We start from the raw sequence: 113,035 nt of genomic DNA, 5'->3' as shown, positions 1-113,035 counted from the left end.
CTCTCTCCTCTCTCCATCCAGCAGCATCCTTTGGTTCTCTCCTCCTCCCCACTGTGGACAACAATGACCAGCCCAGTATCAGGTGAGATGACTCACTCCACACCACGTAGTTCAAATGGTGTGTTGAGTGCAGGATAGGGCGGCGTGTTAGCCCCATTAGTCCGTTACTGAGGTGTGGGTGCAGCCAGAGTCTCCTAGGTTACTGATTGTGAAAAGCTGTTTGTATTTAGCTGGGTTGAGATTTGTCTGAAGTGCTTCTTCTTTTGCATACCAGTCAAAGTATGAGGACCGGAGATGAGAGCCGGTTAAACATTGATTTCCTTCACAACAGGTAACGAGGATTTTAAGGCTAGAATAAAAACACAAATATAGCAATCAGGAAGAGCAAAGCAGGTTCAATCAAATCAAATGTGGCTTTAACATAGTAAGCATACACAACTGAAATGAGTGCAGGTGTGGCCTGGTAGCTGGAAGCTAAGCCCCCCCTCCCACAAGACCATATAGGCAGGAGGGGTTTCAACACTGATCGTTCCAGTAGAGCGGAACCACAGCTGACTGACCAACACACAACAAAGCACACACTGATACACACTGAGGCTGGCCATACACCAAGCATTTACAGTACCTGGTGACTGTACACTCCAAGTAAGAGACAACCAAATTAAATGGGAAAATGATTATTGTATTATTTCAAATTGGATGTGCGGCTCTGTTTTGTACAGTACTCCAATCAAAGTATACTTATAACCAGGGTAATACAAGACACGTATTGCTTAGTGTCCGTTAGTCATGTGTTGATCTCGGCACTCAAATGTATTTAGTTATTCAGTTTGGTCTACTGTAATATTGTACTGTGATACCTTAGAGCAAGGAGACTGAACATGACTCATTTGATTATTACCATACCATCACTAACTCGCGGAATACAAGTCAGCCATTAAAGGATTCAGTGCTCAATGCTCCCTCAATGTCCTCACCCCTCTCACAGTATCACGTTTGTCTCTCTGGTTCGTATAGAGCTAGGCCTGAGCAGGAACCAAACATCTAACCAATTGTTATACCTATCATTTTATCACTACATTATTGTTGTTTTGCAACTGTTGTAATAATTGTATAGTAGACCATTACCATGTCATGGCAAAAGTGTCATACACCTTTTTCACATTCAAAACACTGACCAAAACTCACCTTTTCAGACTGGCTTTAATGTGTGATTATGGTTGTGTACTCGTTCTAAATGTGTTTTTTATTGCTCAATTTTCATTTGACTTGTTATCGTATTCTTACTTCTGTAAAGCATCTTTGATCCCCTGATAAATTGCTTGATAAATGAAATGTATAATTATTATTACAGAGATGGTACTGGATCATCCAATAATACAGATTTGACAGCATTCATGTTGCACTCAGTGACAGATATAGTTGTGCAAAGACAGCCGAAAAACAGCTTGAGGAAGAGGTTCAAAACCTGCACAGCCAGTCACTTTAAATGCATTTAAAGGTTACTATGTCAATTTTGTTAGATTATCTTTGGAACCTTTAGAAAAACCATTAGCCGCGATGTAAACCAGCATTAACCCCACACATACCTGTGCATATAGTATACAGTGTGTTGGTGTGTAATGAAGACTGCTCGTATATCACTGGTCATATAAATCCTTCACTGTTACCTCCTCTGCTCGCACATCTTCTTTGGATTGGCCCGTAGAGTCACCACTGAGAGGCTTTATCTCTGACTACAGTTGGATTTAATGGAGCATATGGGCAATAACTGTAAATGGCTGGTATAAAATAATATGAAATAGAACATATACACAGACTTAGTTTGATGATGTGTTGGTTGGATAACTGTATCCAAGGAACAGAATGTACTTAAGAACAACGTGTCAGAAAACAATTGAATGCAGTCACTTTACAGGCCTCAATACAGGTTGATCTTTTGTCTTGTATTATACACTGTTTAGAAACATCCGATCTAAGTTTTTAATACATTACATAATTACACCGTAGTTGTGTTTATGTTATGACAATACACCTTTGAATCTTGAATCTAACCTTATCTTTATCCTAATGTTGGAATTACCCCCAGACTCAGTGCAATAGCCCTGGAAACATGTAGTTGGGACGTTTTTAGGACTAATGCGTCCATCCTAAATAATAATGAACCTCGGGGTGAACACATACATCTGGTTCTTCATGTAATGTCAGTAAAACATGGAACAGAAAGTAAACTTCACAGCATCACATCATGATTACCTCTTTAGGGATACTCCACATACAGTCTGTTGTACAGTAAACTATCTAAACGGTTCCAACCAAACAGTCTTCCTTCTGAACAGCAGAGGGCGCATTTTACCATCAAATGTGATGCAAATCAGCTTAAGGCCTGGATCAATGTTCATATGCATACAGTATGCAGTGTGGAAAGAAGTACTCCAATCCATTACTTAAGTAAAAGTAGAAATACTATGGTCTTCTTAAATTAATAAAAGTAAAAGTCTTGATTTACAAATGTTACTTCAGTAAAAGTACAAAAATAATTAGCATCAAAATTAATGTACAAAGAAAAAAAGTACTCATTTTTGCATAATGGCCCATTTTAAATGACTAAAAAGCACATACATATTATCATCTAAATATTCTTCAATTATCAAAACCAAGAGTACTCGTTAAGCAGAATGGATCTTTTCAGAGTATTTTATTATTATGATTATTATAGGATCCTGCTTTATGCATGTATGTAACAGCATTTTAGTATTGTAGTTTTCTCGATGTTGACCAAATGTATATTTGCCTCTGAAATTCGGTGGAGTCGAAGTATAAAGTAGTATAAATAGAAATACTTATTTAAAGTACAAATAGGTAAGAAAAAAGTACAATACTTGAGTAGTTGTACTTAGTTACTTTCCACCCCTGTGTTTATGTATATGGGTGCACACTCAGTTGTTTTACTGTAGTGCATTTTATGGCAATGTAAATGAGGTGGGCAAAAGGACAGAGACCTCAGATATACAGTTCAACAGCACCGTAAAACTATTCTACAGTTCAGTTACACGCCTCTTAGTTTAATCGATAACTGAACATTATAACCTTTATCTGCTAAAGTGATGACTGTAATGTCTAACTGCCTCCACTTGACCTTCAACTTAACATGTTATGACCACACACACACACACACACACACACACACACACACACACACACACACACACACACACACACACACACACACACACACACACACACACACACACACACACACACACACACACACACACACACACACACACACACACACACACACACACACACACACACACACACACACACACACACAGCTTTGTTTTGCAGCCATGGTGCAGAGAGGAGAAATCACTTCCTGGTTCATCTGAGGACGAGCATCCCAACACAACAATTTATATCTTACATTTTATTATGAAGTGTTTTCATTTATAACGTTTTGCAAGCTTAGTGGACTGTTGGAGATGAATGTTCAGACTGGAGCCACTAACCACCAGGAGACAGGAGTTTAAACGTCTTTGTTTTATTTATCAGGGTATTCAGTTGGTGGGATGGTAGCTGTTGCCAATGGTTCTAGTAGAAAAGGTGAAACAAACTGATTACAGCATTTGCACATTAAAATAATACTTATATTACTTGCACATTAAAGTTAACAAATATGTCTGCCGTAATTATATCAAATTGGAACTAAATGATATTCATTACTACATTGAACAACACATGTGTTCAATACCATTGAGGTTACTCAAGTGCAAACATCAAAATGACAAAGAGGATTCTACTTACATTGGTAAATCAAAAGACACATGGCGAACAGCTACAACACACTCAATCCTGGTGTGGGTGTTTGAGGATAAAGGAGGAAGTCCTCATCCAGGCCTCTATTTATAGCCTGTGAGGAACTTCTACCTGCTTCCCTACACAGTTCCTCTTGTACACACATGCAATTTCTAACATGGACCGTACACACTACCTGTAAGAAAGTATAACAACATCATCCCATAAGAACAAAACATTTAAGGCCATAATCTGAGTTCAAATATGATACTCAAATAAAATAGAAGGTCTAACATTGCTAATAATAGAGATTATTTTTAACCATGTTATTACCTTCATGACTTGCCAATATACTGACACTTACTTACATATAATCAGTCAACCCAGTCGCACAGCATTTCGTGTTATAGTCACAACATGTAATCTATTGATTCGTGTTCACCAACACCATTTTCCCCTTTTTTTTCGTGTCACACAGAACGATTTTAAAAGCAATGTATTTCTATTGGTAGTATGTTTCGTGCCTGCAGCACGTCTTTTTGTCCGTTCGGGTCTTGGAAGACCGGAAGCTGTGTGGTTAATAAAAACATGTTCTTACTCAATATCAAGCCATGATTATTGATTTTATTTTAAATCGTATAATGTCAGACTTTTCTTGCCGTTAGTGAGGAAAATAAATGGGGCTCAGGATATTGAAATATGTATTTTAATCTAATTTATTATTTTTTCTAAATAACACACTGTTATTTACTCAACAATAACACAAAATTATGCTTGTTTTTATTTATTTGTTTAATTCTATAATATCGGGCTTTTTTGCCGTCCGTCAGGAACTGAATTTCAAAATAAAGTCACCGGAAACAGACGTAGGCGATACCATGGATGTATAATACGAACTGGATACAGCGTGGGAGGCGGGTCCTCGTTCATTCATTCCTATGAGAGTTGCTCATTGGTGCATGAAGACAAAATGGCCCAACTTTTGAGAGAGCGAAACGTCACGAAAGTATTCATATAATCCGTTCTTATTGTGCATCCATGGGTAAAGGTAAAACGCATGTACAGTAGTGCTGAACACGTCACATGAAGGTGCCGGGCGGCGCGGTCCCGTGGGTTAGATGCTCGTTCATAATGCAGAGGGAAATAACTCTCAGAATAACGTTATTAGCACATTTTACAACTTGAGGACCGAATGTTTTTAATAAGGGCTATACAAGTGTTCATACTGGGTGGTTGATTTAGTTTAAAAAAAATTATCCAACGATTTACAGACGTCTCTTTCCCAATGTTAGCGACTGATACGGAAGTGTAGTACCGCCGTTTGGCCACAATGAATATTTTCCTCAGAGTCCAGTGCACTTCCGGGGGGCTTGGGCGATTACACACAACTGATTAGCCAAGGTCCTCAGCTATGGTTGAAGCTCGGTGGTTGGAGGTTTTAGCCGCAATGCACGTTGGGATATGGTGTTAATGCGATATGAAATAACTATCAACAGAATTTCGTTGCCAGGCAACAGCAACAATATAATAACAATATTTGTATTGAAGTTTTCAAATATGGACGTTACATACAATAACAAAAATTACACATACATAAAATAAAATAACGAACATTACACATACATACATGGTCAGTCTAGGTGGCGGATACAGTATAAAATCAAATGAATAGGCATGTAAATAAACACAGGTCAGTATACAGATGATACTGGACAAAAGTCTGAAAGAATATGACGTGGGCGACTACACTTTAGAATTGTATTCCTGTTGCCCCTTTCCCCGCCCTGTCTTTGGTGTTATTAATCATTACAAACATTATTTTTCAGAAACTCCATAAAGCTCCCCAGATATTTTCGAAAGCTTTCCTTTAGTAATGTATGTTAGTTTTTCTAAAGCGACACATGCTGACAGATCCTTAATATCTTTATTCATACTAGGTTTGTTCACATTTTTCCATTCTATAGCTATTGCCCTCTTAGCTTGTAAAAGACACAAGTCTATAAGTGCACGCTCACTCTTTTTAAAAACAAAGTCTTTTGGATAAATACCCAGGATGCACAACTTTGGCTGACAAGGGATTTTCAGCTTTGTTATCTGGTTAATCGTGTTAAGAGCCTCCTTCCAAAAACTATTGACCACATTACATTCCCACAAACAGTGAAAGAGTGATCCTTTAGCATCGTTACATTTAAAGCAGGTGTCTGGGGTATGGGATTAAAGTGATGTAGTTTTGATGTCGTTATGTTCTTAAAATCCGATTGTATTGTATCAACTTAAGCTGTGTGTTGATTGTTTGTGTTTGAGCATTCAGGCACACTTCAGACCATTCTTTTTCAGAGATTTCCTCTTGTAAATCAAGCCTCCAGCTTTTAAGTTTATCTTCTGAAGATTCAGGTGACTTGTCTACAAAGATCTTATAGAGCAGCGATAGCTGGCCTCTACCAACCACGTGTCTAACTGTAATGTCTTCCAACATTGAGAGAGGTGGCTGAGTAAGTGAGCGGTTTTGAGATACAGAGATAAAATGTCTTATTTGTAAAAACTTAAAGTGCTTAGAAGGAATATCATACTTTTCTTGTATTTCAGTAAATGTCATTAATTTTCCATCATTGTACAAATCGGTAATCCTGCTTAATCCCTTGTTCGCCCAAGTCTTAAAACCAGCATCTTCTCTACCAGGTATAAATGGACTATTGCCCCATGTGGGGGTGAAACCTGACAGTGGGGGTGTCCCCTATATATCTTTGGACCTCATGCCAGATGTGTATGGTATTTCTTAGAAAGGTTTTTTTGTGTTTTTCCCTAGCTTCTTTGGCTCAGAAGAATAAAGATAGCTACTAAGCGCGATAAAACCCTTGAGCTGAGCATGCTTCAATCTTGACCCACGCTGGAGCTTCCTCTGGGGAGAAGTAGCACATGGCTGCTCTCAGTTATGCTGCCCAATAGTACCAGCGTAGGTTGGGCAGTTTTAGACCCCCTCTGTCATAAGGCAAGTAAAGTAGGGTAAAACAGAGCCTAGAGCGTCTATTATTCCAGATAAAGTTGGTAAATTTTTTCTTAAATTGGATTGATTGAAACAAATGGAGCAATTTGGGTAATGTATTCATTTTTAAGATGTTAACACGACCGATTAAGGAGATTGGCATTAAAGTCCATCTGTTAAGCGATTCTACCACAGAGTCTACAACAGGGTTATAGTTGGCTGGAACCAGATCATTCATTTCAGGTGTGATTTGTATTCCTAAATAGGTGAATCCTTCCCTATGAGCTGAAAAGGGAGTTTGTATTCTAGGTTGCTGCCTCTCTTGTTCATTTAGATAAAATATTGAGGATTTATGCATATTTATTTTGTAGCCTGAAAATTCCCCAAAGGTCGTAATTAGTTCTAACAGAGATGGTACAGTGATATTCGATGATCCAAGTCACCTTCTGAGATCCCAGATATAGATGGAGAGTCTCTAATAGCCATGGCAAATGGCTCCATTGCTAACACAAACAGCAATGGGGAGAGGGGGCAGCCCTGACGTGTAGATCTGTACAATGAGAAGGATGTAGAAGTAATATTATTTGTCACCACTTCAGCTGTTGGGTTCTTATATAACGTCCTGATCCATTTGAGAAAGCCTTCTCCTATTCCAAACCTCTCCAACACTTCAAACAAATACTTCCACTCAATTCGGTCGAAGGCCTTCTCTGCGTCTAAGGACAGCAGTGCCATGTTAGGTGACCCTCTTTTTTCATAAAGAATATTTAGTACCCTTCTAACATTATGAAAAGCTTGCCTTCCCTGAATAAAACCATTTTGATCATCTTTAATCATGGCAGGCAGTAGTTTGTTTAGGCGTCTCGACAACGTCTTGCATAACATGTTGCTATCTGTATTAAGCAGTGAGATTGGTCTATACGATGCACAGTCAGTGGGGTCCTTTCCTGGTTTTAGCATCAGAGTGATTAGTGCCCCTCTAAGAGATGGTGGTAGGTCCTCCTTTTCGTATGACTCCAACAGCATATCCAAAAGTGGTTATAGGAGCTTATCTTTAAATTGTTTATAGATTTCTATAGGAAGCCCATCTGGACTATAGCCGCCTTCCCCCCGTCATGCTGGTTATGGCTTCTGAAAGCTAGTCAGTTCCTATGATATGGTCTAGTTTTCCTTTTGAATCAGTTGGGGAAAACTAATGAACTTAGAAAATGTTCCTGTTGGCCTGAATCTTCATGTTCGGATGTATTAAGTTTTTCATAAAACATTTTAAAAGCACTATTTATTTCTGCAGGGTCATTTGTTAATTTACCATTTGTTTTAATGCTGTTGATAGCCCTTTCAGATTGCAATTTTTTAATACGCCAAGCCAATATTTTGCCCGCCTTTTCTCCCTGATCGTAGTAGCTTTGTTTTAATCTTAGTAAGCTAGCAGCTGTCTGGTTATTCGATAATTCACTATATTGAGTCCTTAGGACCAAAAGTTCTGCTAGTTCTGGGGAATCTTGGGTAACAATCCTATCCTCCAAATCTTTAATACAACCCTCCAGTGGATTTAATTTGGATTTAAAGGCTTTGTTCTGCGAGCTAGAATAGCTAATAATCATGCCCCTAATGTATGCCTTAAACCAGGGGTGCCCAACCTTTTTTTAACCGAGAGCTACTTTTAAAGTTGCTAGTCTGCCGAGATCTACCAGTCCAAATAGAGAGGCGTAGCCATTACTGACAGCCTACTACCAGGTAAATACACACTTCTACTTGTATAAAACTGACCTTTGTACGATGAATACTTCATAAAACACTGCAGATCCTTTATCTTACCTCTTTCTAATCTACACACATACAAGTATTGAACTGAAGTTACACAACAGTGTTGTTGATACAGAGTTGGAGTTTATCCACACGTCACTACAGTGGGTCATGTTTTCAAGAAGCATTGAACAGTGCTGCCACATATGACACAGGGAAAAAAGAAAATACTCTGAACCCTTTCTTTGCCATTATATAAAAATAGTGTTGCTACAAAAGTATAAATGAGGCTTACCAATAAGACAACTCAGATCTGAAGCTACACAGGAATCTGCTGCAACAGTGCAATACAAAAGACAATATTAATAGAATCAAACCCTTTTTTGTTGCATTTTAGTAGATTATAAAAATAAATGCCTTTAAAATAGGATGCAAGCAACACTAGTTTCTTAACCTGAATTGATAATAGACTATAATCAATTTAAGTTTGCATTCTTATACCATTTTGTACAATAATTATAATGAATAAGTTCAAACAAACTCAAACTTACAGCTGATTAATAACGGTATATAACTTGAGTTTTTATCATATCAAAAACCTGTTGAAATGCTTCTGTTATTTTTATTACGCATCGGCAGCCTCCAGGAATGCTTCTTTCACAACTTCGCCGTATTTGAAAGACTTCATGTGTTTCGCAAGAACGTGACTGACACGATAAGATGCTCTGGTAGCAGCCTTGCTCTTGTTGTTGGGCCTGGTGAAAATGGACTGCTGTGCATTTAGCTGTCCTTTCAGGCCCCTCCCCTTTTGGAGCGTAGGGAAGAATTAGGAGGGAATTCCGTCTCTTAGCGTTTGTGCACTGTTTTGAAATGCCGCTCCTAAATGACCCTTCTTCGATAAAGCCACGCTCGTATTGCAGATGAGACAGATGCACTATGAATTGGAATAGATACAAAAATAATCATCCTCCCACTCGGAGTGAAAATTATATATGTTTTGCTTCTGCCATAATTGCGGTCTTGTGTGTTTGCGGACTGTCACTCCTGTTGACACGGACAACGTTAGCGAACTAGTGCACTGCCCACTGCTCACCAGCCACGCCCCGACACATGGGGTCACGCCGGCCAATCACAAAGCTTTGATGCGTTCAAGTGCATTATTCTGGCACAGGAAGATTATGTTGCAGGACATTAATGATAAAACAGAATATTGTTGTTCTATTTTTAGACACATCTCGCGATCGACTGGGAATCTCCCCGCGATCGACCGGTCGATCGCGATCGACTGGTTGGGCACCCCTGCCTTAAACGCTTCCCAGCGTACAGTTGAGAGGTTTCGTTAGTATTCATGCTAAAATAGAGGTCAATATGTATTCCTAAATTCAACAAATGTTCTATCCTGTAGCCATCTGGATTGAAAACGCCACCTAGGTGGATTCATAACAAGATCAGAGTTATTAAACAATAATAAAATTGGTGAATGGTCAGAGAGGACCCTACTGTCACACCAACATTTTGTAATCCTTGACATAAGACCCATAGAAACCAGGAAATAGTCTATACGTGAGTGTGTTTGGTGAGCGGCGGAAAAACAAGAATATTCTCTGGAAGTTGGTTTAAATGACCTCCAAACAAATTAAAATCCTGGATCAGTTGTTTAAGGGTTTTCCTTGTTTGGGTGTGAGACAGGTCTGTCCCCCTTGATCCGTCTATACTGGGCTCTAGTGCACAATTGAAGTCTCCCCCTATGATATAATGGCCTGGGAGGGAGGATAAAGTTAGAACCATTTTTTTGAAGAATAAGGGAACATCCTCATTAGGGCCGTATATATTGACAACATTCAAGGTTTCTGTAAGAAGGGTACCGTGAATAATGGAATATCTGCCTCTTGGGTCAGAGATAGTCCTAATTATGTTAAAAGGAATGGATTTATGTATAAGAGTTAACACCCCTCTAGCATGGGAAGAATAGGAGGCTGCGATGACCTGACCATTCCATATTTTAATTATAGAAATGTTAACAAAGGGAATGAATAAAACTAAAAACTTCTATAAAATATTTTTTATATATATTTTAACTGGTCGATGTTTTCATTCACTAGGCAGCAAGTTTAAAGCTCTTAAAATAAAATGTATTCATAAGTAAACACCACGTTTAGCTGCCATTGTTAGGATCTAAAATGTGGATTATGAATTTGTTTTATATTACATTACATTACATTGCATTTAGCTGACGCTTTTATCCAAAGCGACTTACAATAAGTACATTCGACCAGGAAGACACAACCTTGAAGAAAACAGAATCATATAAGTACATCAGGTTTCATAGAGCCAAACATTTCAAGTGCTACTCAACTGGCTAGCCAGTCCTTTATTAGTATAAAAGTGCTTCGTTAATAGTTCTAACGCTCGAAGTGGAGTCGAAAGAGATGAGTTTTCAGTTTGCGCCGGAAGATGTGCAAGCTATCTGCCGTCCTGATGTCAATGGGGAGCTCATTCCACCATCTTGGAGCCAGGACAGCAAACCCACGTGTTTTCGCCGATGGGAACTTGGGTCCCCCTCGCAGCGAGGGCGCAACGAGTTGTTTGGCTGATGCAGAGTGTAGTGCACGTGCTGGGGTGTACGGTTTAACCATGTCCTGGATGTAGGAAGGGCCAGATCCATTCGCAGCATGGTAAGCAAGTACCAGTGTCTTGAAGTGGATTCTAGCAGTTACCGGAAGCCAGTGAAGGGAGCGGAGGAGCGGAGAGGTGTGGGAGAATTTAGGAAGGTTGAAGACCAGACGAGCCGCTGCATTCTGGATGAGCTGCAGAGGTCGGATGGCACATGCAGGTAGACCAGCCAGGAGGGAGTTGCAGTAGTCTAGGCGTGAGATGACGAGAGCCTGGACCAGAACCTGAGTCGCTTTCTGAGTCAGCTGGGGACGTATCTTCCTGATGTTGTAAAGCGTGTATCTGCAGCAACGGGTTGTAGCAGCGATGTTTGCAGTGAAGGACATGTTGTTATCTAGGGTCACACCCAGATTCCTTGCAGTCTGAGTCGGGGAAACAACTGAGGTGCCGATGTTGATTGTTAGGTCAAGAGTGGGACAATCTTTTCCCGGAAGGAAGAGCACCTCAGTCTTGTCGAGGTTGAGCTTGAGGTGGTGAGCAGACATCCACTGAGAGATGTCAGCTAGACAAGCAGAGATGCGTGCAAGGACCTGGGTCTCTGAGCGGGGAAAGGACAGAATTAATTGGGTGTCGTCAGCGTAGCAGTGGTAAGAAAAACCATGCGGGCTAATGACTGATCCGAGCGAGTTTGTGTACAGGGAGAAGAGGAGGGGACCAAGAACAGAGCCCTGAGGGACCCCCGTAGTTAATTGACAAGGGTCGGACTCAGACCCTCTCCAAGTCACCCTGTAGGTACGGTCTTTCAGGTATGAGGTGAGGAGGGAAAGTGCAGAGCCTGAAACTCCATGTTTTTGGAGAGTGCGAAGGAGGATCTGATGATTCACCGTGTCGAATGCAGCAGACAGGTCCAAAAGGATGATGACAGAGGAGAGGGATGCAGTTTTGGCAGTGTGCAGTTCCTCCGTGACAGCAATGAGAGCAGTTTCTGTGGAGTGACCTGCCTTGAAACCAGACTGGTGCGGATCCAGAAGGTTGTTCTGATTGAGATAACAGGAGAGTTGTTTAAAGACAGCGCGTTCCAGTGATTTAGACAGGAACGGGAGGAGAGAGACAGGCCTGTAGTTTATAACATCAGACGGGTTGAGAGTGGGTTTCTTTAGGAGAGGGTTTACTCTTGCCTCCTTGAGACTGTTTGGAAAGTGACCAGAAGTTAGAGAAGTGATGATGAAATGGGTGAGAAACGGTAGAATATCAGGAGCGATAGTCTGAAGGAGGTTTGAAGGGATAGGGTCCAGAGGACAGGTGGTAGGGCGGGCAGAGGTAATGAGGGTAAGAACCTCACTTGGAGAGAGAGGGGAAAAGGAGGTCAGTGTGTGGGTGAAAGGAGGGTCTGGTGACCCAGCGGTGAGTAAAGGTGAGTCAGAAAAAGAAGAGCGAATATCATCAACCTTTTTTTCAAAGTGGATAACAAAGTCGCTTGACAGAAGTGAGGAGGGGGGAGGAGCTTTTGGAGGGTCCAAGAGGGTGGAGAAGATGGAAAATAGTTTTTTAGGATTGGAATAGGAAGATTGGATCTTATATTGAAAGAAAGTGCTTTTTGCCTGAGAGATCGAAGCAGAGAAAGAGGAGAGGAGAGCTTGATAGGTTAGGAGGTCGTCACAGTGTTTGGATTTCCACCATTTCCGCTCTGCTGCCCTAAGGACGGTTCTATTAGCACGCAGTGCATCATTTAGCCAGGGAGCAGGAGGGGACTGACGAGCCTGCCGAGATGTGAGAGGACAGAGCGAGTCCAGAGTAGATGAGAGAGTAGAGAGGAGAGTTTCTGCAGCAGAGTTTGGAGGCAGGAGTTGGAATGAATCAGAGGAAGGGAGGGCTGAGAGCACCGACGAGGCAAAGGTAGAGGGGGAGAGGGAGCGAAGGTTACGGCGTACAAGTGTAGGATAGTTTGTTATGTTTGGAAAGGGATAGAGAGAATGAAATGAAGAAGTGATCGGATGTGTGGAGCGGGTTTACAGAGAGGTTAGAAGTAGCGCAGTTCCTTGAGAATATGAGATCAAGGACATTGCCAGCTTTATGAGTTGGTGGGGATGGAGACAGTGAGAAAGCAAAGGCGGTTAACAGAGATGTTAGTTCGTCTATCTTCCCCGTCTGGAGGGTGAAGTCTCCGAGAAGTACAGCGGGAGGACCAGTTTCAGGGATGAGTGAGAGGAGATTATCTAATTCCTCCAAGAAGTCCCCCAAGGCGCCTGGTGGACGGTAGAGAACAACAATGGTTAACTGTATAGGATGGGTTACTGTGACGGCATGGAACTCAAAGGTGGAAGGAGTGAAGTTAGGTAGCTTGAAGAGGGAAAAGCTCCATTTGGGAGAGAGCAGGAGACCAGTGCCACCTCCTCTGCCAGTGGGTCTGGGTGTATGGGAGAAGGAATATGCTGTGGAGAGAGCTGCTGGGTGGATGTGTTGGATGGAGTAATCCAGGTCTCAGTGAGAGCAAGGAAATCCAGAGACTGCAGGGAGGCGTAGCCAGAGATGAAGTCAGCCTTAGGAACAGCTGACTGGCAGTTCCACAGGCCACCTGAAACTAGATGTTGGATCTCAGTGGAGCACGTGGGATAGACGAGAGCAGGCCGGTTATATCGATTACGAGATACACGGGGCCAGTGATAATTGCGAGAAGACACATGAACAGGAATGGAGAAAATACAGATGATTATAGCATGAGGGGCTAAACAACAAAATAAAATGAAACAAAATAGAAAATAAAAACACCAGCGATACTTAGCTCAATCAAAGTAGGATTTGCCTCCTCTTTGCCTCCCTCGTGACTCCTGTGGGACTCCAATGTCTTTGTCAGTCTTCGGCTGTCTGACGCTGAAGCTGACGCTCCAGGAATATCTAATAAATTATATAAAATGTGAATTTGGGAGTGTAAAGGCACAACTTAGATTTAACCATTCAAGGACAGCACTTATTCTTAACAGTATCAATAACAGAAAACACACTTATTCAACAGCGTAATATAATATAATACATGTAAACAGATATACCAGTGTATAGCCTACATAAATATTATTACTGCTAAATACTGCAAAGACAAAACTTTACTTTGACAGTGTAGTAGATGTAGTCCTTTTACAGTAACAAGTAATATACTGTAGTGTAGGCCATTCTTTATGGTAATCTCACCAGGTGCTTTCACAGAACTGTTCAATCTCTGGACCTCTCCTGGATCTTTTTCAGGAACGTGTGTACATCCGTAGGAGAAGTGAAGAGGTGAGAGTTGCCATCGTGTGTCACTCGGAAAGAAGATGGATATTGATTTCCGTACCGCAGACCCATGTCTCTGCACCTCGTTTTAACTCCATCGTAGGCTCTACGCTTTTTATCCGTCTCCTTGGCGACGTTATTGGAAAAACATTATAGGCTACTGTATGATGTTTGTCAAAGTGGATGTTACCCTTTTCATATGCAGCCGACATCACTTTGGTTTTGTCCTTGTAGTTTAAGAACTTAATCAGAAGTGCTCGAGGCGGTGCGTTTGGCTTCGGTCTGCCAGATGGAACTCTGTTGTGCGCCCTTTCAATAGCGAGCGGTGCTGCAAACGATCCGGCACCCAGAATTTCAGGGATCCATTTTTCCAGAAAGGTGCATGCATCCTTCCCTTCAGCGTTTTCGGGCAAGCCTATCAGTCGCACATTAGATCTGCGGCTACGATTTTCCAGATCTTCCATTTTCGCCTCCAAACTTTCCACCTGTTGTCTCAGCTGTTTCGTTGTTTTATTCAGCGCTGAGGCATCGTCTTCCACCGCTCCAAGCCGCTCCTCAGCCTCCGTTAATCGGCCAGAGTATTGTTTTAGTTCGCCTTCGATAGATTGTATTGAGTGTATCCAGGGGCGTAGCTGGAAATTCTGGGCCCCATGAAAGAATCTATTTGTGGGCCCCCAATCCATGCGAGTGCGCGTTAGCGCGCACACTAAAAAAAATGTGGCCATTTATTTATTGCATTGCACTAGCTTTTTTGCTGTAGCGGCCGGGTTGCTGCCTTTCTCAGCAGAGTGCTAAAGCCCTGCCTGTTACACGCGCAAGTAATTCGAGGAGGCGCGAGTGACAAGTGTTGAGCTATTGGTGGGGACAATTCAGGATTCTTGGATACTGGTGGGGTCATGACCTTGCGTCCACCCCCTAAACGACACGATAAAACCCAACCTCGAAAACCCTGTTGAAGTTAATGAACTGTAATGGACTGCAAGAAATCAACATGCACTGACTATCGACTTTATCTTCTGTCTATTTAATTGAAAATTACACCCAATACAGGAATGAACAAACAAAAAATCTCAACATTCTTTGACTTATTAAATTAAGATTTGAACAACACAAGGACAAAAGTATAAATTAACTGAAGATTTGAACACAATTATAAAACAATAAACTCTCAGGACATGAACACACTTACAGCAAACAATGAAAAATGTAGTGCTAGAGGACTATGCATCAGATAGTAATTGTTCACAATGTGGGCTGTAGCCTGTCCGCTTACTATAGGGAAACATCCCACAATCCTGTCATAGACTGGATTTGTATCCCTAAATCCCGAACGCCAATCGCCGGACCTTCTTGGTGGCAAAATCTTTTACGAGCTCTTTGAAATCAAGTGACAGAGCCAGCTTGCTTTCAATCGATAACATTGCAAGGCTGTTCAACCTCTCTTGCGACATGGTAGATCTTAAATAGCTCTTGATAAGTTTCAACTTACTAAATGATCTTTCACCACCAGCTACGGTAACTGGGAGCGTCAAGAAAATTCTGAGGGCAATGCAAACGTCTCCAAAAATGCTCTGGAGTTCCATCTTGTATATTGCATTCAGTAGATCAAGAGAGCTACAATCAGGGGGGAAAATGGCAGAAAATATTTTATTGAGATGCCTTATCTCACTCTCAAACTGATCTGTGAGATCCTGTGAGTATTTCTCCCTCAGTGGCTGACACACAGAAGCCATGACACTGTCACTCAACTTCCCAATTTTAAGTATGGCAGCAAATTCTTCAACAATATTTGCTGTTGTTTGGAACCGAGTGTCCAAGTCACTTATGATCTGGTCCATGGCAGTGAAAAACACAGTGTTACGGAATATTGTTTCTGGCCTATCCTCCTGACCTGTTCCTTCAGCAGTTTCATCATGAAACCTCTTCTTCCTCCTCTCACGGCAAAGTTCTTTTTTTAAATGAGGTGGAACCTCCATTTCCCTAGCTACCATTAATGCTTCAGACAGAATAGCATCCCATCCATTTCTGAGAGTCTGCATCTCATCTCTTAGTGCAGCAACATTACCTGCCTCCACCTCTATTGAGATTTTCCCTGACTGGAGTATCACATTTCTGTCATCAATAGATTGCAATACTTTCACCCAAATGGTGAGAAGGACAATGGCATCAAATGACATGAGGTAGTTCCTCAGACCAACAGCTTCAGATCTGGCCTCACCGGTGAGACTGCATGAGCTCAGTATGGTAGCAAGGGCTTCAATGACACCAGGTAGGTGCTTTGCTACAGGTTTCACAGAATCAATTCTCGCACTCCAGCGAGTGTCAGATGTACAGAGCAACCTGTTTTCTTTTTGTATATAGACCAACGACATGGACTGGCACTTACAAATGTGTAGAGGCGGTTAATAACCAAAAAAGTTGGACACTTCAGGGCTCGATTCTGCAGCATGCACGCCTACCAGATTCAACGTGTGGGAGGCACAAGGTGAGAAAGTAGCAAGATTATTCTTTTTCAGTATTTGGGCTTGGACTCCCTTGATTTTCCCTGACATATTCGCCCCATTATCATACCCTTGCCCCCTGCAATCACTAATGTCTATCCCTAGATCCAGAAGCACACTCTCCATCATGCCTGCTATTTCACATCCTGTTTTTCCGTTGAAATCTTTGAATTCAATAAATCTTTCAGTGATCTCCCATTCGCCTGTGTCTTCATTATAATGTACATATCTTATGAGCACAACATTTTGCTCGGTGTGGGAAATGTCAGGCGTTGCATCACAAATGATTCCATAGTATATGGCATCCTCCCTTTCCGTCAGAATGGTTTTTAAAACCTTTCCCCCACACAATTCAATAAACTCGTTCTGGATGTCTGGGCTCAGATAATGAGTTAGCTGGCTTCCTTTTTTGGATGTCCTGATTTTGTCTAAGTGGTCTTTCAAGAGTGGATCATATCGTGACAAAAGTTCTAGCGTACCTACAAAATTTCCATTGTGGACATCGCCCAAAGCATGCGTTTTACCTCGGAAAGCTAAATTCCTCGTTGCCAAGTGCAGAGTGACATCAAGGAGTCTCTGCAAGATAGCTTTGTTTTTCTCAATTTCAGACTGTAGCTCTCTCTGCAACTGATGATCAACGCCACATGCAGTCATAACCGAACACTGTAGGTGTTTCCATCGCAAATAACAGTCCCTGTGATTCCTACTTGTTTCATGGCTTGGGAATTTATCATACATGCGACGCCACTCGACGTCACACATCTTGTATCCCTGGTCACTACTCAAAGCACTAAGAGAGGGTATTTTTTGCTCCTTGGAGAAAAGAACACATGGTATACAGAACAGTGCATTTGCACTTTCACTGTGAATCAACCAGTCCCTTTTCACTTTTCCCCTACCCTTATCTGCTTTGGTGTATTTCAAGTAATCTGGAAATCTCTTTCCCTTTGAATCATGTGGAAATTCTTGATCTGTTTCTCGCATTGCTAATTTATTTACAATAGTTGCCCTGTCCTTGTCACTCATCCTAGCTGGGAACAACCCTGGGTCAAGTGATAGCAGATCTTCTACCTCAGACACCACTACAGGTGGCTCAGTATCTGTGGTATCCTGTGTCGGAGCCTCACTTTGTCCCTGACATTGACTGTCCATAGCTGCTTCCTCCTCATCTGTGCTGCTTTCATGGTCCTCGACCTCTTCTTGTACTGGTACTTCTGCCTCTTCACCTCTGCTCTCCTCGTTGGCTGCCTTGCTCGAGGGCCCTGGCTCTAGAGTATCCATAGTGTACATAATTTATAAAATGCCCTATAATAGTAATAACACAGTACAGCTCGAGCTATCTCTTAATTGTTATAATAATAATAATAATAATCATTTGTATAGATATTTTCCAATTGCTCAAATCTAGCTATAGCTACTGTAACAACCTCAATTTAATGTGCCAGTGGTCAATGGTATTACAATTACTGGAAGAACTAGAGTAACTAAATGTGAATATTACCTAAAGTTGTATTCAATGCACGGTAAGCATATTTAAAATCTGTTTGTTAACCCCAAGCCCTGCTGCTTTACCTCCCTCTAATTCAACTGGGAGCTGGCCTGAGGGAAGGGGTACTGATCCTGAAGCCGCATCTGTGCATTAGAGCAGATGTGATTAGCATGTAACATTATACAGGTTAGGTTAGCTAGCCATAGCAAAAGGGCATAGCTGCTGGATACAAATTCACTGGGCTCATCTACACTCATCTAATTTTTGATAGCAACAGGTAGCTAACGTCAGCCACAAAATGTTGGCCAAGCTGTTATGGGCTTCAAAACAAGTTCTGTGAATAAATACCTTTCTTGTGTAAATACTTGGTGACTAGCTGTCGACCGCTTTTATTATTTTCCTCTTGCTGACGTTTTTTCTTTAGTTTCTGAGCTCCTGATTCATGAGCTGTAGAGGACATTTTCCTGTCAGTCTGTTCAAGCTGCTGGTGCGCTGCTGTGCCGCCTAGTTATAGTTGAAAGTGGGGGTGCAAGATTAGTAACTGGCAGGCAAGGGGTGGTTTGGAGTGGGTCAGGCACGACCACCTCCATGGCATAATTTAATGAACACCTGTACGTGCAATTTCCTGCAATATAGAGCACAGAACTGTCTCAAAATCCTATGGGATCCTAAAGGATTCCTATAGGGTTCCAAAAACGTATAGAGATTCCTATAGCATTTTTTGACTAGGGATGTTATCCTACACTTTAAGCTGTCTGATATCCCATTACCTGTAACTCTTGGGTCTCTTTCTCACTTCCTCTGCCTCCTCCCTGAGTCTGCACAGTCACCACATCATTCTACATTAAGGAGAGCAATACACTTATGAGTACACTGAACTGGTTTGAATACACAATCTTTATGCTACTCTGTAAAGAAAGGGAGAGAGGGGGGGATATATTATCCAAGTATTTGTGTCTTAATTTGTTATGTTATCCTACACTTTAAGCTGACTGATATTTCCATTACCTGTAACTCTTGTGTCTCTTTCTCTCCTTCTCTGCCTCCTCCCTGAGTCTGCACTGTCACCACCACATCATTCTACACAGGAGAGCAATAATACACGTATGAATACACTGAACTGGGTTGAATACATGATTTTTTCTTTTTTCTGCCATGTTCTACCTGGTTGGCTAGCTACACACACACACACACACACACACACACACACACACACAGTGTGCAGGTTAGTTACAGTAGGAGATGGGCTTCTATCATATTATCTTCTATCATTCTATAATTCATTCTTCTTTTATTTTCATTTCAGGTAGTTGTACCTTAAGAGAATTGAAGGCTGGCATCTGTAAATGCAGATAGATATAAGTACTTTATTCTTATTTTATTATCATTATCATTATTTTCTTTCCAATTAAATGGAATCAGAAAATAAGTGGTATATGATGGAAAATATGAAAGTCAATGCTTGAAGGAAAATGGACTTCGGAAATCAGTTTTTTATTTTTTATTTACTGTTCTGTAAAAGTCTTGTCGAATGTAATGTTTTATGTTTTGTGTGGACCCCATGAAGACTAGTTGTTGTCATGCAACAGCTAATGGGGATCCTAAGATCCGTTTGACACTGTTGACCACAGCATATTACTAGACCGACTGGAGAACTGGGTGGGACTTTCGGAAACAGTTCTGAATTGGTTTGAATCCTACTTAAAGGACAGAAACAACTTTGTTTCTATAGGTAAATACACATCTGAGTTGACAAATATGACATGTGGGGTTCCTCAAGGCTCCATCTTGGGGCCTCTTCTCTTTAACATCTACATGCTACCACTGGCTCAGATTATGAAGAACAACAAAATAAGTTACCATAGCTATGCAGATGACACACAAATTTACGTAACAATTTCACCAGGAGACTATGCTCCAATTCAAACACTGAGTAAGTGCATTGAACAAATCAATGACTGGATGTGTCAGAACTTTCTCCAATTAAACAAAGATAAAACTGAGGTAATGGTTTTTGGAGCCAAGGCAGAACGTATAAAAGTTAGCGCTGAGCTTCAGTGTGCAATGTTCAAAACAACAGATAAAGCCAGAAATCTAGGTGTAGTCATGGACTCTGACCTGAGTTTCAACAGTCACATTAAAACTGTTACTAAATCAGCCTACTATCACCTAAAGAATATATCTAGGATTAAAAGACTAATGTCACAGCAGGATTTGGAAAAACTTGTCCATGCTTTTATCTTCAGTAGACTCGACTACTGCAATGGTGTCTTCACAGGTCTCACTAAAAAATCTATTAGGAAGCTGCAGCTAATTCAGAACGCTGCTGCTCGAGTCCTCACTAACACTAAGAAAGTGGATCACATCACTCCAGTTCTGAAGTCTTTACACTGGCTTCCTGTGTGTCAAAGAATAGATTTCAAAATACTGCTGCTGGTTTATAAAGCACTGAATGGTTTAGGCCCAAAATACATTTCTGACCTCCTGCTAAATTATGAACCATCCAGATCTCTCAGGTCTTCAGGGACTGGTCAGCTTTCTGTCCCCAGAGTCAGAACTAAACATGGTAAAGCAGCGTTCAGTTATTATGCTCCAAATATCTGGAACAAACTCCCAGAAACCTGCAGGTCCGCTGCAACTCTTACTACTTTTAAATCCAGGCTGAAGACTTTTCTTTTTGTCGCTGCTTTTAATTGAACTATTCATATCTTAGACTGCACTGTAACTTTTATCCATGTACTTTTTCTTTTAATGTTTAATTGCACTGTAACTTTTATCCATGTATTTTTTCTTTTAATGTTTATTTTATTAGCTTTTCTTTTTAATGACTGATTTTAAATGCCATTTTCTTAATCTCTTTCATTTTTTGTAAAGCACTTTGAATTGCCTAGTGTTGAAAAGTGCTATATAAATAAACTTGCCTTGCCTTGCCTTGCCTAATAAACTCGAACTCTAATGGGCTTCGATCTACCAGGTAGCTAGCTAGTCAAACACACACACTGGTTGATGTTACTAGCTAGCTAGCAAACGTCAGCTAACCGCTAGCTAACATAAAGAGTGACCTGTAATTCAATGCAGCGAAAATGAAGAGAAGGTGATGATTATAAATGTGTTTTATTGTATTGAGTGGTAGAAGTAAAGACATGTCTAACATATTCTTTGTTTGAACAACTTACTGAAAAGGTCTGCCTCTGCCACCAATGACAGACTGGTCGCGGTGATTTACACTCAGCCTACCTGCATGGACTGCTGTGGGTGGGAGGCAGTTGATCAAACCATTGTGAGCGAAATGCGGGGGGGGGGGGGTCACAATCTTTGGAAACTTAAAAACCCGCTATTAAGTGTCTATAATCAGCACAAGTTCTTTCATTGCGTATTATTAATTACAGTGATATATTGGGGGGGACATATCATATTTTTCATATGATCAAAAAGTGGGGGTGCAAAAGCACACGTTTGCTCCCCCAAGGTCAATTGTGGGGATGCACCTGCTCTGCTTGCTCCATTGCTCAGGCGCCCATACCATGCAATTAATGAAGGGAGGGGTGCTCATTCTGTCAAACAGAGTAACAAGCACCTGTTTGTTTCTTTTGTGACGTTTTTTTTAATACAGGCAATTATACTTTTGAGTCATCTACATTAACTTACTTTAGGATAATAATAAAACCATATTAATAAAAAGATAATAATAGTGCTCTCTGGGCCCCCCCCCAGTGCTGGGCCCTTGGAATCATCCTAACCTCCCCCCCCCCCAGCTACGCCCCTGAGTGTATCACCGTATTACATTTTGATGCCAAATCTGCCTGCTCGGTAACCTGTTTGGGATTGTCTGCAGCTGTGTGTGATTATGTAAATGAGCTGTGTGGTTGCTCCAACATCATTGGCTGTCATCTCCTGGTCCACTTCCGAGGACACTGATTGGAGCACGCCGGGCCCGACGTCCTCCAATCCCTGCGCAAGCCCAGCGCACACCTGCTGGAGAGGACAACAAAGCTGGGGACAATCATCACTCTGGAGCAGAGGTGCCCAGTACGTCGACCGCGGGGGCAATGCTGGTAGATCGCGAGTCATTCATAAAAAAAAAAAATCCTGTTCCGTTAAAATAGACAAAACGGGTTTTGATCCCTCCTCCCTTGGCCTCCCTGCCACTTAATTCAGGAGTTTACTTGATTGACAGAAAAAGCGACCTATCGCTTTCCAGTCTGTTAACCCAGAATGCAAAGCGATACAAAATCAGTCAAGTGCCGGGAAAACTCAAATTAAGTTAAAGAGACAAACAACAAAATGAGTGCGGGACCGAGCAAGAAGCTAAAGACAAACCACTTCCACCCAGAATGGGAGGAAGAATATTTGTTTGTGATGTAACTTTCAAAGGTTATTTGCCTTATTTGTAAAGCAAGCGTCGCTCTGCCAAAGAAAGGTAACGTGGAGAGGCATTATCGGAGTGTTCACAAGGCATATGACAGCGACTTCCCTCCGAGTAGCGAGTTGAGAAAGAGAAAGGTCTGTATTATTGCTACACAAACATTATCTCGCAGTCTTAGTGTCGCCAACTCGTTTCTAATATGCAAAAAGACAAACAAATGTCGGTGTATTTTCGATCTTTCCAATCGAGACGAGATCTCTCTCCCCCGTCTGTGCGCGAGGGGGCCGGGCAGTTTACACACACGCGGCTGCTACATGCAGCAACACACGGAGGGGATGGCGGAGAGAAGCGCTCCAAGGTGTGGTTAAATGTTACCCGTCTTGAGGTGGACAATGCTCCTTGCCAAGAGAGTTCAGCATGTGAGGGCGGTAACACGAGCAATTTATCTAAACATTTAGCAAAAGTGCACCACATTCAGACGGAGGAATGTACCGGGTTCGACTGTCTTTCTAGTAGCTCTGCAGCCCCATCCACGAGTAACGTTTCCACGTCAGGTGTTATGTATGCTAGCAGCAACACACGGAGTTAACTCCATTATACAAACATGGGTTAATGATTAGAGGAAACTGAGTTACTCTTTATTTTGTTAAAGTTTCAGCTATTCTGTTTACAGTTCTGTCATCAGATTATTTAATACGATTTGTTAAAACATTGTTGTTTATTTTGATGTGAAATATTATTTATTTTATTTAAATAAAAAGCAATGTTAGTTTTGTTCACAATTTGTTAATTTAATAATATATGTATTTTTGAATCAAGTATTCATCTTTATTGTCTTCATTGTTAGTTTCCACATGCCTAAAACAACCTCAAGCTAAATCTAAAAGTTGATGGCTAAACAAGAGGGTTTGAGAAATTGTGCAAGGCATACAGTAATAGTCTGAATAGTCGATTAGTCGTTTCATTAATCGATAGATTAATCGATTATCAAATTAGTCGTTTGTTGCAGCCCTATTATCCATGTATAAATAAAACGTGTTATTGAGCAACCCTTGCAATTTGGGATTTTATTTTTGGTTAGACCTCGGTGAGCTGGTCATTTCAAAAGTAGCTCACCAGCCCAAAAAGTGTGGGCACCCCTGCTCTGGAGGCTCTGTTGAGTGAACAGATGCCTCTCGCTATTTGCTCTTCATTCTGGGGGTTAACTTTAGTGATGGCGAGATGAAGCCTTATGAAGCTTTGAAGCTTTCCAGCCAATTGGTTCGCAAAAGGGTTCATCTCATGAGGCTTCATCATGGGCTTCATTTGAACACAAACCCCCTGTTGGTCAAAGTGTGTAAAACAGGCAGATTGGACATCTCAACAGTGTGCTCTATCTCATACCGAGTTCCCAATGAGTAAAGCCTTAGAATAACTCTAAACAACGAACATAAAATCATATTTTCATGTTAACAATATTGTTTTTATTCCAGTTGAATGATTGTGATTGAAAAGCCTAAGGAGGCTGGTAAACATTGCAAAGAGGGATTTGTATTCCTTACTAATATTCATAAACGTAACCATGTTGTAGCCTGAGAAAGGCTAAACCATATCAAAGAATACATTTATTAACTACATTATCTCATTTAGCTGTAGCTTTTATAAACAACAAAAAATACGTATCGACGAGTCGTTGAACCAGCTGAGCCACAGCACACACGCTGAATCTCCCTGAAAACACTAACATATTTATTCCTGTATTTATTCATTCATGTTTTTTTTCCTACATTTATTTATGCTTGTATCTATTTATACTTATGACATGTTCCGACCTCTATATAGGTGAGGTTTTGAGCTCTTTTAATTCCATCGTGACACCGGGCCCAGGTACAGGAGGGGTAATATCGTTCTTATTATACATCCATGGGTATTATGAGCGTTATGGTTCAACGGTTCAACCGATCTGAATCGCTTCCTGAAGCAGTCACGTGGTATCGACAGGCAGCGAGGCTTCGTTTGTCATCGATGACGTCACTGGCCCAAAACGATACAAGCCTCGGTACATGCTTCACAAAAAGCTTCGGGGATTACTCGACACACGCTCCGAAGCCTCGGCGCAATACGTAACATCACTAGTTAACTTGTGTGGACCGTGTTATTGTGATTAGATGTGCTTAGTTTAGTGTGATTAGATGTGCTTAGTTTAGTTTGATTAGATGTGCTTAGATTAGTATTGTGTGACTGTTGTCCAAGCTGTGTTTCCTTACAGCCTTCCTTTAGTTGTACCACTTTTACAGTGAGGTTTTGTTTCCTTCTTTATTTTAGTGTGTGAGTATTTAGTTTCCCTGTATGCGTTTAGACTCACTTTTTAGAGTCCTCCCTTAGTTTGGTTTCCCCTTTAAAATTGCGCCCTCGCCTCTATTGTTTGTTATTTAGACCAGTGTTTGTGGCAATTTGTGTGTTTCAGGCTGCTGGCCCGCCATTTTGTTCACCGGTTGTGCAATAAAACAGCTTGTAACTTTTACCAATCCCATTCTGGTTGTGTTGATTCCCCTAGCGCAGAAGGGAACGTAATAGGCTACATATAATTAATAAATGGGTGAAAATGGCTTGTGCCCATAATGGGCAGCATTACTGTAATATATACCCACATGCCAGCTACTGTAAGGTCAGAAGAGCTTTATTTAACAGCTGGTCTTATGTCTGTGACCCCTCCTGTTGTTCATTGATGAGCCTGAAACATGCACTTGTCAAGGTTCGGAGGCACATTTTGCAAATATGGCAGTAGCCATCGATCATCTTAAGATAAGATATACTTTATTGATCCCACGTAATAGATAGCAGCATGTAAAACATGCAATGTATTGTTACTTTGTAATTCTACTCCACTACAATTCAGAGGTTAACCTGGTATTTTTACTCCACTACATTTATTTTTAGTTACTTTGCAGATTCTGATTAATGATGTGAAATATAAACAACCCTTAAATCAGACTTTAGTTACACCTGAGTAAAATTCAGGGAAGTGCCAACAATCAGGAGAGGTATTTGATAGTTGCTGCTTGAGAAGACTAAACATTTATCTGCAGATCTCTATAAAGTATATTCATTACTCGTTATTCTCTACTAATAGTTAATTAAAAACTGTATATTATGGCTATTTTGCACATCCCTTTCAAGATTTCAAGATTTTCTAAGGTTTATTGGGGGGCGTGGTTTGTAATTCACCCAGCCAATCAGAAATTGGAACATTTTTCTCCCCAGGAAAGTCCCTGTGCAGGGAGTAAAAAGGGGTGAAAAGGTTTGCAAAAAAAAGTTCTAGTTCCAGATCTTTTTGGTGTGAACGCAAAATCCCAGGAACTATTCCTGGGAAAATTACTCCTTTTACTACTTTTAGAAAGCAGGGACTTTACTGTGGAGAAAAAGGTTCCAATTTATGATTGGCGAATATACCCGAAATACGGCACTGTACCCAAGAAGTAAACAATGGAAAAAGAGAAATGTCCAACGAGGCGTTCTGGGGCAGCATAGACAGGTGTTTTCTGTGTTAGAGTTGTACTCGCTACAGGTGTACTTTGAGGGTTTGTGACTCTGCAGACTGTTTACTTGCATTGTTGTTGTGTTGTGTTGGTGCTGTATTGGTGCTGTGTTGTTGTTGTGTTGGTGCTGTGTTGTTGTTGTTGTGTTGGTGCTGTGTTGTTATGTTGGTGTTGTGTTGGTGCTGTATTGTTGTGTTGGTGCTGTGTTGTTGTTATGTTGGTGCTGTGTTGTTATTTTGGTGCTGCGTTGGTGCTGTGTTGTTGGTGCTGTGTTGGTGCTGTGTTGTTGTGTTGGTGCTGTGTCGGTGTGTTGTTGTTGTGTCGGTGCTGTGTTGTGTCGGTGTGTTGGTGTGTTGGTGGTGTGTTGGTGCTGTTGTGTTGGTGTGTTGGTGCTGTGTTGTTGTGTTGTTGTGTTGGTGCTGTGTTGTTGTGTCGGTGCTGTATGATACCTTTTACAGGCTTTCTTTATGGTTTGTAGCCAAGAGTAAACGGGGGGGGTATACTACGAAGCAGGATTTCGCTTAGCCGGCTAAATTCAGGGAAAACTCCGGCTTTCCGGTCCTACGAAGCTGGTTCTCTTTTTAGCGGGCTAGATCTCCATGGTAACTTATGCTTAGCGGCTAACCTGGGGGGGGTATACTACGAAGCAGGATTTTCGTTTAGCAAGATAACTTCTGGGATTTCCGGTACTACGAAGCTGGTTCACTTTTTAGCGGGCTAGATCTCCATGGTGACTTATCCTGGAACCTAGTCTGTGCTCCGAAGCCAGATAGGTTACAGCAGTGGTTCCCAAACGGTGTGCCGTGGGATTTTGTGACAACCATATGTTATTATTGCAATATTGTGAGGTATTTCTATATTACTTTGTAAGAGTAAACCCCAGCTCGGTTCAATAACCAGAACCCAGTGAACAGAGATAACAGGACTCATGTTTCCAGTTTACTTGCTGCAAGGAGAATCAGCGAGTGACAGGTCATGTCAACTCCAAAACCAACTCCCAGCTAGGAGAATCGGCGAGTGACATATGCCATGTCCACTCCTTAACCAACTCTCAGCCAGCCTTCTCCTTGGCACCCTCTTTTTATTTCAACAAACAGTTACAAATCATGCATGAGGAAGTGTATGTAACCAACGGCTTATTTGTCAATGGGAGTCTTGTGACTCGCAATCATGTGAGTGTGTGTGTGTGTGTGTGTGTGTGTATGGTCCACAGAAAAGAGGAACAGACTATTCTCTGTTCCTCTTTTCTGACTATGGTCTCTTTACAACATAAAATGACAACATATTATGAAAACACGTTTATCCTTCAATAAACTCTAACATTCCCTCCTGTTTTTCATAATTACTAGCTGGTTACAGTGTCTTTATTGTCATTAGCGTCAGACCCAGCAGGGTCACTACACACAACACCTTTCCCAACATAGTCTAGTTGTGATAGTGGTTCTGTTGTTTTCTTCACCGGGGTTGAGACCAGTATTTCCTAATGAAACACCGCCCTTTGTAGCCGGACTTCCACCACTTATCCGTCGTTAAGTTGGAGAGGTATTATCTTTTTGCAGTGGCTCTGATGTATCCACGTAGTTCTTTCGGCGATTTTTAGTGCAGTTGGTGTTGTCAGCAGTACCGTGTAGGGACCGTCCCACTGTGGACAGTGCCAATGCTTCCTCTTAATCACCTTCACGAGGACCTGGTCACCAGTCTGCACTCGAGTATCCTGTAAGGGAGTAGAAATGTCTGGCAGGTTATTTGTTCGAGCTATCTCATTACTTCTGAAGAGTCTGCTCATCCATTCAGCTAATGTAGTCTCTGCCTCAGCATCATCCTCCTCCCTCACCTCGTCTGTGATTGGTAATCTGAACTGCCTTCCTGTTATGATCTCAAAGGGAGACAACCCTTTTGCCGTGGGTGTGATTCTCATGCATGTTTCTACTTTCCTCTCTGTGGTCGCTCATTGCCTTGAGCATTGTCTGCAACATACTACACAGGCTCTACAAAAGTTTTTAGAAAATGTAATATAGTTGTATGTATGGAAGTGTTCATTTATTATTGTCACCATCCCCTCCTGTTGAGACATGGCACGGCCCATGACTCAAATGAGCTGCTGTTTAATAGAGACTAACAGGGAGTACTATCTTGTTGTTTATTCTGAATGTTCCCTCAGGGTCTGTGGTTGCACCATCTGTCAACCATGTCTTCTTTTCTCTGTCGGGTGCGCTGTTCTGCATATCCCTTAATTTCACAAGAGGTATCGGTTGTGAAACACTTTCCTCTCTGAGTGTATGCGTCTCCCTTCTCGGTTTAAATTGTGGCCTAAAAAGATCACTTCCTCTTTCACAAACTGAAGTTTCTGTCTTGAAACCTTGTTTCCTGTTTTGGCCAAATGTGTCAGTACTTGTAGTGTGACTTTTGTGCTTTCTTCCTGTGTGGGTGACGCAACAAGAATATCATCTACATATACCAAAATCTGCGATGTGTCAGGTATCTGTAATGTAGCCAAACAATTTGCTATTTCTTGTGAAAAGATTGCTGGGCTATCCACATACCCCTGAGGTAATCTGGTGTATGTGTACTTTGTTCCTTCATGTGTGAACCCGAACCATCCTTGTGAGTCTTTTTCTACAGGAATGGAGAAAAAGGCATTGCTCAAGTCTATCACTGAGAACCATGCCATATTTGGCTTAAGGCCGTTCATTAACGTGTGTGGACGTCCTCTTCTTCCTTTTCTACGTCTAGTCAGTTGTCATAACTATGTAGGTTATGTGAAGGGGGGGGGCCATGTCTTTCGTCTTTGTACTGTCCCTTTTGTCCCCCTTCTTTGTTCTGTGGTCTCTGTTCCTCACAGTCTCTCGCCATGTGCCCCTCCTTTCCGCACCTGTAGCAGAGGAATTTGCCTTCTGCGTTTCTGCCTCCTCCTCTGCCTCTGCCTGTTCCTCTATCATTCCCTCGTCCTCTGTTAAACCTGCCTCTCCCCTGTCCTGGTCCCACAAAGAAAATCTGATTTTCTTCCCCATCTTCTCCTATGAAGAAAGCTGATGCTGATGCTTTCTTATGTCTTTTTTCTTTGATCTGGGTTGCTGCATGTTCTGCATAATTTAGGCACTCTTGTAAGTCGCATGTCCTATGGTTAACATTATGCTTGCGGATAAAGTCAGCAATACCTGGGTGGAACCCATTCATCAGGCTTTGTTTCAGCTGCTGCACATATGGGGAGTCAACAGCATTGTTGGGTGGAATTCCGCTATGGATACGGAAACAATCTTCCATTCTGATTCTGAAATCTTGTACTGACTCTTTTTCTCCCTGTCTACACCCTGAGACTTTAGTAAAGTCTCGTCTCAGTGCAAAAACCCTCTCGATTGAAATATTTACGCGAGCGAGTGCATTTATGAGGTCCTGTTGACCTGGTTCCAGGGGGTTTCCATTGGGCGAGGACCCGGTGAAATCTCCCTTTACCCTGGCCCATTCGTGGCCAAAAATTGTCATAAGGGTTCTTAAAACTTCATGTCCATTTAAACCATATGACGCTATTAATGCAGTATGGTCAAGGACAAACTGCGCCGGGTCCTGTTTGTATGGAGTCAGTCCCTCACAAGCCTTTTTACACTCATCCATTGTCCATGGGCGGAACACTTTTAACATTCTTTCTAGGTCACCGTCAACTCCATAGTGCGGGTTGGCCACTTGTACTAATGGATAAGCGTCACCCTGATATGCTGTTCCATCGAAGGATTGTTCTGCTTCTCTTAATTCTTCAACAGGATATAACTTGGTTTCCCCCTTATTTTTTCTGGTGTGCAGTGGGCTGCATCTGCCATTTCTATGTCGATGCGTTTTTGTGTCTCTCTTTCCCTGTCTTTTCTCTCTTTCTCTTTCTTTCTTTTTATTCTTTGTTCCTGCGCTTTGTGTTCTTCCACTATCGCTCTCTCTTTCTCGCGGCGTACAGCGTCAACTGACCCTGAACGCCCTGTCTCCTCGTCTGCTTTCACTGAAACAGCCGCTGCTATCATACCTTCTTCTGCACCACCTGTCCTTTTATGGGCTTGTTCAGCCCATAAAGCTGCGACCCGCAGTTGAGCTTCTAACTTCTTTCTTTTCTTGCCTTGTGTTGTTCCAGCTGTTGCTGCTCTCAATTTGTCGCTTAATTCTCTTACTGCTGTTTTCTCCAACTTTCCTCGGAAGCCGTACAGTTTATACCATTTGCTACAATAACTGGTGCTGCCATGACTATATATTTCCATATATCTCATGTCCCCTGTAGCGGCAGGCTTACTCCCATTGGACCCCATGATTCTAGCTTGGTGTTCCTACTGGACAACGTGCCGGTCAGAACCTAATTCCTAATTCACCACTACGTGTACTTCAACAGACCACAGAGTTTTTGTTATCACCGTTAGGTTTCCACTCTGTGCGCTGATTCCACTTGGTGACACTTTTACACACTGCTTTCACTCAATCACTCATAAGTGTACCCAAAGGCACGTCGATCCTCCTCCTAGGCGGAGTAGCCTTTCTCTATCAACGTTTTATCAACCTCCTTAACGGCGGAGTAGCCTTTCTCTATCAACGTTTTATCAACCTCCTTAACGGCGGAGAAACCTTTCTCAATCAACGTTTTCTCAACCTCCTTAACGGCGGAGAAACCTTTCTCTCTATCAACGTTTTATCAACCTCCTTAACGGCGGAGAAACCTTTCTCTCTATCAACGTTTTATCAACCTCCTTAATGGCGGAGAAACCTTTCTCTATCAACGTTTTATCAACCTCCTTAACGGCGGAGAAACCTTTCTCTATCAACGTTTTATCAACCTCCTTAACGGCGGAGAAACCTTTCTCTATCAACGTTTTATCAACCTCCTTAACGGCGGAGAAACCTTTCTCAATCAACGTTTTATCAACCTCCTTAACGGCGGAGAAACCTTTCTCTATCAACGTTTTATCAACCTCCTTAACGGCGGAGAAACCTTTCTCAATCAACGTTTTATCAACCTCCTTAACGGCGGAGAAACCTTTCTCTCTATCAACGTTTTATCAACCTCCTTAACGGCGGAGAAACCTTTCTCATAAGTGTACCCAAAGACACGTCAATCCTCCTTAAATGGCGGAGAAGCCTTTCTCTACCTCCTTAAATGGTGGAGAAACCATGTATATCAACTTTTATCTTACCCGTTATCTGTGGTCACTGGTCCGGTTGGATTCCGTCAATCGTGCCGAGGATGAGGGAGGTTGGACATATAAGCACCGGCCCGGCCACGAATTCTGCGTCCCGGGTCTTTCTCGGGGTCAGCTGATGATCCCGGCTGTCGACAGACTTGCGGCGTGTCTTTTCCCTCCTCCTTCCCGTCACGATGTATTGGAATCCGGCTCGAAGGACCAATTAATGTGAGGTATTTCTGTATTACTTTGTAAGAGTAAACCCCAGCTCGGTTCAATAACCAGAACCCAGTGAACAGAGATAACAGGACTCATGTTTCCAGTTTACTTGCTGCAAGGAGAATCAGCGAGTGACAGGTCATGTCAACTCCAAAACCAACTCCCAGCTAGGAGAATCGGCGAGTGACATATGCCATGTCCACTCCTTAACCAACTCTCAGCCAGCCTTCTCCTTGGCACCTTCTTTTTATTTCAACAAACAGTTACAAATCATGCATGAGGAAGTGTATGTAACCAACGGCTTATTTGTCAATGGGAGTCTTGTGACTCGCAATCATGTGGGTGAGTGTGTGTGTGTGTGTGTGTGTGTATGGTCCACAGAAAAGAGGAACAGACTATTCTTTGTTCCTCTTTTCTGACTATGGTCTCTTTACAACATAAAATGACAACATATTATGAAAACACGTTTATCCTTCAATAAACTCTAACAAATATACAACTACACAAAAATAATTATTTTTTAATTTACTATGTCAGTACTTTGTAGGTTTATATGTAATCTGCGCGACTTGCGCGTCCACATCTCCACGTGCAGTGCTGCATAAACATGGCTGAGTCAGCGATAACTTTCGAGGGGTGGAGGTATGCCCATTATTTTTGAGTTCGTCCGAAGAATAGACAGGAATATGACGGTGAGGTGCAAACTGTGTCCAGGCCAGAAGCTGTTATCCACTGCTGGAAACACCACGTCAAACCTCAACAAACACCTGCAAAGAACACATGCTAAGGTGAAGCTACCGCACACACTATTTGTTGTTTGTTTATATCACGTAGTCTGTTCTTCGTCTCTGTCTTCCGGTTTTTGCCTATTTTTTAATGACAAATACACACTACCGCCGCCTGCTGGTAAGGAAAGTTATTGCCACTCACGCATGCGCAGTTCTTACGTGCTCGGCGAGTAAAGTAACAAGTTACTTTATGTAGATAGTAACGAAGTAGTGTAATATATTACTTTTTCTTTTTTTTAAGTAATATGTAATATATTGAAAATATTTAGTAACGACCCCATCTCTGGAGTTGGCGTTCTCTACTCTGATTTACATGAAGAACAACAGGAGGTCACGGCTCTCTGTTGAACAGGACTTGCGAGTGGCCCTCTCCTCAGTGCCACCCAGTGGCGGTTCTAGAACATTTTACATGGGGGGGCAAAGGGGGGGCAAGAGGTCATGCCAGGGTGGCATGGGAGGGCGGACAGTACGTGGTATTTTATACTGTATATAACCTATTTATTGTTAATTCATGCCCTAACACAAGTGTTCTTAATGCACAAGAGAAACAAGGTGTTCAGACAAACAACCGGGTGCCCTTTGAGTCCCCCAAGCTTACCTCAACCATTTTAAATGAAAGGAAACTACAAAATGTATTTTACAGCAATGAATTAATGGAACAGGTTTTTTTGCATTACAATGTAAAACTAAATATATATTTTGTTTTAAAAAAAATTGGTTTTCTTAGTATTAGACAGACATATTTGCATGTCCTCACTAAGCATTATTACATATTAATTTAATATCAAACCAATCAAAATGGCCAATTATCCCAAAATGTTGCTGCTAATATAATCATATGCTTGTCAACTTTAACTGATCAAAAATCAATTCTGAAAAAATACTTGAATTATCTATGAAATTGCAATATTGTCCCTCAGTTTGTTTCAACCCTGTCACGCCATACCATTTACCCTCCTATTAAAATAATGGATCAGTCCGTGATCTGCATTGAGGGAATTACATCACAAAAGTGTCAGTTTCTTCTCTTACCCATATTTCAGTTTTTGTATTTTCAGATTAAGATTGACAAACTCAACATTTCAACTTATAATTAAGTACACAAATGACATCACTGCCATCTCTTCAGAGAGCTGAAGGTGACCTGTGCAGCAACACATTTCAATCAATATTTGTCAATACTAAGAGCTGCTAGATTGAGCTGCTGTGATGGAATATGTAAGGAGAATAAGAACATACCATGTGTTCCAGCTGGAGTTTCATCTGCCTCCTGATCCCTGCCTCTGTCCCTCTTTCTGATACTTCATCTTTATTCCTCACATACATTTCTTCTTCTTCACTAATGTCTTCATCTCCTCCTCCTGCTCTGACCCTCCTGGTCTCTTCATCTCCTCCTCTTCCTCCTGCTCTGACCCTCCTGGTCTCTTCAGTGAACTCTCTTTTCCTTTTCCTCTTTCTGTTCGTCCTGATCACTTCTCATATGTATTTTTGTTGTTGTTGAATCACTCCTATACTCTGGCCTGCAAGAGTCTACTTGTGAAAAGCACTGGTACAAATGCTTGTATAACTGTATGCGATAGGGCCATGTAGCCTAGCTAATAAGTAGCATATCATATAACATCAGAAAGTATTGATCAAGCGCACACAGGCAGCTGTGTTTGGATCCAGTTTTTACAGTAAAGGATGTATCCTGGTTTCATTGATCTGGCCTCATGGCTGTGATGTGTAGTTTACGTGGATTTAATAGTAGGCTACCGCGTAGTTTAGCAAAGTGATCGATCTCCCAGCTAACGCTGTCTGCGTAGTATTTTGTAACGTAACGCCCCAAACAGCGCTTGTCTGTTAAACGCGATCGATTCAAATGGCAGCGTTTTATTAATATTTAGTTTCAAGCTCTCGTCCTTAGTAAAAACAAAACTAGTGGAAAGGGAAATGCTCCCAGGGGAAGCTGATCCATAGGTGCTGGGACAGCTCGCTCCCTCTCTGCAGCGGTGTGAGCCACGGTCTGTGTGAACGCCGCTCCGCAGTTTAATGCAGGGCCATAGCTGCGTTTTTAACGGGCCTAAAATTATATTTAAAATGATTCACTTTTAACTAATGTAATGCTTGTTTTGTTGCTTGAGAAGCTTGTGGAAATAGTGTAGGTTTGTTTTAGTACAGTTTTAGGGAAACAAAAGTTAGGGGGGCAGCTGGGGGGGCAAGGCTCTACAGTGGGGGGGGGGCAGCCCGCCCCCCCGTAGATCCGCCCCTGGTGCCACCGAGGATTAAAAAAATATGCGTGTCCCGACAGGCACATGTATCTCACTAATTTGTAAATCGGCAAAAATATTTACAATAGCACATGTTTCAATGCTGATTGCTGAAATGTTACATTTATAATGTGTAGTTCAGGACCATGGACAGTGCAGCTTCCTTGCATTGACAGTTCTCTGTGCTGAATTTCTGCTGAATTTCTGCTGAGTTTCCTTTGCCTCGTTTTTAATTGTGTGACCTGTCTGGTTTAAATGAGTGTGTTGCTGCTTTGATGAAGCCTAATTTGATAAAGTTTCAAATTTAATTTCTGAAATATTTCGTTAATAAATATTTCATGAGTAATATAGTTGTCTGTCACATTTTTGGGAACCACTGGGTTACAGGATAAGAGATCAACTCAGCGAAAGCACCACGCCTGCTGACCAATCAGAGCTCAGTGTGCGGAAGAAATACAGTTTAAACTGCGGTTGCAGGAAAGACAGCCGGCCAAATCACCGACTGTGTGAAAATGAATAGAATATCACCTCCCATCTTCAGAGCAATCTGACTATTATACTATTATGTTAAGAAAGCTTAATTAAATATCTGCCACAACATAATTAACCGGATCAAAGTAACATTACGTAGCCTACAGTCCGCGGCACTGTGAATGCAGACGTCGATGTGTCCCATTATCATTCATATCACATCATAATGTACCATATATCTCCTTATCTGAGTCAGCTGAGCCGTATCTGGCCGTGCAACACTCACAGTGTCACATACTGTATGCAGAAGTATTATTTTAAGCAACACATTAAGTTGACGAAACACTGGAGTCAAATGTAATTAAAGTCAGATCCACTCGTGTCTTGGACGGGGCAGTGATATCATAGACCTGTTAATGTACGCATTCAAACACAGCTGTATTCACCTTGCAGCCAGGTGCAGCTCTGTGGCTTTGATCCTGGATAAAGTGTTTAAGTCATGGATGTTTAAAGTTTAACTTCTTCATATGTCTAATATTATAGTTGACTTTTCATTCAGGAAGTGTGACGCTGCGCTGTCAGTGCGCTTCTCCATGTTTGTGATTGGTCGAATGCTCCAGATACCACCCCTTTTATGTGAACGCGCACCTAACTAGATAGGACACGGCTGGCTTGAGCGAACGAGTTGATAACCAGCGTTGTAGGACAGTTTAGCGAGAGCGGCTTTGTTTTGGATTAAGTCAACCGGATAACTCAAAACATATCCAGGATAGGTTGAACTAGATTCGTAGTATACCCCCCTGGTCGGGACCAGGGCCCTTTCTCATTTCTCTAATGGCGCATTTCCACTGCAACGGGTAGCCCCGTTTAAGCGTCCTTAACCGTCCTCAAGCGGCCAGGCCAGTATTTGGTGGCCTTTCCATATAGCCTAGTACCGGCTAGCGGGTACTTTTTCCGGCCCCATAAAATCGTGGTTCTATCAGACCAGGGCTGAACTAGTGACGTCAACACTCTCGACTGCTGATTCGTCAGAGAGAATCGTCACAAGATCGCGCGCGAGTTCATCCCTAGCGTCGCATATATATTTAGAAGCAAGCTTGCAGCATTTTTATAAACAGCATTTTGTAAACGGATGAGCTACAAAAATGGCTACGTCTAATAAGAAAAGCACACCGTGGTTGACCGAGGAGGTGACGACGTTCCTACATCTCATTGGGGATGATCAAATCCAGCGGGAGCTCGACGGAACAACTCGAAATGTGAACAAAAACAAAGCCGATCGCCCCGCCTACACTGCGTTGCTACCCCAGGTCCTAAACTGTAATGGAAATGCGCCACGGCCTCGGACGGCCAGCGAGGCAGCCCGAGGCCTGAGCGAGGACGCTTAGGGACGCTTAAACGGGGCTACCCCGTTGCAGTGGAAATGCGCCATAACTCCCCTCCTCGACTCCTATCCTCGAGACTTAGTCCCGCCCACAGGAGATGCGAACGGAAGAGTCGAGGAGGGGAAGCAGCAGGCGGTTAGAGAAATGAGAACTCCTCTCCTCTGAGCGGTCATTTTAAAGAGACGTCCATTAATGATGACAGGAGGCACAGCAACCCTCTGTCTGATGGACAGATGTGTTCATGATGACTTATATATTTACTTTGATTCATTCACAGTGCGGTATAATGAGACAATAACAGGCTACAGATGCGGACACACACACACACACACACACACACACATATATGTATATATTATATAAATATATACAATTTCAGAATCAAACAGAGCACTCTCATAATAACGTAACACTATCAGAGACTGGATATATCCCTCTCCCCTCTGGTCGCTAAAATGAGGAAAATAAATTGCGGGCCAAAAGTTTTATTTACAAGTATTAAAAGTAAGCAGAGGACACCAAACCAACTGAGACCTGTCTGTCCGCTGCATCTACGCACACACTGTACCACACACACCTACACCACACACACGCACATACAGCTCCTAAAACAGGCTACAGCCGTTGTGTATTTTATTGTGAAGCACTAAATGGTTTTAGAAAAAATTCGACTCTTTGTTTGTAGATATCTACTAGACTAAAGCAAATAAAGAGAGTAGGCCTGTTATACTGAGTGATATATATTATACACACTGCTCTGCTTTCTGCACGGACCTCACAGCTGTTCTCACTGTAAACATCGCGTCGCGATGAAAGGAGTTCAAAATAATATCCAGGGGATGCATGTAGAGCTGTCATTGGCTGAGATAAGTCCGGGTGCGTCACGATTCTTTGAAACATCTCTGTTGCCGGAAATGCATCCACGAAGGAGCCGTGGAGGACCCATCAGTGTATCCTCGGTTATAGCTCCTCCAGAGAGCCTCCTCGACGCTCGATCCTCGGTCCTCGAAGTGCATTTAGAGAAATGAGATGTCCTTCAACATGGCGCGCTGAAATTCATTTCCGGGTCACTACCGGAGGAGTCGAGGAGTCGAGGAGGGGGATTTGATGAAATGAGAAAGGGCCCAGTTTAGGTTGCAGGCTCAGAGCTCAACTCAGTGAAAGCACTGCCTGCTGACCAATCAGAGCTCAGTGTGCGGAGTTTAAAGCAATCAAGTCACAGGAGAAAGGAAATACAGAAAAGCTGCCGTTGCAGGAAAGACGGACGGCAAAAATCACCGACTGTGTGAACGTGAACATTAATAGAATATCACCTCCCATCTTCAGAGCAATCTGACTATTACATTTTACATTACATTACATTGCATTTAGCTGACGCTTTTATCCAAAGTGACTTATAAGTGCGTTCGACCAACAAAATACAAACTTGAAGAAAACAGAATCATATAAGTACATCAGGTTTCATAGAGCAAAAACATTTCAAGTGCTACTCAACTGGCTTTAGATAAGCCAGCCCTTTATTAGTATATAAGTGCTTTGTTAATAGTTATATCGCTCGAAGTGGAGTCGAAAGAGATGAGTTTTCAGTCTGCGCCGGAAGGTGTGTAAGCTTTCTGCTGTCCAATGGGGAGCTCATTCCACCATTTTGGAGCCAGGATAGCAAACCCACGTGTTTTTGCTGATGGGAACTTGGGTCCCCTTCGCAGCGAGGGTGCAGCGAGCCGTTTGGGTGATGCAGAACGGAGTGCACGTGCTGGGGTGTACGGTTTAATCATGTCCTGGATGTAGGAAGGGCCAGATCCATTCGCAGCATGGTACGCAAGTACCATTGTCTTGAAGTGGATTCTAGCAGTTACCGGAAGCCAGTGGAGGGAGCGGAGGAGCGGAGTGGTGTGGGAGAATTTAGGAAGGTTGAAGACCAGACGAGCCGCTGCATTCTGGATGAGCTGCAGAGGTCGGATGGCACATGCAGGTAGACCAGCCAGGAGGGAGTTGCAGTAGTCTAGGCGTGAGATGACGAGAGCCTGGACCAGAACCTGCGTCGCTTTTTGGATCAGCTGGGGACGTATCTTCCTGATGTTGTAAAGCGTGTATCTGCAGCAGCGGGTTGTAGCAGCGATGTTTGCAGTGAAGGACAGGTTGTTATATAGGGTCACACCCAGATTCCTTGCAGTCTGAGTCGGGGAAACAATAGAGGTACCGATGTTGATTGTTAGGTCAAGAGTGGGACAATCTTTTCCCGGAAGGAAAAGCAGTTCAGTCTTGTCAAGGTTGAGCTTGAGGTGATGAGCAGACATCCACTGAGAGATGTCAGCTAGATAAGCAGAGATGCGTGCGACGACCTGGGTCTCTGAGCGGGGAAAGGACAGAATCAATTGGGTGTCGTCAGCGTAGCAGTGGTATGAAAAACCATGCGGGCTAATGACAGATCCGAGCGAGTTTGTGTACAAGGAGAAGAGGAGGGGACCAAGAACAGAGCCCTGAGGGACCCCTGTAGTTAATTGACAAGGGTCGGACTCCGACCCTCTCCAAGTAACCCTGTAGGTGCGGTCTTTGAGGTATGAGGTGATGAGGGGAAAGTGCAGAGCCTGAAACTCCAAGTTCTTGGAGAGTGCGAAGGAGGATCTGATGATTCACCGTGTTGAATGCAGCAGACAGGTCCAACAGGATGATGACAGAGGAGAGGGAGGCTGCTTTAGCAGTGTGCAGTTCCTCAGTGACAGCAAGGAGGGCAGTTTCTGTGGAGTGACCTGCCTTGAAACCAGACTGGTGCGGATCCAGAAGGTTGTTCTGATGGAGATAACAGGAGAGTTGTTTAAAGACAGCGCGTTCAAATGTTTTAGACAGGAACGGGAGGAGAGAGACAGGCCTGTAGTTTATAACATCAGACGGGTTGAGAGTGGGTTTCTTTAGGAGAGGGTTTACTCTTGCCTCCTTGAGACTGTTTGGAAAGTGACCAGAAGTTAGAGAAGTGTTGATGAAATGGAAGAGAAACGGTAGAATATCAGGAGCGATAGTCTGAAGGAGGTTTGAAGGGATAGGGTCCAGAGGACAGGTGGTAGGGCGGGCAGAGGTAATGAGGGTAAGAACCTCACTTGGAGAGAGAGGGGAAAAGGAGGTCAGTGTGTGGGTGAAAGGAGGGTCTGGTGACCCAGTGGTGAGTAAAGGTGAGTCAGAAAAAGAATAGCGAATATCATCAACCTTTTTTTCAAAGTGGTTAACAACATTTAAATTTAAATGTGAAGGGATGTGTGTAATGTGGTGATTGACATTATTCACCCACGGATCTATGGGTTGGGGTATTGTTCCGCACAGACATTTTAGTTAACCGGACTTCCTGTTGATGTGAAATCCGAAAACATTTTTTTAAAATAATACTTTATTCCGAGTGTGCTTGCTTTTCTCTTTGGAGGTCATCACATAACGGCATTGTAATACACGGTTCGGCTGCATTAAATATTACATACAGTATCTGCCGTAGTTCGCTATTTATAGAGCTCTGGTCAGAAGACTTCTAGACAAACATGAACAACTGCCGCAGAAACTGAATATGTGACGTGGATCATTAATCGTGGATTATTAAATATAAAACACAGAATTTGTGTGATTATACTAAATGATTTACAAATAAACACCACTGCATATTTACAACTGTTACACATGCTGATGTAACGCAAATGTTTCCAACTTAGGATCAATAAAGTATATCTTATCTTAAGATGATCGATGGCTACTGCCATATTTGCCTCTGAACCTTGACAAGTGCATGTGGGGACACAGACATAAGACCAGCTGTTAAATAAAGCTCTTCTGACCTTAGCTGTCATGTGGGTATATATTAATGCTGGCCATTATGGGCACAAGCCATTTTCACCCATTTATTAATGATATGTTTTAAATTTGAGTGTTTCCTATCCCCTAAACCTCCAGGGATGTACACAGTGTAATACTGGCAACTTCTTATGATGGGAAATACGAAAACGTCTTTTAAAACTCTACAATTCCCAGCAGAGACGTGCCATAGAACATGTTGCGAAACACACAATACCCAGCATGTGTAGTTCTGGGGACGGGGTGGGGGAGGGGGGGACGCGGTGGACCCGTTCAAATCCAGTTTTGGACAGTCTGCCGTGGTTCCATCCCACTTCAAAGTGCTGTTCGACGATCGGCGTAACCCTCGGAGCACACTCAAACATCCAATCACAGAGCTTGAGGACTATCACGGGGTTTGTCAAGCGAAGCGGAGAGAATACTTACTTCCGGGTGTAAAATTCTCTAAAGCAACTACTATGAGCTGCTCCGACCCTCGGTCCTGACGGACTCCAACTTGTGTTTATTAATCAAACAAATAAATAAACACAAGGATAGTTATGTGTTGAATAAATAACAGTGTGTGGTTTAGAAAAGAATACAAAATTAGAAGGAAAAAACGATGAAACTCTCCACATAACTGACAGCAACAAAAGTCCTACATTATTCAATTAAAGTAAAGAAGTAAAAACAATAAGTGTGGCTTGATATTGAGTAAGAAAAAGGTTGATAAACGCTGTGAGAATGGATCTGCGGAGAGCATTTCGCCGCGATCCCAACTCGTCTATTACCAACGTTCAGGGAGCTCTATGCAAGTCAATGGGACGCCCTGCCCGTTGAAAACTAACTCTCAAGGGGTACCCTGTCCGTAATAGGGTGACGGTGACGGGCCCTGACCGTCCGTCAACATGTGACGGGTTGGGAGTGAGAACGTGTTGGTTCAATAAAGACGTGAAAGATTATAAATGTTTGTGTGTGATTAGCTCTGTGGGGGAAACTTCTGTGTAGCAATGCAGTGGGAGTCACCGACTCATGAAGGAGACACGGGAAGAGCAGGAGCTTTGATGTCAAACACTGATGGTTTATTTAGTAGGTTCGGCCGGAGGATTCACATCACAAGTCACAGCAGCCACGGTCTGACTGCACGGGAGAGTTGCCACGTCAATTCTGGAGCGCCTCTCTCTCGTTAGCCCATTTAACTGGTTTCACATGCCCCTTTCACACCAACGCGTTTTCAGCTCCGGCTCGGAGCTGGAGCCTGAAAAGTACCGTTTTTTCCTGTTCACACCGCAGAGGCGCCGCCTCTTAGCTCCGGAATCCGGTTCACTTCCAGCTCCAAAAAATTGTCAGTCTAGAGCAGGTCTAGAGGCAAGAGCTTCGGAGCTAAGAGGCGGCGTCGCTTACGTCTCTCTTACGTCGAGGCGGGGGCAGATTCGTCGTTGAAGTAGATGCTGAAGACCACAAAGAAGTCTTGCATTTTGCATGTGATGTTTGGAAAGTTCCAAGTAAAGTCGTCCCTTGTAAAGTCGTCCGATGCCTTCCATTTCGTTTCGTAAGAGGATAACCAAAGCGAACAGCGCTTCAATACAATCAGCCATTGTTGTTGTTGTCGATGTGAGGGATTTCAGCACGGTTTGGATTTTATGAAGCAGGCACGTAAACGGTGACGTCATGACGCAGCAGCGGCAGCTCTGGGCAGTGTGAACTGAGCGGGAGCAGAAGAGGGAAACCGGAGCTGAACCAGAAAAGCTCCCGCTCGGAGCTAGAAAGGGAAAAGCGCTGGTGTGAAAGCCGCAACAGAGAGTAATCAACATATTTGAGAAGATAGCCTAAAAAGTTGGGAACACTGAGTTACTTGCGTCTGACACTTATGGCCTCGAAGATTTCACACCTTGGAGTCCACAAACACAGAGAAGGAAGTGTCCCAGTGCACCCACAACAATAGAACATCTGTGACCTAGGGTTGCCCGGTCATAGAATGGGAACAATAACATTATGGCTGAAGCAGCCTATCTCCTTTTAAGGAGACGTCAGGGTTGGTCATGCACGTGATATCTAGGAGTCTAGGACAATTATTTCCCTAACAAGCTCAACATTATGTTTCTCTATACTTGTGACTTAGATGAGTATCAGATGACATTTAATGACCAATTTATGCATAAAACCAGGAAGTTCCAAAGGGTTCACATCATTTTTCTAACCAACAGTACACGGATAAGCTGTTAAAACAAGCGGTCAGCCTTACTATTCCCTAACGTGATTCATTGAGACTTCTAGGTGCATCTTGTTTCACACAAACTGTTCAAATGTGCAACAATTGCAACCACATTTAGATATCAGCTGCACAAATCAACTTTGGGTGAAAGGTGAACCTTTCTTCATTTTCCCCTACAGACAGTAGATCTACTGATTATTTGTGACATGCTGCTTCTCTCTGTTTAGCAGTGATGATGGCCTGGAGCATTAAAGCTCACCTATTATTCTATAGTTGGACAATGTATTATAGGCCCATATCTATACAAAACATGTCTCTGAAGTGTTTTGCCTCATACGTACCCCAGGAGTTAAATGTAAAGCCAGCCCACATTTTAGTAATGTCGTCATGACGCAGCAAATCTGGATCAGCTCGGTTGTTCCCCCGCTTTTAGAGATGTGGGAAAGGAGGAAAAGAGAGGGGGTTGTATTTTATGACACTTTGTGAGTCTCCTTACACACCGGGGACACATATTTATGTGTAAAAGACATCAAAAAGTGCATTGTGCATAATAGGTGACCTTTAATAAGTCTGCAGTCACCAATCAACAACTATGATATACATAAATACATCTTAACGTCTGCTTCTTGTTTTAACTGTCATTGTCCACAAAGCAGAGCCGTTCATCTAGATCAGGGGTGCCCAACCAGTCGATCGTGATCGACCGGTCGATCGCGGGGAGATTCCCAGTCGATCGCGAGATGTGTCTAAAAATAGAACAACAATATTCTGTTTTATCGTTAACGTCCTATAACATAATCTTCTTGTGCCAGAATAATGCATTTGAACGCATCAAAGCTTTGTGATTGGCCGGCGTGACCCCATGTGTCGGGGCGTGGCTGGTGGGCAGTGGGCAGTGCACTATTTCGCTGACGTTGTCCGTGTCAACAGGAGTGACAGTCCGCACACACACAAGACCCCAATTATGGCAGAAGCAAAAAAGCCCAAAATATATAATTTTCACTCCGAGTGGGAGGATGATTATTTTTGTATCTATTCCAATTCAAAGTCCATCTGTCTCATCTGCAATGTGAGTGTGGCTTTATCGAAGAAGGGTAATTTAGGAGCGGCATTTCAAAACAGTGCACAAACGCTACGAGACGGAATTCCCTCCTAATTCTGCCCTACGCTCCCAAAAGGGGAGGGGCCTGAAAGGACAGCTAAATGCACAGCAGTCCATTTTCACCAGGCCCAACAACAAGAGCAAGGCTGCTACCAGAGCATCTTATCGTGTCCGTCACGTTCTTGAGAAACACATGAAGTCTTTCAAAGACGGCGAAGTTGTGAAAGAAGCATTCCTGGAGGCTGCCGACGCGCTTTTTGGGGACAGTAAAAATAACAGAAGCATTTCAACAGGTTTTTGATATAATAAAAACTCAAGTTAGATACCGTTATTAATCAGCTGTAAGTTTTAGTTTGTTTGAACTTATTCATTATAATTATTGTACAAAATGGTATAAGAATTCAAACTTAAATTGATTATAATCTATTATCAATTCAGGTTAAGAAACTAGTGTTGCTTGCATCCTATTTTAAAGGCATTTATTTTTATATTCTACTAAAATACAACAAAAAAGGGTTTGATTCTATTAATTTTGTCTTTTGTATTGCACTTTGGCAGCAGATTCCTGTGTAGCTTCAGATCTAAGTTGTCTTATTAGTAAGCCTCATTTATACTTTTGTAGCAACACTATTTTTATATAATGGCAAAGAAAGGGTTCAGAGTATTTTCTTTTCTTCCTGTGTCATATGTGGCAGCACTGTTCAATGTTTCTTGAAAACATGACGTGTGAATATACTCCAACTCTGTATCAACAACACTGTTGTGTAACTTCAGTTAAATACTTGTATGTGTGTAGATTAGAAAGAGGTAAGATAAAGGATCTGCAGTATTTTATGGAGTATTAATCGTACAAAGGTCAGTTTTATACAAGTAGAAGTGTGTATTTACCTGGTAGTAGGCTGTCAGTAATGGCTACGCCTCTCTATTTGGACTGGTAGATCTCAGACTGGCAACTTTAAAAGTAGCTCTCGGTTCAAAAAAGGTTGGGCACCCCTGGTCTAGATCATAAAACAGCTGACCTTTTTTGAGATTCTACTACTGTTTAAGGATTCCTCTTTTTCACGCAGCTTTTCACACAGACAATATTGGATGTGTAAACAGTAAAATATTTACCTGATAATATCTGAACCGATGGAAGCTGCATGAGTTCCAGAGGTTTACTACAACAGAGTCCCTATTGTTCAGCCATGCAGCAGGAAGTAAAGCATGTTATCTGGAGGAGGAACTGTATGGAATTCTGACACGCAACACAGGATAGATTTGTAACATTTGCTTCCACAGTATGCATTAGTGCCTCTAACATATATGGGCCATTCTACCGAATTGGACCAAAGTCAGGTTGGAAATGTTTTGAAATTGTGTATGTTTTTTTCCCAAAACTTTGTCCATATATATTTTGTACCATATCTAAATTACACATATCTAGTAAAAGAACCGTACATTTTTATATCGTATTTTCAGACTGTATTGGAATGTTCTTCCTCTACCAAAAATGGTCACTACTGAAACATAGTACATACACTGTAGTAAAAAAGTATTATATTAACCTGTTCATTGTTTTACCTTCCCTTCTCTAAATAGTATTTTAACAAATATTTCTTGAGGGTTTTCTCAATTAAATCAATGCAATTTAATTTGTAATCAAATTTCAAAGTTCAATTTATACAATTCATAAAAATCATAATGCAAACCTTCTTTGTAAAATGCATAATACTGATCATATTGATTCCAGAGTTGATGATTGTTGAAATTGAACATACATTAAACCAATCAGTATCATATCATTTTAGTTGATAACTCAATATACTTAATTTTTTACAAAACATCCAGTGTTTCGGTAGTGACCACAGTATTTTGTTCTCAAGGTTGTATCATATTCCCTCAACCTTATTGCTTAATCTTAACTCATAACATGCCTTATGTTGAAGTGTGAATGTTTGAAGCTACTGACCCAGAATCAGCACTTAAGTAACAGCTGAAATAGAGGGGGATGAGGCTAGAATGGGTGATCTGTTTGGTATTTTGAGCAAAACACTTCATAGACATGTTTTTTATATATCTGAGACCTATAATATATGCCTAACAATAGTATAATAAGAGACCTTTAAAGTAACACACTGATTTTCAGACTTTAAAACACATTTATTTCAAAACTATGGGATTTACCTGCTTACCATTCCATTCTGTCACTACCGAAACGATCATGTCAATTACGAAACGTAGGTTTTCGGTAGTGACTGTTTCGGTAGTGACGATTCTAGCTAAAATTGAGCATAACTAAAGAATGCTAGCAAGTACATGGCTAGCATACACGTTTTTGAAGAGGTTTACACACATAACAACCTAATATTTTGCATAAAACCCCGAAAAAGTTTACTTAATTGAAGATAATATGTGTTCGGTAGTGACAATTCTTAAGGTTACATGCCGATTTTCAGATGTTGGAACAGATTTATATCAAAAGTATGGGATAGAGCTACTTGCCATTCAGCCATGAGGGACAGGGATGCAGTGTCACTGCCTAGTCAAAAATGCAGGGGTGTGGCTAAAAACCAGGCTCAGCCATTGGACTAAAACCCCTTGTGTTTCGGTAGTGATGTGAAAACTGGGGACATGATTTTTTTTAGTATAGTTTTTTTATTAAAAAATTAAACCCACAATAAATCTATATATTCCAACTTCTGTTTGAATGTAATCATAAAGATCTTCTAAATACACCATTGAACAAAATAAAATAAAATATTTTAAAGGTCCCATGTCATGGCCATTTCTACTGATCATAATTCCATTGTTGAGGTCTACTAAAATAAATTGATATTGTGCAATTTTTTTGGTGTGGTTTCTCATGCAGCATCTCTGTATAGTATGTGTATTCACTCTCTGTCCTAAACGGCTTGTTGGAGCTCCTGGAGCTTGTTTTGTTAAATAGTTGTTCTTGTTGTGGGACCGCACTTTGTACTAATTCGGTAGAATGCCCCATATACAGTCTACATACAATAACATCTATACCTTTGAGTTGAATGTAATGTTGTCCTCCACTAGCAAGTGCAACAAAGCAGAGAGTAAAGTGTAGATGGTGTCATGATGAGGTGTGTGTGGACGTACTGGAAACGCTGAGATGTTGACTTTAATTAAATGTATTATGTCAACACATTTCACAAAGCTTATGTAAACAGATACATCGATTACATCTGTTGCATGGATAAAAGAGGTGTAATTTATAATCAGGAGGGTTAATCATTTTGATAATAGATAGATACAGTAAGAGAAAGTAGAGAAACATTCAAGTGAAATCTATGCAAACTAGACCTGGGACTTGTCTTCTCCACATACACATGAGATTTAGGGTTTCCAGCAGCCTCCATCAGCACAGAGGTCAGTCACACTTAAAGGGTTCTGTTCTTTCAATTGTTTCATTTGAAGAGGAACCCTTTGTTGTTTGAGTACGAAACCTTTTCATTCACTTTGAATGAAAAAATCCCTCATGCCAAATATTATTATTTTGTATTAAAAAGACAAGCTAATATTTTCTCTCCCTTTTTGATGGAAATGCATGTTAATGAATGTGTGTGAGGTGTATATACGATGGGATGTTCCGTTATTCTGAAGAAAGCCAATTTAACATTTACTAAATGTGACTTTTTGTTAAATAAAGGCTAGTATCCTGACATCTGGAATACTACAGAAAAGAAATCAAGGTTACTGTTGACCGTCGGGGTTATAATGGTGTGATTTATTTCCATGTTATAATTTAAGGTGAAGAACTACTGCATCCAGCCACCAGGAGAGCAACCAGCAGACAGCACCATGTTGAACAGTTTAGAAAGAGCTCTTTGAAAAAAGGCAGCATTTCCTTTATGATGCAATCTTAGTCACAGGCATTTTTTTTTATTAAAATGTTTCAGTGTGTTTCTTACCTGTTGTCTAATTGGTTAGTTTAAACAGAGGATTCTGGTATTCCTGATGCCTGATTATATTGTCTAACTTTGTTTTTGAATCAACGTCTTTAAAACACTTTCCCCCAATGACCCGTACTTGTTTTGCCTATTGTTGTGGCTTCGGAGTTTTCCACTTGTCCCAGAACTGACAGAACTGGTCTGCTGTGTTTTAAACGGGGCACTTCGTTGGTGTGGGAGAATTTACTTTGTTTAATAGTCTCTGTCTTTTTTCTGCCCGTCTACCTTCCTCTCTCTGTCAGTGTGTCTATCTGACAAACTGTGCTATGTATACAGTGTACCTTCCTGGTGAAATACTTTGGGTTGTTATCTCTTTTACCAGACTGAATCTTGTTCTAAAGATTATGAACCTGTACTTGTTTGCTCAGCAGGAAGTAGTACACCTTGGGGTGTGCTTTATTTTTGTTTCTGAAACATGTTTCTTTAATGTGAACATCTGTTTCAGGTAGTATACATTGATCCAAAAAACACACCAACTACTGCTTATAATAGATATAAGAGAGACAAATAATAATCAGAAGTATCTGAAGTATAATTAAGATGTTTCAGAAATAACACTTTGGGGACTTCATCTGCACAATACCAGCAAAACTGATCAGATTTGTTTGTTTAATAATACTTGTATCCATGAGCTGTACCTAAAAAACTCAATCTCAAGTAACTACACTGAATTGAAGCAGAGGGAGACGGGTTAAATGCATCCCAATCATTGCATGGGCTACAGCAGATATGCCACGCCAAGGTCAGAGACAACCAGCACAGCCCTGACTGAGCCACACGTTCCGTTTCATTCAACAACATTTGAAAATAAAAAATACATTTTAGGGGCCATGAGTCTTATTCCTTTTGTTGGCATTGACAGAATGAAGTAAAAGAGTAAAAAGTCAATAGAATAGTATTGTGCATGGCATTCAGTCACAGCAGGCTTTTGCTTTGTAGAAAGAATAAAAAGTACTGTCATTGAAAAGTAAACATGTTTTTGCTTCACTGCACTTTGTACAGGGTGTACTGGGGGAGAGTGGGTAAGATGAGCCAGTGGGTAAGTTGACCCACCCCCTTTTCTAGGGAACTGTGCTCATTTGTTGTCATGTGACCATCAATTCAGGAAGCACCCATGATTTCTATTTAGCTGTGATGGAGAGAAGCACATGGTAAAGTGGTACATGTCAACTTTCAACATGTGACATGTAATTACTGTTATGTCAATGCAAATGTATCCAGCTCTGAACATATGTATCATACATGTTGGTTATTTAGCAAGGTGTAAAGCTATGTCAATCATTTAGCTTAAGATTAGCATGAATGACTAAGCTAGCCATGCACACCGTGGAGAGATCAGCCACCCCTCTGATATGTGAGAGAGCAGGAAGCAACACGCTCATGCATACACTTCTCTCACTTGTGTGATACTGGCAGACCTGGAGGTGAAGGATGGACCAAGTTGTTTGAGGTCATCCTGAAGGATCCCAGCAGCCCCGGGACCACAGCCTGTGGTAGAACTCAGAAGAGAGGAGGAAGGTGAGCAGATAGTCATCACAGCATCTGATTCATCGCCACTAAAGCTCACACACCTTCCTTCTTTCTTTCTCAGAGGATGTTCATCTGTACGCTGTTTTGTACTGATATACCTGAGAGGTAAGATGTGTTTTCTTTACACACATTTATGCTTTAAATTCACTATTTACACAATGATAGTGATATAAGAAATAGTAATGCTATGTAAACCTATTATATCACTTTCTGATGATTGTTCTATTTGCGTCTTTATTATGGCCTTCACATTCTTACTTGATCTTTAACTACTTCTGGAGAATATTTACTTTTGATAAAAATACGTATTAGACATTTTAGCTAAATAAATGAGTTAACAATATTTTGACCAGCTCTTCTCTTCTCTCATCTGGAACGGAGCAGTGAGATAAAGTGCTCGGATAGACTAGGTAGTCCCATAAATACTAACAGTAGTTAATAGTGTCCTCGGGACATGTCTCCGCCTCCTATCATTTGTGGAGAAAGTTCTGAAAAATAGCGTGCATAAAGAAATGTTATAAAAGAGCACACTTTGTGAAAAGATGTATTTACACAAGAGAACATGTACGAGCCGAGAACAGTTTGTGTGTTTACACTGGGTGAATTCAAAGTGGTGGAATTTGGACATGTGACACATTTATTCTAAGTAAACATTGAAAAGAAAATAGAATAGCACACATAGTTCCAGCTTTGCAGAAGAGGGGCACAGGCACTAGATTAAAGGATGAACCATCCAGAAAATGATGAACCATCCAGATCTCTCAGGTCTTCAGGGACTGGTCAGCTTTCTGTCCCCAGAGTCAGAACTAAACATGGTAAAGCAGCGTTCAGTTATTATGCTCCAAATATCTGGAACAAACTCCCAGAAACCTGCAGGTCCGCTGCAACTCTGACTACTTTTAAATCCAGGCTGAAGACTTTTCTTTTTGCCGCTGCTTTTAATTGAACTATTCATATCTTAGACTGCACTGTAACTTTTATCCATGTATTTTTTCTTTTAATGTTTATTTTATAGCTTTTCTTTTTAATGACTGATTTTAAATGCCGTTTTCTTAATGTCTTTCATTTTTATGTAAAGCACTTTGAATTGCCTTGTGTTGAAAAGTGCTATATAAATAAACTTGCCTTGCCGTGCCGTGCCGTGCCGTGCCGTGCCGTGCCGTGCCGTGCCGTGCCGTGCCGTCAAAAAGCTAAAAACACTTTTCCTTTAGCCAACTGATTCTAAAATGACCCACACATGTGCAAGCACTGATTATAAACTTGACCAAGTTCTTGAAAAAGTGTCTTCTTGTCCAATTAGTCATTCTGTCTCTGAGGACATGAGATCATGTTTGCAACATTGAAAAGTGAAGCCACTCTCCACTGTTGCTAAGATATAGTTGCATGCATTGGCTGTGCAATACACTAGTTGTTTTTGTCATCTGAAAATAGTTAACAGTAATATTACTGTCTGGCAGTGGCTCAATTAGAAGGGGCTTAGACTGGGAGTAGACCCAAATATGGAGTGTGGACTGCTACTTGGAGAGGTTCACCTCCTGGCCCTGCCGTGGTGCCCTTGAGCAAGGCCCCCACTCCCCATTGCTCCCCGGCAACGTACAATAGCTGCCAACGGTTAAATGCAGAAGTCCAAAGTGTGCTGTGTGTATGTGTGAACATTAAAGGTGGGGTAGGTACGTTTCAGAAACCGGCTCGAGTGCACTAACATTTGAAAGTACACAGCCGAAAAGAATCCGCCCCTTCCTTCAGACTTCCTTACAGAGCACCTCCTCCAACACACATGAACGCGCAATGCACACCCAATGACGGCACGCCCAATGAGGGCACAAGATACATTTGTGCGTGCACGAGATGGAAGGCTGACAGACAGGGAGGCAATCCAATCCGTTTAGCCGGCCGTACTTTTTACAGTATTACGGCTTCCACAGATGACATTTTGTTTTGGATTTATTGTCAAAGCACTTCAGATATTCATTGCTATCGGGATGTTAAGAGCATTCCATGGAATATAACAAAAAGTGTATCTCGAGCCGGTTTCTGAAACTTACCTACCCCACCTTTAAAGAGGGTTGCATCCTCCAATTCTTAAAGAAGTAACAGTATCCGTTCTGATTTGTTAACACATCATTTGAAATACATAGGCAGATCATTGACATGATATGGCAGGGCTGACAGTGGAGGGATCCACACAGAAGCAACTGAAGCGTTGACTTTAATTCAATGTATTATATCAACACATTTCACATAACTATTAGGTTAGTTGAATGCAACAATGTTGAGCTGAACCTAATTTAAACTGCTTTTTATTGCTTTTAACTAACCTATTACAGTAATGTGTCATCTGTTGACATTGTTGACAGATTGAAGTGGCCGTGACAGTCCTCACCTAACTCTATGAAATGTACCATTGCTAAATAAATGTGTAATTGGCTCCAGTTTGGTTTAATGCAAAGTAAGTATTTATCAGAAATGTCTCACCAGACATCCGAAACCAGACTTGATGCACGCTGAACTTATGACCTCTCGATTTTGAGAAAGCCTAAGTTTCCTTTCAAACGTTCAGAATGGGGGGGCTTTGTGCTTTTGACACCTTGACGGTTACAGTCGCGGCGGAGCCAGATGGCGAGAGAACGATGCACACAGGAAGAGAGTGAGCTGTGTACAGACATTATGATTTATGTTCTAACATCCGGGAGCATCACTTCTTAGTGATAGAAGTTGACAGTTTTAAAGTGTTTAATACTGAAAAGAAATCAAATAAAAAATAACGTTTCTTGTTTTCAATTGACTTAAAAGAAGTTTATTCTCACATGTGACGTTGTTTTAGCATACTGTTTTCACAGTTATTGTTGTATTCATGTTTTGTTCAAATTGATTATCATTCCTATAATCTTCATTTGTTTAATTTAGATTTTATATTTGTAATTGTTAATGAGTCAAAGCTGAAACTATGTAAACTCCCTCTTGCTCAAAGACAGAAAAGGGCAAACCACCTGAATAGAGGGAGGAGTGGGGAAGGTTATAAAAGATGTTGTGAAGAAAATAGGGGCCTTCTTCGGGTCCTTGGCTTTTTGCTTCTTCGGGCTTGTTTTAGACCTTTTGGGGGCCTTTTGCCTTTTTGGGTTTGACCTTATGCCTGACTTCAACTTTTGTATTTTCTTGTATATTTTTGGGATCTTTTAATCCTCTATTTTTGTGAAAACCAATAAACCGGTTTGTCCTTTGTACATCTCGACCCAATTCCTGGTCTCTCTGGTGGTCTCTGAAGGTCTCTGCTTGGTCGTAGAGTAAGGTAAGAACACCCTTCCTTGGAAAAGACTGACAGTAGTTCATCATTTGAATTTCCAATTGTATGGGAAGTAGAAACCATACTTAGGATAAGCTGTAGTTTCATATTGGTAACTGTGGCTGATTTGGTTTTGATTGATGCTGAAATATGATTTGTTCTTTGCTGGTATTATGATATCACACCTGTGATATCTGTGTGTTTGACTTTGGCTTATGCTCAGGTTTTAAATTATTAAAATTGGCATAATTCAATTTCAAAAAGGGGGTTAGGGATTGTGGGTCCTGAAACTGCCCTAAACCGGGTGGTCTCTGCACCGTTTTGATACTGCTGGAGTTCTACCAGCCCAGCTGTGAGTGGCCTCCCTAAACAGATTACAGGGTCTTGTAGAGTTTGGGGGGTTCGTTGTAGGTCGGAGGAATTAGGACAGCCATTTTCCGGTGCCGTATCGGCATCGGAGCTCCGTATCGGACACGATTTAGATATATGGTTATATCGAAGTTAGATATTTGTCAACATAATACACTTAATTAATGTCAACGTTTCCATTTTTTCAGTGAATAAAAAGGTAAATAAAAAAAGGTAGACAACAGACTGATATCCATTTTCTTATCTCAGTGTGAAGGAAAGCACCATTCCCAACATGCTAAAATACTGTACTGTGGTAGAAAACACAGTCTGAGGAAATGTTCGTGTTATTCAAATCATCTTAAACAGGTCCACACCCTGAGGAAGTTAAGGCATCTTCCATAGTTGAATGTATTGAGCCTGCAGTAGCCTTGTTGTGCAGCTGTGTAACCTTGGCACTGTGTGGCACAGACAACACATTCATTGTGAATCCCTGAGCTTCAGTACTGGAGCAGACAGGAGTCCTCCAGCTCACCCTCTCAAAGACTGCAGTCAGGAGCTGTCCAGTTTTCTTCAGGACCTGCATGCTCACAGGCTACACTTACCTTAACATTAAACATAACAACTTCATTTACACTAGCTTAAAATGTGTGAAATTATGAAATGAAAAACACAATCTACTGCGTGTTTGGTTTGTCCTTTCTGGGCCACTGTAGAAACCTGACATTGCAACATGGAAGTAAAGAGGAACCCCTCCCTTTGAATGTTTTCGGTGGGTCATTTGCACAAAAACACCATGATTCTTGGTGCAGCTGTGTAACCTTGACACTGTGTGCCGCAGACAACACATTTTCATCGTTAATCCCTTAACTTCATAACTTGACAAGACATGAGTCCTCCCAAAGACGTGTTAAGAAGTATCTCTTCTATAGAAGTCTCTCAACCCTGTAAGCCAGGTGTGAGCCTCACATCCTGCTGACGTTGTTTTAGCATACTGTTTTCACAGTTATTGTTGTATTCATGTTTTGTTCAAATTGATTATCATTCCTATAATCTTCATTTGTTTAATTTAGATTTTATATTTGTAATTGTTAATGAGTCAAAGCTGAAACTATGTAAACTCCCTCTTGCGGACTTTCATTGTTAATCCCTTAATTTCACAATTTTCAAGACATGAGTCCTCTCAAAGATGTGTTAAGAAATATCTCTTCTATAGAAGTCTCTCTTAATCTTGTAAGCCAGGTGTGAGCCTCACATCCTGCTGAGGCTTACTGTACATTAAGTACAATTCCAGACACTGTTGAGACCTTAAATGAGTGGCAGCCAAAGCAAGAGTTACCCTCATGATGTGTTTATGAAAAGCTCTTATCTGGCTCTAAAGGAACACGGTGTCCTCCATCCAGCTTTCAGATCTGCTGTCGCCTAGTCTGCTACTACAGTATCCCCTCAGAATCATTTTGTAATGTCAAAATTGGAATAAAAACTTGAAATCTGTCCTAGTATATTGGTCTACTTTGTAGTCAGAGCATGTCTTTACACTTGAGATAAGACATAATAACTTCATAAGTAACAAAGCATTGAGATCCTGTGTTTAGACAATGCATCAAAGACTCTTTAAAACATGTTCATCTACTGTGGTATCTGTGAAAGATGGATCATCTTGTTTCAAGAAATACTCACTTTATTTAACCCATTTTTATTGGAGAATCACAAACTAACATCAGAAAACAGAACACTTTGGAGCATTTGTGGCTTATTTTGTAACACATGTCCTGATTCTGGTAAAGTATAGTTCAGAATACATTTTCCCTGCTAATTACAATATCTAATTTATCTAAATATCCCATCTGACTTCAAGAAACCTTACCAAGCTAATTTGCCCTTCTATTGCCATATTTTCTTACTCATTGCAAGCAAAAAACACCTTGATTTTATTATACTTTGACTTGACTTTGGAGCAGCAATATAAAAGATGATCGGAACACCATTTCACCTGGCACTAGGAAGTGTGCATTGGGGTGGCAGCAGGGCCACAGGCATGCAACACTGAACAGATTGTGCACAACAAGTACACGCCTGTTTGTTTCTCTGTGATCTGAAGAGAATCAGTGATCAGCAGATCAGCGGATGGGCGTGGGGGAGGGACTGTGCTGAAACCTCTGTGGTTTTATTTCAAAACCGCTCAAGCTATTAAGAGGCTTTAGAAATGTGAACCGCTGCAGATGTATCACGGTTATTTTGGGTTACCCTGCAGTTAACGTCTTATTAGTTGTATCATTAAAGGAGATTCCGTTCATCTTGGGTCTATATTTAGTTGTTTTGGGGCTTTTTAAGAATCTCCAACACCAACTGTCATCAGCAGCTCTGTCTCCTCAGGGGACAGGCAGGGGACAGGCAGGGGACAGGCAGGAGACAGGCAGGGGACAGGCAGGGGACAGGCAGGGGACAGGGCAGGGGACAGGCAGGGGACAGGCAGGGGACAGGCAGGGGACAGGCAGGGGACAGGCAGGGGACAGGCAGGGGACAGGCAGAGGACAGGCAGGGGACAGGGCAGGGGACAGGCAGGGGACAGGCAGGGGACAGGCAGGGGACAGGCAGGGGACAGGCAGGGGACAGGCAGGGGAAGGCAGGGGACAGGCAGGGGACAGGCAGGGGACAGGCAGGGGACAGGCAGGGGACAGGGGGGCAGGGGACAGGCAGGGGACAGGCAGGGGACAGGCGGGGGACAGGCAGGGGACAGGCAGGGGACAGGCAGGGGACAGTCAGGGACAGGCAGAGGACAGGCAGGGGACAGGGCAGGGGACAGGCAGGGGACAGGCAGGGACAGGCCAGGGGACAGGCAGGGGACAGGCAGGGGACAGGGCAGGGGACAGGCAGGGGACAGGCAGAGGACAGGCAGGGGACAGGGCAGGGGACAGGCAGGGGGACAGGCAGGGGACAGGCAGGGGACAGGCAGGGGACAGGCAGGGGACAGGGCAGGGGACAGGCAGGGGACAGGCAGGGGACAGGCAGGGGACAGGGCAGGGGACAGGCAGGGGACAGGGCAGGGGACAGGCAGGGGACAGTCAGGGGACAGGGCAGGGGACAGGTCAGGGGACAGGTCAGGGGACAGGCAGGGGACAGTCAGGGACAGGCAGGGGACAGGTCAGGGGACGTTGTGCCTTTTAAGTTTTAAGTTTTAAGTTTCGTGTTCCTCAGAAGTCGCACCTCCTGTTTTACTAAGTCATTAAGTTTCATTTTGAATCATGTGCTTGTGACATTTTATCACTTTTTTCCAGGAAGTACAGGATGTGAGGGTTCACAGGAACACACAGCTTCAGGCTGAAGATGTGAGGGTTCACAGGAACACACGCTTCAGGCTGAAGATGTGAGGGTTCACAGGAACACACAGCTTCAGGCTGAAGATGTGAGGGTTCACAGGAACACACAGCTTCAGGCTGAAGATGTGAGGGTTCACAGGAACACACGCTTCAGGCTGAAGAGGTGAGGGTTCACAGGAACACACAGCTTCAGGCTGAAGATGTGAGGGTTCACAGGAACACACAGCTTCAGGCTGAAGATGTGAGCGTTCACAGGAACACACGCTTCAGGCTGAAGATGTGAGGGTTCACAGGAACACAAAGCTTCAGGCTGAAGATGTGAGGGTTCACAGGAACACACAGCTTCAGGCTGAAGATGTGAGGGTTCACAGGAACACACGCTTCAGGCTGAAGAGGTGAGGGTTCACAGGAACACACGCTTCAGGCTGAAGATGTGAGGGTTCACAGGAACACACAGCTTCAGGCTGAAGATGTGAGGGTTCACAGGAACACACGCTTCAGGCTGAAGATGTGAGGGTTCACAGGAACACACAGCTTCAGGCTGAAGATGTGAGGGTTCACAGGAACACACAGCTTCAGGCTGAAGATGTGAGGGTTCACAGGAACACACGCTTCAGGCTGAAGATGTGAGGGTTCACAGGAACACACAGCTTCAGGCTGAAGATGTGAGGGTTCACAGGAACACACAGCTTCAGGCTGAAGATGTGAGGGTTCACAGGAACACACAGCTTCAGGCTGAAGATGTGAGGGTTCACAGGAACACACAGCTTCAGGCTGAAGATGTGAGGGTTCACAGGAACACACAGCTTCAGGCTGAAGATGTGAGGGTTCACAGGAACACAGAGCTTCAGGCTGAAGATGTGAGGGTTCACAGGAACACACAGCTTCAGGCTGAAGCTGTGAGGGTTCACAGGAACACAGAGCTTCAGGCTGAAGATGTGAGGGTTCACAGGAACACACAGCTTCAGGCTGAAGATGTGAGGGTTCACAGGAACACACAGCTTCAGGCTGAAGATGTGAGGGTTCACAGGAACACCACAGCTTCAGGCTGAAGATGTGAGGGTTCACAGGAACACACAGCTTCAGGCTGAAGATGTGAGGGTTCACAGGAACACACAGCTTCAGGCTGAAAATGTGAGGGTTCACAGGAAACACACAGCTTCAGGCTGAAGATGTGAGGGTTCACAGGAACACACAGCTTCAGGCTGAAGATGTGAGGGTTCACAGGAACACACAGCTTCAGGCTGAAGATGCTTTCTGCACACTGGCAGTTTGGAAACTTTTTCAGTGTGTCAAAGTTCGCCTGTTTCCTGTTTTGTGTTCTCCAACCCAACAACGTTGTAGATCAGCATTAAATACTACTTATCTATCTCATTTTTGTTTAACCACACACATTTGGAAAGGCAGATACATGTTCTGATGTGTCAAAGGTACAGCTGGAATCAACTCTGAACCTGAGCCATAAAAAGCCTAGGTTTGGTGTATCTTGAAAATGTGTTTATGTCTCTAATTGTTCAAAACATTCAAAAACTGCTTCAGTAAAGCAGCTTAACTGAAAAAGATGTAAATGTATAATAGTGGCCTGATGTTTGTACGTTAAAGATCCGGGTCCCAAACAGCTGAGGCTATGGAGAAACGTAAAGCTCTGAACAACAGGTTAAAGTTGCTACGGCAACAACAGGAAACACAATGCACAGCATTAAATACACTTTGTCTGAACTACCACTGCTACAATGTTTACTATCTTTCTATAAAGGGACAGGTTGTAGGATTAAGCGGAACCCTAATGGTCTCCCCTCTCCCCCTCTCCCCCTCTCCCCCTCTCCCCCTCTCCCCCTCTCCCCCTCTCCCCCTCTCCCCCTCTCCCCCTCTCCCTAACCAGACTGCAGCAAAGAGTCACTGAGAGCAAAGGTTTGGTTTCTCTGTTCTGGGCTATTGTCAAAACGAGACAGTGCAGCATGGAAGTAAAGAGGAACCCCTTCATTTCAACAAAAACACAATGATTCATCATTTCACATGATTATACAAAGTTCCATGTAACACATGAAGTCCATTGCAGTAGATACATGCTGTATATGCTAATAGAAATGTGCTTGGATGCCAACTAACAACTCTTGGAGTTGAACATGCTGATGTGCATCATTCAACAGTTGGCATATCAGAATCAGGTGTGTTGCCAGGCCCGTTTACACAAACAAAGAATTTGCTTTGGAATCTGGTGGTGCTAACATAAACAATCTAAGCAAATACGGGGGGTTTTGTACCTTATTAGCAACCCAGTTATGTTATAATTATGCATAAGGATGTGCAGGCAGTGCAAATGCTAACATGCTAACATGCTAACATTAAAGTGTGACTGTCAGTCAGTGGGACTCGTCGTGGCATCATGGATGCCTGTGCCAATGTTAGGCCATCTACTTTCTTTCAATCCTGTTTTCCCTGTCAGAGAACATAGAGAATGTTAGGTGTTGTGTTTCCTGCTTTTTAATCCCTTTTCAAGGATCCTTCTTAGGACACTGCCACCAACACCATCACCTAATCATTTAACTGATATGGACCCAAGCCATGGAAGAACAAACCACTCTTTGTGTGTCTGAATGTTGTCCTGTGTGTGGTGAGTGTGATGTTAGCCTATTTGCCAGTGCCAAAGACACATTTCCATTTATGTAAATGTAATGAACAATAAAGTCATCTGAATCTGAATTTCAGAGCAACTAAGTACATTTACTCAAGTACTGTTTTTAAGTACAATTTTGAGTACTTGAGTATTTCCATTGTATGCTATACTCCACTAAAGTTCAGAGGTAAAATGTGTACTTGTACTCCACTACATGTATTTAATACCTTTAGTTACTTTACAAATGTGGATTAATGATGTGAAATATAATCAAGTGTTGAATCAGACTTTAGTTCCACCTGGAGTAAATCCACAAGCTACCCTGCAGTATACAAAGTCATTCAAACTAGCTGCACCTTCACCAGCTTTGAGAACACTTTCATGATCAATCATTATAAAACATATCATATATAGTATTCTGAAATGGACCAATCTGCATATATGTTTATGCTAATACTTTTCTACTTTTACTTGAGTAACATTTGCAATGCACGACTTTTACTTGTAGTATTGCTACCCTCTGGTACTTCTACTTGTACTTAAGTACAATATCTGAGTACTTCTCCCACTGTGTGATATCTTTTGAGAGTATGAGACCGATTATATAACAACGCCTATCCATTGAAAGCTCTAACTGTTTATCTGTGAGCTGTCCTGCTGATGGAATCCTTGAGTCCAAAGACAGAAACTGGTGTAGATAATGGTGTAAAACTAAGGTATGTCGTATGGAGATTATGAGAGATGGAGTTGGCAGCTAAGGATAGGCATGGTTGAGACACCATTAAAAAAGACCTAAACGGAAATGTCCAACAAATATGATTGAGTAGGGGAATTCAGGATGGTGTAAGAAATAATGGTGTCTTACGTAATGGAGAAAGTCAAGATCAAAAAGGAGAGCCTGAGACCCTCCTGGTGTCTGGTACCTGAGACCATCCCATACTCCACTAATTAGACTGTACTGTTACACACACACACACACACACACACACACACACACACACACACACACACACACACCACACACACACACACACACACACATACACATACACATACACACACACACACATAAGAAGGCGAAACAACTGATAGGAGATGTGTATAAGTCACTTCATGAACTGACTCATGTTTGCTGTACTTTGTTGAATCTTCAATAAACTATATTCTATTGGAAATCTTTTGACTGTTGATTTGTTTTAATGTAAATTATGTGTTAACTTGGTGTTGTGAAGATCTCGAAAACATCCGGCCCAACTTCTCTGCTTATTTAATCTTGGCAACAGTGCCAAAGACACATTTCCTGCAACACAGTATGCAGATTCACAAGCTGTTGTTCATATGAGGAAGAGGAGTGATGCGCGTGCACAGAGCGCATGCCTGTCATCTGAAGCTGTGACGCAAAGCATGGGAAACGAAAGTTAAGTCTGCAGACAGAACACCGTCACCGAGAGAGACAGAACCCGGTCACCGCGAGAGGAGCTGCGGGAGGTGAGTGCACGCGATATCTCAACATTTACTTATTCATATTTCAATGAAGCGTTGAGAGAAATGATTTGAGATAACATGGAAGATCCTGCGAATACACACTTATGAGGAGCTGCCTAATTACGCTCATTACTATTGTTGTTGTTGTTGTTGTTGTTGTTGTCGTTGTTGTTGTTGTCGTCGTCGTCACTGCGATTATCATTGTGATTATCCTATGTATTTATAGGAATAGTAGTGGTAGTAGTAGTAGTGGAAATCCCAGCAGTTGCAGACAGTAATAGGCTACTGTTGAAATAAACTCGTCAGACAGTAAAGGACACATTTTGTAGACATGTTATTTTGAATCAGTAATAACTGAATCGTCTTTAGGGGCATATTTAAAGGCATATTTACCGCTAGAAAACCTTCACCTCAAACCATTGTTTATTCTCTTGTCGCTGACATCATGCTGAGGGTGTGCTGCACCAGGAACATGCTCAGCTGCGCCCTCTGGTGGACTGACGCTGGAAGCTCCATGCAGAGGCACCTGCTGACATTTAGAGGCATAATACTGCTCATCAGACGAGGGAGTAACAGTAGAAGTACCCGGCCAGACCTTGTAATTCAGTCAAAGTAGAAGTACCAGAGTGTAGGAATACTCGGTTAGAATAAAAGTCCTGCATTCAAAATGTAACTCAAGTAAAAGTAGAACAATATCCGCATCAAATTATACTCAAAATTTCAAAAGTGAAAGTAGTCGTTGTGCAGATTGGTCCATTTCAGAATAATATCTATGATATGTTTTATAATGATTGATCATGAAAGTGTTCTCAAAGCTGGTGAAGGTGCAGCTAGTTTGAATGACTTTGTATACTGCAGGGTAGCTGGTGGATTTACTCCAGGTGGAACTAAAGTCTGATTCAACACTTGATTATATTTCACATCATTCATCCACATCTGTAAAGTAACTAAAGGGATTAAATACATGTAGTGGAGTACAAGTACAAGATTTACCTCTGAATCGTAGTCGGGTAGAAGTATGAAATTGCATTAAATGGAAATACTATATATTTGAGGTAAGGCCCTCAATTGTACTTGAGTAAATGTACTTAGTTACTTCCCACCTAGTCAAAGTAGCAATGCTAAAGTATAAAAATACTCTGTTACAAGTGAAAGTACTACATTTAAACAGTACTTAAGTAAAAGTACAAGATTGGTGCATTTATGTGTTTTTACTTCAGTAAAAGTGGGGTTTATTTGAATGACTCCATCTACAACTAGGTAGCTGGACGTTTCATAATATAGGATCATGTATTAGTTGATTTAAACCTACATCTGCAAAGCAACCAGGAAATAAATATGTAACTTAAATGCTCACAAAATATAGTGGAGTAAAAGTATAAAGTAGCATAAAATAAAAACAATAATTGAGTAAATGTACTTATTAACATTATACCACTGCTGCTAATAATATAGTGCTGTTAAATAGGATTAATAATACAAAATAATATGTGTTCCTAGAATAAAAAAATATATGATGTATTTACACTACTTTAAAGTGTTATGTGGATATGATTGAAATCAGTATATGTACAATTGTTTCTTTCTTTTCATTGCTGGTTCATTGTTCATCCTCTGTGGGTGACGATGGATTCCTGAATACTTGAAATGATCTTTTTATCGTTTTCGGTTGGAGCATGTTTATCATAAGTTTGTTGTTATTTTGCCGTGAGGTCTTTGACCAGGATGATAGAGTACCCCACAGGAAGGCTCTGCATTATAAGCTGCATTCTGACCTGTTGCCTATTGTTTTCCTCTACCTTGTCTGTATCATTTATCTGTTAAAAAACAATAAGCCTTCTATCTATTTTCCTCAATGGATAAAAACAAATATGTGTGACCCCATTTACACCTGGCTTTAAGATGTAACCTGTACAGATATCCTATCAGGAGGACAGCCATGCGGTCAGGTGTCAATTCAAGCAGAACTCTTTGGATCGGAGCAATGGGAAGGTCTGGCCCATATTGTAATCAGAATTCAGATCACATTGCAAATGCCAAGAAAAGTAAACTAAATTTGTTTTCGTTCATTGGTGTCTAGACTTTAAATGTGAAAGCCAGACTATGTAAATGATTCAACAGATAAACAAACTATAATATTTGCCGGAAATATATGTGACTAAATGGCTTTCTGAATTGAATTGAAGACATTGAGCGCTCTTCTCATCATGCTGTCTTCTCTTCTGTTTTTTCAGACATATTCAAGCTCAGCTCCACATTTCTTCACTTTGGCCTTCGGTTTGACATTTATGAAGTGAATCCTCCCTCATTCTCTCAGAGGCCCGTTAGTGACTTCAGGTCTATTGGTCTATTGTGACTGAATGCAACACAAATGGAAACATAGAAATTGCTTAAACTCTGGGCATATTTCTACAAAGTACAAGGTCATGACACATGTTGACTGCAGCTGGTGACTCAGCGTATCACCATGTCAGCCACCAACCTTGCTCCTCTTACAACAAAATATGACCTCAAACTTGTATGCACTAAATGCTCTGTCGAGGAGAAAGAAATTACCTACAGGTTCAAACCAGTTCAACACCAGTGTGCACGCAACCTCTTGCTCTGCAGAGCCAAATGTGGCAGCAAATGGAGGCCTGTGTCAAAGAGGCCCACGTTTCCCAATCCCGTTCGGTATGAGGTGTGTTACTTCTTTAAGGAGGGTCAAGGCTGCTCGTACCACAAGAATCGGTGCACCTTTGCCAGAAGTGATGAGGAAGCTGATGTTTGGACATTTGAGAAGTGTCACAGGATCAACCATGTGTCGCTCTGTAACCTTGTAGCTCAGTCTGAGGGAGGAGCGGATCCGCCTGATCACTCTGAGTCTCTGAGGGACCTGCCAGCTCTAGATCTGAAGGCTGTGTGTGATCTGTGTTCTGTCAAAGAGAACCAAATATCATACACAGTTCAGTCGGTGAGTCACAAGTGCAGTAGAAATCTTCTTTTAGCCAAAGACAAAGCCTGTGACCTCTGGAGGCCTGTCTCTGAGCGGCCTACAGGTGGTCGCAACGTCGTTTACCAAGTGTGTCAGTTCTTTGTGGAGGGCTCTGGGTGCACAAAGCACGGGCAGACGTGCACCTATGCCAGAAGCGATGAGGAGGCCACTCTGTGGAACTATGTGAAGGACAAACACATTGGTAGAGAGGAGTTCATCCGACTTGTAGTTGAGTCTGAACCGATTTCAATCACACCGGAGAGTACAGCTGAAAGCATTCTCCAGCAGTTTCCAGGTGAATTCATCGAGCTCTGCAAACGCTGCTTCAATGACAAGCCACAACAACTAACAACCAAGAGATGGAATCCCTCTTGCTCAGCAGATGCAGCGCACCCCTGGGACCCAGTCCTAGTTCATCACCTGTCAGAGAATAAGAGGAAGCACGTCTACAGCCAGGTGCGCCCTCTCCCCCAGAACTGTCACTTTGAGTTCTGCAGTCATGTGACGGAGGGGAAACCCTGCTGGCACCAGGCGGGCCGCTGCCAGGCTGCGCACAGCGAGGTGGAGATGGCCGTGTGGAGGGTAGAGCACGGCGGGGTCTCCGTGCGACCTTATGTCCTGCAGCTGAGCCGGCAGCAGCAGGCGGAGCAGCAGCTGAAGGAGCAGCAGCTGAGCCGGCAGCAGCAGGCGGAGCAGAGGCTGAAGGAGCAGCAGCTGACGGAGCGGCAGCTGACGGAGCGGCAGCTGACGGAGCAGCAGCTGACGGAGCAGCAGCTAACAGAGCAGCAGCTAACAGAGCAGCAGTCGGTCTCCATGTACTGCAGAGTGTGCCTGCTGGTGCTCTCCTCCCCAGACAGCTTCTTCGAGCACTGCTCCTCTCTGGAGCACGCCCAGCTGCTCTCTGAGGACACCACCACCAGGTGGAGGGGCCGGCAGCCCCCACACAACCACCGGGCTGAGTTCTGGCTCTGTGAGAGGTAAACAAACACATGGTAGATCAGGCGTGTCACTGAGGGGAGGGGGGGTAGTCTGGGTTTATTTCCACCTTGAATTTTTTTTAATATGATTTTATTTTCTAATCGTTTTTATTTATGTTGAATTATATATATTTACACAACTTTTTATGATAATTGGTTTTGTATTTGTTCTTAACCTATGTGTTTTTATTATTATTATTTTGATATTATATATGATTTGTTAGTATTCCTGTCATGTCTGGTGTGTTTGTTTTATTTATTTTCTATTTTCTTGGTTGTTCTGTACGTCTTCTATGCTGTAAAAAAGAGACACATGTTATCCATTTAACTTTAGTTTGTGGAGTGTGTAGTAACCCACAGATGTGGAAATGAGTGTAAAATAATTTCTAGATCTTGACAACATTTTGACAAGAGTTTTGATCATAAAGTAAATACTATATAGTTCAGTTCCAGATACCGGGGACTACATGTTTGTGTACACTGTGATCTGTAAGCTGTAATGCACATGTGTAAATGAGGCATACAACTGTTCACATTACACTTTTTTTTCTTAAGAAATGTCAGGTTGTCTTAAACAATCAGAACTCATTTGTTTTATCAAAAATGCCTTACATTACCAAAACTTTATTTAAAACTTTTTTATATATATATATTTTCTATATTTATCGTTTTTTGGGTCTGTTTTATCCTGTTAAAAGGTTGCGCCAATGATCTTCTATATTCTATACCAATCACATCAAATCATCCATCCCAAACAGTATAAGCTCACTATAGTATTGCACACACTCTCTGTGTTGTGATTTGATTTCAATGTGGCATGGAATATTCACTTATTAAAAGCACTTCATTCAGTTCAGGCAAAAATCAAAATACTTGTCCTTTTGAGCAGAATGATCTATCTCTGCTGCCTTTGTTTGATTTATCTTTTATTCAGGCATTTAAAACATAAGTAGTAGTAGTAGTAGTAGTAGTAGTAGTAGTAGTAGTAGTAGTAGTAGTAGTAGTAGTAGTAGTAGTAACAAATAAGTAACTATAATTCACATTAGTATAAACCTCCTGAGAAAAATGTGCAAAATATAGCCATAGTATTTTTATAGTACGATTAAAAAGTCCATTTCATCCTAGACCACAAACATGTGAGTACGGCAGCAAGTGCCCCAAAGCTCACTCTGAGGAGGAGCTGAAGGAGTGGCTGATGCGAGCTGCAGAGGAGAAGGAGATCAGACAGAGCATCGGAGCCCAGGGTCTCATGAACTATAACCTGGAGCTGCTGGAGGAATACAAAAACAGCAGTAATGAAGTACACATAGTGAGTATAAGTATTTGGCACATTATCTAATTCTGTTCAGATTTGTTCAGTTATCTAAAAGTCTTTAAATCCAGCCTTTAATGCATGAATACAGACTGCCAGACTGTTGTACCTTTGTACACAAGACACAACACAGAAATAAACTGGACAGGATTAGGCGTCTCCTTCAAACGCTAAGGGAGAGATAACACAGGTCATACGCAGTCGGTGTCTGGTGCTTTACTGAATTTGAACCTGGTGCATTATGGGTATATATAGACCTGCCACAGACAGTGATCTAAGGGTATAATGTATAGTGATGTGCGCTTCCCCAGGACTGTAGAGTGCTCCCTTTCATTTCAGGAACAGAGATGCCTGGACTTCATCCAGTTACAACAAACAGTAGTACAAATGAGTGACTTAAGAAATAAGAAATGCAATTAGATAGTTCACTACATACATGTTTTGTATATATTACTATATATTCTCAGTTCCTTAAATACCATATTTGTAATTCACCATCTCGAACGTTACAGTTATCAGAGCAAGTCAACGATGTCAGCATCTCTTGTGACGGAGATGTAACTGTGGAGTGTGAGCAGATCAATGAAACACTGCGATGGAACTTCCAAGTTGAAACAGAGGTCAGATGTTTACCATGTTTTTCAATGCATTGAGGTTGGTTTGTTTTCCTATGTGAAATGTCTGCTGCTGAATTAGTCATTTCAGAGTACTTCATACAGACACAGCAAACTGTGTTGTGCCCTTAACACATTTGCTGTAGTGTGTGTGTGTGTGTGTGTGCACTGTGGAAAATAATTAGTTGCATGGTATTATTAATATGTGAATTATCACGATGAATAATGAACTAACCGCCATGCAAAACAGTGTATATTCCTGAATGACACTGAGACAGCAGTGATCATTGGAATGCAGTAATGGGCTTGGAATAAAAGGTGTATGAGTGGAACAGGATGGTTCCAGTTTACATTGAAATCTCTATATATAGTATATCTCTAAATCTAAACCTTGTGGTCCAGGTGAAAACTAATTATCAAGTACTACAGCCCATTGTGAGCTATAGCTATACAATGTCATATATATAAAAGCCCTTAATCAGAATGCTGTGTTCAACTATTACCCTAGTTACTCTTCTTAGTATCTTTGTAGTATTCACATCATCTATAGAAATGTGTTTTCCTTCATGTCTGAGAAATGTTGTTCATAGTTTGCTTACTAGCCACTTTCTGTATGTACAGAGACAGCTCGTGCATGTGGCGCTGCTAAAGCAAGAACCAGGAGCTTCCTATACGCTCGGCGACATCAGCTCAGTGCCCTGCATCTACTCCCCCGGTGAACCCTTTCTCACTGACGACATGACCTATGACATCACCGTGTCTTTCACATCCATCAACCCAGGCCTGTACGACCAGTGGTTAGTACTAGATTTTGACATGAGACCAGTGCTCTTGAAGAAACTCCGGGTTAGAGTAGGCAAGCTGTCATTGGATGACGTTGAACAACCAACAGTGACGTTTGGATACACCTTTCAAAGTGCTGAGCGCTGGCATCGAGGAAACCGGGTTATCATCCCATGTTCGTCCAGGACAGAAGAACAGGAGAAACTGTTAAAGAAGTACAAGCCTCCTCAGATTAGCTTTCTGTATAAATCCTCCTACAGCAGCCAAACACCTCTGAACAGTGACAACTACAGAGAAAGAATGCACCAGTTCCTGTACGATGAGGAACAGGCAGAGGACCAGATTGTTTCAAGGTAATGTGCTTTCCTGTAGAGAGTTCCTTTTATCATGTTTGGATTTTGCAACTATTTACAAATTCTAAGCTTGTTTTCTGATTTTCTTTAGGTTAAATGTTTGTGGAGGAATTACAACATCGGAGATGTTGAACTGTAAAAAGTTTGGCATGATGAAGGCTCCTCGGGGAGAACTGTTCTGTGCTGTCTCCATTCCTTGTAAGCTCACTCCAGACACCCCTGAGGGACTGGCACTGAAACGCAGCATCCAGTCTGCCCTGATAGCCCCTTTATCTGAAAGTAGTCAAAACTCCAAGGTCTATGAAGCCAGCATACTGAAAGACGAAACAAGTGAGAACACCATGTATTTGCAACTGTCTAAGGAGTGTTGCTCTGATCTTACACTCAGAAGCAATGAGTCGTATCAAATGGAGGTGCAGTTCCAGCTCAATCGCCACAGCTTCTGCACCATGCACAAGGCCGTAGACCTCCTTCCTGATACAAAAAGAGTGCTGCCAGACCTTAAACACTGTGGAGTTCCTGTGAATAACATCAAACATGAGAAGCTCAACCCAAAGCAGCAGTCAGCAGTTGACTTTATCACAGGAAGCCCCAATGTCCAGAAATATTCAGCACCACTTCTCATCTACGGACCATTTGGAACTGGGAAAACATTCACCCTTGCTTTAGCAGCCCGAGAGCTGTGTAAGCTGCCTCCCAACAAAGTGCTTATTTGCACCCACACCAACAGGTAATGACAATTATTCTATATGTGTTAATAATATACTGATTCCTTAATACATTAAAAACAGATTTTTTTTTTGTGGACCTTTTATTACTTTCAAAGTGTTCATCGAGTCATGCTCATTGCTCTAAGCTGTACTGTCTAGAGCAGGGGTGCCCAACCTTTTTTGAACCGAGAGCTACTTTTAAAGTTGCCAGTCTGCCGAGATCTACCAGTCCAAATAGAGAGGCGTAGCCATTACTGACAGCCTACTACCAGGTAAATACACACTTCTACTTGTATAAAACTCACCTTTGTACGATTAATACTTCATAAAATACTGCAGATCCTTTATCTTACCTCTTTCTAATCTACACACATACAAGTATTTAACTGAAGTTACACAACAGTGTTGTTGATACAGAGTTGGAGTTTATTCACACGTCACACTACAGTGGGTAATGTTTTCAAGAAACATTGAACAGTGCTGCCACATATGATACAGGAAAAAAAGAAAAGACTCTGAACCCTTTCTTTGCCATTATATAAAAATAGTGTTGCTACAAACAACCCTGTCTCCTAAAAATTACGTTCCCACAGAACTAAACTGCATTCTGAATTACGTTTAGCTTGAAACGTATTTACTCCCACGTTACGTTCGTTATGAACGTATCTAAAATACGTTTATTTTCTACATATCTTCTAGAAACATATTTTCTCCCACGTTACGTTCCTTATGAACGTATCTTAAATACGTTTATTTTCTACATATCTTTGCCATTTATTGTCTTGCTTATAATAATGATAATAGTCATTTATAAATATCATTTTAGAGCACACCTTTGAAATCGAGAATCAGGCTCGATATATGGTTAAATTAAAATCAGTAGGCGAGGCTGTAATTTCGCCAGCTGTTACTCTCATGAGCGAGGCAGAAAATAATAGTTTTAACATGACAAAAAGCTGCTGTGTCGTTTACCTCAAACATTAAAACAAATCCAGAGTTACGTGTTTCTGTACTTCCTCTAAGAAGAAAAGACAGTAAAAGAAGAGCTCTGTGGCTTCAGGCTTGATCGCCGTTCAAATGACAGCGTTGGTTTCCCCAAAAGTGGGCGGGGCTGTAAAGTGACATAGATTTTACTCTCATCTATTATTCAAAACCATTCTATGTATTCTAACGTAAATTACATGCCAGTGTTTTATCTTTTTATTTATTTGTTTTTATTTTAAATCGTATAAACGTCTGTGAGGAAAATAAATGGGGTTTAGAGCCTCAAAATACTGAAATCTGTATTTTTTAAAATCTTTTCCTTCTAATTTGTTATTCTTTTCTAAATAACACACTGTTATTTACTCAACAATAACACACAATTATCCTTGTTTTTATTTATTTGTTTAATTCTATAATCTTGGGCTTTTTAGCCGTAAATAAAGTCACCAGAAACAGACGGGACATTTCGAGATTTAGGATGGCCGAAGACACTACACTACCCATAATCCCCAGCTATCGTTTGGGACTACAGTCCCGTTGACAAACCCCGTGATGTTGGAGTGGTAGTGCGCCAAGGTTACGCCGAGCGTCAAGCTCTTTGAAATGGAACGAAACCACGGCAGACTATTCAAAACTGGACTCGAACGCCCCCCGAGAAATACACATGCTGGCTATTGTGTTTCGCAACATGTTCTCTATGGCACGTCTCTACTGGGAATTGTAGTTTTAAAAGACGTTTTTCCCAAAATTAGAAGTTGCCAGTATTAAACTGTGTACAGCCCTGGAGGTTTAGGCGATAGGAAACATATTGGTGTGTACACATTTAAAACATGTAATTACTAAATGGGTAAAAATCGCTTATATCCATAATGGGCAGCATTAATATATACCCACACGACAGCTTACTTTGTAATTCTACTCCACTACAATTCAGAGGTTAACCTGGTATTTTTACTCCACTACATTTAGTTTAGTTACTTTGCAGATTCTGATTAATGATGTGAAATATAAACAACCCTTAAAGCAGACTTTAGTTACACCTGAGTAAAATTCAGGGAAGGTGATTGTCAAGTGCCAACAATCAGGAGAGATATTTGATAGGTGGTGCTTGAGAAGACGAAACATTTATCTGCAGATCTCTATAAAGTATATTCATTACTCGTTATTCTCTACTAATAGTTAATTAAAAACTGTATAATGGCTATTTTGCACATCCCTTTCAAGATTTTCTAAGGTTTATTGATCATATACACAACTTGGGTCGCAGGTTCCTCAACAGCGCATTACAAGACATCTATCAATATGTGTGTACCTCCACCATTAAACTGTCATATTCTGCACATTTCTTATTCTATCTACATACATAAGAGTATAATTAATGTGTATAATATCAGTTAAAAGAAGTGCTTCAACATAGTTAACATTGCAGGAAAGCAATATATTAGACGTTAAGTACTTTGTCAGGCTTAATATTCATCGGTAGATAGATACCCCCAAAGCTTTTTTCTTGTTTAAAATAAGACCTTAACCTAAAGTATTCTTTAATGTGTTAATAAAGGTTAATTCGTTTTTCTGTTTTGCACATCCTCCTATTAATATCTTTGTACATCCGGCACTAAACTGTTTTATTGTAGAGATCACTTATAGTATCTTCTTGACTTTTTATATTCTATATTTCTATCATTGACCTTCTACTTTCCCCCTATGAAAGTATGTACTCTTAATATTGTTTTCATCAAATAACATTATTCAACAAAAATAATTCAATAACGTGCTTTAACCACTAGGCGGTGCACACAAGGTACACACAGCATACTAATAATAACTTTGTATTATTAGTGTAGAACACTTATGTATGTATAACATCTGAAGATGTGTAGTTTTATTCATGTTTTTACATAATTTTACAGGATATTGCTATACTATTTCTAATGTTTTACTTCTACACATTAATATCTGATTTGTAAAACATCACAGACAGAAAGGTATATCCGTCATTTAATGGTACGCTATTGAAATTCTGAATCCATAGATGTGTCTCCCATCACCCAAATCCCCTGACTATTCTCTCAACTCAGTATTTACATTCTTATATTTAAAGAAAATCAGTAATATCTTTAAAAACTACAAGTCCTTTTCTATCAGCTGTGCACCGTTATGGTGTAAATATAACCTATTATCTACCAATTGGATCAAATATAAAAGTCAGCCGAATTACTATTGATACTGCAAGGAGACGTATTTTGTGAAAAGAAATTGAAGATGTTGTTTAATTGTTGATATATTTATGATCCACATCAAGTATTCAGTTTTGGCGGCAGTTCCTCATGTTTGTCTAGAAGTCTTCTCATCAGGGCTCTATAAATAAAGAACTACGGCAGATGTATAATATTTAAGGCAGCCGAACCGTGTATTACAATGCCGTTATGTGATGACTTCCAAAGAGAAAAGCAAGAACACTCTGAATTAGGTATTATTTTATTTTTCGTTTTCGGATATCGCAACTTATTAACACCATATCCCAGCGTTTATTGCGGCTAAAACATCCAATCAACGAGCTTCAAGCTGAGGATCTTGGGTAATCAGTTCGGTGGGTTTGTGGTGTGTATCGCTCGAAATGTCCCGTCTGTTTCCGGTGACTTTATTTACGGCTAAAAAGCCCAAGATTATAGAATTAAACGAATAAATAAAAACAAGGATAATTGTGTGTTATGGTTGAGTAAATAACAGTGTGTTATTTAGAAAAGAATAACAAATTAGAAGGAAAAGATTTTAAAAAATACAGATTTCAGTATTTTGAGGCTCTAAACCCCATTTATTTTCCTCACAGACGGGAAAAAAGTCCGACATTATACGATTTAAAATAAAATCAAATAAATAAAAAGATAAAACACTGGCATGTAATTTACGTTAGAATAAATAGAATGGTTTTGAATAATAGATGATAGTAAAACGTCACTTTACAGCCCCGCCCACTTTTGGGGAAACCAACGCTGTCATTTGAACGGCGATCAAGCCTGAAGCCACAGAGCTCTTCTTTTACTGTCCTTTCTTCTTAGAGGAAGTACAGAAACACGTAACTCTGGATTTGTTTAATCTTTGAGGTGCAATAAACGACACAGCAGCTTTTTGTCATGTTAAAACTATTATTTTCTGCCTCGCTCATGAGAGTAACAGCTGCCGAAATTACAGCCTCGCCTACTGATTTTAATTTAACCATATATCGAGCCCGATTCTCGATTTCAAATGTGTGCTCTAAAATGATATTTATAAATGACTATTATCATTATTATAAGCAAGGCAATACATGGCAAAGATATGTAGAAAATAAACGTATTTAAGATACGTTCATAACGAACGTAACGTGGGAGAAAATACGTTTCTAGAAGATATGTAGAAAATAAACGTATTTAAGATACGTTCATAACGAACGTAACGTGGGAGAAGATATGTGTCGAAAATAAACGTATTTGAGATACGTTCATAACAAACGTAACGTGGGAGAAAATACGTTTCTAGCTAAACGTAATTGAGAATGCAGTTTAGTTCTGTGGGAACGTAATTTTTAGGAGACAGGGTTGCTACAAAAGTATAAATTAGGCTTACTAATAAGACAACTCAGATCTGAAGCAACACAGGAATCTGCTGCCAAAGTGCAATAAAAAAGACAAAATTAATAGAATCTAACCCTTGTTTTGTTGCATTTTAGTAGATTATAAAAAAGAAATGCCTTTAAAATAGGATGCAAGCAACACTAGTTTCTTAACCTGAATTGATAATAGACTATAATCAATTTAAGTTTGCATTCTTATACCATTTTGTACAATAATTATAATGACTAAGTTCAAACAAACTAAAACTTACAGCAGATTAATAACGGTATCTAACTTGAGTTTTTATTATATCAAAAACCTGTTGAAATGCTACTGTTATTTTTACTGTCCCCCAAAAGCGCGTCGGCAGCCTCCAGGAATGCTTCTTTCACAACTTCGCCGTCTTTGAAAGACTACATGTGTTACGCAAGAACGTGACTGATACGTTAAGATGCTATGCCTATGGTAGCAGCCTTGCTCTTGTTGTTGGGCCTGGGTTGCGTTCCGATAATCCAAAAATCAGCTCCTAAATTCTAACCCTATCTCCTATTCCTTGATCTCTGAGTGAAACGTCACGGGGTTAAGGGATAGTGGATAGGAGAATTCAAAAGGACTTAGGAGAAGAGACCGCGGTACTTTAGAGAATCCGAATGCACTTTCACTATCCGACGTGTTTATGATGCGCCAGCGGACGTCATGAATGTGCGTCTGCTGCTGTGGGGAAACTATGGAAACTACAGTTTTCTATACAGCGGACTACAACATGGATGTTTAATAAGAACGAGGGACTACTGTAAACTCATCTAGAGACTCTGCACCGTGCTCTGATGCTGTTGCTTTATGCTTTATGAACGTGGACAACAGAGAAACATGTTCTTCATGACCAAAGTTGGAATTGAAATAAAAAAGGAAAGTGAAATGTATGCTCGTCACCCTCTCCCTCCGGTCCACATTAATACAAATGATCCCAATACGTATGATTGTATGAACTATGAAAATATCTTAAAATCAATACAAATGTATTTATTATAAACGTTAGTCCTTAACATCTATCACTGTGTATATCACCATTCAAACATCTTTTAAAAGTTGAACAAACCCCACACAGCTCAGTAAAGACTGTGAGATGTTGACTTTATTTGATCATTTCAGTAAAAACTAACGTTCATATTTCTCTTTTTGATTATAATACTGATGAACGTTCAGAAAAAAGCACTTTGGCAACTTACCACATACGTTTTAAAATGCTTAATAAGCACCGTAACTTTCATGATATAATTTCTCGGTCATAATCGTTTGTTTCCGTGAACGGCCGACTGTTGAGTGACGGCAAATGCTGCGGCTGCAATGCATTGTGGGGCAGAATTTTCTCCTCTCCTTTCGGTTAGGGAGGTCCAGTGGTTCCTAAGCTAAAGGAGGTTATAAAGGAAGTTTGAAACCTCCTTTCCTTTCATTTGGAGAATTGGAACGGCACTTATCATGGCTGCCACTGAGGGACTTCCGGGTCATTTCACTCCGTTAGGAAGGTTCCTAAGCTAAATGGACTATTGGAATGCAACCCTGGTGAAAATGGACTGCTGTGCATTTAGCTGTCCTTTCAGGTCCCTCCCCTTTTGGAGCGTAGGGCAGAATTTGGAGGGAATTCCGTCTCGTAGCGTTTGTGCACTGTTTTGAAATGCCGCTCCTAAATTACCCTTCTTCGATAAAGCCACGCTCGCATTGCAGATGAGACAGATGGACTTTGAATTGGAATAGATACACAAATAATCATCCTCCCACTCGGAGTGAGAATTATATATGTTTTGCTTCTGCCATAATTGCGGTCTTGTGTGTGTGCGGACTGTCACTCCTGTTGACACGGACAACGTTAGCGAACTAGTGCACACTGCCCACTGCTCACCAGCCACGCCCCGACACATGGGGTCACGCCGGCCAATCACAAAGCTTTGATGCGTTCAAGTGCATTTTTCTGGCACAGGAAGATTATGTTAAAGGACATTAACGATAAAACAGAATATTGTTGTTCTATTTTTAGACACATCTCGCGATCGACTGGGAATCTCCCCGCGATCGACCGGTCGATCGCGATCGACTGGTTGGGCACCCCTGGTCTAGAGTATGTTTTCCAAAAATAGCACCAACATTAACTTTTTTTTCCTTTCAGTTCTGCAGATCTGTACGTCAGAGATCACTTCCATCCATTCATCAACAAGAAAGATAATGGAACGAGGCCAATTAGAATAAAAGTGAACAAACAAGGGAAAGCTTTGTTTGCCACAGATGAGATCACTTTGAAATACTGCTTGCTTTCGGAAGACAAACAGTCTTTTTTACCACCTACAAAAGCTGCTCTTGATCGCCACAAAATAGTTATAACAACCACAACAATGGCAAGACATTTCCATGACCTAAATCTCCCAGAGGGATATTTTACCCACATACTGATTGATGAAGCCTCTCAGATGCTTGAATGTGAAGCCTTGATGGCCCTTGGCCTTGCTGGTCCACAAACCAGAGTTGTTTTGGCTGGAGATCACATGCAAATGGGACCCAAGCTTTTCTCAGTTGATGATCATCACCGTTCAAATCACACACTCCTTAATCGCCTCTTCCACTACTATCAAGGCCAAAAGTGTGATGCTGCCCAGAATAGTAGAATCATTTTCAATGAAAACTACCGCTCAACCAAAGAGATTGTGGATTTTGTTTCCACCAATTTCTACGTCGGTAAGAATGACGTTATCAAAGCTAAAGGAAATGTTCCGCCTCCTGCAAATGGCAATGCCTTAAAGTTTCACCATGTCAGGGGAGAATGTCTCTTGGACACTGGGTCTATGTCTTGGTGTAACAAAGAAGAAGTTGTCAAAGTGGCTGAAGCAGTGAAAGAGGTTCTCGAACAGTGGCCATTGACATGGGGGCCCAAGGACCCAAGCTCAATCTGCATTCTATCAGACGGATGTCAGGTAACTTTTAAGATTGAGATGAATATATTGTTTTTAAAAAATATTTATCAAAGACTTCTGCATCAAGTAATATCTCAATGTATTTTTTTGTCGAGTTGTAATAATTTAATTATCTGACTTTTTTCATGTGTTTCATAGGTCTGGCAAATGAGGAAAGCACTTTCAAAAAGAGGCCTCAATGAAGTCCATGTTGAGAATCTTGCAAATGTCCAAGGTAATTTAGTTTCGCTTTAAGAACTCCTGGATGATTATCCTTTTTTGTTAGACATTGATTGTGCCAACCCTGCACACCTGTTTGACCGTTATTATATACCGTATATATATTTATATTACCCTTTCCATATCATTGTCATTTAACAGAAAACACATTGTCTTCATGTGTTTACAGGTAAACAGTTCAGGGCAGTCATTATGACAGCTGTGCAAACACGTGACAGCCTGAAAACATCTCACCTACCTGGTCTGGAGCTGTTCAATGATGCGCGTGTGTTGAACACTGCAATGACCAGAGCTCAGTCCCAGGTAGTTGTGGTTGGAGATGCTGCTGCCCTCTGTTGCTTTGGGAACTGCTCAAAGGTCTGGAAGAGCTACATAGATCATTGCATCAACAACAACAGTGTCACACCAAAGCATTTCACCAAGGATTTCTTCATGAAAGATGTCATGGAAACGACAAAGTTTCAGAAGCCTGAACATGTGGATGAGAGCAGCACTCTCAGTGATGCAATTCTTCAAGAGTTGAAAGATGACTATGAACTCCTGAAAAAAGAACACCATTTGGATGAGGACAAGTGGAAATGTAAAGACTTCAACAACCATAGGTCAAGATCATCATACAATATCAGTGATGTTGATGCAAATCTTTTGAAATATCCAGGGATGTTCAAGCACGGAAAGTTGGTCAGGGAGTCATATAACAAAGGTTATGTTGTACCATTTGACAACCCCACCTCAAGAATACGCATCAAAGGAAGAGATAACATGGGTCAGACCTTCACTGGAGACGAAGTGGTCTTACAAACAGAGAAGGTGATCAGCATCACCAAGCAATCTGAATCAGCCCGCGTTCTTGTGTGTCTGCTTGAGGATGAGGATCACAGCAAACCAAGACAAAATTCTGAAGAAACATTTATCAAAAGAACGATGATACCCATTGCAAAATCTGCCCCTAAAATACGCATACTGATCAGCAAGAGAAAACGTAACTGCATTCCAATATGGGAGAAAATGAATGGTCAGTGGACGACTGCAGCGTTTGAGCATCTTGATGAAAAGCTCAAACAGAACAATGTATTTGTGGTGCAAATAATTGGATGGAAAGAAAATTGTTATATTCCATTAGGGAACGTCATAGATATTCTTCCTATTGGAAGTTCTGTGGTTGGCGGTCTACGGATCCTGAATAAAGAATTCAAAGTTGAACCCAATACATGTAATCCAGACGAGGGTCTCTTCTCACAAGATGAAGACGGGACACACAGAGAGGACTTAAGCCATATGATCACTTTCACGGTTGACCCCAAAGAAGCAAAAGACTTGGACGACGCCATCAGTGTTAGGGAGATTGGAGAGCATGAGTATGAGTTGGGAGTCCACATTGCAGATGTGGCCAGCTTTGTGATCCCAGGTTGTGAATTGGACAAGGAGGCAGAACAACGTGGTACTACATATTACAGCGGCAGTGTAGACCCTGTGCACATGTTCCCCAAAGAGTTAAGCACTGGAACCTTCAGTCTTCTGTCAGATGGCAAACAACGCAGGGTGGTATCATTAATGTTCAAAGTAAACAAGAAAACAAATGAGATCATTGGAAAGCACAAACTCCAGCTGTCAGGGATCAATTCTAACAGGCAGTTGTCTTATGACGAGGCAGAGGCCATAATCACTGACCGGTATAGAGAGGGACCTGCATTTGACTCTGTAGAAGACTGTGTCACAGTGGCTTATGGTTTTGCAAAAGCTCGAAGGAAGGACAGACTGGGCTCAGATTGGGCTTATTCTCAACCTGATGATAAGAGATTGCCAGGAAAGCGTAAAGCCAATATGATGATTGAAGAGCTGAGTGTGTTATTTAATACACTTGCATCAAAGGATTTGATTGACTCAAAGAAAACCTTGGATTGCACACCCCTTCGCTGTCAGTCAAAACCTGATTGTGAAAAGATAGAAGACTTCAAGGCGAAATGCGGAGAACTAATTCCTCTATCCTTTCATGTGCGGCACAAAGTTGAAGGAGTTGACGAAGTAGGCGAACAACCCTCAAACTGTGAAAACATCCGCATACTGACAGAAGTGTGGGAAGATATCCAGTCAGCTGCCAGAGCAGATGATATTGACAAAATGGTGGACCTTATAGCGGCAGATGACATCCATCCTCCTCTCCAATCAGTCGTTGATCAGTTCAGAAAATGTTCTAGTAAAGCTAAAGTCATATGTTCCAGCTCCCACTCCAGAGAAGTGTTTAGGCATTATTCTCTGAACGTAGATTCTTACACACAAGCAACCTCCCCAATACGGCGGTACATGGACCTCATCTCGCAGAGACTTTTGCACTCCATCATACATGACCGGAGAGCGCAATACACTACTCCTGAGATTGCAACTTTGTGTAGTCAATTTGAGGACAACGTCAAGAATGCCAAGGAGTATGAACAAAAGGCAGAGCAGATCTCCTATGCAGTGAGCATAAAAAAACAAAGTGCTTCAAAGCTAGCCTTTGTTGGGAGTCCCAACAGAGACAGTGTTCCAGTGGCATTTCCTTTTAACAAGAACATATTTAGAGAAAGTGTATCAGTTATGTACAAGGATTTACAATTGTGTGACCAACCCATTTTTGATGAAGAAAATGACTGCATCACTCTTACATGGAAAAGGCGGGTCTATGCAGTTGACAACATGCAAATCCACCAAGAGTTGCAAATGACAGACTATGGTCCTTGCGTTGAGCTTCCACTGACAACATGGAAAGCCACTGTTGAAGCAATTGACCAAGAAAACTGGGATCATGCAAAGTCTCTCACAATGGAAGCCAATACTAAGCAGCTGGAAAAACAAATTATTACACACTCTTCTGAAATGGCAGCTCCCAAATCAAAGTCATGTGACTCTGAGGAGCAGGAGGAACAAAGGGAGCATGAGGTCGACATCCATTTGCGTTTGCAGAGAGGGGACACCCTTCAGATCCAAATGACCACTGAGGTAAGAAGAGGTTACATCTTGCCTGCTGTTCAGCTGGTGCGCATTAAACCAAGGTTTGAGATCTGTGTGGACCATGTGCACAGCGCTATCACATGCTTCGCCAAATATGCAGAGGAACCATCAAAAATCTTGTATAGAGACACCAATGAGTATGTACAGATCTGGACACCGTTATGTAAAATGGAATCTGCTTCCACTGCAGTGGATGACAGTGACAGCATAGTCATTGAGAACCTGGTGGTAAACTTCCGTGAAAAGCAGAAAGGCAGCCTAACAGGAAGCTTCTTCTTACCTATTGCATGGATCACTGAATGGGCCATTGAATGTAACCTTTCAAAGTGCTTACTGTGCATACGGAAAAGAGGTTTGACGCTACCTTCAACCCCGGAACATTCTGCTCTGGCAGACCCAAGAGTGTTCACATGGGTGGCCCACGGTGTCACAGTAAAAGCAGAACAAAAAAAACCTCCAAATGAAGGAAGTGAAGTGGAGTTCTATGTCCATGACCGGCCGATGGACAACGTTCCTGATTGTGTCTTTCAGAAAAACACTTCTTTCACAGTTGAAATAATCCCAAAGTCTCTGCCTGACATGTAAGTGTATTTCTCTTTGACTTTACCTGTGTAACATGGCTTAGAGTTTGGCTTTTCATCTGTTATTTTCTTGCATTGACATTCAGGTTATATGTTGTTTGACAATTTCTTCAGCTTTAGATTAAACTGCTGACATACATTTTTATGTTTTCCTTTTGTAGCCGGAAAGAAGAGGCTGTGGAAAACATTCCGTATGCATGTGACCTTGTCAAGGCTATAGCGCTTGGAAAACACATTCCAAAAGAGGGTATGTCCATGAGTCAGCAGTACATAGTTGCATAGACTTTGACTATTTGTCTCAAGTCAACCATTAGAATAAATAATATAACACAATATACTTTTCGAAAAAGTATAATTCTGTAGCTTCACTCGTGCTTGCTAAAAACAATTCATTACATTACATGTCACTTGTTAGACGCTTTTATCCAAAGCGACTTACATACTCATAATGTTGTCTTTGCAGTAAAACCAATGTGGAACCACCAGAGGAAAGAGCTACCGTATGGATTGCCGCAGTTTAACCAGAGTCAGCATCTTGCTGTGGAGAAAGCTCTAAATAATACCTTCACAATTATACAGGGACCACCTGGTAAGAGCTGGAACTGATACTCACCCTGATGCTTCATATTTTCTGTAAAGTGTTAAGCCATTTTCTCATTTGTCTCTTAGGGACGGGAAAGACAGTCGTTGGTGTGAAGATAGTGTTCGGTTTCTTTGAGCTGAACGCTAAGAGCCCACGGACTAATGTTGACCCAAGGGATGCGAAAAAGAAACAAGTTATTCTCTACTGCGGCCCATCCAACAAGTCTGTTGATGTTGTTGCAGGCAAGTTCCTTTGTTTCTGTGCTGATTTTTCAGCAAACATTTTCTGTTAACTTGAGCCATGTTTTTTCTACTGTTACACAGAGTACCTACTGAGGTTTGGGGACAGACTACGGCCCCTCAGGTTCTACAGCCAACAAGTGGAGATGCTTGATTACCCCTATCCAGACTGCGCTCTGCAGTTTTCCCAGAGGTCAATCCGCCAAGAGCGTGCCAAACCAGAGCTCAGGTATTGTAATCATACCAAAACATTTTACAAAAAGAATCTATTACTATTGACTAATAATGGCCTATTTATATGGTTCTAGGAGCATCACTCTGCATCACCGCATGCGGGAGGACACTAACCCTTCTTCAGGTCAAATAAAATATTTTGATCTACGCATTAAACTTGCCCTGGAAAAAGGAAAAAAGCTGCCTCCTAAAGAAGTGAAAGAGTAAGTTCAGATGAAGATTAGTTTCTCATATGAACAAGCCTGATTACTAACAAATATTTATATGAGTTCATATTAGTCAGAATATTAATTTTCTATAATATTAAATAGGGGTTTGTAGTTAGTTATTTAGTTGCATTAGCTCAAAAGCACATTAAGATGACTATCAGAAGAAATTGATAATCGTAAAAAATGTAAAACATTCAAATGAATACCTTGTACTGTATCTGAGGAAAATGATTAAAAACAGAGTAGGAATGCACTAACTGTATCTATTATTTTCCCTCCAAGATACAAAAAACTTCTGGTAAAGGCTCGGAAATATGAGTTTGAACGGCATGACATTATACTGTGTACATGCACACAGTCTTCCACCCCGAATCTGACTAAGACCGTCAGTGCACGGCAGATCCTCATTGATGAATGTGCAATGGCCACTGAACCCCAGGCCCTGATTCCATTAGTCTGCAACCGGCCAGAGAAGGTGGGTTTTCATTTACATGTAACAATAATGATTCTGCTCTGGCTCTCTGCTTACACTGTCCTTAAAGGTAGGGTATGTAAGTTTGAGAAACCGGCTCGAGATACACTTTTTGTTATGTTCCATGGAATGCTCTTAACATCCCGATAGCAATGAATATCTTAAGAGCTTTGACAACAAATCCATTTAAAAAAGTCATCTGTGGAAGCCGTAGCGCTGTAAAAAGCACGACCAATCATCTGAGCCGGCCCGGCTAAAGTAACTGGATGGCCTACCTGCCTGTCAGCCTTCCATCTGTGCACAAACTTATCTCGTGCCCTCATTGGTCATGTGCACGTTCGTGTGTGTTGGAGGAGGGGCTCTGTAAGGAAGTGGCAGATTTTCTCCGGTCGTGTATTTTCAAATTCTAGTGATCTCGAGCTGGTTTCTCAAACTTACATACCCTACCTTTAATGCTGTATGTATGATAATGATGAATGTGGCCTTGATTCATGAAACTGCCCTTAAATTACATGTCAAAAGACAATATGTCTTGCTTCACAAACAAAATGACAAACTACCAGGGCAGATTGAAACAAACGGAATAATATCATATATATAATATAAGGCTGAAGCTTAGACTCAGGTTATGGGGTTTTACAATACATATGTATACATACACATATACCTATATTATATATACATACACAAATACACATATGTATATATTATATACTGTATGTATACATACACATACATACACTCTAGTTCAGTGGTTCTCAACTGGTGGGTCGCGACCCAAAAGTGGGTCGCGGACCCGTTTCGAGTGGGTCGCGGATGTGTGAGTAAAGACAAATAAATTAGGAAACATTTTTTTTGAATTATTATTATTTATTTTTTTGGGGAAAAAGTCAAACTTGTATTTTGAAGGCCCGATTTCTAACGCTGTGCATGCAGTCGGCGTTGGACTGGAAGTACCGGAGACCATAAACGGTTTTGAAAACGTCTGTCACGTAGTGATCATCTTCTCAATAAAACATCTTTGCTGATGTTTTTTCGAGTCTTCTGGCCAATCAGAATCAAGATTGTTGCCGGAAGTTCCCACGGAGAATAACTTTGCGGTAGAACTATTCTTTATACATCCATGGTTACAACTTCAGATACAAATGAACACGTAATGAAATATGACCCTCGGTCTGATGACTGACAGGTCACAGAACAATGGGAGCTATCTACCCTTACCCACAATTTAAAGTAAGTCACACAGACTATCTCCTCTTTGCTCTTCTCGCAGCAAGATGTCAGAACAAAGTGAAAAACAAACAATGGCATAACATATTATTAATATGTCGGGTAGTAATAGATTTATTTATTTTCTTCTCAGAGTGTATCAGAATGCATAGTTTATGTTAGTATTTCTAAAAATCTCCTAGGGGAGAATCCCCCCAGACCCCCCTGCTGGGGTTGGGTTTTCAGCATGCGTGCCTTTTTATATAGTTCAGCTTTAATTCCATCATCTCATTAAACCTTTTTAAAAGCATACTTTAGTTCTGTGAAGGGATATAAGGGATATATGCACTGTAGGCTACTTCACTTTTATTAATATTGTATGCTGAGAAGCGTATATATATATATATATATATATATATATATATATATTACAGCACGATTTTTTGTTGAATAGATTTGAGTGCTTCAAAATGTTGGGTCGCGATGTATTGACCAAGTAAAAAGTGGGTCCCGAGGCCTGACCATTTGAGAACCACTGCTCTAGTTCCCCCACCAGGTATTCCTCTTATCAAAATAAATTGGACAGATTTGAGCACACTCGTGCCCCCCTCAGCCCCAAGCCTTTCAATTTCGTGACACTAGTTATTCACTGTCAGATCTTCTCTTTCAGATTGTTTTGATCGGGGACCATAAACAGTTACGACCCATTGTGAAGAATGTGCATGTGAGGAGAATGGGGATGGCCAAGTCTCTGTTTGAACGTTACCATACGATGCATAAGAAGAACGCCGTGATGCTGGACACCCAGTACAGAATGGTGAGAACATTTATAAACACCAATACTGTGCATGGGAAGTACAAATACACACAGCACCACAAAAATCATTCATCCATTGTTTGAAAATAAGAATGTTTCCACCAGAAAATATATTTAGCATCAAGCAACACACCCTGAACAACATGCAGGACCTCCAATCACCCTAACATTATGAGAAAGAACACTTCTAATCTTGTTGCAGTTACATTATAACCAACATATGTATGCCCACCAGCAGCTAATGTGCGTCTGCCATGGGGAAACCACAATATGCCGTACAGTGGACTACTGTCAGCGCACATAGATACTTTGCACCGTGCGTTCGTATGGTATTGTTTTATGCAGGCTTTATGAACGTGGAAAACAGTGAAAAATATATTCTTCATTAGTTTGGAATTTAAAAAAAAAAGTAAAGTGAAACTTGTTGTCACCCTCCGTTCCACACGTAATCATCCACATGATTGTTTGATAGTATTTTAAAATCAATACAATTTTATTTATAAAAACTTTTTAGGCCTTCACATCTATAACTGTGTATATCACCAAGTTTCAAAGCTCCTTTCCTATCATCTAGAGCAGTGGTTCTCAAACTTTTTTCAATCATGTACCCCCTTTGAAAAAAAATTCAGCCAAGTACCCTGATCAGCGCAAAAACTATTTGTTATGGAAAAAAGGCCTATATAAAGAGGTACAGTACAGCGCTGCACCATCAGTGTCTGATTTATTAAAACAACAACATTGTAACTGATAAACACTTAAATGCTACATTTCAAATGCTTACAATCCATCACTAAATTCATGGCAAACCAATTTTAACATCATGCAATAAAACTAAGACGACATTAGTTGCATTGAACTGATCTTTTTAATAAGTTGTACTTACAATGTAGTGAAACATGGGCTTGTGCTTCACTGAGGATCTTTGTTATTCTGACAGGGAGGCAAACTGCAGTTATTACACTTCGCGTTTTGAAATATGTGTAACTCTATTCATATAAAACCCACACTGCTCAAACTTCCTTACTTTTCCTAAAATTGGTATATTTATCTATTTAGGGGAGTGGGGAATGAAGAGAAACAAATATATGAGCATTTTATGAGCATGGGATTTACATACAGTATATGCATATATATGCATATATGCATATATGCATATATATGCATATATGCATATATGCATAATGCTGCGCTATACTCTGCAGCCACACGCCGTTGCCAAGCAACGCTTATTGTTTAGGTCCTTTGATAAGCAGGCAGTCATATCATTAACTAGAACTAGCTAGATCTGATAGATTTGGACATAAACGCGAGTGAAGTATAACCAGACGCGAGAGAGAGATCAAAGATCAGATCAGCTGCTGCTGACGGAGAACACGCAGCTCTGCATGATCAAAGCTCCGCTGCTGTGACGGACCGTTGAGTGGAGCAAAATTAAATACACAGTTAGACCTAACACACTTAGCTAGTTTATCTACTCTGGAACTAGCTATACTAGTTATACATATATTTATTCTTTACTGTCGGGTCACTTATTACAGGTTCAGCGAGCTGCACGAGACTGATGGGCTGTCAGGAGAGGGAGAGGAAAAGAGAGCACCCCGTTTATTTCCCCCATTTTATTATCCAGAATAACTGTAAACCTTTGAATAAAGTAGTTACTATTAGTAGTTGTTTAAATGCATTACTTATGTTGTTTTTTTCATTAACATAAAATAAATCTCACGTACCCCCTGCAGTACTCCAACGTACCCCTAGGGGTCCGCGTACCCCCATTTGAGAACCACTGATCTAGAGAATTCAAACAGCTCTTATCATGGCTGCCACTGAGGTACTTCCGGGTAATTTCACTCCGTCAGGAACCTTCCTAAACTAAACTGACAATACGACCGTAACCTAGATGTTTTTTAGCTTCCTCTGTCTCTTCTATTTTTGGTTTTATGACAGGTTGCTATCATTATTATTAATAAGGTGCATACGCCACCAGTAGGTGGAGGATAATATATTTTCCCAGGATAACTTTATATATTTTGCGACCTCTTTTACCCTGTCCATCTCTTCATCCACTTATCACATGAGGTGACTTATTTAATACAGTTGTAGTTAGTTTAATATTAGCTCCATCCCTAACAATGCCCCCTAGCTGTTGTAAAATCACCATAAATGACGCTAACTATATGTACTTACTGTTTTATTACCCAACTTGAGTTTTTGTGTTATAAGTGGCAATCACCAACTAGCAATTATGTGCCTTTATAGCATGAGGAAATATGCAAGTTCCCGTCACAAGAATTTTACGAGGGGAATCTGTTAACCGGAGTGGAGCAGCCGAGCAGCGTCCTGCGTGTTGACAATAAGACGATGCCGATCGTTTTTGGGGACATCAGAGGAAAGACCGTCAGCCTGGTGGTCAACACAGCTAAGGGCAACGAGAACTCCAAAGCCAACGAGGAAGAGAGAATCAAAGTGGTACTGTATTGGGCACCCCCTGTTTCCCTGTTGATTTTAAACAGCAATATAAAGATATAAGGGTAAAAGTCACCTGATAGTAATACTTAACATTATTTATTTTTGTTTTACTGGTTTCTTTTGCAGATTGACATTGCTGAAAAGCTGGTGACTAAAGCCAATATCGAACAGCAAAATATTGTGATTCTGTCCCCCTATAACGCGCAAGTGTCAGAAATCCGAGATGGGCTGAAGAAGAAGAAATTGGATGGAATCACCGCAACCACTATCACTAAAAGCCAAGGTGAGAGTCCCTTTAGTAGCTAAACCCCAATGAAGGATATTCCAGAGTCAATTCTGAAGAAGGTACTAACTGTGTAGAGTGTAACCAGTAACGATGGGTCTAACTACTTCCTGTCCTGATGGGTTGTTTGAAGCATTCTCTTAATTTATGGCCAGTAGATCTGACATTTGAAATATTAAATCATAATGTGTAAATATAAATACTATGACTTCCCTAGGATATTAAGATTTTCCTGGTCGCCAGTCCGTCAATCAATTCAGGAGATTAGTCGACTCACCCCACGTTTATGATACTTGTGTATTATGATTATTATTTTAGGGGCTAAGAAGCAACATTATTAGTAACATCACAGTACGTTGTGATGATATAAAAGATAAAATAAAATGGTAAGAATAGCCTTATAATTGAGAATAATTGACATATTCCACGCGAAAAGCGCATATGAGTGACAGCGCACGGAGAGAGATGATTCTTATTATGTGTGTGTGTGTGTGTGTGTGGGTGTGTGGTGTGTGTGTTGTGTGTGTTGGGTGTGTGTGGTGTGTGTGTGTGTGTGTGTGTGTGTGTGTGTGTGTGTGTGTGGTGTGTGTGTGTGTGTGTGTGTGTGTGTGTGTGTGTGTGTGTGTGTGTGTGTGTGTGTGTGTGTGTGTGTGTGTGTGTGTGTGTGTGTGTGTGTGTGGTGTGTTTGTGTGTGGTGTGTGTGTGTGTGTGTGTGTGTGTGTGTGTGTGTGTGTGTGTGTGTGTGTGTGTGTGTGTGTGTGTGTGTGTGTGTGTGTGTGTGTGTGTGTGTGTGTGTGTGTGTGTGTGTGTGTGTGAATGTTAGAACAAATATCACTCGACACCAGGTTGAGAATCAATGATCAGGTAACTAATTTATTCTTGCAAGAAGGAGCAGAGTTAAATCACATACAAAGGATATGGGTTAACTCACACACATGGGGTATGTTGCTCAAAGGAACAGCAAAAAACATCAGGCTTATATCGTCCAAAATACAGGAGATAACAACAAAGTCGTAAATCGAGGTGGCGCTAATATCAGCCGCGGGTGTCGGAAAGTCGGGTCATCTGCGATGGGTCATCTGTGACGTCTTCTGGAAAGAGTCACGCACTTCCTTCACGCTTCATAGAAATTAGATATTTAGGAGACAGCAAGTCTGTCTTCTCATAAATATCAACAACCTGAAATGCCCTGCCTCCTCCTATCACAAGAAGAGGCAGCTGCAAGGTCATACACAGTTCAGAGCCACACATGATATCAGTGCATTAAAACAACCCAAAGAGTGGACAAAACAGTATTTCTCCAACATATCCCTCCTGTTTATACTACGGAATAACATAGAACTTGGAAAAATACAAATGATTATAAAAGATAAAAAATTCATATACAAAAGTACCCAAACGGCTGAGGTAGGTAGATTGTATAGGCACATGTTTTAATGTAATCCGAATGGATGCCATGGCCTAATTATTTCTCTGTACATCGTCAGTTTCTATCACTCAGACCCGTTACTGTTTCCCTGCTAACGTCCACTCTTTAAATTCTACTGGGTTCTGTTGGTTTCTTCACTGGTTTGAGACAAGTGCCCTTATTGGAATCACCTCCCTTTGTAGCCAGACTTCACCACAGTAGAGGCGAGTTTCTGTCTTTAGGTTTAAACAGCTTCACAGTCAGGTGTATCCAAGATGCCACTCTAACTGCAGTCGGTGTAGACAGGAGTACTTGGTAGGGACCCTCCCACTTGGGCGAGTGCCAGCTCTTCCTCTTTATCGCTCTGGTGAACACTCACTCTCCTGGTTTCACTGTCTGTGTAGTGTCAGGTACTTCCTGTGCAGAGGGGACAAGAACATTTGTGATCTCTTTACTTCTCAAAATGTTTGCCATATATTCTGCTGTGTTTTCACTTTGATGGAGATTTAAAGGGATACCTGGTCCGCTTTTCAAATCTCCGCGCGTCCCTATCAAGCTGGTTATAATACAGGAAGGAATCCAGAGCTACCAAGTAACCGTTAAACAATAATCTACTTTAATGGTAACATGACAATGCAATACAATCAATACAGTACAAATTCCATACAGTTATCTTTGGGATCCCGAATTTACCTGCACGTGAGCCAGCCAGAGGAAAGAGACTGAACACAGCGTGTGTCTCTGCGTTTATACTTTCTAACAATGGGAGGAGTTATCTGATCCCCCCTTTTGATTGGCAGCCCCAAATATCACAAACACCTCAGATCTTAGGTTTCCCCAATCACTGTAGCTAGATCTAAGTTGAATGCAAATCAAGACATGCTCTCACCTTCCCCCATCTTCCTTTGTCCTCAAAAACACATGTCAACAGGCCCCAAATCCAGCTCACAGTTTTACACAAATTATTTCCCATTTTAAGCTTATTCATAGTTTGCTAACATGAATACATACAAATATTTCACTACAACTTATACTCTCGTCCTCTCTTACAAATGGTTTTAACTCAGGCAGATAATATGGTCTTTTTTGTTTGTTTTGTTTGTTTATTTATTTAAAGGACAGTGCACATTAATTCACATTACTGTAAATGAGCCAGTATTAGCCAGCAGGCTAATTTTCAACTGTTGTCCTTGGCAAGATGTTAAATGACCACAAGACTTCCATATAACATTTCAAAAGGTGATAGCCCTCTAGCACTAGGTAGGATGTGCATGCTTAGCATCACTGGTGCTAAGTGTAGAGGAAACTTCTGTGTAGCTATGCAGTGGGAGTCACCGACTCAGGAAGGAGACACGGTAGGAGCAGTAGCTTTGATGTCAAACACTGATGGTTTATTTGGAGTTACGGCCGGAGGATTCACATCACAAGTCCAAGAGCCAGAGGTTCTGACTTCACGGTAGAGTTGCCACGTCAATTCTAAAGAACTCTACCTCAGACCCAGGTATTTAACTAGTTCTGAGAGCATCATCAAACTGCTGCATAACACCTCTATCAGCTGACGTCAACAGGCAGGAACATAGAATCATAACACCTCTATCAGCTGACGTCAACAGGCAGGAACATAGAATCATAACACCTCTATCAGCTGACGAAAACAGGCAGGAACATAGAATCATAACACCTCTATCAGCTGACGTCAACAGGCAGGAACATAGAATCATAACACCTCTATCAGCTGACGAAAACAGGCAGGAACATAGAATCATAACACCTCTATCAGCTGACAAAAACAGGCAGGAACATAGAATCATAACACCTCTATCAGCTGACGCCAACAGGCAGGAACATAGAACCATAACACCTCTATCAGCTGACCAAAACAGGCAGGAACATAGAACCATAACACCTCTATCAGCTGACGTCAACAGGCAGGAACATAGAACCATAACACCTCTATCAGCTGACACCAACAGGCAGGAACATAGAACCATAACACCTCTATCAGCTGACGAAAACAGGCAGGAACATAGAATCATAACACCTCTATCAGCTGACACCAACAGGCAGGAACATAGAACCATAACACCTCTATCAGCTGACGAAAACAGGCAGGAACATAGAATCATAACACCTCTATCAGCTGACACCAACAGGCAGGAACATAGAACCATAACACCTCTATCAGCTGACGAAAACAGGCAGGAACATAGAATCATAACACCTCTATCAGCTGACGCCAACAGGCAGGAACATAGAACCATAACACCTCTATCAGCTGACGCCAACAGGCAGAAACATAGAACCATAACACCTCTATCAGCTGACGCCAACAGGCAGGAACATAGAACCATAACACCTCTATCAGCTGACGTCAACAGGCAGGAACATAGAACCATAACACCTCTATCAGCTGACGCCAACAGGCAGGAACATAGAATGATAACACCTCTATCAGCTGACGCCAACAGGCAGGAACAGGGAGACAGAACACTGAGAGCACAGCAGCCAAGGTTACGAGGTGCGTGTGCTCAGTCAGGACAGTTTGAACTGATAAACTGGGTCAAAGTTACGGGCCTTGGAAAATATTTCCACAACAGTTTCTTCCTTTTTATCAATTTTGATAATCTAAAGTTTCTTTCTTTTTATCAAGTTTGATAATCTAAAACCCTTAGTCTAATAATATTTAGTTCAATACTTAAATCAATGGGAATCTTCAGATTTGAGTGTGGACTTACACAACATCAATTACATCAATAACAATCACATTAAGATTGAAACATTCAATCACAATGATTGATACAGCCAATCATAATAGAAAAATCATCTCTCATCAATGTTTGATCATCCTTTGTCAAAAGCCTAATAATTAACACACATAAAACACAGGTGCACAATAGCAAAAATATTTGTTTTGGGCCAAAACTGAAATTAATCCAGTACTTGAAACATCATTGTAGGTCTTTCCGTGCATGGATAATACATTAAAGAGTAGTGTTGTTAAGCCTGATTGCTGGACGATTAAGGATATTAACATTATCTGTGATAATAGTAGAAATATCTTATGATTCAATACTTTATAATCTGAATTAATTTTGGTTAGTGCGAAAGTGTAATCTGATCTGGCAAAAATATATGAATCACCACTATTCAACACATGTCTGGTCATTGGAAATATAAAGACAGTCATTAATTGTACATCTGTAACCATCCAAGATATAAAATCAATGCAAAGTTCATCTTTGTACGAGAGCTGGAAGAACGTGTCCTTCAGTCTTTCTGACTCGTTCTCCTCCTCTCTTTATGACAAAGAGTGTCTGGTGTGTGTAAAGGCATCCTGATACTGTAGATTAGCACTGAGGTGCTGATTGGCTCAAACTCTTCTTCATCAGAGCGCCATATTTAAACCCCCCAATTGCTCTGCTTTTGTGGCTCATTAGTGAGCACTGTAGTTGATCCCCCAGTGAAACGGAGGCTCATCTGCCTGCATTCCTTCTGCTATCTGCTTGAGAGCAGTGCCAGACAAAACTGCGTATTCCAAGTGGCGCATCCAGGTCTCCCCCCGTGATGGGAGAGGTTAGGAAGACATCTGCTCCTCCAAGAAACAAGGAACCTTGTATGAAGCCTCTGAAGTCCTCGCTCGTCCCGCAGGGTTGTCTGCCTGAGCCCACCGAGCAGAAAGGGGAAGAAGCATCCCATCTCCTCAGATAGTTGAAGATTAGAATCCTCTCATCTCGAACGACCTCGTGCCTCCTTGCCCGTGGCTGGGGCTGCCCTCTGCAGCCGCAGAGTGTGATCCTCTCTCTCTGACCCTTGGCCTTCAGAGCTGTCCTAGTTATTGGGGTAACACTTGATAGGGATGTTTTCCTGAGTGCAGACAACTCAAGGTAATGGATTAGCACATTATCATTAATTACAAAAATAGGATAGGCCCCTCAGAATTATTTGGGAGCCTTCCTGACACATGCATAAATGTAAGGTTTGTGTTAGTCATTTAACATGCAAGAATCATATACTCATCAGTCCAAAGCAGAGAAATGTTATTGTAATTTAAAGGTGAGCTAGTCCCTGTGGATATCACCCCTTCTCAATGATTCTAAATGTTATATTAATTCACCATTTACCGTTTGATAAAAGATTAGTTTATCAGAAATATTTTCCTCTTCCATAAAACAGGTTTGAGAAATAAATGTTCCAATATAAAATCAATTACTCAATATAATTGACTCTTCCCTCCCCTTTCTTACATATGTCTCATATGAAATAATAACTTAGGAGTCTATTTAAGCATGGTGTAATCTATTACTCGAGAAGACTCAGTATCACCTGTGTGCAGCTTACAAAAAAACAATTGTGAGAAACATATATTATGCAGGAACTGTATACCTTTGTTGAAAAACAAAGCATATCTGATTTGGGAGGAAAAGCTTCATCCCCTTAAAGGGATAGTGGAAATCCGCGAATTTTGGGTTTAACTTATGTATTTTTATTAAAAATAAGCATAATAAACAATTTTTTTTAATTTCATGCCCCTAGTTTTATTTTATTTTCAATTTTACTGCGCCCTCTCAATGAAACGAAATACTTCGGGAATCGTCGGGAATCTTCGGGTGATGACGAGAGCATAGGAAGACGGGCACAAACAATGGCGGACATTCAATAGCATTTGCATGTGAATAGCCGACCTTTATTATGGTGAATAGATGTGTTTTGTATGGCTGTAGTGCGACAGCAAATGCAGAGAATGGCGTATCGACGCATGCGTTTCCAAGAAACCCAGCCATTCGTCGTCAGTGGGTGAAATTTGTTCAGATAACACAGGCAAACTTCACGGAGCCGAAGCTGACGAGTAATTCGGCAGTCGTGTGCTCCCGTCATTTTACTGACGATTGTTTCGAGATTCCTCGGTCTCTAGCTCAAATTGAAAGTGGAATACATAAGAAGTGAGTATTGTATTATGTTTTCTTGTTGATTTAATGCATCATTAGCCTGTACCATTTTGTACAACGCCATTTATCCGGTACACAGTGTCGAATGTGTACACTACAGTCATCATATAGACATGATAGACTAACAGTACTGTGAGTACAGCCTACACTTGACAGGCAGCCTGGCTATCCTAGGATGTTGTTTACTTTCTCTTTTCTGGCTGATAGCTCCAGGAATTGATGACAGTGATGACATTACATGTGTGGAATCTGTGGAGTCTCAGCTTTAAATCGTATATCTTGTTTGTGCAGTTAAGATACGGGCATTTCTACCGTGTGTTGTGTGTAAAAAAGCGTTAGCATTAGTTAGCATTGTTTCGCTCAATGCTAATTCAAAGGCTTGGTATTACTCTTGTGTTTTTTCTAGCTAACAATTGTTCTTATTGTCAGTTAGCGGAGTTTCTTACCTTTAAAAGGGTATGAAACATTAATAGTTTCATAAATGTTAAGAAGCCCTGAGACATGTGAGAGAAAAAAAACTGTGGGAGGGGTCCACTGGGGGGACCTTCGGGCTTAACTGGTTAACAATGATTAATATTTGTAAAGGCTACAGGTGATCTTAAGATGCGTGAGCTATGCTTAGGGACCTACCAGTCAAGATTATTTGTGCATAGGGGTGCATCATCTGGCGCCTGGTCCTGGTCATCCTCGCCATTGCCCATGCCGTGAACCATCACCTCGGGCTCGAACAAATAAGGACGTAATGGTCCATCGTCTGGCTCAATATTGTCACCATCGTCGCTTACTGAACCGGATTCAGATTCAGTTCCTAAAACGACATTTTCGTAGGAAAGCCGAGAGGATGTTTCTGACTCGCTATCATCACTGGATACCTCGTACAATCCTTCTTCTTTGTCTGGTATATTTGCCCTTCCACGTTCATTCTTGCATAGACGCCATGGTTTGTTATCGTATCGTCTTCCTGAGTTTTCGTCACTTCCGGTTTGGCTGAGTCGAACATTTCGTTTCTAAAAAACTTCGGGGAAGCTGCAATAAAGTGCTTCTAACATGCGTAAGGCAATTATTATATTTTTTTAATCAGGTGTGATTGTTTTGGTACGTAATTATGCTTGTATATAAGTTAAAACGAAACTATTTGAGGTTCCATTTCCACTATCCCTTTAACATCTGAGTTACCACTGAAGGCATAGCATGAATGATAGTGGGTGTCTGAGGGTGTTATTACTGAGAAATGTCAAACACATTCAAAACCTTACATTTGAAAACAGGTTTGCATTCCTCCATTTAAAATGACGTTATCATTGGAAACAATAAAAGCTAATTGTTTTGATGTAGAATCTATCAATTGAATCGTTAGAGCAGAACAGAATGATCGTATTGTAGCCTGAGTACCGTGCAGCCTTTAGTTTCACCAGGTGGAAACACTGTCTATATAATGTGAACTAAGAGGCCCCTGACATTAGGCCTATTTTTTTTTAAATAGTAGGGGCTTTTAACAGCTTGCCAATCTACAGGCATCCTCTGCATAGCAGTATGAATAGCCTTAAAAAAACAACCCAGTCTGCGGTAACGAGAGTCATATCTCTGAACCAAATGCCCTAAGTTAAGCCGTTAGTCCCATCTGACTGACCCAAGGGTTGGTGCTGGGGTGACCGGGAGGCTTCCAGGTGTTCAAAGCAGATGTCAAGCTTTCAGTTCATGGCTTGGTGGGGGGAGTGGCCCACGTGAGACAGTATTGTTCAATTTGAGGAGCAGGAAATGGTGTCCATTCTCGGACCAGACCATTAATGTAATTTCATGTAGAGCAGCCATAGCATCTCTGTGACTGCACTCAGCCGGACTGTCAGAACTGGGTGATTCTTAGTGAAATCGTCCAAGGCCATAGACAGAATGGAACCACGTACCAACAAAAGGGACACAAGGTCATCAATGTCTCTCTTTACCATTGGCCTAATTGCACAACAAATTAGTGGGAAAAATGTGGAGCACTAATCCATCATGTGAAATGTTGAGTTAATCTAAATAATTCCTTATGGGTTGAAATCAAATTAACATTAGAACTAAAGTCAGTCAAAATTGGACTTGCACGGATCAGAATCTAATCAATACACCATTTTCCCAGCTCTGTAATGAAAAGGATAACAAGATTAGGTACATTACAGGAGTGTTAAAACACCCAAACATGCACACTTATCTTATTCTAGTAGAGATTAGAGGACAAGGTCTAATGTTGTGAACAAAATGATCAATTCAAAGTTATTTTGTTTATTGTTATGTAACTAATTTAATTTAATAATTCATCTTGAATTACTAATAACTTTAAAGAAGGCAACAATTTACAATTTGGATAAAGTGATTACTCATCCAAAGTGTGTGTGTGTGTGTGTGTGTGTGTGTGTGTGTGTGTGTGTGTGTGTGTGTGTGTGTGTGTGTGTGTGTGTGTGTGTGTGTGTGTGTGTGTGTGTGTGTGTGTGTGTGTGTGTGTGTGTGTGTGTGTGTGTGTGTGTGTGTGTGTGTGTGTGTGTGTGTGTGTGTGTGTGTGTGTGTGTGTGTGTGTGTGTGTGTGTGTGTGTGTGTGTGTGTGTGTGTGTGTGTGTGTGTGTGTGTGTGTGTGTGTGTGTGTGTGTGTGTGTGTGTGTGCTTGTCTGCCCAAGGTTTCAAACATTTGGGACAGCACAGCAGTGAGAATGTTATGAGAACCAATATGTTGTTTACACTAAACTCGAAGGAAGCTAGACTGGAACATTTTAAATAAATCAAAACACTTGCACATTAATTAAATACATTTGACATTTAGCTCGAGCTGGGTTCAATACTTTTCTTTATGGTATTTAAATTGGGCTCGAGTAGAACCCCTGGATTTGGCTTGCAACACAAAATGATACTGAGTTTCTGTAGGACTTGGAAGTGTCCTGATTCAAAGTGTGGGCCTGTGAAAGAGAGGCCCTTGGAAAACAACATCTATTTTTTAACTGTAATTACTTATTTTAAAGAAATTGCAACATTATACTTTTAAAGAATTGCTCAATTAATTTAACACTTTTATTATGCACACAATAAAAACTTCAACAAATATATTGATCCTGGCTTAACCAGCTACCTTTACTCTGTTGTTCATAAGCTCGGTTTCAGAAAACTTGTCAGTAGTTTAACAACTATTTTAATGTTAGTATTGTCTATGGAGACCAATTGGTTGATACGAGAAATAATTTGAAGCAGTTTAATAAAGAATGTTAAACTATTTTTAAAACTGTAATTGAACTTCAACTTATATTAATCATCTGATTCCAGTGGCCAGTTGGAACAGACAATCAACAAAGTTTCCATTTTGCAGCAACAGCGCAAAAGGTTTCAACAACAATTAGTATTATGTCTGAGTCTAGTTCTGTCTTATCTGCTTTGTTTCGGAATGTGTTCAATACATTACGTTTTTATTCATTATTACCATACAATACATAGATTAAGAATAAATGAAACAAATAATACAACATTGACCTACAAAACCAGATTTTGCAACCCTGATCTCCTCAGGCAGGTCTCTGAGGGTCTCGGGGCGCAGGACGGGCATAGGGTTTATACAAGGTCACAAAGATATCTTAACATACCAGCAATACCATTTAAGAATGGATTCTTAAAGCAATATAATCTTCTTTTCTTCCTACACCTAGCGCTCACCTTGAACCACTGTTCAAGGTGAGCGCTAGGTGTAGGAAGAAAAGAAGATTATATTGCTTCTTGTTAAGATTATATTGCTTCTTGTTTACATTTTCCCCCGCACACTCAGAGGCAGGACATAAAAACACTCTTTTGCTATTTATTTTCATTTTGCAGCACATTTATACGACCAGAATTTTGCTTTACATCTTTATATTATTTATTTTTCTCAAGTCATTTACTTTTGGTGAGATAACTAAAGTTTAGTTCATTTTACCCTGGCTATGGACTGATTCATTATTAGTTGTTACAAAACATACACAAGACGGCGGGTAGACAAACCAATATAGACCCCCATACAAACAATCAGACAAACAAAACATGAACTCGTAATAAACACCAGCGTGACAGCAACGTTCATCCAGCTCAATTTAGTCCGGATTTTAGAGATCTTAGAGGGGGTGGGAATTCTCTCCAGTGCGGCGTCTTCTCACGCCTCACCCTTGTATACAAGTGATTTATCGGTGCCTGAAAGCCGTCCAAGAGCGATAACTAGCTTATCCTCTTGCGACAACCACTAGGCTATTTGTTTCTAGTGGCGCTGTGCCCCCCCGATCGGAGCCCACAGACTTTTCCCTGCCCTTTCTCTCCAAACAACAGCTCAGTTGACTGTAGTCCGTACGACCAGCCTATATATACTTGCCATCGAGTTCACCTCAAGGTGCTTGCCACTACACACCTCTGATCAATTAGCCTATAATTTTATGTATGCACCCCTGACCGCCACTTGCTCCTCAATGTCTAGGGAACTGTGGCGCATCTGGCGATGCACGCACCTCGTGCTGGCCCGTCTAACCATGAGAAAGCGGTCCTAAACAACGGGTGCTTTTAGACCGTCCCGTTGCAATAGAGACGGCGGTGTTGTGAGTTAAAGCCTATAGGCAATAAGCTGTGACTTTCTCCCTCTCAGCCTGCACTGCTCCAGCCACACACACACAGGGAGGTTTTACACACACACACCCGCAAGGCTGCAGCTGGAGCCGTGTTTTTACAGAGAGGCGATAGCAGTAAATATCTCTGGCTGCTTATTTTCAACTGCTATGTTTGGCCGCTAAAATCCTCAGAATCCGGCGATTTGTCCAATACAAATATTTTACATTGCTTTCAATTCACACAGAAGCTCCACTTCACTGATGCCTTTCTTTAAGGTTTCTCTAAACATGAGCTGTGTATGCTTGTATGGCACTTCCGTCCCGAGCAGCATACACAGAGGAAATCAGCCAGGACTGAGTCCCCAGACACTGATTCCCTGGGTTTATTATCCCCAAATGTTCATTAACCAAAACGAAACACAGCTGCTTAGTTTCACAGGTAATTTTAGGATACCGTCAATCACAGATTCTGGTAAGGCAATGTCCAAGGAGCAGTAGCTTTGATGTCAAACACTGATGGTTTATTTGGAGTTACGGCCGGAGGATTCACATCACAAGTCCAAGAGCCAGAGGTTCTGACTTCACGGTAGAGTTGCCACGTCAATTCCAAAGAACTCTACCTCAGACCCAGGTATTTAACTAGTTCTGAGAGCATCATCAAACTGCTGCATAACACCTCTATCAGCTGACGTCAACAGGCAGGAACAGGGAGACAGAACACTGAGAGCACAGCAGCCAAGGTTACGAGGTGCGTGTGCTCAATCAGGACAGTTTGAACTGATAAACTGGGTCAAAGTTATGGACCTTGGAAAATATTTCCACAACACTAAGCATCTCATCCATGTTTTCCCTGTCTCGGCCATCATCTTCTTCAGTTTAGCTTTTACTGTACCATTATTTCTTTCTATCAACCCTGCTGATTGTGGATGATAAGAACAATGTCGTTTTAATTGTATTCCAAATACAGCTGTCAAATCCTGAATTACTTTATTTACAAAGTGTGTGCCATTATCACTATAGATCTTTTCCGGAATTCCAAAACGTGGGATTATGTGATTTGTCAATGCTTTAGCCACTGTCAATGCATCTGGATTCCTAGTTGGAAAAACTTCAATCCATTTTGAGTACATGTCAATGATTGTTAGACAATATTTCATTCCCTCACATTTATTTAGTTCAATAAAGTCCATGCAAATGTGCTGAAACGGATACTGGGGCTCAGGTATTTTACCTCTCTTTGGTCTAAACTGTCCCTGAGGGTTATACTGTGCACACACAGAACATGCTAAAGAAAATGTTTAGAGTAGTTTGTAAAGCCATAGGCTGTGAATATCTTCTGTATTACTTCCACCATCCGCACTGTTGAGCCGTGGTCCAACCCATGGCGCAATATAGCTGCATATCGAAATAAGATATTTGGTAATACAAATTTGCCTTCTGTACTTTCCCACAACCCCTCTTTATTCTGTGTACACAACTTCTTATTCCAGTATATATTTTCTTTGTCAGGTGCATTCGCTTGCATGTCTTTTAGGATGTCATGATCAATGTGTTCCATATTTTCAGAAATATATTGGTCATTGTCCTGTCACTGTCTTCATCTGCCTTCCGGTTCCCTGTGGACATTGGGTCCGTCCCTGTAGTGTGTGCTGCACACTTACAGACCGCCACTCTCTTAGGGAGTTGTACTGCATCCAAAAGTGATAGGATCAAATCTTTATGTGTAATAGGTTTGTTTGTGGATGTTACCATCCCCCTATTTTTCCATTGTTGTGCAAACACATGTATACATGAATAAGCATAGTTGCTGTCTGTATAAATGTTAACTGTCTTCCCTTTTCCCAGCTTTTATGCCTCTGTTAGTGCGATTAGTTCTGCTGCCTGTGCTGATAAGTGAGACGGCAATGCTGCGCCCTTGAGCAGTTTCGTCTGTGTCACTACAGCATAACCTGTTGCATTAGTTCCATCAAGATTCCTCTTACATGAACCGTCAACATACATCGTTATGTCTGCATCGGGGAAGGGAATGTCCGTCAGGTCTGTCCTTGGTAACACTCTGTTCTCAGTTTCTGCGATACAGTCATGTGGTTCCCAATCTATCTCTACTGGCAGTAGTGTAGCTGGGTTTAAAGTAGTACATCTCTCGATAGTAAGATTTGGTTGTGATAACAACGTAGCCATGCATGCTAAATGTCTAGCTGGTGACATATAGGTTTGTTTATTTTGTAACAATAGTACGGACACTGCGTGAGTTACTTTTAGAGTCAAGGATCTAAAAAGCACTATTGTTGCAGATGCCTGTACTGCCATGGAGGCTGCTATTACTGCTTGTAAACAAATGGGCATGGCTCGAGCTATGGTGTCCAACTGTGAGGAGTAAAATGCCACTGGTCTATTTTCCTCCCCATGCGGTTGAGTGAGTACTGACGTCATAAATCCATTCTTACAATCTGCTGTCTGAACAAACGGTTTTGCATAATCTGGTTACATCTATTCCCATTACTTTTAAGGTAACAAATGGTTTCTCTACGTGCGCCAGCATTAATTCTACTGTACCTAATTCTAAAATCTCCACTTCCTCATTGATAGACACGTTATCTGAACTTGCTTCTGTGTCACCGTCAAGGTCTGAGTCATTTTGTCTTAGGTCATCTTGATTTGGCAGGGACGTGCACAGACACTTGGAGGGGCTATTGCTCTAAACTGGAAAAAGGGCCTCCCCCCCGAAAAAAAATATAAGACCAAAACGATTATTACATTAACTAATTTGAACAGTAATTCACATCATCATCTCATAACAAAATAAGCTAAGGCAACTACTTGCATTCAGTGACTTGATTTTTAAAATGAAAACCAGGGACATGTTTTGTTTTGCGGTCCATATCTCATCAAAATATCTAATGTTAAACTACTAAAGAAAGATTGGGGACAATTCAATGTAGTTTGACCATTGCAGACATACTGACAAAATAGGGCTTCTATAATTACCTTAAATAAACTCACTAATTAATGAAACCACTTCAATATGTATTATTCTTATTCTTATCATTCTTTATGAGCGCAGTAATGTGTAAGGTATCTAATTAATTATTTAGTATTCCATAACTTAGTAACAGAGATGTCATACTAAAGTAGAGACATGGCAGAAATCCTACAATAAAGCGGGCAGTGAAGTGTTCTCTGAGAGAGGGCGATCAAGAGAAGAGAGCAAGCGGCCCCGTCGAGGGAGTTTACCATGCTGTCAATTACATGTAAGAAGAAGGAGAAGAAGAAGAAGTAGTAGAAGAAGAATGAAGCTGGTGTGTTTCCCGCAGCGAGACACTACAATACTAATTGTGGGGGCTTATCATGTTGATTCGACCACAACATAACGGGCATTCTGAATGTCTTACCTGACCGTGTGTTGCTGGGTTCCTCCCTCATGCCGGCTGTTCTCTGCGCGGGAGCATGAGGGTCGGTGTGTGGAGGTGGTTGGTAGGGCGGAGCGGGTGGCCAAGGCAGCGGAGTCGGTGGGGGAGCAGAGGGGTGAGATGAGCAGGAGGCCAGGGGTCCGAGGAGATCCCCGGGGTGTTGAGCTTGTGCATGGTTTTCATCTATCCATTGCTCCTGCATCACAGCAGGTCCCACAGGAGGGAGATACGGAGGAGGGGGTTGGCGGCGTCTGCATATCACTTGATCGTCAAGTTTCTCCAGTTTCTCGGAATAGGGGAGATTAAGATACAAGTTATACAAAACCTCATTTTCTGATTTCTTCTTTTCTGATTCTAATTTCTCTTTTTCTGATTTAGCTGTTTCCTCAGCATTTTCCCTTTCTCTTCCTTGCTTCGGCTAACCACATCATAGCCCCTAATAAATCCTCTTCTTCCTCCCTTTTTCCATTCCCATTACATTTGTTCTCGATGCTATCAATCAATTGTTGGCATTCCTCTACCACTAACCTCCCTTGGAAGTCGTATTTATTTTTGCCACTTTTTAATCTCTTCACACTCGTTCTATGCGATCATCTGCATCCATTTAGCATCTCCTGATAAGATGACTATGTCTGTTTCTATCTTCTTCCCACGGGTCTTGCTGCAGCATGAACCCATGATTAGACTTCTATAGTTTTCCCCAAAACTAAGTAAAAATGCCCTATAGCTTACGCATAAACTATAAAACTCAAACGGTTTTAGCAAAACCCAGAAAACTAAACTGTCAAAGTTTTCCCCAAAACTCAGAAAATGCCCATAGCCGTACCTCGTAGCCTACTATAGACTCACCATAGTTGTTAGCAAAACTAAGAAAACTAAACTGTTAGTTTTCCCCAAAACTAAGAAAATACCCATAGCCGTACTTGGTCACCCACTATAAAATAGCCGTAGGCTACCTTGTATCCTACTATAAAGTCACAAAATAGTTTTAGTAAAACTAAGAAAATGTGCCCTATAGTCCACCACGAACTATATAAGATCCTTTAGTTTTTTAAGAAACAAAAAAAACTGGCCTCATAGTTTGAACCACAAACTAGGCTACTTATAGGCTATACCCAAGGCCTCTAGTTTGAAACCACAAACCATTTAAAAGTACTTTAGATAAGTTTACCTGTGTCTTTCTAGGACTTTTTTGGTATCCTTCCGTGAACCAAGGGGTTGAAACCAAAACGGTGCCTGTAGGCCTATTGACTTTCTCTCCTGTGTCGGTAGTTCAAGGATCCGCCCCCCTATTCACCAAATAGTTTCTTTGTTAAGGAAACAAGGTAGGGGTATTTTTCTAAGAGTCTCTCGACTCCCTGTGCACAGTGTCAGGCTCGTTTGTCCGGAGAAAAAAGGAGATCTTGGATCCGGCTCGAAGGACCAATATGTTAGAAAAAATATCACTCGACACTAGGGTTGGGAACCGAAACTCGGTTCCAGATGAGAACCGATAAGAAAATGCCGGGTACCGGGTACCCATACAAAATACACAATTTCGGTTCTGCTTAACGGTTCCTAAACGCGGTAGACCCTGTATTCCAGCGGGTCCGTCTGTACCGCGGTGCTGCGGTGACCCGGTGGAATACAGGGCGGACCTGGAGAATCACAGAACGGCCGGTCGTCAGCGGGCCGTTGACGGCCGGCTCGGTACGCTGACGGCCGGCACCGCCCTTCATTTTTTTAAACGGCATCATATAAATTGCGCTGACAGGCGACAGAGGTCCACAGTTGCCCCGCAGCAATGCTCCCCCGCCCTCCCGTAGACATTTCACGAGCTCAGTCACTTCATAACACCAAAGATAGGTCGCGGTAAACACTCTGAAGTGAGGCTCCACTACACTAAAAAAGAAAGAGAAAAGGCAAAGTGTAATGCCTGTTAATAGCTTGCCACAGGCATAGCTCAGTTAAAATAAAGCACAGCTATTGTGCAATACATTTGTATTGCATGTATATTTTTTAGTAACAATTTCAGTTAAAGCTTTTAAGAATAAATATATTTTTGTTATCTAAACGTTTGACCTCTTTATTTTACAATTTTGGAATCGAAACGGGGAATCGATAAGAACCGTAATCGATAAGCAGAACCGGAATCGAAATCGGAATCGATACATTTCAAACGATACCCATCCCTACTCGACACCAGGTTGAGAATCAATGATCAGGTAACTAATTTATTCTTGCAAGAAGGAGCAGAGTTAAATCACATACAAAGGATATGGGTTAACTCACACACATGGGGTATGTTGCTCAAAGGAACAGCAAAAAACATCAGGCTTATATAGTCCAAAACACAGGAGATAACAACAAAGTCGTAAATCGAGGTGGCGCTAATATCAGCCGCGGGTGTCGGAAAGTCGGGTGATCTGCGATGGGTCATCTGTGACGTCTTCTTTAAAGAGTCACGTACTTCCTTCACACTTCATAGAAATGAGATATTTAGGAGACAGCACGTCTGTCTTCTCATAAATATCAACAACCTGAAATGCCCTGCCTCCTCCTATCACAAGAAGAGGCAGCTGCAAGGTCATACACAGTTCAGAGCCACACATGATATCAGTGCATTAAAATAACCCAAAGAGTGGAGAAAACAGTATTTCTCCAACAGTGAACAAGCAGCGAGCACACACACTCAGCATTTAGTTCATTTATTCTCTCAACACAGTATAACATGACTTACACCATCACACACACAACTCTGTGGATGTGTAGATGTAATTGCAATAATAACAAATGGTTATTTTAAAAAAAGTGAAAATGAATATTGTTCTTTATATTTAAAAATAAATATAACAAAGAAAACACTACACTACACAGCAAACCGAAACACTCTTAAATATGCGCGTCAGCAAAAATACCTCCGCACATTACGCCCACATTCTGGAATTAAAGCTTTAATTGATCGTTTTCTGAGGTCAGAATTATTATATATTATAGGTCCAACAAGTTCTCCAACTCATACGACCAAATGGGTCGATTGTTCAAGCGCTTAATACGACCTATAATTACGTTTTAAAGTTGTCGGCCTCTAGTGCTCCCGTTGAATGCAAACGTTACAGATGGTTGTTTATTCACAAATAACCCTCTCTGTAAAATCCTAAATTGTAGGATAGTTTGGCCATTAAAACGCTTTATGATTAGATTTCTAGCGAGAAGTATATATTGTACTTTTAGAATCCACGTCCAGTCGATATGTAGGATCTATAGTTTGATCAGGGGCGGATCTACCGGGGTGGCATGGGGTGGCAGCCGCCTCCCTAAAAAATAGCCTTGCCACCCTGGCTGCCACCCCAGTTTTGGCATCTTTGTTTTGAAAGAAAAGTTGTGGCTCATCGGACATTTATGAGAGAAAATCTCGAATGTCCGAGTGCAAGTGAATACAGCACAAGACGAGAGTCTTGTAACCCCTCCCCCGGCCCTGGCGCGAGCTTGGAAATAATATGATTGGCGATGATTTCATTTCAACCGGACGGACCGGACGGCGCATTACGAGAACCATTCGGACCCAAGTAGACGGAAGGAATGAGGTATTTGCGGTCTACAATGACAGAGAAGAGACTGTCAAGTTTGGCTGTACTCAGCATAGATATATATAAACACTAGATGACTCTCCCGCGCTGCTGGCCAATGGAGACAGACGTTGCCACATGGCGGCCATCTTGCCACAGGCAGCTCGCTCACTCATAACATTATGTCTACGGTGCTCTATTGAAATAACCGTAGATTGCTCCATTTTCAACCAATTTTCAAACGGTTTGGTTTGTTATAAACATCAAAGATGTAGTTATGATACTTGATAATGATAATTATAATCATTAACTTTTTTTTCAACATGTCTTGTTGTCTCCTGTATCATAGCCATGCTAATAACATTTATAATAAACCAAACCGTTTGTAAATCAGTCAAGATTTCAGCGAGTTAAGAGTATTTTTGTGCAGATCACTCACCTTACAACAGCTGTAGCTGTTGACTGTGGCAAGATGGTGAGCTACGCTGGGGACTCCCCCTTCAGCCATCTAGTGTTTATATATATATCTATGGCACTCAGCATTGAATCAAAACGCACTAAAGCTTTAGATCTTAATCAGTTTGTGAGGCGTTTTGCTGAACAAGATGGAAATCGCCGCATTCAGCTGTTATAGGCAACTTGATGCTCTGCTCACGGGTGAGCATAACAAACTGTTAAGATGATCACCTTATGTGTGTAAATATATGTTTTTCTTTGTGGGGGTCTGCCCCCAAAAAACAGTTTCAAGTCCTGAGAAAGTCAAATAAGACGGTGTGTAAAACTTCACTGCCCAGCCAACAGAAAGTAACCACTGTGATTTAACTAGGCCAGTAGGATAATAACTGCAGCGATGTTTATGTTTTAGCTGAATACACGTTTTTTAACCCTAACTGATGCAGTTAGTCACTTCTTTAATGTTTGTTCTTTCTGATGTAAAGTCAAGGTTGTAACTGTTTACAGTAAAGTCGTGGGGCGCTGAACTGTTCCTTTGAATCTTTTGAATTTTGATACATGATAGTAATTACTTGTCTTTCAAATTTGAAGGAGGGTGAGCAAGCATCTTGAGGAACATTCATCATTATCTCCTCCAAAAAATATAGTTTATTCAATAATAAATTAATATGTGAATCATAAAAGTGATTGACAGCTGATAGGAATAATATGATTGTTAATAGTATCATATTCATTCAGACAAACATCGATGAGACAGTTAATTCATGTACTTATTGCAGCAGTCCGCATAGATTTGGTTCCCCTGCTGGTCTAAGAGTGAAACAAACTCATTCAGTTATTGTTCAGTTAAAATTCATTAAATTATGTCTGCCACCTTATATATTTATATTTAAGGCTTTACTGATGTGCCACATTAATGTCACCTAATGTTAGTGAGTTAAAATATTAATATTGTGGCTTTCCAAGTTAACATTGATTGATATGACTGCGATTAAATCAGCATACACTTCTGCCAGGGGATTCCACCCCTCAAAATCTCCTGCCACCCTCTGGCCACCCCATGAATATTTGTCTAGATCCGCCCCTGAGTTTGATAGATATTACGAAGATGATTTGAGGTTTCGTCAGGAGAACGTGTATATGCGGCAAGCTTCCATGTAAAGTTACGGGTTGAAAACAGTATTTCCGGTCTCGACGTTTTCATAATAAAACCAATGATCAAATGATTTAACAGTGATATCTGCAGTACTCATCCACTAAAAAACATCAGTTTATCCTAGTTAATTATACGACATTAATTGGTTTAAATTGTGTACAATGCTTTTGTGTTTTTCCCATAGGTTTTTCTCTTTCGATTCTGAGAGACACATTTCTTTTTTCAGAGGTTTTGGTAGGCTAAAATCACGCCGCAGTGCACGTTGGGATATGGTGTTTATGTGATATGAAATCGGAAAACATTTGAAAAAATAATAATAATACTTTATTCCGAGTGTTCTTGCTTTTCTCTTTGAAAGTCATCACATAACGGCATTGTAATACACGGTTCGGCTGCATTAAATATTACAGACCTGCCGTAGATATTTATTTATAGAGCCCTGATCAGAAGACCTTTTGACAAACTGGATGAGATGCCGCCAAAACTGAATACGTGACGTGGACCATAAATATATCAACAATTAAACAACATCTTCCATTTCTTTTCACACAATACGTCTCCTTGCAGTATCAACACTAATTCGGCTGACTTTTATATTTGATCCAATTAGTAGATAGTCTATATTTACACCATAACGGTGCACAGCTGATAGAAAGGGACTTTTTTGTAGTTTTTAAAGATATTACTGATTTTCTGAACTACCTTTCCAACTCCTCATGCAGTTGACTGTTACAGGTCTATACAGGTTCATGGTACAATGCATAAGCTTCACATCGAGAGACTGAAACTGTATTTTCCTTTACCGTTCTGTTTTAATTTCACAAGTGAATAGTCATATTATGTTTGATATTATTATGTTTTATTAACTAGACCACTGGTCTAAACCGCACCTCCTAGTGGTTAAAGCACGTTATTGAATTTCGTTGTTGAATAAGTTATATTTGATGAAAACATTTCATTATTAAAAGTAGCCTACATACAAAATAGGGGTCAAAGATAGAAATATAGAATATAAAATATCAAGAAGATACTGTAGTGATCTCTACAATAAAACAGTTTAGTGCAGGACGTCCAAAGATATTAACAGGAGGAGGTGCAAAACAGACAAACTGATAAGGCTGAATTTTACTCAGGTGTAACTAAAGTTTGATTTAAGGGTTGTTTATATTTCACATCATTAATCAGAATCTGCAAAGTAACAAAAATAAATGTAGTAGAGTAGAAATACCAGGTTAACCTCTGAATTGTAGTGGAGTGTCTAAACTCCGAAAGAACAATTTGTTTCTCCGAATCGAAGGTTAAAAACACAAAAGCATTGTACACAATTTAAACCAATCAATATTGTGTAATTAACAAGGATAAACTGATGTTTTTTAGTGGATGAGTAATGGAGATATCACTGTGTAATCATTTGACAGTGTGGGGAATACTTCCGGTTTTATTATGAAAACTTCGAGACCGGAAATACTGTTTTCACCCATGCTAACTTTACATGGAAGCTGCCCCATATACAGTACACGTTCTCCTGGCGAGACCTCAAATCATCTTCGTATATCTATCAAACTGTAGATCCTACACATCCACTGGACGTAGATTATAAAAGTACAATATACACTTCTCGTCAGAAATCGAATCAAAAAGCATTTTAATGGCCAAACTATTCCACAATTTAGGATTTTCCAGAGAGGGTTATTTGTGAATAAACGACCCTCCGGAGCATTTGCGATCGACAGGAGCATGTTGTTTCTTATACGACCACTAGAGGTGCTACACTTTAAAACGTGACTCTGGGTCATATTTAGCTGCTGAACAATCGACCTATATGGTCGTTTTTTGTAGGAGGACAGGTTGTATAGGTCTTATGAAGTCTGAGGGGATTCTGGCTGAAAGGTCAGGCATTTTATTTCTCATTAGACTACAGACTTAAATAGACTAAAGGTTGCTCGACAAAGACATTTTTAGCCAACTAACGTTTTGGCGACTATATGGTATGCTATATATGGTAGCTAGTAAACACAGACAAATATATACACATATTATATGTGTATATACATATAATATATATCCGCTCCCTTCACTGGCTTCCGGTAACTGCTAGAATCCACTTCAAGACACTGGTACTTGCTTACCATGCTGCGAATGGATCTGGCCCTTCCTACATCCAGGACATGGTTAAACCGTACACCCCAGCGCGTGCACTACGCTCTGCATCAGCCAAACGACTCGCTGCGCCCTCGCTGCGAGGGGGACCCAAGTTTCCATCGGCGAAAACACGTGGGTTTGCTGTCCTGGCTCCAAGATGGTGGAATGAGCTCCCCATTGACATCAGGACAGCAGATAGCTTGCACATCTTCCGGCGCAAACTGAAAACTCATCTCTTTCGACTCCACTTCGAGCGTTAGAACTATTAACGAAGCACTTTTATACTAATAAAGGACTGGCTTACCTAAAGCCAGTTGAGTAGCACTTGAAATGTTTGGCTCTATGAAACCTGATGTACTTATATGATTCTGTTTTCTTCAAGGTTGTGTCTTCCTGGTCGAATGTACTTATTGTAAGTCGCTTTGGATAAAAGCGTCAGCTAAATGCAATGTAATGTAATATATTTCAGTTGAGAGGGACAGATTCAGATCTTTTTTATATAGAGACTGTTTTGGGCTTGCAGACGACAATCCCACGACTCCATCTGGTGTTCCAGTGCTGGACAGAAGAAACCAAACAACAACCTCTGTTGTTTACTGATGGCTCAACATGTCTTATTTGTCTTCTAGGAAGTGAATGGAGCTACGTCATCATATCTACAGTGTGCTCTCTGCCAAGCGAGCAGATTGAGGTAGAACAGGACGGAGGTTGGCTGTCCAGACATCTGGGCTTTGTGGCCGATCCCAACCAGATAAATGTGGGCATCACCAGGGCCAAGGAGGGACTGTGCATCATTGGTAAGTCAAAGATAAGATAAGAAATAAGTTAAGATATACTTTATTGATCCCGAGTTGGGAAATGTTTTCGTTACAGCAGCATGTTAAAACAAGGCATTGCACATAATTAGAAATGAAAAAGACTAGAAATTAAACACATATCAAATATGAACTAGAAATGGCATATTAAATTAAATGTAGAATGTACAGTCCAAGTTTCTGCTACTCATGAATTAATTGTACTCCCTAAAGCTCCTCTGAAGCTTCTTAACTCCCATGTGTCCTCTCAAAGGGAACCAGGAGCTGCTGAACTGCGGTCAGACTTGGAAAAAGCTCCTGGACCATTTCAAGCTTCACAATGCAGTGACGGACGCAGACAAGATCTCAGTGTTGGCTTCCACATAGCTGAAGGCATCTGTCCTCTGTCTGTGCAAGCAGCGCAACAGAGCGCTGCAACAGCACAGCTTCACAAATATGTTTTTTCTTAAATGTTGCAGCAACTTTTTATAGCCTATTCTGAACTTTTAACAAGTTTTTTTGGGCTCTGATTTACATAACGTTTTTTCTTCAACGTGTACGTGTAAAACTTATTTTATCAACTTTATCTATTTTTTTATTTTTAGGTGTGGCAATTTAATTTTCAAGTTCAAAGACTAGTCAGTTGTTGTTGTTTTTTTGTTTTTCCTTTTGTTACTTCAATGAAAGAAAGTGCATCTAAGTAACATTCCAGGCTACAATACCACATGGCATGCTAATGTTGACTCTGGGCAGAATGCAGAGTTCAGGGGCCTCATTTATAAAGGGATATACGCTCAAAAAATGGCGTACGCCAGTTTCTACGCAATGTTTGCGATTTATAAAATACTAACTTGACGGGAAAACGTGCGGTCCTCCACGCAAACTCTAACCCATGCGTACGCACTAAGCACAACAACGGGAGAGACGAGAAACTGCGACACCGTTGGCAGAAGGAAGAATGGAGAGAAATGTGTGGAAATAATACCATAAACAAAATGTTACCTCTCATTTATCATATAGGAAGAATTCATTTTCAAACATTGATTAAAGCCAATCTTAAAATGATTTAACAAACGCCTGTTTGAGACTCCTCAGTGCACACAAAAACATCACCTGGAGAAATAAATAAATACGGATATGTTATTTAAAACCACCTCAAATATGTTGTGTTAATGTTATGACATGTTTTCTCATAAATGATGCGGTTTTGCATTTCTATAGGTTGTACGAGCATGGTTTTATATACTATCATGTTTAATCATGTTTTATGCCGTTTGCTAAGACTTGATAAGTCGCTCATAAAACACAGGTATGGAAACTAAGAACACCATATGTGGTAAATTGTACAGTAATATAACACAACACATTAGTTGTATTTCCTTTAACTGGTGGATATAGAGTTGCTGCAGTGGAGACGCTGCGCACAGCTGATCGACAGCTGGGACACAAACCACCAAATACGAAAACATAATTCAGATCCAGTCGTCATGACTCCACTCCGGAGGGATTCCCCGATCACTTCTTACAGTCTCTCATCAAGGGGGTGTCTCCTGTCTCCGGTACAAACACATTGCCTGAGGAAGGCTATGTGTATTTATTTTGTCATTAGACTTTTTCGGACCACTTATCTATTTATTTTGGTGACGATCCGTCCTCCATGCTGCTGCTCTGGTTCAAACGGCATCCACCAAACAATATGATTTATCTCGACCTCCCCAAAATAACCTAAATCTGACACGGTGTGAGATGTCTTTTTTAGCTGTTCTGTCGTAATTTCCTGCGATCTTCTTCATAAAGTCAGTCAGAATGAATGGGCGTTTCTTTGACTATTTATAGGCAAATATGGGCGTTACGTGAAGCCCGCAAAAGCTGCACCGCATTTCGAGTCGGTTGTGATTTATAAAGGGAAACCGGCGTAGGAAGTGCTGTACGCACTTTCCTCGCCGGTACGCAATGTTTGGTGAATCGGAAAATGTCGGAAAATGTATGTACCTATTTTTTGGATTTCTACTACGTAAGCAACCTTCCCACGTGAATCCTACGCACAGCGTTATAAATGAGGCCCCTGGTCATGTCAGGTGGATCTTTTAATGAATATGCAGGTTTCAATTGTGTTCCACTCTATTAACCACGGTAAAATCATTGTTCCTGTCAAGAGAGTTGACATTTATGTTATATTGCTGGTAAGTCCTATCACTGCCTCATCATTCAGGGAGAGTAGTCTGTCGTTTTTTTTTACGTTAGAACTTCTAATATTGTTTTTGTTACTTCAGATATTGTATATTCAAGGGGTAAGCTTTGGCAACACAAAAGTGAACTAAACATTTTCATAGCTATATTTTTTCATAGCTATGTTGCAAAAGAGCTATTTTTTTACTTTTACATTTTAAATATAAAATGCTATGTTGACTTTAAAGTTCATTTTTAGGAAATTATAGATTTTGTAAAATAATCAGTTTCTCTTTAAGACTTTTACTACAGTGATATGAGTGTAAAAATGTAAAAACAACATTAAAACATTTTCTATTCAGAATGTATCGTGTTTTTTTTCAGATATTCAGAGCCATAAAGGTCCATCTGATCTGATACCAAGTTGTATACCAGTTACAACCGTAAGCGACCTGTTATCATTCAGGAAACGACAGCGAAGTATCTGGGGTGTTTTCTGGCATTTATTCTGAAAATGAACACAACATTCTCTTTACATCCGCGTTGCATGTCACATCTCCACATAACTGCTCACGTCACTGTCACTAGTATTTATGTATACATACTAGGGCTGTACCCGAATATTTGTTCGTTGGAGTACTATTCGGGTTTCAATGTCGTTATTCGGATATTCGTTTTGTTTGTTTTTTCTCAAATTGAATTTATTGAAAACTCCAATATCAACGTAAGAGCTTGTGCCTCTTCGGGGGGTGCTAACACTTAACCATAAACGTTATTGTTTACTTTCTCCGTCTTTATATTATGTAGATATTACTTTTCTCCGTTAATCTCCGTCACGTTGTTTCCAAAGCAACAACAACTTCCTGTCAACAGCGCTACCTCTCCTTCAAAATAAAAGCATGTCAAGCCAAATTACACTTAAGACATTTACAACTGCAACGAAAGTAACAAACACAATGCGATATCCTTTTCAATTTCAAAGAACACAAATTGGGTTACATTAAAAAATAACTCTAAAACAACAATACTGTAGAATAACTAAATTAATGCCGTGAATACACCGAAATACGCGTGTTGAAGCGGTTTGCGCGGGCCGAATATTCATAGTACCCCTCACTGCAGTGCCCAGTACCTCAAGATGGGCGGGAGCTCAACATGGGCGGAGCCTCAACGCCCCTCCTTCTCAACCTTTGAGGCACGTGACGGGACGTAGTAGCTACCCCTCACTGCAGTGCGCAGTACCTCAAGATGGGCGGGAGCTCAAGATGGGCGGAGCCTCAACGCCCCTCCTTCTCAACCTTTGAGGCACGTGACGGGACGGCCCCTCCTTCTCAACCTTTGAGGCACGTGACGTCCCGACTCCCGTGTTGTGTACTTACCCAGTCTGTGGTTATTTAAACACTCCCTGATAAACGTTATTTCAGCGTCAATAAATCAGTGTTAATCCCAGTGTGTTTAGTGTGCAACATCACATGTCATTTAATTTCACCTTCAATTCACGGCTTTCAAAACGTTAGCCACATGCTAATGCTAACCGGAAATGACGAATTTTCAGAATAAAAGTGTTAAATTAATAGTTAGTGTGAACTTCCGTTTTTTTCAGAATAAAAAATCTGTGAAGCTCGTCACGTGCCTCAAAGGTTGAGAAGGAGGGGACGTCCCGTCACGTGCCTCAAAGGTTGAGAAGGAGGGGCGTTGATGCTCCACCCATGTTGAGCTCCCGCCCATCTTGAGGTACTGCGCACTGCAGTGAGGGGCTTCTCGACGGGACGGCCCCTCCTTCTCAACCTTTGAGGCACGTGACGTCCCGACTCCCGTGTTGTGTATTTACCCAGTCTGTGGTTATTTAAACATTCCCTGATAAACGTTATTTCAGCGTCAATAAATGAGTGTTAATCCCAGTGTGTTTAGTGTGCAACATCACATGTCATTTGATTTCACCTTCAATTCACGGTTTTCAAAACGTTAGCCACATGCTAATGCTAACCGGAAATGACGAATTTTCTGAATAAAAGTGTTAAATTAATAGTTAGTGTGAACTTCCGTTTTTTTCTGAATAAAACTGCTTTTAATTAAAACCCTGTATTTAATTTAAATTACGTCATATCAACATTGATTTTAATTTCTTACAGTAGGAGAGGTTTTGGGGGTTTAGGTTTGGGAGGGAGGAAGGAAGATTAGGATTAGGTAAAAAGGTAGGGAGTGGTTAGGATGGGGGGAAGGGAAGGGTTAGATTGAAGGGAGCGAAGAGAACTGCTACCCGGGAATCTATGGCGTTATATTTGTGCCTCTATCCTGAGCACGCAATGAAACATGTTAAGCATAGAAAATGCTATTGAGCGCGCACTTGAACATTTTTGAGCACATAGAAATATATTTTCTCTCATAAAACTCCTGCTCCGTGCGCAAGCAGACCGCTGCACGCGCTCTCTCTCCCCCGCTCGCTCGACCTCTCCAGCCTGTGCGCGCTCAGCTTTGCCTGCGCTCGCTCAAGTTGTCACAGCGTTACAAATGTACCACAAAACCAACCAATCGGAGAACTCGAGAAGGTCAATTCTGATTGGCTGGTCGTCTCCAATCATATCTTCTATCTGAGATGAGAGACGGATTTTCGGTTGCCATCAGGCTGTTGACGTTCTTATTACACA

At 41.2% G+C, this 113,035-nt stretch overlaps 1 protein-coding gene across 1 annotated transcript; it reads left to right on the top strand.

Moving 5' to 3' along the window:
* Window positions 1–62,649: 62,649 nt before the first annotated feature.
* On the top strand, window positions 62,650–109,231 carry LOC117535609 (helicase with zinc finger domain 2-like; the record flags this gene model as incomplete). The annotated part of the gene is made up of 19 exons (XM_034200134.1): window positions 62,650–64,160; window positions 65,286–65,469; window positions 65,985–66,092; window positions 66,708–67,222; window positions 67,314–67,952; window positions 74,674–75,472; window positions 75,611–75,686; window positions 75,861–79,263; window positions 79,425–79,510; window positions 79,727–79,852; window positions 79,933–80,088; window positions 80,170–80,314; window positions 80,394–80,522; window positions 80,811–81,003; window positions 82,880–83,026; window positions 85,283–85,492; window positions 85,619–85,775; window positions 108,054–108,221; window positions 108,493–109,231. Coding segments are annotated over 19 exons (8,865 nt in total), but the record flags the coding sequence as incomplete, so codon positions are not given.
* Window positions 109,232–113,035: the final 3,804 nt, after the last annotated feature.

Source organism: Gymnodraco acuticeps, unplaced genomic scaffold (genome assembly GCF_902827175.1).
Source record: "Gymnodraco acuticeps unplaced genomic scaffold, fGymAcu1.1, whole genome shotgun sequence".
Classification (NCBI taxonomy): domain Eukaryota; kingdom Metazoa; phylum Chordata; class Actinopteri; order Perciformes; family Bathydraconidae; genus Gymnodraco; species Gymnodraco acuticeps.
This window is presented reverse-complemented; position numbering and strand designations above follow the sequence as displayed.